We start from the raw sequence: 129,444 nt of genomic DNA on the forward strand, positions 1-129,444 counted from the left end.
GTAGCTGCAGGTTAAGGAACAATCGTCTGATGTTTGTTGCAGTAGACCTCTCAGGCATAAATCCCGATTGGTCCCTGTGTATCACCTTTGTTATTACCTTACTAAGTCTAGAAGCAAGAACCTTTGCAATAATTTTAATGTCAGTGGTCAGCAGTGAAATCGGCCCATAAGAATCTGGCAGCAGGGGATCTTTTCCCGGTTTCGGAATTACAACTATCACCACCTCCTTCAGAGACCTTGGTAACGTTCCCTCCTCAGAAGCTCTCTCAAGAGTAGTCAACAGCTGTGGTAGCAAGACACCCCCAAATTTCTTATAGACCTCCAGGGGCAGACCGTCCAAACCCAGTGATTTATTATTGGCCATTGACTCCACCGCCAATTGTAATTCCTCCAAAGTAATAGGTCCATTTAGATAGGCCCGATCTACCTCCGAAAGAGTAGGGCTTGGTATTGTGTCTACGTATGCTTTAATCTGCTTAGTACAGGCCAGTTTAGTGTTATATAAATCATTATAGAAATCTGCGAAGACTGACAGGATTTCAGATGGACTATTAACAATTGTACCTGCTGTATCTTTAATAGCGCCAACAAACGCCGTTTTCCTCTGCGCCTTTGCTATAAGAGCCAGCAAGTGTCCTTCTTTCTCCCCTTCTTCAAAAAACCGTTGTCTAGCAAATAATCTCTTATTGTTGGCCTTTTCCAGAACGTGGGTATTATAAGCCGTCTGTGCCCCCATCCATTCCCGCAGGTCCTCCTCCGCTCCCGTCAGGACAAACTGCCTTTCTGTAGTACTCACTCTATCCCTAAGGAAAATCCCAAACTGCTCAGTTTTATTTTTGGCTCTGTTTATAGCTTGGATTAGATTTCCCCTTAGGCAGGCCTTCATAGAATCCCAAAGAACACTTTGCGTAACTGATCCCTCATTCTCCTCAAAGAACCTATTCAGGGAGATCCCAGTTGACTCCAAGTCAATAACCTGAAGCCAGAAAGCATTCATAGACCACATAGTGATATTTGCCGGAAGTCTAACGGAGCAATTAATAGTAATTACTAGCGGGGAATAGTCAGACAAAAGTCTAGGTAAGTACTCCACTTTTTCTACTGCCGCAAGGATGCTTTCCGTGCCCAGGGCCATATCAATTCGCGATAATGTGTTATGTGTTTTAGAATAACAAGAAAACTGCCTTTCCCTGGGGTTCTTATGACGCCATACATCCAATAACGACATTTCCTGTATAAGTACCCCAAATTTCGACTGATGAGAATCCGCCGTCGCCGTCCCTGGTCTAAGTTTGTCCCAATATGGGTGTATACCATTCTGCCCTGCCCGTTCACTCGAGATGTTATCAGTTCAAATGGTATAGAGTTATGAACTAGAACACTTACTCCTCTAGCATAACTGGAGAAAGCAGAATGAAAGCTAGATCCTACCCACGCCCTATTTATCAGTCCCGTTTTCCCTTTTTCTAAGTGCATCTCCTGCAAGCAGACGATCGCCGGGGACCGTGTGCGAGCAAAGACCATCACCGCCGCTCTTTTAGTGGCGTCTCCCAGACCCCTCACATTCCAGGAGAGTACATGAACTTTGTTATTCATCTTACTGTAAGGCAAATGGTGTAATTGAATAACTCCTCTCTCCGTCCTCCCATAAAACATAGCTGCTTCTGAACCGTAGGGACATATAAATATATGGAAACCCACCTACTCATCACAAATTGCAATATGAAAATAAAATTATCATTGTGTAACACATTAGCACCTGGATCAAATAATAGGAGACGTGCAAAGCCCTCCCACCCAGAGAAAAGAGAACAGAAAGAAATAAGCCCCACAAGAAACGTCAATATAGAAATCCTTCTGCAAATAACAGACGGACAAGGGCACCAGTCCATCCTTCAGCTGTACAGGAAGCGACCACGAAGAAAGGCGAAAAAAAAAAAGGAAGGATCAAAAAAGAAGGGTGCAACAAGAGCAGTCTACCGCGCCGATCTTCACCCTTTGTTTTAACCGGATACAATGCACAGTATTAAAGTTCCACTGGGCCGTGGATAGCCATCTTTATAAAGAAACCAAAAACATACTACCGGCAAATACCGATGGCGAATACTCTTATATGAAATCCATTTCTTTTATGAACTCCGGCGAATCCTTTGCTCGTTTTGTTCAATCCAACGAAGCGCATCTTTTGGATGTTCGAAGAACGAGGTTTCTCCCAGTGCTGCCACTCTCAACTTTGCTGGATAAATCATGGAGTACGGGATTTGGAGATTCCGCAGTTGTCTCTTTACATCGCCAAATTGGGCTCTGCGCTTGGAGACTTCGATGGAATAATCCAGGAAAAAAGAGATCGCGGCCATTGTAGGTAATTTTTCCTTTAGTACGTGCTGCTTTCAAAATGGCGTCTCTGTCATGCAGCAGCTTTATCAGTACCGGCCGTAGGGGAGCTCCAGGTGGTAATGGTCTGGTGGGGACCCTATGTGCTCTCTCCACTGCAAAGAGCGGGGTCAGTCCATCCGATGCAAATAATTCACGCAGCCAGTTCTCGAAAAACTCTGAGGGGTTATTGCTCTCAGTTTTTTCAGGGACCCCAATAACTCGGACATTATGCCATCTGAGCCTATTCTCCAAGTCATCTGCTTTAGCTTGCAAAGCTAATATTTGTTGGTCATGTCTGCGGGTGTCTCGTGTTACCTGGGGGAAAGCATCCTCCATGTCCCCGAGTCTACCCTCCGCTGCTGACACCCTGTCACTCACTTTTTGCATATTCTGACGCATAAATGATAGTTCCTCCTTAATCTGCCCCATCTGAGTTCCCAGGGATGTGAGAGTAGAGCCATATTGTGTCACAGCCATAAATACGTCCCTTAATGTAGGTTCTGTGTTGCCAGGACTAACAACTTCACCGTCTGGATGAGGTATCTCTTTAAGTACCATGGCTCCCTCTGCTGGCGCTTCTGTGCAAGTGTTCATTTCCATATTATCATCTCTGGAATCTTCTCCACCATCAGCAAGCACCGAGAAGCTGATGCCCTGCGCTGCGGTGACTTCCCCCCTGCCCTCCGATCTCACTGGGGCCTTACTTGGAGTTCTAGCAAAGCCTGCCAACTTCTCTGCTGCACTGAGAGCTGCCTGCCTCTCCGACCTGGTGTTTGCAACCTGCATGACGGCGCCATCTTGAATTCCTCTACCAGCTCCCACCGCTGCCTCCTTTTGCTTCTTATTCATGCCCCCAGCCATCTCTGCAGCACCCGGTGATCCCCGCGTGTTCCACACTCTTTGCCCAGCCAGTACCGGCGAAAATTCAGCAGTTGTGAGGCCCAGTGGATATAAATACAGGGTGAGTCGTCCGGAGCTCTAACACCTTGCAGCCGCTCACATGTCCAGCCAGGCCACGCCCCATACAGTATCATGTTATTAGCAGCGCATCTACAGTTTTCACTGGGCGATGTGCTGCTGAGAACAATGATTTTTGTTCTGGCATAAGTGTGACGAACAGCCCACCGCCGTTCGTCTACTTACGGGCGACACTAACGGGGGTCCCGCTGCCACCAAAACGCGACGGACAGCGGACCCTGTGTCACCACTATGTCACAGTCCCACCACTGACACGGGTGTATCAGCGGACGGAGGGACGCGACACAATGCCGGCACACGGCTATCACAGGCGCAGTGGGGCTTATCTTAGTTATCCCAACACTGGCACCATGTGACCAAAAATATCCAGCAAGCTAATCTCGCTCTACAATTTGCCGCAGGGGGAGTTTAATTTGGATGCCCCACCACTGCTATCAATCTTCCAAGTACTGCGGGGATTTATGTATATCCCACTTTCTCAGTTCCACTTTGGAACTCGCAGCTCTCCGGCGCCCCCCTTACCCTCAGGTCAGTCAGGGAACTGCACCTAGGATAATTAGTCGCCGGACGGGCTGCCTGTTGTGAACCGGCAATTAGGCTTCTGCAGTAAGGGAATTATCAATGCTGTGGCTGAAGCCCCTTACTCAGCAATATAAGACCCTTCTAGACTGCCAGCAAGCCTCTATAGCCGTATACAACGCGCTGCCACCAGTCACGGTTACTTAATTCACAGTGTTAAACTAAGAGGGTCCGTGGCAAACCCCTTGAATTAGTAGCGATTATCTATCAAAGGCGTATAGTTCGATTCTTAGAGCATAGAGACAGATCTAAATAATTATTTCATTTATTTTCCGAAAGAGGACAGTGATTACAGATAAAAGTTGCTATAAAATTGAGACATAAAATATGTACAGTACAGGTATAAAATAAAAGTGGAGAAAACAAAGAGATTACACTCACAGTTCCATATCGTTCCTTAGGCAGACCATGCGGCTTTAAGGTGGGTGGAGGCGGAGCTGCACTTCTCCGCTCATCTGAGTTCTTGTCAGCACGGACTCTGCAGCTGTTCTGAGCTGGTTTGCCCAGGAAATGCCTTATAGACTTTCCTATGTGACATCACAGAGAGGTGCATTCTGGGTTGATCCCACCTCTCTTATCCAAGTTATGTTTTGGCTACAAAACTTAGATTAGCTATAACTTTATGGGAGAAGCTTGTATGGACTCATCAGTGGTATCATGTTTCCCAGCGTTATGAGCCCATCAAGAAAACATCAAACATCTATGCGATATGACCGTCCATTTGGGCGCAAATCCTATCTCATGTTCTGGACAGGGTAGAACTTCGAAACATACGCGGTCTCGAAGCTGGGACCGCTCAGGTTACAAAAATATGATTTTCATATCTCTACTTGGTACGGTTTTCGCAGGGCAGGCTCTTAAAGTTTTATTTCAAACAAAGACCTTTTTCCTGCATTTTTCTTTCAGCTGAGAGAAGCCAAATGGTGTGAGGAAGATGGTCTAGCTAATTAACATTCCTGCTCTTCCAGAGGAAGTGGCAGGGTTGGTAAAACCTGGGGGGAAGGAATTCCTACTACTGACAGTTTACAATGTCCTAGGATGGAGGATTTGTTAGCACATTGCAACAGAAAACATATCCTGCAGATATTGTACATCACAATAAGCAATCCAATCACTCTATAAATATGCAGCATCTTGCTTGTATAGTATAATACACCCTATAGTCCTCCATATTGTAAAATGCACACCCCATAGTCCTCCATATAATATAATGTGTCCCATAGTCCTCTATATAGTATAATACAATCCCCATAGTCCTCCATAGAGTATAAAACACTCCCCGTAGTCCTCCATATAGTATAATAAATTCACCATAGTCCTCCATATAGTATAATATACTCCCTATAGACCTCCATATATTGAAATACACTCCTCAGTCCTACATATAGTATTATACACTTCCCATAGTCCTCCTTATAGTATAATACACTACTCAGTCCTCCATATAGTATAATACACTCCTCATAGTCCTCCATATATTAAAATACACTACTCATTCCTCCATATAGTGTAATAAACTCCTCATAGTGCTCCATATAGTATAATGCACCATCATAGTCATTTATGTAGTACAATTCAATTCTCATAGTATAATCACCCCATAGTTCTTCATATAGTATAATGTATTCAACATAGTCATCAATACAGTATAAGGCAGCCACCCAAAAGTATAATGCAGCCACCCCATAGAATATAATGTAGCCCCCTGTAATGATAAGTAAGACATGACTTCTCTGGAACATTCCAGAATCTCCCATTCTCTACACTACAGATGAGACTTCTGCCTGTCACAAAGCTGCAACCCCTCCTTTCTCTCCCAGCTCACACATTGCAGCTGGTGGCTTCATCTTTAACAGGACACCAGACACTTTCTGCGCTAACATTCCCTGCTCTCTCCTCTCCAGCTATGGAATGTTAGTTAGCTAAGTTAAAAGTATGTCCTTTGTTCCCTACCATGCAGCTGGATATAAGTATGGGTAATATAAAAGAGACTGGATTGCGAAAATGATATGCAACAGAGATATAAAAATCACATCTGTGTAGGACACGAAACCAGCATTCTGGCCATAATTTTCACGGTTCCAGCACCCACAGAAACCGAGAACTGAATTTCTCCTAAACAATGTGACATAATTACTGTATGTTTGGTCTTGAGTTATTGTCTTTGACAGGCTAAAAAGAATGATACTATGTGCATGTTTATACGAGGTACCCTCTGCGAGATATAGTCATTATAAGTTTTGTAGTCAGAATTGTAACTCCTAGAGCAGGGGGAGGAACATCACCAGACTGCCCCTTTCGTGATGTCACAAACCCAAAGCTTTAAGGTATTCCCTCCTTAAAATTGGGCATTTCAGCTAAGAGATCTCATGCGAAGAGGTCCTCAGATGAGTGGAGATGTGTGGCTCTGCCTTCCCCCCACATGGTTAGCCTAAGACCATATAAGCAACTGTAAGTGTTAACCTCTATTTTCATCCCGTTTACTTTATATTTGCATTGTACATACCTAATGTCTTAACTTTGTAAGATCACTGCCCCCCTTTTGGGAATAAAATTATAACTTTATTATTCTGTCTTGCTCTAAAAATGAACATGTGCCTTTAAGATAATTACGCTACTAATTTGGGGGTTTGCTACGGACCCTGTTAATTAACTCATTGATTGCGAGAATCGTAGCTGGTGGCGGCGACGTGTGGTCTGGGCCTCGGGTACTGCTGGCTGTGACGGAAAGGGGTTTTATAAGCTAATTGGGTGGCTGCGGCCAGAGCATTTTATAATTCCCTCACTGCAGCGTGCCGGGTGGCCAGACCTCATTGAAGCAGCCGGCCGGTGACCAATTATCCCAGGTGTAGTTCCCTGACTGACCTGAGGTTAAGGGGGGCACCAGAGAGCTGCGAGTATTAAAAAAGAAACTGAGAAGTGGGATATACACAAATCCCCACAGTTTGTGGAAGATTGTTAGCAGTGGTGGGACATCCAAAATTAGCCCCCTGCGATAAATTGCCAGGGCAAGACTAGCTTGCTGTTTTTATCACATGGTGCCAGCGGTGGGATAACTAAGATAAGCCCCCCTTGTGCCTGTGAAAGCCGTGTGTCAGCAGTGCGTCGCATCCCTCCGTCCATGACATACCGGTGTCAGCAGCGAGATCGTGACATATTGGTGGCAGCGGTGGGATAATCATAGAGCATTAGTGATCTAGTTTGAGCAATCTTTCCTCTCACTAAAAACCTGCACGATTCCTGAGTCATACAGTTAGGTCCATATATAGTTAGACAACATTTTTCTAATTTTGGTTCTAGACATTACCACAATGAATTTTAAACAAAACAATTCAGATGCAGTTGAAGTTCAGACTTTCAGCTTTCATTTGAGGGTATCCACATTAACATTGGATGAAGGGTTTAGAAGTTTCAGCTCCTTAACATGTGCCACCCTGTTTTTAAAGGGACCAAAAGTAATTGGACAGATTAATAATCACTATCAATAAACACTAGTGACCCAGTGCCACTGGCAGCCATGCATGCCCAAGCCGTCACACTGCCTCCGCCGTGTTTTACAGATGGTGTGGTATGCTTTGGATCATGAGCTGTACCACGCCTTCACCATACTTTTCTCTTTCCATCATTCTGGTAGAGGTTGATCTTGGTTTCATCTGTCCAAAGAATGTTCTTCCAGAACTGTGCTGGCTTTTTTAGATGTTTTTTAGCAAAGTCCAGTCTAGCCTTTTTATTCTTGATACTTATGAGTGGCTTGCACCGTGCAGTGAACCCTCTGTATTTACTTTCATGCAGTCTTCTCTTTATGGTAGATTTGGATATTGATACCTCCTGGAGAGTGTTGTTCACTTGGTTGGCTGTTGTGAAGGGGTTTCTCTTCACCATGGAGACTATTCTGCGATCATCCACCACTGTTGCCTTCCGTGGGCGCCCAGGTCTTTTTGCATTGATGAGTTCACCAGTGCTTTCTTTCTTTCTCACGATGTACCAAACTGTAGATTTTGCCACTCCTAATGTAGCAATTTCTCGGATGGGTTTTTTCTGTTTTTGCAGCTTAAGGATGGCTTGTTTCACCTGCATGGAGAGCTCCTTTGACCGCATGTTTCCTTCACAGCAAAACCTTCCAAATACAAGCACCACACCTCAAATCAACTCCAGGCCTTTTATCTGCTTAATTGAGAATGACATAACGAAGGGATTGCCCACACCTGTCCATGAAATAGCCTTGGAGTCAATTGTCCAATTACTTTTGGTCCCTTTAAAAACAGGGTGGCACATGTTAAGGAGCTGAAACTCCTAAATCCTTCATCCAATTTTAATGTGAATACCCTCAAATGAAAGCTGAAAGTCTGAACTTCAACTGCATCTGAATTGTTTTGTTTAAAATTCATTGTGGTAATGTCTAGAACCAAAATTAGAAAAATGTTGTCTCTGTCCAAATATATATGGACCTAACTGTAGGTATTGGAGAACAGACTCTGTTTACTAGGCCTGAGACAATTGTGTGTACTTGCGAGTATTCCCTCCCCCCTCTTTGTTTTTCTATTCTATCTTTTATTTGGCAACCATGGCTACACGGGGAGAAGACTATTATAAGCAGCTTAACAAGGACGCCCTCAGGCACAGCAAACCAGATTGATGCCGCTGACATGACCAAAGCCCAGTTGGTCGCGGCTCTGGTGCAATGGGAGGAGAGGTCCAGCTGGTGCAGGTCGGCCTGACTGGCAGCCAGGAAGTCATGGACCGCTATCTGCAATTGGCCCTACAGCAACTCCTTGCCGAAGACTATGTTGGAGGTCTGCAGCTGATCCAGCAAGCTCGAGAGAGCCGAGCGAGACCATGAACTGGAGGTGCTCTGGCGAGGGGGAATACTCCCCGGAGCTGTGAGCCCAGCAGCGCCCAGACTCCTAAACCCTGGCCAGAGCCTTTTCCAGTGATGGAAAAGGATGGGGTCTTGGACAAGTTTCTGCGGGCCTTTGAGAAAGCCTGCAGACAGTACCGGCTGCATAAGGACAAATGGGCCAGGTATCTGACCCCAGGACTGAAAGGCAAAGCCCTGGAGGTGTTTGCTTCTCTGCGGCCAGAAGACGACGACTATGATGCCATCAAGCAGGCCCTGATTGCCAAATACCGGCTGACACCTGAGGTATACCGAAAGAAGTTCCGGAACCGCCAACGTGGCCAACACGATAGTTATAGCAATGTGGTGCAAGGACTCAGGACCCACTTTGACCAGTGGATCCATGGACAGTCAGTTGATTCCTTTGAGCTGCTACGGGACCTGATGATCAAAGACCAGTTCCTGCATCTTTGCCCAGCTGAGGTCCGACAGTTCATCCTGTACTGAGAACCAACGAATGCGGACAAAGCCGCGCAGATTGCCGACAACTATGAGGCCAACCGGAAGCCAGAGACACGGAGGCCAGTCACCGTCAGCTGGAGAGGGGGTAAGCCTGCAACCAACCCCATTGCCCCTGCCAGCCGTCCCTCCGGAGGCCCTGTCCCAGTTGCCAACGCCAGGCCTACAACAGACCCTCGCAGGTGTTTTTCCTGCAATCGGACTGGTCATCTCACTGCAACCTGTCCAGAGAAGCAGAAGACGCCCCCCACCCAAGGCCTCTGGGCCCAACGGCTCTGTTCTTTTGGTGGGAGGTGTGGTTGGAAGGATTTACAACAACGTTCAACACGTCCAGGTGGGGGCCCATTTTGCTACAGGCCTCAAGGACACCGGGGCTGAAAGAACCTTCATCCGTCCTGGACTGGCAGCCCCTGAAGAGTTTATTGAGGGGAAAACCCTGACTGTCACCGGGATCGGGGGTAGCCTCTGTCCCTTGCCAGTGGCCCGGGTGTTTATTGATTGGGATGCTGGGAGCGGGGTGAGGTAAGTGGGAGTGTCTGAAAACCTGCCCACTGATGTTTTATTGGGGAATGATTTGGGGAGGATGGTTGCCTACTATGTCCCTGACCCCCCTCCCCAATCTGATAATAAGGGTGACGTTAACCCTGATGATGATGAGAAGCTGAATGTGTTACCTGCTAATGCCTTGATGAGTAATGATGCAACTAATAACCATTTTTTCCCCAGGAATGAAGGTGATGTAAATGTACCAAAGAAATCTGATAACCATTCTTTTCCTAGGAATGATGCTGATAATGATGATGTACAGTATCTGTGCCAACTGAACCTGCTAACCATTTCTCTGAAACGGATTAAAAACACATGTGACATGCACAAGTGTGAACATGTCGATCAGACAATGCTCACACCACCCACCAACTGAGAAAACACAGAATGGCAGATTTGCAAAAATACTGTGCAATAAAAAATGGCATTTAATCAGCAAGTGCTGGATAACAAATACAGGGTATTTAGTCGATACTTTTTTTGCGCAAAGAAATGTACACCAAGCTGCTCCACCATGTCAAGGTAACCCTTATCGAAGCAGTCCCTATCTAATGTATTAAAAACCTGAACATGTGAATAGTGTCTAATATGAACAGGATTCAGACAGGCCGCTCCCTAGTATGGGCTTGTGGTGTGAGACAGCTCTTATGTGCACGTCACACAAGAGAGGGGTGGGGTCTCCCAAACCATGCTAAGCAAGGAAAAAAATGGATTAAAAACACACATGTGACATGCACAAATGTGAACACGTCGATCAGACAATGCTCACACCACCCACAGTTATTGGGTAGCGGCTCTGTATAGGCCGCCTCTCTTACTGTGCCCCCTTTTCCCTTGAGCACAATTTTGACGGAGGATGTGATATTCTTTTCCCCACCATATATGTTATTCTGTTCTTTTATTGGGCAACCAGTCGCATGTGACTGGGAGGCGCTTGTGGGGATTTCCCATTCCTCCCTCTCCCCGCTGCTATCCCGGGCGTGTATCGATGCTGGGCAACGGCCGGGGCAGCTGGCTGCACGTGACTGGGAGGTGTTCATGGGTGGAGTTCTCTCTCCTCTTCCACGCTGTTCTCTCGGGGGTGCTCCGTCACCGTGCAACGGCTAGGCACCAGCCGTCCCTCCGTCGGGGTCACTTCCTGTTGAGACAATGGGGTGGAGATTTTGACTTCTATTCGGCCGCCCATGATTGGACTGTTGATCGCATGTGACTGCTTGTATTAGGTATTTAACTGGGCAATTGTCACTATTTTAGCCACGCCCCCTGAGGAAGCGGTTATACTGCGAAACATGCGTCGGGGCTCTCCTGGTCAGCGGGCTGCTGGTGGTTGCAATGATGGGTATGTTTTAACCTCATAATGACACGACTGGGCTAAGTGCAATAGACTATTTTTTCCCTCCACCCTGTCCCATTATTCATGAGGATTTTATTCCCAGGCTATGCTTATGGGAAAAACAAGGGAGTTTGGAAGGTTCACTATGTCTTTCTGCATATACTTTATTTGCCCACTGTGATGGAATCCATCTTATTTTCCCTCACCTGCCACTAGTCTCACTGCCCAGGGTGCTTCTTGTATCCGGTGACAAAGATAGTGTCTCTTCTATTGATGTAACTATGACTCTATTTGTCTTGCTCCCTTATTGTCTTTTGTAATAAAAGCAGTTATTCTAATGTAGCTTTATTGCAGTGCTGCAGCCAAAAGAAATTCTGGCTTTTTGATTTTTTTTTTTCCTCATTACAGCATTTACCGATTTGAAATAATTTATTTTAGATTTTGATATATCGGACATTTTTGAAAGCAGCAATACCAAATTTGTGGGATTTTTTGTTTTATTTTTAATGGGGCAAAAGGGGAGTGATTTGAACTTTTGAGTTTTTAATTTTTTCATATTTTTAAAAACTTTTTTTTTTTTTGCCATCTTTGTTAGTCCACTTAAAGACTTGAAGCTGCAATCATCTGATTGCTTGTGCTATACGTAGCAGGGCTTCAAAAATGCTATGAATAGCAGAAATCATGATCTATGAACGAAGGCCACAGACCGGCGCTCATAAGATGATGATGACAGGTACAGGGGTCATCAGTAGTGATGAGCGAGAGTATACTCGTTGCTCGGGTGTCCTCCGAGTATCGTGGCGTGCTCGGAGATTTAGTTTTCGTCATCTCATCTGTATGATTTGCGGCTGCTAGACAGCTTGAATACATGTGTGGAATGCCTGTTTGTTAGGGAATGCTCACATGTATTCAGCCTGTCTACATGTCACAAATCATGCAGATAAGACGACGAAAACTAAATCTCCGAGCACGCCAAAATACGCGGAGGACACCCGAGCAACGAGTATACTCAATCATCACTAGTCATCAGCAGACCCCTGGCTGTCAGGACAACCCATTGGCACCCTGCGATCAACCTGGCGGAAAATGTTTTACCTCTCAGAAAGCAGCATCTGTGATCCCATGCTGTCAGGTCTGTGTAGGCCAGAACCTGTGGTGTGATCAGACCATGTTCCGGCACGGTCAGACACAGCCATTACACAAAGGAAAACATTTTTTGTCAGCTCACCAAACCGTAGCAAATGCGAAATGGAGGAATGCAATCAATCCTGGGCGGTGCAGGGAACTTGGATTCCGGAAAATCTTGTAGGCACAAATACTTAGGAGATGTTCCAGCAACTTCGACCAAAGGATGGTTAAAATCAAAAGACTTTATTCCAGAAGAATGATTAAAAACAGAATAGATGCATAAAAAACATAAGGTTCACCAATGTGGCAGACGCTTACGCGTTTCGGACTAGAGGGTCCTTACTCATAGCTTAGAGCTTACAGCCATTACACAGTACACCGCAGGGGCACATTTATAAGATTATCTCCGCACGGGAACTTTTTTTTTTTTTTTAAACACATTCAATTGATTGTGGAACTTACTTTGATTAAAATGAACATTGTAGGAAATCACCCGTGTAAGACTTAGTGTTCACAATAATTGTGTAATGTGATAAATAATAATTTGTCGCTTATTGATTATACAATGAAAATTAAGGTAATTTTCACAACATCTGTAAACGCCGATTGAATAATCGATTGTTCACAATAGTCGTTACACGTAAATTCTTGTCTGCATTCAACATTCACTTATGGTGATCATATAGTCAATCACTGCTCCGATTATCCATTCGTCTCAATGGTCGCTAACCCCCAAGCCTGTTTTCACCATCATGACCAAGCCAAATGTTACAGTTCGGACCAGTGTCACTTTTTAAGGTAATAACTCTGGAACGCTTCAACGGATCCCACGGATTCTGAGAATGTTTTCTCGTGACGTATTGTACTTCATGATAGTGGTAAAAAAAGAAAATTGTTAGATATGACTTGTTTATTTTTGAAAATATTGGAAATTTGGCCAAAATTTAGCAGTTTTTTTAAACTTTTAATTTGTATGCCCTTGAATCGGAGTCATATCACACAAAATAGTTAATAACATTTGCCACATGTCTACTTTACATCAGCACAATTTTTTTTAACAATTTTTTTTTCTAAGTTAGAAGGGTTAAACGCTAACTGGCGACATCTCATTTTTCAACAAAAATTTACAAAACCATTTTTTATTGACCAAATCACATTTGAAGAGACTTTGGGGAACGTATGTGATAGAAAATACCCAAATTGACAGCATTCTAAAAACTGCACCCCCTCAAGGTGCTCAAAACCACATTCAAGAAATTTATTAACCCTTCTGGTGCTTCACAGAAATTAATGTGGCAGGAAAAAATGAGCATTTAACTTTTTTCCATAAAATTGTTACTTTAGACCCACATTTTTTTTTTATTTTTGCAAGGGTTACGGGAAAAAATGGACCACAAAATTTGTTGTGCAATTTCTCCTGAGTATCCCATATAGGGGGGGGGGAAACCACTGTTTTTGCACAAGCCAGGGCTTGGAAAGGAAGGAGCGCCTTTTTGGATCGATTTCTGGTCTGGATCCTCATATATAAACTTTTTTGCTTTCAGGCCATCGGGGGTTGACATGAGTTTCCCCCCGGTGGCCGCTGGTGTAATTACATTGCATTGCTAGGTGAGTTTTGCTTAAGCAGCTGGTGACCACTCCCAACTTCCTTTAAAAGGTCACCTTATGCTTCAGCTAACTGTTGGTGATACTTTTCCTCTTTGGAGATCAACTAAGCTGGAGTCAGGAGCTGGCTGTGTGCAGTGAACTTCAGCTATTACCTTGATCTGATGCCTAACTCTGCTGTTAGGTACATTACAGCGGAGAAAGCTAAGTTTTATTTTTTAGTTGATTTAACCCCAAGGTGTCTGTCGTATCTTTCCTTTTGTTATATTGGTGCAGTTCACCTATTTCCATTATCACCTCCTGGGGAGTGGGCTGGGGGTTTAGCTCAGGCCTAAACAAGAGATAGGGACAGGTTGGTGACTTGGGCCTCACTAGTGTACCCCCAAGTTAAGGAAAGTCAGGGCACCCCCTTACCCTGACGCCATGTCACCTTTGAAGAGCCTGTGATGTTCCAAAACAGTGGAATCCACTCAGGTGGCACTATTTTGGAAACTAGACCCCTCAGTGAACTTATCTTGATGTGTGAAACAACAGATGTTTCATAGAAACTTATAACATTGAGCTGTGAAAATAAAAAAAATACAATTTTTCACACGTTTTTGTATGCCTAAATTTTGCATTTTCACAAGGGTAATAGAAGTAATTGCACCATAAAATTTGTTGGACAATTTCTCCTCATAACAATGATACTCCATATGCGGGGGAAAACTACTATTTTGACGCATGGCAGGGCACCAAAATAAAGCAATGGCCTGCAGAACATTCAGCGTGAAGCAAAAATACAGCCTGCTTTTCTCCAGCAGTGAAACTGAATCTACCTTTGGGGCAGAGTAATTTTTAGCGAGTGATGACTTTTCCTCCACAAGATGCCACAACCCGATAGTAGCAGTCGGTCATGACTGCTGAAGCTTCAGAGGCAGAATCAAGTACTGCCGTCCCCATCTCTGTTTTATCATGACAGTTCATTTTCCCCTCAAATTCTCCCCTTTTTTAGCAGCCAATGGAATAAAACTAGATGTCAACAACTTTACCCCCTTTCATTTTTTCAAACTTTTAGTTACCCCAGAATTCGTACAGTTGATTACCCACCAAACCAATTTATATGCCTGACAATGCATTTCCCAAAAATCCACTGCCTTTCATTCCCCTTCCTGGATCCTCACAAATATCCCTGACATAAAAAAAAATTGGGGGCGTTACCGTGGCTTTGGGATTAGTAAAAAAAACAACAAAAAAACACTCCGCTCCTACTGGGCAACAAAATCAATCCACAGTACCCATCATTGCAGCTGTCGTTTCCCGAGCCCATTATGAAACCCTAATGAGAGTCCTCCATTTTAGTGACAATTTCCAAGTCCCCCCAAGAAATGACCCCAACTATGGTCTCGTAAACAAATTGAAACCCCTAATTATCCTCCTACAACATTAATTTCTAAATTCATATACCCTCGCGCAAAATGTGGCAGTCGATTAGTTCTTGATGAGTTTCAAGGGCCATCTGTCATTTCGCCAGTTCTTCCCATCCAAGCGAGCAATAAAAAGGCGTCAAACTGCAAAATGTGTGAGAGCGCCTCAGGCTACATCTACCTTCCTACTATATGAAGGTAGGGTGCGCCAAATTAGCCCCCCAAACTGCTCTCAGACAATTGACATCCTAGATAAAATTGTCTCGAAACTAATGACACACTTTCTTTATCAAGGTACAACATGTATGCCGACCACTATTACACGAGTATTCCCCTTAAACCAATCCCTCCATGTTGCAAATACAGGCTTGTGGTACAGTCAGAAAAAAACTAGTGGTGTTTGCATCACAGTTGGTGTCCAGGTGTTTGGAGAGGGAGGGCGTCGTTCTCACTTGCAAGTGACCAACTTCTTGCAGTGAAATGGAATGACAAGAAGGACGTGTACATGCTGACCAAACTGCATGCTGATACCACTGTGACGGTCAGAGACAGAGACGCCACCAGGGACAAAACGAAACCAATCTACATCACAGATTAAAATAAATTCATGGAAGTTGTTGACCTGTTAGACCAGGTGCTTCAACTATACCTGGTGAAGTGTAAGGACCTGGTATAAAAAGCTAGCAATCACCCTAATCCAAGTGACTACATACAGTACAACCGTTTTGTCCTATACAAAAAATCCCAATGAGCGCTCACTTTCCTCCAGTTCCAGGAGAAAATTAAGTGTCTCTGTATTGCCAAGCTTTTAACACTAAGGCCGGGATCACACATGCGAAAAACATGGCCGAGTCTCGCATGTTAATACCCGGCGCTGCCGCCGGCACTCGGATCCGAACGTGCAGCCACATGGCAATACATGGAGCCACACGCTCCGTTCCCGAGTGCTGGGTAATAACATGCGAGACTCGGCCGTGTTTCTCACATGTGTGATCCTGGCCTAAGGTTTGAATACGGCTTTAAAGAAGGCTACTATTTGCGATAAAGCACAAAGACAATGGAGCAATAAACCCAAACAATTCAATTGCCGCAATTCCACAGAAATAATGAACATGCTGCGGATTTTTCCGCTATGCGATTCTGCAGCGGTAAAATCCGCAGCATGGGCACAGCAACTGTGGAATCCCATAGGATTGTATGGGGGTGCGTTTTATAGCTGCGGCTAAAAACGCTTCAGAAACGCATAAAAAGCGCAACGTGGGCACATAGCCTCAGACAATGGGAGTAAACCATTCTCAAGATTGTGTCACTATGAACATTGTCAGTAAATGTATGACCAGCAATGATGCTCTGTCATGGTCTGAATGCATTCTGTATATTTCAATATGGACTCAAAGTAGCCATTTTTATGCTCGCATACTATCCACCCTTGGCTATTTTGAGCCATACATTATTTATATAAGGTGCCATAACTTAAAGGCATGGTTTTAGCGGATGATTGACAAAGAAATCAGCTGGTGTAATACTTTGAGTCGTTATGGTAATCATCTCTTCCGTTACAAAAATTTTCCCCATTGCAGTTCATACAGGCATATTGGGTTTGTATGTGAAGTTTTGAGTTACATCTTCTTGTCATCATCTTGAGTAGATACCCCTATCAGCTTTGTCCATAAAGGGGTTGGTACTACCACCAGACAAATTTCTAATGTATTGGTAGCGGTAGTAGTCTTTGTCATACAAAATTGGCTAGTGTTTATCAACTGAGCCAAGTAAATCCATAGATTCTGGTTTTCCATAAAGCCCCATTTTCCATGGTTGACAGAAGTTGAATGGACCATGCACACGATGGCTGCAACGATGCACCATTTCCAGATTTTGATCTAAAGGAAAAAATGCATATTCTCTGAGATAACACCTGTCTGTTTGGACGTGTTCCCACGTCTTTTGCCCGGGATTCATAACTATCAGCACATTATCTGCTCCACGAGCAATTACTTCAGCAGGTTCTGGAGGACCTTTGTCCCCCAGTTGTTTCACCCAGGTTTTTGCACCATCATTGATAGGATGTGAGGATCCAAATCCTTTATCAAATCTATCCTGATGGGCCCATTGGTAAGTAGATTTTTCTCCCAGGTGTCCATATTTCTGGTGTGTCCACTGAGTCAACTGAGCAATCCCTCAGTGGTGTCTTTTTACTGGATGTTCCTCTCGTTGAAGAGTCTTTCCAGTGTACCTGAAGCAATGAGCATCAGCATGAAACACAGTCACTCTAATTCTTTGTACCATTGCCCAGATATCTTCCCACAACTCTTTCCCCATACTTCTTTGCTATATATAATAGAAACAATCATTTCAGGGTACATTGCAGTGAGAAGATTTCCAATCTTTAATGATATTGTTGTCTGAACTGCCTCAATTTGCTTTCCTCCTAATCCTGTAACCTTGCACCCACTGAATTGTTTTGGATCTCCATAAATCATACTGGCCTCCACCCTTGTATCAAGGATTTGACTTCAGTATACAGATCCTTAAAACCCGGTGCTGTGGGCTCTGACGGAGATGAAGAAGGAGCGGGCCCTCTCTCCCCGTGTCCTGTCTCGCCCCGGATGTGGAGATTCAGAATCTTTTACTGAAACCTTTTTATTATGTGAAATACCTGGCTTTATATTAATTCCTCTCTTTTAATGCAATTTCCACATCTCTCCAGTACCAATCCCATCTATTTTATCCATGTGGACGCCATCCTTTATTAAGGCCCTAAACATATATTTCCGGGTAATACGGGATCTAGGATTGTAATGACTTTTGACATCGTCATTCAGAGGGAAAATTACTCTTTTGTTTGGGACCCCAGTCTCCCAGATTCCTTAGCTCTCAAATTGCCTCCAATGTATTAGCGATTGTTTTCCCAGTCTGATTTACCATTAGCGTCATCATGACATGTTTATAAGCTGGAGGGGCATTTCTAATGATATGATTTCTGACAGATACACTTACACCAACTTTCATATAATCATCATAGGTGTTTGCTGAAATAGCATTTTTCATTACCTCCTTCAACCTCTGAGAACAATCTTTCAATGTAAACCATGGTTTTTCATTGGGCAGCCAGTCCACCTCAGATGGGTATTTATGCTGCAAAGCCATAACCACAGCATCAAGCATACTACACACCATATGTGGTTGCTGGATTATCAAGGTACAGAACGCCTCCTATACTACAGGCTCATGACTGAGTATCCACAGAATCCACCTTTACTTCATGAGCCCCCAACTCCCATAATCTGACTGCCCAAGCTACCAGGGATTCATTTGGCTTTTGAGAATAACGATCAAGAAGATCATAAGGCTCCTGCTGACTGTAATCCTCTATAGCATTCTCATTCCGCTTACCTGTACCTGTCTCTACAAGCCACAGGCATAATCCACCTGGCTTCTCTCCTGAGGAGGAGTTTATGTAACTCTCCCCCCTGTGGGGGTAAGAGGACTTTTTCCAAACCAGTGTTGGGGTAGCAATTGAGGGAGGGCTAAATTAACCCTTCACGGTTGACCAAGTGATTTCCAAATTAATCCATAGGGTGTTGCTAGCAACTGGGAATGACCAGACGGAGATGTATGCCTCTGTATGGGAGGATCAAGGCAGATCATTAACCCTGTTTATTATGTCACCTCTTTTATAGTATTTTGCTTAATTATGCAAAGTACCCAATTACAATAGCATCGTTGTGACACATTTACATTATAAGCCAATAATATTGCAAGAAAATCGGAATATGTCCCTAGCTGCGTGACGTAGAGAATAGTACAATAGCACATTCATCATGGTCTTATATCTTATATCTTGTTCGGACTGGGACAGTCTGGTTTCATAACAACCGTGAACTTTCCCCTAGTTACAAAATTTAACTCGTGAACAACAAAATGGCGTCGCAAGCATAAAAATGGAGTCTTTGAGAACAAGATGTCCCGTACATCTGAATACTGTACTTCACACCAGCAAAAGACAAAACATTAGGGTCCCCCCATGGAATTCATGATATGACTAATCAGGCGGGGTACTCCCTTACCTGAGGTAATGGATTTGAAGTGTTCCCTGAAACGGATATATAAAGTGCGTATCATCTTGCCTATGTAAAAATATCTGCAAGGGCAGAAAATTACATACACGGCAAGATCAGTTTTACATGAAATAAAATCAAAGACACAATGTGAAATGGCCCCAATTTGCAAAAAAGCGTCCTGTAATATGGTATCTACAAAAAGGACAATGGCCACATTTATTGTTACCCTTTGGGACTCTCAATCCCAACCAATCATTGCGATCTTTTTTGATACGATTATGCACTAAAATCTCTTTTAAGCTAGTGCTACGTCTGCATGAAATCAGAGGACCTCTTGAGACAATTCCTGTAAGTTCCTTATCACATATCTAAAATATGCCATTTTTTTCAGAAAATACAGTAGAACGGATGGCGTTATCCATGGGACCATAGTGAAAACAAATCTCTTCTCTTTCTTGTTATTCTTCTTAATCTCATGCGGATTAATGCTCAAAGGCTCACATTTGGCTTTGTCTAGTGCTATTTATAATAACGCATTAGGATACCCTCTCTCTCTGAATCTCTGGTGTAACTCAGCCGACTGTTTTACAAATCCTTCACTGGTATTGCTAATTCTTTTTACTCTAAGAAATTGGCTATAAGGTAAAGATTGCTTTGTGTAAAATGGATGAAAACTATTAACATGCATCATGGAGTTAGTAGAAACTGTTTTCGATAAAGTAGTACAACTAGCATCGTCTCTAATTTCAACAAGGACAACTAAAAAGATGGGGGAGGAGTGAACCTGCATACAGGTATTTCTTCTCCCGTCATTTCTTTTGACCCGTTGACCCGTAGAAGCGCAATAGCACGAAACAGCCGTCGTCGCTCGTACACTCCGTTTCCCATTCTCCCGTTGAAGTTGTCATAAACCGTTTCCAATAAAGAATGGATTTTTAGACCGGTGTGTGCCACTTACTTTTTTTTCTTCGTACAGGACTTTCAGTATTGTTGTTTTTTCTGGTGGGCACCTGAGGTTTCAGGTTTTGCGTGCCGGCAGCGTTATCACACACTTGGTAAATCCATTTTGCTACAGCAATCAGTGGTGCGGATCACCTTTCTCTTGGTGGATTTACTATTTGTTGGATCCAGCACGTAATACGGATATTTGGTTGCATCCAGGTGTCTGCAGCAATTTGTTTTGGTCTCATGTCAAACGACATGGAATCAGAGGCATTACCTGTCATGAAGCCGGACGGGAGAATGTGGATTCATACTTCATGGAGTGCGAGCAACATTACGAGATATATTCGTTGAGTACTAATATGTTGGAATTTAAATTAATGAACTTAGCTGAGTGAGAAATTAAATTATTTTGGACCAATAATTCTCTTAAATCATATGTTAATTGCGGGAGGGTTCCCCGCAGCTTGAGAGTTTTCAAGGAAATCTCACACTTTGGGGACAACCAGCTGTTCATTACAGAATGGGAGATTTTTTTAAGATGTTCACAAGATTAGTTACAGTTGGTGTTGAAGTTTAATCTGCAGAACTATGAGGAGGTGGATAAACCTTTTGCCACAGGGTCAGCTGATGTCCACAAAGGAGCTACTGTCTCATGGGTCTAATACCCATAAGGGAGCTTCCTACCTGCTTCGCCCATCCACCCTCAGTGTGGACACTCACTTTCCCCTTCAGAAAAGGCCACCTGGGGTCTATGATACACTACGGAAGGTTCAGCTTTAGATTCTTTTTTATGCATACATTATTCAATAGCTTAGGCAACACATGTCAGCGCTTTATGGCTACATTGAGCAATAAGCAAAACAATAAAATCTGCATGCCAGTCTGTACAATACCAGAAAACCATCTCGCTAGGCCACTAAACCAGCTGGCTGGATTTAAAAAGGAGAATGTGTTACCCCACCAGGAGTCTCTGTTTGCACTGTGTTGCTTTAACCATTGGTCTCTACGTTCACCTGTTTTGTCTATACTGGCCCTGATCTGGAGATTGCCAGCAGGGTCGATATAATTACAACAGGTGGAACACGAGTCTATCTGGTTGGAATTAGATAAATGTGACTGGATAAAGCAGGGCTACAGGAATGGGTTAACAGCGCTAGGAGTGCAGGATCTGCAAACAGATACAGCGCTTAATGCCTGCAGGAGAAATCCAGGGTGCCGCCGTGTGAGGAGTCCTCTATATAATACCAGCAGCATAGACTTTGCTACCACCTAAGGATATCTATTACCCTATCGGTATCTTTTGCAGTTTTCTACCAAAAGAAAACAAAAAACCTTTCTGATGAAGGTCCGTTGTTGGACCGAAAATGTTCATACGATATGAGTCTATTTTTGTCTGGATGCTAAATAAAGAATACACTGCTTCTTCATTTTTGAGTGCCAAGTATTTTTGTACATATTTACGGGTTGGAAACCTTACTTGAGCACTGAACAACCTTCCTTTTTTTCTCTGGAGTGCTGTGTTTTTTTGCCTACTTGAATATTTTGTTAGTTATCTCCATTTCTACTAGATGCGGCCTACCATTTGGCCAGGTCTTATTGTCTGCAGCCCTTCTATACAAAGTATGATAGGGAACTGCTGCTGGGTCTATTTTGCTATTGTAAGGGGGTGAGATAGAATTATCGCCTTGCTCCCCTTCCTGTAGTTATTCTTAGTGTGTTGAAGGTTACATGTGTTAATGTGAGTAATTTCTATATTATATATTGTGGTATTATAACAATATGTATATGGTGTTGTGTTCCTTTAATGTAAGATAATAATGTGTTGTCATGTTCTTTACCTGTATATAATGTGAAGTGAAGTGCCTCCTCTTGGGACATTAGAGGAGGGAACCTTTGTATTACAGTTCTGGGTGATACACCACAGTATAATAATAACACTATTATGGTAACAAAAAAATCAAGAAAGAATTGGTACCACACAATGGTGTATACGTTATAAAAATATCATACTTTATTGAAATATTAAAACAAAGTACACAAGAAAGACACTCCCAAGAAGCTGTGCGAAACGCGCGTCAGGGCAGAGGGACGTCCATGAATCTTCCCCAGCACATATTGGTATATAACCATTTATTATTTACTCCATTTTTTTCAATTTATATGGGTCACCACCTTTCAATAGGGCTATTTGGGAGTGTTTCACATGCTATCCATATTCCAAACACTTAGATACAGGTACACCCGTTGTGGGTACATGGTTTAATAGGGAATATTTTTGTAGCTGTTTTTCTTCCCTCATGCAATTTTCACTGTTGCTGTTGGTTTTAATATACCCATTCAAAATTTTGATTCAATGATAGTGCTGTGGGGTGAAGTTATATGGACTTCTAGTCCCTCATTATATTACCAGTATCTTTCTCGTGTACTTCGTTTTAATATTTCAATAAAGTATGATATTTTTGTAACGTATACACCATTGTGTGGTACCAATTCTTTCTTGAATTTTTTGTTACCATAATAGTGTTATAGACAAGGGTATGTGTAGTTTCTGTGTGGGCCACTAGATGGGGGCATACTAGTGTTCATGGTTAGAATGGGATATAGTTAGTGTATAGAGGGTTAAGTGTAGGACAGGCTGCCGGGTGGTAAGACAGGGGTTTCTAGGAAGTTAGGTCAGATGGGACCAGGGTGCCTGAAGTGTCCACATGGGCTATAGGCCCAGACAGCTTGGAAGCCACATAACATTAAATCGCTGCAGCCCATGTTACCCACGGCCGCTGTGCATATAGCAGTGGGCCAGAACAGGGAAGGAAAGATGTGATGACTTATCGCCTGGGCGGATGTCTTTAGGGCAGGAGTCGGTTGGACTGAGGAGATGAAGGGAGTTGAAGCTTTGAAGAGCACGGTACAGATGGGCTGGATGCTTTACCAGAGGCAGCCAAACCTGGTGACTGATGATTTCGAGTCTGGGGCGAAATAGGCAGAAGGAATTGTCATCATAGCGAAGTCAGGCCAGGAGGGAACTAGAGAGCAGTCTAGAACGGTCCGGTCCGGGCGTGTACTGCACAGAAGCTACAGCAAAGTAGGGAAAGATAAGGAGACAAGTGAATTACATGATGGACCAACTGTGGATGTAACGTGTGAAGTAATAAGTAAAGAGAATGGTCAAGTTATCCTGGACTGTGTCTCCATTACTGGGGGTCGCCTGAAAGAGGGACCGTCGTCGCCTGGGAAGTGCCTGGGTGGAACTGGATTTGAAGATGCAGGTATGCTAAAGAGAATACAGTTTCCTGTAGAGGAAGGACTGAACATAGATGTTTCAGTATCTCGAGTCACGACTACAGTCCTGTTCTCCCCTAACACTATGAGGAACTATGAAAGTGTCTGGTGTTAGTTTGGCAAGAGTGCAAACCCCTCTTATGTCTGGGTTCTCACACATGTAGGCATGATGCCCACAAACTAAGAATACTCCTTCTCGGAGAACACAAATGTGAACAGGGTTCTGTACACATTGGTATAAATTCAAAAGCCCCAACATGGCTTTATGGGCACACCAAGTATTATTCATTTATTTATTATTCCACCAACATAGAAGAGGATTCTTTACTGTTAGGTCAGTGAGAATCTGGAATTCCTTGCCTGAAGAGGTGGTGATGGGGAGAGGCCTGGATGTCATCCTGGAGCGTAACAATATTGTATCTTACAGTTATTAGGTTCTATAGAAGGATGTAGATCTGGGGATTTATTCTGACGAAATATAGGCTGAAGTGGATGAACAATTGTCTTTTTTCGGCCTTACTATGTTACTATGACTGTGGTGGAGGACCGAACCAATAGGCTGAAATTAATTCTACTCAATATTAATGTCATGGTATAGGATATGGTTAATGTCCTGCTCTCTCATGGTTAACTTTTGCTGGCCTCCCTTTGGATCTGGGAGGGGTATTTACTGTCAGCTATACTGTTGTTCTGACTGTGTGTCTGACCCTCTGGTGTGCTTGTATACTGCATTGCTTGATTGCCTCCTGTGTATGACCTGGTCTGTCCGCTCACTCTGTTCTCTATCTCACATTTTGGTACTATTGTCTTCTCCAGTTCTGGCCTCCTGGCTTGGCTATTCTTACCCTGTTACAGTTTGTCCCTATTGTACCGCACTGCTCGTTCTGGCATTTGACCTCTGGCTTCCCTTCTGACAATCCCTTGTCTCACCTCATTGGTACCTTGTGATCTCCTGATTCTGATCTTAGCTTGTTTTGATTATTCTCCTGTGTTTATCGTATCCTCTGCATCCCGGCGTCTGGCTCTGCCCCTGACCATCTCTTACTCTGTCACATGGTTCAGGTTCTATTCATTACCTGGTTAGTTACCCAACGCTTGCTCAACTCCCTTACTGCTCTCCCCACAGCAGTAATACCCGAGTGTAGTGACATTATAGCTGACCGTACAGTCTTCCCCTGGTGGTGTGGTGTTAGCACATTATGGATCCGGTACGGGCTCTCATCGAGCAGGTTAATGAGCTTTCCCAGCTTATGCAGAAGCTGTCTATGGAGCAGCAAAACCTGGTTCATTCGCACCAACAGGTGCAGAGAGATGTGGCAGACGTTCTACAGGGGTCTGTTCCATCGGGGTTCCGGGAGGGGACCCCAGTGATGTATCTCTTGCGAACCCCGAACCACCGGTAAAGTTACCCGACAATTTTTCGGGAGATAAAAAATTGTTTAGGGTCTTTAAGGAGAGGTGCAAGTTGTTCTTTGAATTGCGTCCCTGGACCTCTGGTAATGAAAGGCAGAAAGTGGGGATCATAATGTCCTTGTTAAGGGGGGCTTCGCAAGCATGGGCTTTCTCTCTTCCTCTGCTCCTGAACGTATGTCGGTGAACTTGTTCTTTCAGGCTCTGGGGTACATTTATGATGAGCCTGATAGAGTGCGTCTAGCAGAGGATATGGTGATGAGTGTGACACAGGGGAGGCACTCTGCTGAATGGTTCTGCTCAGAGTTTAGATGATGGGCCGTTGAGGTATCCTGGAATGATGCCACCCTGAGGGGGTTGTTCCTCAGGGGCCTGTCTGACCATCTGCAGGATGCTCTGGTATTACACCCTCCTCCCGATACCCTGGAGGACGCCATGATGCAGGCGATCTGAATGGACCGGAGACTCCATGCTAGGGGAATGATTCAACAAGAGACTCCCTTGTACTCCAAATTGTGTTACACTGCACCTGTATCAGAGCCCATGGAGATTGAGGCTGTCTCAGTAAAGGAAAGAGATAGAAGACACCATAAAGACAACCATTTATGCTTGTACTGTGGAGCCTCTGGATATTGGAAAAGAGACTGTCCTTCCTGCCTTTCTGTAAAATCATCGGGAAAACGACTGAGTCTGGGCAACAATTGAGGAGGTTGCCCAGACTCCCAGGTACATTTTTTCTCGCTTGCTAAAATGGTGCTCCAGGTTGAATTGGAACGTGCTGTCGGTCCTGTTATGACCACCTCCTTTGTTGTCTGTGGTTCCTCCATTAATCTGATTGATGCCCAAGTTGTGACTCTTAATAAGATAGCGACAGTCAGGTTGAAAAACCCGGTTAAAATTGTGGCTGTGGATTCATCCCCTCTTACCTGGGATGGAATTTGTTTTATGTCTGATGTGTTTTCTCTGAAAGTGTGTTCCACTCACATGGAAAAGTTAAGTTGTTTCATTATGAATAATCTGCCTGCAGGACGGTATTGGGGATGCCCTGGATGCATCGCAACAAACCTCTCATTGATTGTGTGAAGGGGGAGATCACCCGATGGGGATGTAATGATAATGGTCTGTGTTGTAACACGGTTCCTTTTGTCTATCTGATAAAATCTGTATCTGTGTTGTCTGTAGGTCTGGAGGGTATTTCGGAGTATCTGAGAGACTTTGAAGACGTGTTTTCCAAAAGCGAGGCTGAGGCGCTCCCACCACATGGAGCCAAATTACCCAAGGCTCGTTTGTTTAATTTGTCCGGGCCTCAGCGTCAAGCTATGCAAGAGTACATCAAAGAGAGCCTTCGCAAGGGGCATATTCGGTCCTCGGTCTCACCCGTGGCAGCGGGGTTTCTCTTTGTAAAGAAAAAAGAGGGTGGGTTGCGACCGTGCCTCGACTTTCAGGAACTGAACAAAATTACTGTTAAGAACACGTACCCTCTCCCGTTGATTCCCAATTTAAGCAACCAACTCACGGTGGCCAAATGGTTTTCTAAGCTCTATCTACGAGGGGCTTATAACCTTATAAGGATCCGGGAGGGGGACGAATGGAAAACAGCATTCCTGACAACTGAGGGACTGTTTGAAAACCTGGTTATGCCCTTCAGCTTCACTAATGCCCCTGCTGTTTTCAGAACTTCATTAATGTTGTTTTTTCTGACTTGATTGGGCATTATGTAGTCATTTACTGGATGACATCTTGATATACTCTGAGGACAGTCAGTCACACTTACACCATCTATTGTTGTGAGCTCATCTGTTCATTCACCTTTTGTGTCCAAGGATCTCCCTCTTCTGGTGAAGGAAGGTAGTGCGGCTGATTTGGATGAAAGAAACCAAACACCTGATCAGGTGGATTGTGACTGGGTAACAGGAACTTCAGACTGGATATAAGGCAGCCGACGCCCTTCTGAGTGGCTGGTGATTTCTCTGCTGGATTCTTGGAGACCAGTCTGATTCCTGCTTCCCAAAGATAAGTTTTTGCTCTGCTATTGAACTTATTAGTTTTGGTTTTGTTTACCTTGTTTTGGAGTTCAGCCATCCCCGGCTGGGGGTGTGCTGGATTCTTATTCCTTGATCAGTGTTCTCTTTTGCTCTGCTTTCAGAATATTCTGAGTGCTGATACAGGGTTTGAAGTCTAGTGACTTTTTTTGCTTATCAGTTGTGTTGGTAATATTTTTAGCAAGGTTTTCTCGGATTGCAGACAGCAGCTTTTCTGTCCTGTCCTTTTTAGTTAGCTTGGGCCCCATCGTTTGCTCATCCTATCTTTCTATCTGTGTTAGTGTTTTCATCTTGCTTCACCGTCATTATATGTTGGGGGCTGCCTATTGCTTTGGGGTCTGCTCTGGGGCAGTCAGTTTTTCCCTTTTCTCTCTTTAGGCTTATTTAGATCTCCGGCTGTGATGAGGTGTCTAGGATCACCGTAGGAACACCCCACGGATACTGCTAGTTGTGTGATAGGATTAGGGGTCTGCAATCCGCTAGCTTCCAACCCCTCTGATTTTCTGGGCTGAGCTTGCATTTTTTTTTTTTCCTAATCGGTGACTCAATCACAACAATCTATGTACGGTTCTTATGAGACTCCGGGAGAACCATTTGTACGCTAAGCTGGATAAGTGCTCATTTTTTATGCAAGAACTGTCTTTTCTGAGTGTAATTGTATCCGGGGAGGGATTCCGCATGAATCTAGGAAAGGTTCAGGCCATTACAGATTGGGTGCAGCCTCATGGTCTGAAGGGGTTGCAGCAATTTCTGAGCATTGCTAACTATTATAGGAAGTTCATTAAAGGGTTCAAGCAGGTGGTGAAACCCTTGATGGACCTCACTCTTAAAGGGGCAGATGTAAATAAATTGATCCGTGGCCGCAAAAAATTCCTTCCTTACATTAAAGAAATGCTTTACTTCAGCCCCTGTGTTGGTACAACCCAATTCATCAAGACTAGAGTTGAGCGAAACGTCAAATTCAAAAGTCGAAACCTGACCATAGCGTGGGGTCGGCCATACGGTCGCCGACCCGAGCGCCAAAGTCGGATTTCTCAATGCTTGCACGTGACTTTTTTCAGCCACTGAGCAAGGACGTACACTGTGGGCAACGAGATGACATGTGCAGCGTCCGGGGAGAGAGATTTTGCGCACTTTAAAAAAGCGGTCCGGCATGTAGGTGGGTTTACTGTCCTCCACTCCCTGTCGACTTTGCTTCCCCATTGACTTGCATTTGGTTTCGTGTTTCAGTCGGACCTCCGACTTTTCCCGATAGTCGGCCGATTTCGTTCGACTCAACTTTTGAGAAAGTCGGGTTTCATGAAACTCGACTCGACCCTAAAAAAGGCAAAGTCGCTCATCTCTAATCAAGACCTTTTATCGTGGAGGTCGACACTTCGGAGGTGGGGGCAGTGTTGTCCCATGGCCCCTCTACCCTGACTAACCTCAAACCCTGTGCCTTTTTCTCTAAAAAGTTCTCTTCGGCCGAGAGAAACTATGATGTCGGTAACAGGGAATTGTTAGCGGTTAAATTGCCCTTCGAAGAATGGAGGCGTTTCCTGGAGGGGGCCACTCATCCCATTACGGTCATCAATGATTATAAAAACCTGACCTATATTGAGTCAGCTAAGAGATTGACCCCCAGACAGGCTCGGTGGGCACTTTTTTTTTTTCGATTTCATTTTACCATTACGTTCCGACCAGGGTCAAAAAATGTAAAGGCGGATGCCTTATCCTGAAGTTTTGATTCTGTGTCCCCTCCAGAACCTCCCTCCTCCATTGTTCAACCGGGAGTGGTTGTGGCAGAAGTCTCATCTGAGTAACAGAGAGAGATTCTGGAAGCACAAGCATGGGCCTCCAGGAATAAACCCCCAGGTAAATTGTTTGTACCCGAACACCCGAACATTTCCATCTCACACTCCTGCAAGAATTTCATGATTCTGTATTAAATCCACACCCTGGTATTGCAGCTTAGAGGGCACACAAAACCATACAATAGGTGCAGTAATATGGACACATACAGCAGCAGCGGCTCAGCATTGGAGTATCAGCAAGATATGGAGTTTGTGCAGGTTGGGAATAGATGGTGATGGGGCTGGAATATGAGAAGTGAAATGTGTCTTTGGTGTAATCTCTATAGCCGAGTCGTGGCTGGAAGAAGTTGTCACGTTGGTCTGGGCCAGATGGAAAAGACGTGAAAAGTGAACGATTCCATCAGAAAGATCGTCAGCTGTAAGTCACCATCTATAACTGTACTGTAATCTCTTAATGTTCTGTAGGACTGATATCTGCCACTTACCATATGGCGGTAATATCAATATTGGTCAGTGTATAGAAATTATTTTCAGCAACATTGCTGTCATCTGCTGAAGTTCTCCTATGTCCACTATTAGGGTAATCAAGGTTACCTGGTTAGGGGCCCAGTCATAAGTTTCGCCCCCCTAAACCAAAACCCTAGGTATGCCTCTGCCCCACACTAAATGGAGCTAAGAGTACTAAGAGCAGTATTAATAGGCAATAGAATAGATGTAGGCCTCATAAGGACTGTTGGTTTTAGATTTCTGCAGCAAGGCATGTAATGCACTACTTATCCATTCTAAAAATGAAAAAAAAACGCACCAAAAGAATTCAATTCTTAAAATAGTATAAAGCTTTATTGAAAAAGACAATAGTAAAAACATAGATATGCAGAGATGTGACAGTGGTAAGCCAAAGGAGGAACCACGCACAGATGTAGGATAGGAATCAGGCTTGTACACTATAAATCATTACACACAAAAGTGCAAGTGCATATGTGCAAGTATAAAAAAACAATATAGGAGACCAAAGTAAACGGTCACACTGAAAACAAGGGTATAATACTGTAGTCAAAGAAGTATGTATACCATTACAAAGACACGAGAATACCATAAGAAGAATGTGTGCGAAGTAACATGCTGCCAGCCTGAAAACATACCTGGGACACAGTGCTGCCACCCACCTCAACGCGCGTTTCGGTGCCGTGCCTTTTTCCAGCTCCTGATATTTGCCTCTATTTGGGTGCTAGCCTTGTTATAGGTTGTGTACATATCCCTTCTATAGCAGCTATCCCTACACTTAATGCAGCTAAGAGCAGTATTAATAGGTAGTAATAATAATAATAGGTAATAGGAGCCAGTTTCGGGGAATGTGTACTACATTGAAGGTTCATGGGAACATTTTTGGAAATAAATTGTTGATAAAAGGGACTGTTTCAAGTATACATTTCTGAACTACATTGGATTTGGTGTATTACTGTGGACCTGCATGAGATTTTTTTCTTTTCAATAAAATGGTAAAAGATAATTTGGGGGAGTCTTTATTCATCCCATTAGATGTGCCAGTTCTGGGGCGGCAGCGGGTTGGTATTTTTAGTCTTGGATGGGCCCAAGAACAATGCACCTTCCTTGCCTGATCATATCAGGTCGCAGCTGTCTGCTTTACCTTTGCTGGTTATCAAAAAAAGGGAGAACCCCACATAATTTTTTATTAGCGAAATACAAGTACAGCAAGCTACATATACAAGGCGCTAATTATATATCTCACGGATATCTATCTCTATTTCCATCTTTGCACATCTTAACACCTAAATATCTGTCATTTCTATTCTGCATTGTTTAATATGTACGTGTCACAGAGACGACCACGCGGATGTCACTTTATGCCATCTGTGTGCAAGATGTATTGAAATCTGTGCTGACAGAAAAAGCCACTTGTTGGTCACATGTACACATAGTCCGAGTAAACATGTGCCCAGCCCTATAGATTATAATCGGTGTACGTGTCTCTGATTCCCGTGAAGGCCTTAGGGTATGTTCCCACGGTTAAGAAATCCCATGCCCACTATGCGTGCATCGGCGCCCACGGCTCACTTGCGGAGACAGACATGTGGCGCATCTTTCCTGACCGCAGCATGTCTATTTATCTTGCGGAAATGTGAGTGTCTGCAAGATAAATATCACCCGTACAATGTATTGGGTGTGGTGATTCTGCAAGTTTCAATGAACACATCCGCAGTCATCTGCGTTTAAAAGCCGGCAGCGCTGTGGACACAGAGGACATATGCTATGTCCAAAACGCTGCCTAATACTGAACTTCTGCACATACCCTATAGGGTATGGGCACGTGTAGTCTGACTTACCTGTAGGGGCGTGACCACTTAAAGTTCCTAGGGCAGCATGAATGTCAAATACGGCCCGGAACACAACACTAATAAAGTTATTAGAGCAAAAGGGGGTTTCATTACACGTCTGGAAAGTGGCTTGTATGATATAGAGGTTATGAACAAAATGATTACCAAAAAAAACTGAGTGTAACTCCAAATGATAAAATCCAAATTTTATTTAGATAATAAGCAAATCATACAAAATATAAATAAATATACATACAGACAAGTTCATGCATGGGGAAAGGACAGACAAGCAAGTAAATAAGACCGGGCCTTAGAAAGACATCAAGAGGTGGGGAGGTGGCTAAAAATACCACTAATCCCATATAAAGTTATACATGGCTTTAAAGTGCATGTGCCCAAATGTAAACCATGAAAAGGATAATCAATAAGCCGTAACATGTTACAGGGTCTCCCATCCGATCCCTGACCACAACCCATACATCAATAATAGATGCTATGGAAAATAACCACTCTTACCCATTGTCCCTCACTAAGGGTTCCCGAAACACGCAGCCCCAACGCGCGTTTCGCGTTGGCTTCCTTGGGGGGCCGTGTCCGGAATTTGTCCATACCGCTATTTATATGCTCCATAACTGTGTCCACAAATGGCCAAATCAGCGGCGCATGTAACGCTGTGCAGCGCCAGAAGTTGCGTCTCACTCCACAGTCAATGATGATGCGGGTCACTGGGAAAGCCCCGTTGACGTCAATGACCCGCAAATGTCATCAAGAGACGCCAAGTGCAATGCTCTAGCCGCATAAACAAAGCGCGACATGTGCACTAGCCACAACCAGAAATGTAAAATCCTCCATCTTAGTTAAGGGAAGGCTGTCATAGAGAATACTATATGCAGCCAGGAAGCTGCAATCTAGACATAGAAATGTACACAGCATTTGAAAGCGGAAAAAAGTACATAGAGAACATTATACCGGTAATGGGGCACAGTATGGAAAATATATCGACAAAAAGACTGCGTTAAAAAAAAGGTATTATAAGCGCCAGAACAAGATATAAATAAGACCTAATATATAAATACTAGGAGCAATAGTGAAAGTGTAATACAAATCACAAATGTAAACTTGTGTATAAGAACATAAAGTGCAATAATAAAGTTATCACACAAAAAGTGTAAACACATAATAAATAATACAAGTGCAACCAATGCATATAATAATACATGATTACAGTAGAGATGGATATATAGAATCCACATCAATTAGTGATCAATTAAGAATAATTCTGGAGCTTCATCAGGAAGTACTTTATTTCCATGCAGTGTGAGTCAGTCAGATGATATCGATTATGGCGAGAATTAAAAGCAGGATAATAACTATAAATACAAAAAACACACAGACACAAAAATAAAAATACAATAAAACACAAAAACCAAGGGCAATGTCTAGTATCTAGAGAAAGGAAGCAAAGCTCCGTCGTTCATTGAGCCCTGCTGGCGTCATAGTATTGAGGGTTGTAATCCATGTGCATTCTCTGCGTGCAAGAGCACGCTTAATATCGCCACCACGAATTCCCTAGATGTAAACGGTCAATCCCCCAAATTTTCAAATCCTTGGGATTACAATTGTCTTATCTTAAAGTGACGTGGGAGTGTCTTCAATATGCTCACGTCATCTACCGTATCTCACGAGCTGCCAAAATGTCTCTCACGTGTTCACGTGTTCTGATCCGTAGCTCCCTAGATGTCAGGCCTATATGTACAAGATTGCACAAACACCGGGCGTAGTATATTACGCCTGTGGTTCTACATGTAATATACTGTCTAATCCTGTATTCACGCTGGCCATTTGATGATACAAAAACACTTGCCCTCACATGATTACTACACGCCAAGCAGTCCCCACCAGGAAAAATCCAACTCTTTGTTTCCCTGTTATGATTGAATTAGTAGTCTTTCCCACATAGTGGCTACTACAAAGAATATCTTTAAGGTTCCTACTCCGGTGTGCAGTCATGAGTGGTTCTTTTGACAAGTGGTCAGATAATGTAGGATCGGTTAGAAGCACGGTCCAATGCCTCCTCAATATCATTCTCATTAAGTCCCATGGCTGGTTAAAAGTAGATATAAAACGAATCCCCACGTCCTTCTGAGGTCTCTTTTGGTAAACCAGGAAGTCCTTCCTCACAGCTTTTTTAGCATGAAGGTATCCCTGTTTAATATTTCTCCTACTATATCCCCGATCTATAAATCTCTGCCCAAGGTCCACAGCCTGTTTTTCGTATAGGTCATCCGAGGTACAGATACGTCTGGCCCGGAGAAATTGTCCTCTTGGTATGGCTTTGAAAGTGGAATTAAGGTGGGCTGAGGAGGCATGTAGTAGTGTGTTGACCGCTGTTTTTTTGCGGAACACATTAGTCTGTAGGTAGCCGTTAGTTGATGCCTTAATTATATCCAAAAAGGAAATGGCTTCCCTACTAGATACATAGGTGAGTTTGATGTTGTACCTGTTTTGGTTCAATGTCGACATAAATGTATCCAGTTCACAGGTGGTACCCTGCCAAATAAACAGGATGTCATTAAAGAACTGATACCACCCCAGGATATGGGAGGAGGTGTGTGTGCCCTCAGGGAAGATCTCTCCCAATATCCAAGAAATAAATTAGCGTAAGAAGGCGCACACGCCGCCCCCATAGCTGTGCCACGCCTCTGGAGGTAGTATCGGTCCCTGAAAGTAAAAAAAATATGTGTCAATATGAACCTCAACAGGTCCAACACCAGCTCCCTTGTGGTTACTGTGTTTTATTGTATTTTTATTTTTGTGTCTGTGTGTTTTTTGTATTTATAGTTATTATCCTGCTTTTAATTCTCACCATAATCGATATCATGTGACTGACGCACACTGCATGGAAATAAAGTACTTCCTGATGAAGCTCCAGAATTATTCTTAATTGATCACTAATTGATGTGGATTTTATATATCCATCTCTACTGTAATCATGTATTATTATATGCATTGGTTGCACTTGTATTATTTATTATGTGTTTACACTTTTTGTGTGATAACTTTATTATTGCACTTTATGTTCTTATACACAAGTTTACATTTGTGATTTGTATTACACTTTCACTATTGCTCCTAGTATTTATATATTAGGTCTTATTTATATATTGTTCTGGCGCTTATAATACCTTTTTTTTAATGCAGTCTTTTTGTCAGGATATATTTTCCATACTGTGCCCCATTACCGGTATAATGTTCTCTATGTACTTTTTTCCGCTTTCAAATGCTGTGTACATTTCTATGTCTAGATTGCAGCTTCCTGGCTGCATATAGTATTCTCTATGACAGCCTTCCCTTAACTAAGATGGAGGATTTTACATTTCTGGTTGTGGCTAGTGCCCATGTCGCGCTTTGTTTATGCGGCTGGAGCATTGCACTTGGCGTCTCTTGATGATGTTTGCGGGTCATTGACGTCAACGGGGCTTTCCCAGTGACCCGCATCATCATTGACTGTGGAGTGAGACGCAACTTCTGGCGCTGCACAGCGTTACATGCGCCGCTGATTTGGCCATTTGTGGACACTGTTATGGAGCATATAAATAGCGGTATGGACACATTCCGGACACGGCCCCCCGAGGAAGCCAGCATGAAACGCGCTTTGGGGCTGTGTGCTCCGGGAACTCTTAGTGAGGGACAATGGGTAAGAGTGGTTATTTTCCATAGCATCTATTATTGATGTATGGGTTGTGGTCAGGGATCGGATGGGAGACCCTGTAACATGTTACGGCTTATTGATTATCCTTTTCATGGTTTACATTTGGGCACATGCACTTTAAAGGGAATCTGTTACCCTTTTTTTGGCTTGCAGCTGCCGGCATAGACATCGGGGGCTTATCTACAGCATTCTGTAATGTTGTAGATAAGCCTCTGATGTAACCTTTATTATTATTATTATTATTATTTATTTATATAGCACCATTGGTTCCATGGTGCTGTACATGAGAAGGGGTTACATACAGATTACAGATATCACTTACAGCAAACAAACTAACAATCACAGACATATAGAGGGGAGAGGACCCTGCCCTTTCAGGCTTACATGCTACAGGATGGAGGGGAAGGAGACAGTAGGTTGGAGGGTTACAGCGGTTCCAGTGATGGTGAGGCGGTAGCTCCAGTAGTGGTGAGGAGGCAGCGGGGATCACTGCAGGCTGTAGGCTTTCCTGAAGAGGTGGGTTTTCAGGTTCCATCTGAAGGATCCAAGTGTGGTTGATAGCCGGACGTGTTGGGGCAGGGAATTCCAGAGGATGGGGGCTATTCGGGAGAAGTCTTGGAGGTGGTTGGGTGAGGAGCGATTAAGTGTGGAGGAGAGAAGGAGGTCTTGGGAGGACCGGAGATTACGTGAGGGGAGGTATCTGGAGATTAGTTCAGAGATGTAAGCAGGAGACAGGTTGTAGATGGCCTTGTAGGTCAGTATTAGTAATTTGAACTGGATACGCTGAGGGAATGGGAGCCAGTGAAGAGATTTGCAGAGGGGAGAAGCGGAGGAGTAGCGAGGAGAGAGATGAATTAGTCGGGTGGCAGAGTTGAGAATGGACTGAAGAGGTGTAAGGGTGTTAGCAGGGAGGCCACAGAAAAGGATGTTGCAATAGTCGAGGTGGGAGATGATGAGGGCATGCACAAGCATTTTAGTAGATTGAGGGTTGAGGAAGGGACGGATTCTGGAAATATTTTTGAGCTGGAGGCGACAGGAGGTGGAGAGAGCTTGGATGTGCGGTTTGAAGGACAGGGCAGAGTCAAGGGATACTCCTAAGCAGCGGACCTCCAGTACGGGGGAAAGCGTGGTGTTGTCAATTGTTATAGAGAGGTTGGGTAAGGAAGATCTGTGAGATGGGGGAAAGATGATCAGTTCAGATTTGTCCACATTTAGTTTGAGGAAGCGAGAGGAGGAGGATATGGCTGATAGACACTCTGGGATTCTGGAGAGCAGCGAGGTGATGTCTGGGCCAGAGAGGTAGATCTGAGTATCATCGGCATAAAGGTGGTACTGGAATCCGTGGGACTTTATGAGTTGCCCCAGACCAAGTGTGTAGATTGAGAAGAGTAGGGGTCCTAGAACAGAGCCTTGGGGGACTCCAACAGAGAGAGGGTGGGATGAGGAGGTAGTGTGGGAGTGGGAGATGCTGAATGTGCGGTTGGAAAGGTATGAGGAGATCCAGGATAGGGCGAGGTCTTTGATGCCAAAGGAAAAGAGGATCTGTAGTAGGAGGCAGTGGTCAACTGTGTCGAAAGCAGAGGACAGGTCTAGAAGCAGGAGTATAGAGTATTGTCCGTTAGCTTTAGCTGTATGTAGGTCGTTGGTAATTTTGGTCAGGGCTGTCTCAGTGGAATGATGGGGGCGGAAGCCAGATTGTAGATTGTCAAAGAGCAAGTTAGATGAGAGGTGAGAGGAAAGTTCAGCGTGGACATACTGCTCCAGGAGTTTAGAAGCGAATGGGAGCAGCGATATTGGGCGATAGCTGGACGTGGCTGTTGGATCGAGGGTTGGCTTTTTAAGGATAGGTGTGATTGTGGCATGTTTGAAAGCAGAAGGGAAGGTACCAAAAGTTAGTGATAAGTTGAAGAGGTGGGTTAGGGATGGGATAAGAGTGGTGGTGATGCTGGGGAGGAAGTGGGATGGGATAGGGTCAAGTGCACAAGTGGTGAGGTGTGATTTGGAGAGAAGATGAGCAAGCTCCCCTTCAGTGATGTTAGATAAGGAGGTTGTGGGGTTTGGGCATTGGTCTGGTATTCAAAGGGGTTGAGGTGGTTGGGCAATAAAGAATTGCCGTGTTTGGTCTATCTTGTTTTTGAAGTGTGCGGCAAAGTCCTCGGCAGAGATTAGGGAAGTCGGAGGTGGCAGTGGTGGGCGGAGGAGGGAGTTAAAAGTATTGAACAACTGTTTGGGGTGGTGGGATAAGGAAGATACAAGGGATGTAAAGAAGGCCTGTTTAGCAGAGGTGAGAGCTGATTTGAATGCAAGTGTTGCTTGTTTGAGTGCAGTGAAGTCGTCTTGCGAATGCGTTTTCTTCCAGCGCCGTTCTGCAATTCTGGATGCTTGCCAAAGCTTTTTAGTGGTGTTATTGTGCCAGGGTTGTCTATTGGTTCGTCGCACTCTGTTATGCATGACAGGGGTGACTGAGTCAATGGCTGATGCAAGAGTAGCATTGTAAAAACTAGTGGCAGTGTCTGTGTCGTGGAGTGAAGCTATGGAGGACAGTGGTAGAGTCAGAGAGTGTGCGAGTGTCTAGATGTGCGAGGTTTCTGTGGGGGAGCGCATGCTGCTGGACGTGGTTGACAGGTGAGGAGGACAGGGATGAGAAAGTGAGTAGATGTGGTCAGATAGAGGGAGAGGGGAGGTGGTGAAGTTAGAAAGAGAGCAGAGGCGGGTGAAGACCAGAAAGATAATAATACATTTTATTTCTATAGCGCCGACATATTCCGCAGCACTTTACATTTCAGAGGGGACTTGTACATACAATAGACATTACAGCATAACAATAATCACATAGATCATAACAGATACCAAGAGGAATGAGGGCCCTGCTCGCAAGCTTACAGTCTATGAGATAAGAAAACCAAGTTAGATTATACTCACCGGGGTGGGCAGTCCGGTCCAGCTCTTCCCTTCTTCATGCGATGACGTCCTCTTCTCCTGTCCAGTAATGGCTGCGGCGCAAGCGCACTGCTCTGCCCTGTTGAGGGCAGAGCAGAGTCCTGCAGTGCGCAGGCGTCGGGAGAGGTCTGGCGCCTGCGCACTGCAAATTCTGCTCTGCCCTCAACAGGGCAGAGCAGTGCGCCGCAGCCATTACAGGACAGAAGAGGACGTCATCGCATGAAGAAGGGAGGAGCTGGACCAGACCGCGACACCCATTGGACCGGACCGTCCACCCCGGTGAGTATAATCTAACTCGTTTTTATCTTTCAGGTTACATCAGAGGCTTATCTACAGCATTACAGAATGCTGTAGATAAGCCCCCGATGTCTATGCCAGCAGCTGCAAGCCAAAAAAAAGGGTGACAGATTCCCTTTAAAGCCGTGTATAACTTTATATGAGATTAGTGGTATTTTTAGCCATCTCCCCACCTCTTGATGTCTTTCTAAGGCCCAGTCTTATTTACGTGCTTGTCTGTCCTTTCCCCATTCATGAACTTGTCTGTATGTATATTTATTTATATTTTGTATGATTTACTTAGTTTTTTTGGTAATCATGTCTGAAGGAGCGTACCAATTGGGAAATTTCCCTGGTCCCCATGTAATTTGATCCAATTGTGGATCACTTGCAATATATCTACAATGTATTCTGTTCTAATTTGTTTATAGGTTATGAACAAACTATACTAATATATGACGCACTCTAGCTGGAGATCCTACTAATTCTTTCAATAGCCCCTTGTCTTTTGGAGGAGGGTTTGGCATTGGGTGTTGTGGTGACACAGCATTTTATCTTAATCAGCCAGATGTCTATATTTAGTAAGCCAGGAGGAACAGATTTTATCTATATGTTGACTTTTAAATTTGTGTGTTTCTGGTTGGTCAAGAAAACACAGGTTTTTGTTCGTTTAAGCGTGTATTATTGACCTGTAAGTTGACATTTGATGTAACATATTGGGCTGTTATCTTTGATGAATGGTGATGTTTGCTCATATGCTGGTTACACTTTGTCCAGGCCAGCTAGTTTGTTGACTTGCAAAACAGAGGAGGAAAAACTATCCAAATAGATTATTCAAACAATACAAATTTGTCTCATAACCATCCTGCCTCTTTACCTGTGAATACTGGTTGAAGGACAGTTAACTATATAAAGAAGTTATATGCCTCTGTAACAGAAGACCAATATTCAGCCAAGATATTCAAACATTTAAAGGACCAAAGACTCTTTATAGGACAGCAGCCATCATGGCTCCATCACGAGGTACACAGATTTGTCATTCTATAGGATGCCAGCTTAGGGAACCACGGCCTCGGCTGGAATACAGCTCTGCTCCGTTGATCATCGCTGAACCATGGAGACGTTTGGGGTAGTTAAGATTTGGACCCATCATTCACGGATACATTTGTAGGGGCCGGAAATGTGACCCACCGGTCGCCTGGTTTCATGGAGATATTCGGAGAAGCCAGACTGTCACCCTCCGGTCAACTGGCCTTCTACTTCAATGGATTGTCATCTTCCTAAGCTTGTCATTACCTCCTCACTGTGTGCTTGCCAGTTTTGTGGTTCAATAAAGTATTGCCACACTGTTTTACCCTCACCCTGCGTTGTCTGAGTAGTATTACACCCACGCAGAAAGGAGAGCGGGCATTCGGTCCGATGATCCCTGGTCCATGTGGTTTCGGTTAGCAGACCAGAGCATCTGCTGACACTCCCGTGTCTCCATAGGTGTTCATAATGCTAAACAAATAGAACAATTAAAGTAAAATTTACCACGCTGTCCAATATTTCATACATTACCGAAAACACAAAGAAAGAAACATAGATCAATCAAGAGTTAAATCCAATACTGGCTACAGTCAAGATTTCCATAATCTAGTGAATATTATTTAGCATTTAAGAATCTTATACACTGACAAGGATCTAGCAGAGATTTTGAAACCTGGATGTTATTATTAGCTTCATCATTTCTCCTAGTTTATATCTCTAAAAAAAAAAAAAAAACTCACACGTGGTGACAAATACCAAAGGTTTTATTGAATATGGTACACCTAAATGTGGTTTGTGCAAGTATGTGCACAAAGCAAAAATGTTTGCACCTACTAAACAATATACTGGACAACTTGGTGCTGTCCTTAGAAATTATGGAGCCATATAAAATGCTAGCTGTAGTAACTTTTGATGTGGGATGTACTCATTTTTGCATCAGCTAATTTTTGTAAACCTAAACATTTATTAATGAAAGTTATATTGTTAACCTTACTTTCATGTTTTGATTACAAAAAAAAATATTCTAACTCAATGTTGGAAACATTTTAGAATTTGTTCTTGAGTCCAAAAAATCTTACTGATCAAAGGGGGTGTACTCATTTGTGCTGAACAATGTTTATTAATATTTATAAAACACAGAGCATAATTACAGTTTCTTTTCCGCATGCCTTCTCTCATGTTTTACATGATTTGATTTATGTATAAAACATTTCCCACATTCTGAACATGAATACGGCTTCTCTCCTGTGTGACATCTCTCATGTATAGCAAGTCGTGATCTATTAAAAAAAGATTTCCCACATTCTGAACATGAATACGGCTTCTCTCCTATGTGAATCATCTCATGTGTAGCAAGTTGCGATCTATTTAAAAAACATTTCCCACATTCTGAACATGAATACGGCTTCTCTCCTGTGTGAATTCTCTCATGTATAACAAATTTTGATTTATTTGTAAAGTATTTCCCACATTCTGAACAGCAGTATCTCTTTTTTCCTTTGTGTTTTCTTTGTGCTAACAAATCTGAGCTTGTAGTAAGTTGTTTGTCACACTGAAATCTTGTATCCACGTTGTCACCTGGAATTGTGGTAACAATGTGAGATTGCTCAGGAGAGGGTTCCTCAGGATTAGGAGGAGTATAAGAAAGTGAAGTGCTGTGAAGTCCATGAAGGGTAATGAGGGATTCTCCATTAGACTGCTTCCTGACATCATCTTTTTTTAGAGATAACCAGTTATTCTCACAAGGATTTCCTATAAGGATGAAAGATAGATTAGATGTGATTTTTTTTCTTCAACACAAAAAGGATTTAAAAATATATTTTGTGGAGCTCACAATGAAGATCCTCGTCAGTGAAAGTACCGGTAATAAGGAAGACAACTACATGCTGTAACATTAACACAATGACGGGTAAAATGAATAACACTTACACAGCAAATAGACAGTTCTTAAAGGAAACCGGTCATCAGGAATTACCCCACTAATGTACCACCAGTGCCATTTCACTCTCTCAAGCTTCCTATCATGCCCTTAGTGTAGAAAAGTGTCCTCGCAATTAAAAATGGAGCTTTAATATTTCAGTACCGTATGCAAATGAGACTGACTAATCACAAAAGTGGTGGAGCAGGGGAGCTCCAGGCACTGTAATCATGTCCTCAGTATGCCTAAGAGCATGATAGGAAATCTTAGAAGTCTGCGACAGCACTGGAGGCCAATTAACCCCTTAAGTACAAAGCCACTTGGTACATTAATGACAAACCCTCATTTTACAATTCTGACCAGTGTCACGTTATGTGGTAAAATAACTCTGGAGCTTCATCGGATCCCAGTGATTGTAAGATTATTTTTTCGTGACTAGTGTTGAGCATTCCGATACCGCAAGTATCGGGTATCGGCCGATACTTGCTGTATCGGAATTCCGATACCGACATCCGATATTTTTTCAATATCGGATGTCGGTATCGGAATCGGAAGTTCAAAGTTGATTGACAGCCTGACGTCATCATGATGCACGGTGTGTGCGCATCATGATGCGCCGTCATTTCAGACCTTCCGGGGGTCTCTGCCGGCCTGCCGGGGGGCTGTGCAGGCTCCGGTGGTCTGTGCCGACCTGCCGGGGGGCTGTACCGGCCTGCCGGTGGTCTGTGCAGGCTCCGGGGGGCTGTGCCGGCCTGCCGGTGGTCTGTGCAGGCTTCGGGGGTCTGTGCAGGCATCGTCCGATGGGACTACAAGTCCCATCGGGCGATGCCTGCTACCATGACAGTGATTGACACATTAGCCAATGATGGGACAGTAGTAGTCCCATCATCCGGCTAATGTGTTGAATGTAAAAAAAAATAAAAAAAATTACATGCTACATACATGCTACATACATACAACATGCATACTACATATATACTACATGTAACATACATACTACATATATACTACATGCAACATGCATACTACATGCATGCTACATACATGCTACATGCTACATACATGCTACATTCATACTACATATATACTACATGCATGCTACATACATACTACATACATGCTACATACTACATGCATGCTACATACATACTACATGCATGCTACATGCATGCTACATACATACTACATGCATGCTACATACATACTACATGCATGCTACATACATACTACATGCTACATACATACTACATACATACTACATATATACTACATGCATGCTACATACATACTACATATATGCTACATGCATGCTACATACATACTACATACATACTACATGCATGCTACATACATACTACATACATACTACATGCATGCTACATACATACTACATGCATGCTACATACATACTACATGCTACATACATACTAAATACATACTACATATATACTACATGCATGCTACATACATACTACATGCTACATACATACTACATATATACTACATGCATGCTACATACATACTACATATATGCTACATGCATGCTACATACATACTACATACATACTACATGCATGCTACATACATACTACATGCATGCTACATACATACTACATGCTACATACATACTACATACATACTACATATATACTACATGCATCCTACATACATACTACATGCTACATACATACTACATATATACTACATGCATGCTACATACATACTACATGCTACATACATACTACATATATACTACATACATACTACATACATACTACATGCTACATACATACTACATATATACTACATGCATGCTACATACATACTACATGCTACATACATACTACATATATACTACATGCATGCTACATACAATACATTCATACAATACATACATAGACATACAGTACATATAACATAGAGTAACATACTTACCAATACTTGTCACATTGTTCCCCGAAGCCATTGTCATGTACGGAATAAATATTAACATAACAAACCACAAAAATACTCACCCATGATCCGAAGCAGTCCACGAGTGTGTCCCACGACGATCTTGGGTAGAGAACTGCAGCATCAGCTGATGCTGCCGCTCTCTACGGGCTGCAGGAATCCAATGACGGAAGGTAGGTATCCTTCCGCACTGTATTCCTCTGCCACTTAAAAAAAAAAGTCCCTAGTCTCACTTTATGCCATTGCTGCGTGGGAAAATAGTTTTTACATTCAACACATTAGCCGGATGATGGGACTACTACTGTCCCATCATTGGCTAATGTGTCAATCACTGTCATGGTAGCAGGCATCGCCCGATGGGACTTGTAGTCCCATCGGACGATGCCTGCACAGACCCCCGAAGCCTGCACAGACCACCGGCAGGCCGGCACAGCCCCCCGGCAGGCCGGCACAGCCCCCCGGAGCCTGCACAGACCACCGGCAGGCCGGCACAGCCCCCCGGCAGGCCGGCACAGACCACCGGAGCTTGCACAGCCCCCCCGGCAGGCCGTCACAGCCCCCCGGCAGGCCAGCACAGACCACCGGAGCCTGCACAGACCCCCTGGCAGGCCGGCACAGCCCCCCGAAAGGCCCGTACAGACCCCAGAGAGGCTGTACAAGGCAAAAATAGGGTTTTTCTTATTCCGATACCGGAAGTCCCATAGACTTGAATGGGACTTCCGGTATCGGAATCGGCGATACCGATACTTTTTTTTTAAGATCGGCCGATCCATTCCGATCCGATACTTTGAAGTATCGGACGGTATCGCTCAACTCTATTCGTGACACATTGTACTTCATATTAGTGGTAAATTCTTGTCTTTAGTATGTGTGTTTATTTATGAAAATATCAAAAATTTTGCAAAAAAAATATGAGTATTTCGCAGTTTTCAAACTTTGAATTTCTATGCCCTTAAACCAGATATTAACTATCTTTGGTGGTATAGGTAACGTTTCCCACAAGTCTGCTTTACATCAGCATCATTTTTAAAACATAAAATGTTTATGTTGTTTAACCTAAAAATGTTTAATGTTTTGTTAGGACGTTATAAGGCTTAAGATTTTCATCAACAATTTCTAATTTTTACAACAAAATTTACAAAACCAATTTTTTTTTTAAGAGACCACATCACATTTGAATTGACATTGAGAAGCCTATGTGACAGAAATATCCAAAGGGACATTATTCGATAACTGCACCCCTGAAGGTGCTAAAAACCATATTCAAGAAGTTTATTAACCCTTCAGGTGCTTCACAGGAATTAAAGCAACGTGGAAGGAAAAAATTAAAATTGTAATTCTTTTCACAAAAAGATTGCTTTAGTCCCAAATTTTGCATTTTCACAATGATAACAGGAAAAAATAGACCATACAATTTGTTGTGCACATTCTCCCGAGTACGCAGATACCCCTCTATATGTGGGGGAAAACTACTGTTTGGGATAAGGCAGGGCTCGGAAGGGAAGGAGCACCATTTGACTTTTGAAGTGCAACATCTACTGAAATAGATAGCAGACGAGATGTCGCATTTGCAGAGGACCCGATCTGCCTAAACTATGGAAACCCCCACAAATGACCACATTTTGGAAACTAGACCCCCCAAATGAATATCTAAAAGTATGGTGAGCATTTTGAAACCACAGGTGCTTCACAAAAATCTAAGACATTGGACTGTGAAAATTACATTTTGTTTCAGCAAAAATTTTTCATTTTCAAAATGCACTTGTATAAGAAAAATATGGAAACAAAGGATGGAAGGAATATTAAAAAATGTATAATCAGGAAAATTAAACATGTGCTCCCTAAATCATTAAGAGGTGTGAAGGCTCCCCCGTTATTCATCGGTGCACAGACGGAATTTCTGAATTCCTGTAGTGACGTGGACAGCGAATGAAGCTTCACTGCATCGGACACTCCAAATGATATCACACACCGGTCATCATGGTCACGCGTCCGTCATCATGGTCATGCGTCCGTCATTATATATTTTTTTTACCTTGTTTTTATTGAATAGAAACTTTTTTCCTTACACACATCAATGCAAACATTACCTGAGGCATATATGTCATAGCATCTATTCCAGAAATTGCATTGTTTAAAAGTAGAATAGAACAAAAACTGGGGAAGGACGGGGGAAGAAAGTATGTCAGAAACAGGTATATTTTTTACATATCGGACACCCAACATGGGTGTTTAACTTTAAACTCAGGACCAAACAACACCAAAGTAGACCCCCGACACCCAGAAGTGTCTCTGTGCAGTGGATCTCCTGGAGGTTTCACTATATACAGTGGGTACTGCAGAAATTCTTTGGTAACCTTGGCCAGATGTGTGCATTGCCACAATTCTGTCTCTGAGCTCCTTGGCCAGTTCCTTTGACCTCATGATTCTCATTTGGTGTGACATGCACTGTGAGCTCTTATACTGACAGGTGTGCGCCTTTACAAATCAAGTCCTATCAGTTTAATTAAACACAAGAGGATCGCAAGCAAATGGACAGCATGAGACTTAAATATGAGTGTTTGAGCAAAGGGTCTGAATACTTATGACCATGTGATATTTCAGTTTTTCTTTTTTAATAAATTTGCAAAACTTTCTACATTTGTTTTTTTGTCAGTCAAGATGGGGTGCAGAGGAACAGTTTGAATTTACCAAATGGCTGCAATGAAACAAAGAGTGAAAAATTTAAAGGGGTCTGAATACTTTCCGTACCCACTGTAGGCGTCTCTCCTAATAGTAGCTGCTCTTGATACCAGACTGTTGGTCGAAAACAAGTTTTGATGTCATCCAGGATGTGTTGTGGAAGCAGGGAGATGAAACTTTCCCAAGTTTCAAAAAAGGACTGCACCCTTTCCTCTTTATGCAAGGAGGCCCCAACCCAATCCATTTGAAGCAGAAATGACAATTTTTCTAAAAAGTTCTTGAAAGTAGGGGCATGATCATGGATCCTTGTCTGTAGAATGGCCTTAGTATCTGCTGCCGCCACCAAATGTAGTAGTTTGCTGACTTCTGGAGAGCAGGTGTATTTATCTGGTTTTAAATATCCAAAAATGGCCCACAGAGGTTTGTCAGGAGCAAGGTTTGTCAGGTGTGTGATGGTGAATTGTCCTACTCTGACCCAAAATGGTCTGATGACCGTGCATGCCCACAGGCATTGGAACAAGTTGGCCTCTGGGGAGCGGCATTTGAAACATTTGGAGGTTGTGTACAGCCCCATTCTATGACCTTTAGACCTTTTCACGGAGTTAGGTACAATCTATGACAGATTTTCAGTCTCATTTGTAGGAAACGAGCTGAAGGGAAGAATTTGTAGGCTTGATCTATGGCTTTCAGAATGGTGTTGCAGGACAAGCTGGGGTCCTCGATCTGCCATTTTGTTAGCGGAAATTGGGATTGTTCATAATCCAGCGCTACATGGATGAATTTGTAATTGGTGGCTATTTGGCCAGACGCAGAAATATATTTAGTGAACCATCTAAGCAGGTATGGTCTACACTCGTGTTCAGGAAAATGTGCTAGTACTTTTGTTACATAAGTTTTACTTTGTAAGTATTGGAAAGAAGGGAATATGGCAGTCGGGTATTTTCATTGCAACTACTCTATTGAGTATTTTCGACATTCCTCGAGGTGGATTAAGTGCTTAATAGATGATATACCCTGAGAGTGCCATTGATACAAGACGGGATGAGAACGTCCACTTTGAAAATGAGGGTTACCAACGAGTGGAAGGAGGAGAAACACCCAGGGGAAGAGCCGGAACTGTCAGGGTATTTTCTGCCATGGTTTCCATGTAGACATCAGGAGTGGGTTAACTCTTACTTCAGCAGGCAGTTCAGCATAAAGGAGGTGTAAGAGGGCAGGGGGAGCCAGCCCTGAGGTGAGACAGCACTCCAAGTTGTATTGGGCACAACAGGACATACCTCTCAGCCAGTCCACCACCACCCGGAATAGGGATGCTAGGTTATAGTGTCTAATATCAGGGAAGTTTATCCCCCATTTCCCTTCAGCTGCTGGAGTACTGTAATTTAAAGGCTATATGGGGCCATTTCCCTACCAGATAAATGATCGGTTTCTCTTCTTTAGGAGCTATATAGATTGGGAGAGTATAGAAGAGTTACAGAAGACAAGGAAATTCTGTCATTTTAATTAAATTGGCTCTGCCTAGGTATGACAAGCTAAAATCATTCCATTTGGCTAAGGTGGGTTCTAAATTTTTCACCCCCAATTTTTTATTTTCCCCAAGGGTAACATGAGAAATTGGACCCTAAAAGTTGTTGTGCAATTTGTCCTGAGTAGGCTGATACCCCATATGTGGGGGTAGAACACTGTTTGGGCGCATGGCAGAGCTTGGAAGGGAAGGAGCACCATTTGACTTTTTCAGCGCAGAATTGGCTGGAATTGAGATCAGACGCCATGTCGTGTTTGAAGAGCCCCTGATGTGCCCAAACAGTGGAAACCCCCAATTCTAACTCCAACCCTAACCCCAACACACCCCTAACCCTAATCCCAACCCTAACCATAAACCTAACCCCTAACCCTAACTTTAGCCCAGACACTAACCCTAATGGGAAAATGGAAATAAATACTTTTTTTTTATTTTATTATTTTTCCCTAACTAAGGGGGTGATATCGGGGGGTTTGATTTACTATTTATGGCGGTTTTTGTGTTTGGCGGCTGTCGCACGCTAAAAGATGCTTTTTATTGTAAAAAATAGTTTTTGCATCATTTTGAGAGCTATAATTTTTCCGTATTTTGACCCACCGAGTCATGTGAGGTCTTATTTTTTTGCTGGACGAGCTGACGTTTTTATTGGTACCATTTTCGGGTACATGACATTTTTTGATTGATTTCTATTCCGATTTTTGGGAGACAGAATGAGCAAAAACCAGCAATTTATGAATTTCTTTTTTGGAGGGTGTTTACACTGTTCCACATGTAGTAAAATCGATAAAGCGGTTTTATTCTTCGGATCAGTACGATTACAGAGATACCTCATATTTTTTATGTTTTGGAACTTTTTTATATAATAAAAATTATTTAATAGAAAAAAAATATTTTTGCATCGCTTTATTCTGCGAGCTATAACTTTTTTTAAAATTTTTTCACTGATGACGCTGTATGGCGGTTTGTTTTTTGCGGGACAAGATGACGTTTTCAGCGGTACCATGGCTATTTATATCCGTCTTTTTGATCGCGTGTTATTCCACTTTTGGACGGCGGTATGATAAAGCATTGTTTTTTTTTCCTTTTTTTATGGTGTTCACTAAAGGGGTTAACTAGTGGGACAGTTTTACAGGCCAGGTCAATACGGACACGGAGATACCAAATGTGTGTACTTTTATTGTTTAGATTATTTTTAATTAAAATATTGATTTAATGATAGAATAAGTATTTAAAAAAAAAAATATTTTTAAAATTTTTCTTTTTATTTCATTCTTACTTTTACACTTTGTCCCACTATGTGACACTCATTTTGTGCAGGCTGATCACTTCTACAGCATGCAGATGAAGCAGCATCTACATGCTATAGAGGCTTGCAGTGCTGCAATCCATGTACAGTACTGACCTGGAGACTTCCTGGCATGCACTGCGAATGACAGGAAGCCTCTCAGCTCTAGTAACCCGAATGTGGTCATGACATCGGGTTACCATGGGAGCGATAGGAACCCCGCTGTCAGCCCCTTTGCCGGGACCGTAACGCTGCGATCATGTTTGATTGCAGTGTTCAAGGGGTTAAAGTGCTGAGAGCTGTCCGTGACCACTCCTGGCACTTAGTGCCAAGTGTCATCTGTGAGAATCAGCTGACACCCGGCTGCGATCAGCCGCACACTGGTATTTGCATTTGTATGAAGGCATTGGATATACTGTAGGAACCTCGGGCCGAAATTTCCCCTGCCCAGGACTTCATATAGGAAAGGCCATGCCACTTTATCAAAGGCCTTTTCGGCATCCAAACTCATCAGCATTGCAGTTGGTCTTGATGCGTCTTGAGCCAGGACCATGGCCGGACCGCCATGCATATCTTTGCCACACTGCTCCGTCCCTGGGTAAAGCCTGCCTGAGCCTCACATAGAAGGCCAGGCAGCAAAGTTTGTAGACGATTTGCCAGGATCTTCACCAGGAGCTTATAATCACGGTTGGGAAGCGAGATTGGGCGGTAAGATTGTGGCAATAATGGGTCTCTATTAGATTGAGGGATAGCTATTGTGAGTCTGTAAATTGGTTGATAGAAGCTCCATGATGAAAAGCCTCATTAAAAAGGTTAGTCAAAATGGACACTAAAGGCCCCATCACACACAGCGATCTCGCTAGCGAGATCGCAGTGTGTGACGGGGATCAGCGACCGGCGCCCCCGCCGGGTATCGCTGATCGTGCTCGATCGGCCTGGGCCATTTTTTGATTGCTGGTCTCCCGCTGGGCAGCACGCATCGCTGTGTGTGGCAGCGAGAGACCAGCGATCAGCGATGCTGGATGCTGGTTTCTAATGTAAACATCGGGTATCTAAGAGCCGCGGCTCCTGGATACCCGATGTTTACATTAGAAACCAGCTTGCTCACTGGTCCTGATCACTGGAGGGGCTGTCTATGTGACAGCTCACCAGCGATCAGAGCCTAACGATGTCCCAGCGATCCCATCCATGTCGGATCGTTGGTGGGATCGCTGGGACATCGTTATGTGTAACGGGGCCTTAACATCACTTGCTGTTCATTGGTCAGAGATGGTGGAAAGGTTCAAAAAGGAGTTAATTGTGGGGAGATTGGCAGGGGAGGCTGTTAAAGTTAGGGATAATGAAATGGGAGCATGATCTGAGCTCAGTATTGGGTGGATGCAAGAATCGTGATGTTGGGTAAATAGTTATGTGGAGATGAGGAAATAGTCAATACGGGAGAAGGACTGATGGGTAAGGGAGCGACATGTGTATTCTCTAGCTGCAGAGTCCGTCACTCTCCACGGGTCACAGAGTGAGAGCTGTTCCATAAAGTGCAACATAGTAACAGTTAGTAAGGCCGAAAAAAGACATTAGTCCATCCAGTTCAGCCTATAAAATTCTGTCAGAATAAATCCCCAGATCTACGTCCTTCTAAAGATCCTAACAATAACTGTAAGATACAATATTGTTACGCTCCAGGAAGACATCCAGGCCTCTCTTGAACCCTTCGACTGAGTTCGCCATCACCACCTCCTCAGGCAGGGAATTCCAGATTCTCACTGCCCTAACAGTAAAGAATCCTCTTCTATGTTGGTGACCGTCACCTTTCTTGGTATAAACAGATCCTCGGAGAGATATTTGTATTGTCCCCTTATATACTTATACTGTATATGGTTATTAGATCGCCCCTCAGTCGTCTTTTTTCTAGACTAAATAATCCTAATTTTGCTAATCTCTCTGGGTATTGTAGTTCCTCCATCCCCTTTATTAATTTTGCTGCCCTCCTTTGTACCCGCTCTAGTTCCATTATATCCTTCCTGAGCACCGGTGTCCAAAACTGTACACAGCACTCCATGTGCGGTCTAACCAGAGATTTGTACAGAGGCAGTATAATGCTCTCATCATGTGTATCCAGACCTCTTTTAATGCACCCCATGATCCTGTTTGCCTTGGCAGCCGCTGCCTGGCACTGGCTGCTCCAGGTAAGTTTATCATTAACTAGGATCCCCAAGTCCTTCTCCATGTCAGATTTACCCAGTGGTTTACCGCTCAGTGTGTAATGGTGATATTGATTCCTTCTTCCCATGTGTATAACCTTACATTTATCATTGTTATATCTCATCTGCCACCTTTCAGCCCAAGTTCCCAACTTATCCAGAACCATCTGTAGCAGAATACTATCTTCTCTTGTATTGACTGCTTTACATAGTTTTGTATCATCTGCAAATATCGATATTTTACTATGTAAACCTTCTACCAGATCGTTAATAAATATGTTGAAGACAATAGGTCCCAACACCGACCCCTGCGGTCCCCACTGGTCACAGCGACCCAGTTAGAGAATATCCCATTTATAACCATCCTCTGCTTTCTATCACTAAGCCAGTTACTTACCCATTTACACACATTTTCCCCCAGACCCAGCATTCTCATTGTGTGTACCAACCTCTTGTGTGGCACGGTATCAAACGCTTTGGAAAAATCAAGATATACCACGTCCAATGACTCACCTTGGTCCAGTCTATAGCTTACCTCTTCATAAAAACTGATTAGATTGGTGTGACAGGAGCGATTCCTCATAAACCCATGCTGATATGGCGCTAAACAGTTATTCTCACTGAGATCATCCAGAATAACATCCCTCAGAAACCCTTCACATCTCTCAACAATAGAGGTTAGACTTACTGGCCTATAATTTCCAGGTTCACTTTTAGAGCCCTCTTAGAATATTGGTACCACATTTGCTATGCGCCAGTCCTGTGAAACAGACCCCGTCGCTATAGAGTCTCTAAATCTAAGAAATAATGGTTTGTCTATTACATTACTTAGTTCTCTTAGTACTCGTGGGTGTATGCCATCCGGACCCGGAGATTTATCTATTTTAGTCTTATTTAGCCGGTTTTGCACCTCTTCTTGGGTTACATTGGTGACCCTTAATATAGGGTTTTCTTTGTCTCTCGGCATTTCACCTAGCATTTCATTTTCCACCATGAATACCGTGGAGAAGAAGGTGTTTAATATATTCGCTTTTTCCTCATCATCTACAATCATTCTTTCTTCACAATTTTTTAATGGGCCTACACTTTCACTTTTGATTCTTTTACTATTGATATAGTTGAAGAACAGCTTGGGATTAGTTTTACTCTTCTTAGCAATGTGCTTCTCTGTTTCCTTTTTGGCAGCTTTAATTATTTTTTTAGATAAAGAATTTTTCTCCTTACAGTTTTTTAGAGCGTCAACGGTGCCATCCTGCTTTAGTAGTGTAAATGCTTTCTTTTTACTGTTACTTGCCCCTCTTAGGCTGGTTTCACACTTGCGTTTTTTTTCGCGGGATTTTAGCGCTAAAAAACGCATGCGTTTTTTTTCCTATACTTTGCATGGGTTGCGCTTATGTGCGCATACACACGCGTTTGTATGCGTTTTTGCGCGCATGCGTTTTTTTGCGGTATGCGCTCGGGCGCACAAAATGCATCCTGTTGCATTTTTTGGGCGTCCGACTTGCCTCAAAAAAACGCATGCGCGCGCTGTGACGAACAGCCCACGGCCGTTCGTCCAAATACGGGCGATACTAACGGGGGTCCCGCTGCCAACAAAACGCGACGGACAGCGGACCCTGTGTCACCACTATGTCACAATCCCACCACTGACACCGGTGTATCAGCGGACGGAGGGGCGTGACACAATGCCGGCACACGGCTATCACAGGCGCAGTGGGGCTTATCTTAGTTATCCCAACACTGGCACCATGTGACCAAAAATATCCAGCAAGCTAATCTCGCTCTACAATTTGCCGCAGGGGGAGTTTAATTTGGATGCCCCACCACTGCTATCAATCTTCCAAGTACTGCGGGGATTTATGTATATCCCACTTTCTCAGTTCCACTTTGGAACTTGCAGCTCTCCGGCGCCCCCCTTACCCTCAGGTCAGTCAGGGAACTGCACCTAGGATAATTGGTCGCCGGACGGGCTGCCTGTTGTGAACCGGCAATTAGGCTTCTGCAGTAAGGGAATTATGAGCTGTGGCCGCAGCCCCTCATTCAGCTATATAAGACCCTTCTAGACTGCCAGCAAGCCGCAATAGCCGTGCACAACGTGCTGCCACCAGTCACGGTTACTTAATTCACAGTGTTAAATTAAGAGGGTCCGTGGCAAACCCCTTGAATTAGTAGCGATTATCTATCAAAGGCGTATAGTTCGAGTCTTAGAGCATAGAGACAGATCTAAATAATTATTTCATTTATTTTCCGAAAGAGGACAGTGATTACAGATAAAAGTTGCTATAAAATTGAGACATAAAATATGTACAGTACAGGTATAAAATAAAAGTGGAGAAAACAAAGAGAGTACACTCACAGTTCCATATTGTTCCTTAGGCAGACCATGCGGCTAAGGTGGGTGGAGGCGGAGCTGCACTTCTCCGCTCATCTGGGGATCTTTCTAGCACGACGACTTGAGCTGTTCTGCTCTGGTTTTGTCCAGGAAATGCTTTATAGACTTGCTATGTGACATCACGGAGAGATGCATGCTGGGTTAATCCCACCTCTCTCCTTTGGATGTAGAATTACACTAGAAAACTTATACTAATCATAACTCCGTGGGGGCAGCCCGCACAGACACATATAGGGCATCATTGGTTGTGATTTGTTGAGTACAATAATTCAAGACCAAATATGCAGTAGTTCTGATACACCGTTTAGCTGGAACACATATCTCAGGTTCTGAAAGGATTAGGCTTCGCAAGAACCACGGCAGCGACGCTGTGACCGCCCGGATTACAAAAATGTGATTTTCCTATCTCTAGGGTATTTGGTTCTTATGGTATAGTCTCTCATAGTTTTATTCGTTTCAAACAAAGAAGTTTTTCCCGCTCTGAAGAGGAGAGAAGGAAACAAATGGTTGTAACAGCAGGGGGGTCTCCTATTACTAGTGCGAACACAGGCTGTAGAGGAGGGGGGGTGGCACTGCTCTGTGTGTGTGTGAAGGGAGGAGGGATGAAGCTGCAGAGCTAGCAGCCTGGATTGTCATATCTGCCGGATATTTCTGGAAAGTTACAACAGAAAACATCATATTTTGTGGACAAAACCCCATACCTCACAGACATTGTACATCACACGCGCAATGCGTTTTTTTACAGCAAGACACCCATTATAAGTCTATGGGTGCGCATATGTGCGCATTGGCATGCTTATGTATGCGTTTTTTTGCACATGCGTTTTTTTTGTTAACCATGGAATTTAGGGGTTTGGGTTAGAGTTAGGGTTAGTTAAGGGGGTTTAGGGTCAGGGTTAGGGTCAGGGTTAGTTAGGGTTTAGGGTTTGGGTTAGGGTTAAGTATGGTTTGGTTAAGGGTTAGGGTCAGGGTTAGGGTTAGGGTCAGGGTTAGGGTCAGGGTTAGGGTCAGGGTTATGGTTAGGGTTAGTAAAGTCATGGTTTGGGTTAGTGTGAGGGGCCACCTAATGTTTGGAAAAAACGCAAACGCGGTAAAAACGCACTAAAAACGCATACAAACGCATAAAAACGCTGCGTTTTTTTCATGCATGCTCATAAAAATGCTTGAAAAAAACGCAGCAGTTGTATGCTTTTGTATGCGTTTTTTCAATGCGTTTTTTTGCGGGAAAAACGCGCTGCAAAAAAAAGCAAGTGTGAAATTAGCCTTACTTCTTTGTTTAGCCACATTGGGTTTTTCCTATTTCTTGTCCTTTTATTCCCACAAGATATAAACCGCTTACAGTGCCTATTAAGAATGTTCTCAAACATTTCCCATTTATTTTCTGTATTCTTATTTCTGAGGACATTGTCCCAGTCAACCAGTTTAAAGGATGGAATCTCCAGCGCTGGACTTCAGTTAAAAATACATCATTTATTGTAAATTCTTAAAATCGAACAGAAAAAAGTATGGATAAGGACATACAGGCAGATGGGGTCTCTGGTGGTCTCCAACCAACGCGTTTCGACCTAGAGGGTCTTACTCATGGTTTGAGTCAACCAGTTTAAGGGCATCTCTCAGCTGGTCAGACTTTGCCTTCCTAAAGTTCAGTGTTTTTGTGACTCCCTGACAAGTCCCCCTAGCGAAAGACAAGTGACACTATGCAATATTGTGGTCGCTATTTCCTAGATGCCGACCACCTGCAGATCTGTTATTCTGTCAGGTCTGTTAGATAGTATTAGGTGTAAAGTGCTGCTCCTCTGGTTGGATTCTGCACCAATTGTGAGAGAGAATTTTTCTTGGCTATTAGCAGAAACCTGTCGCCTTTATGGGTTTTGCAGGTCTCTGTTTCCCAGTTAATATCCGGGTAGTTAAAGTCCCCCATAACAAGGACCTCATTATGGGTTGCAGCTTCATCTATCTGCCTTAGTGGTAAACTTTCCATGATTTCTCTTATATTTGGGGGTTTGTAACAGACCCCAAAGAGAATTTTGTTACTATTTTTCCCTCCATGTATAATCGACCCATATGGACTCGACATCCTCATTCCCTTCGCTAATATCTTCCCTTAAAGTGGACTTTAGACATGACTTTACATAAAGACAAACCCCTCCTCTACTCCAATTTTTACGATCCTTTCTAAACAGACTGTAACCCTGTAAGGTAACTGCCCAGTCACAGCTTTCATCTCACCATTTCTCGGTTATTCCCACTATGTCATAGTTATTTATAGATATTTCTGCTTCTAGTTCTTCCATCTTGTTTGTCAGGCTTCTGGCATTTGCGAGTATGCAGGTTAGAGAATTTTGCTTTGTTCCAATCTCCTCCCTGTTGATTGTTTTAGAAATTTTCTTACCTCCCTTCTGAGTATGTTGTCTTGGATCTTCTTTGCCACACCTCATATCATTCATCAGTATAATATCTGGTTTCATGTTGGTGTCTAACGTTTTTCTTCCCGTCTCGTCTTCTTCTAGTTTAACGCTCTCCTGATGAGTGTAGCGAGTCTTCTGGCGAATGTGTGTTTCCCAGGTTTGTTGAGGTGTAGTCCGTCTCTGGCGAGGAGTCCGTCGTACAGGTAATTCACACCGTGGTCCAGGAATCCGAATCCTTGTTGTCTGCACCATCGTCTTAGCCAGTTGTTCGCATCAAGGATCCTGTTCCATCTCCTGGTGCCATGCCCGTCTACTGGAAGGATAGAAAAAAAACTACCTGTGCATCCAGTTCCTTTACTTTCTTCCCCAACTCTTCAAAGTCCTTGCAGATTGTCAGTAGGTCCTTCCTTGCCATGTCATTGGTGCCAACATGTATCAGAAGAAATGGGTGGACGTCCTTGGAACTGATGAGCTTTGGTATCCTATCGGTCCCATCCTTGATCTTCACACCTGGGAGGCAGCATACTTCTCTTGCGGTTATATCCGGTCTGCAGATGGCTGCTTCTGTGCCTCTCAGAAGTGAGTCTCCCACCACTACCACTCTTCTTCGCTTCTTGGCTGTACTTTTTGTTGGTATTTTTGGGTGTTGCTGTGTACCCTTTTCTTCTTTGCTTGCTGGTTGTGCCTCATCCTTAGGTGTACCATCGTCATCCTCCGCAAGGCCTTGGTATCAGTTTGTCAGTTGTGTGGTTGGTGATGTCTCTATGGTCTTCTTGCTTCTTTTGGTCACATGCTTCCACTCGTCTGCTTTTGGAGGTTCTCTGACACTTTCTTCACCTTCTGTGACCAGTAGAGATGCTTCTGTTCTGTCTAGGAAATCTTCATTTTCTTTGATGAGATTCAAAGTTGCAATTCTTTTTTCCAGATCCCGCACCTTTTCTTCTAAAAGGGCCACTAATCTACACTTCTGCCAGGTGAAGTTGGATTCTTCTTCTGGTCGATCTGTGAACATGTAGCACATGTTGCAGCTCACCATGTAGGTCACATCTGCCATGTTGCTCCTAGATCCTGCTGACTTGCTGCGTGTCTTCCTTCTTGTGTAATCTACTCAATCAGGCAAGCTTTCTTGCAATAATGTCCTAGAGGCAACGGCGTGCGGTTCGACGATGCTTTCCAAGCAGCTGGTCCCGGCTGTATCCAACGATCCTCTTGCTTAGGGAGACACCTCGCTTTCCCCAGAAGGCACCTGGAATATGCAAATTATCTTCCTCAAGCTTCAATCCCTGGTTCAGCGATGCTTTTCCAAGCAGCTGGTCCCGGCTGTATCCAACGATCCTCTTGCTTAGAGAGACTCCTCGCTTTTCCCAGAAGGCACCTGGAATATGCTAATTATCTTCCTCAAGCTTCAATCCCTGGTTCGGCGATGCTTTCCAAGCAGCTGGTCCTGGCTGTATCCAACTATCCTCTTGCTTAGGGAGACTCTTCGCTTTTCCCAGAAGGCACCTGGAATATGCAAATTATCTTCCTCAAGCTTCAATCCCTGGTTCGTAGTGTAGGAGAGAAGCGGTGGCTGCTGAGGTCTGTGGGGAGAGTGAGGAACGGTCTAAGGCGGGACATTGTACTAGGTTAAAATCTCCTCCTACTATTAGATGGTTAGGCCCAAGTCCTAAAAGAATCTGGAGAATTGATGCGGAACAGTATTGTTGGTCATGATTGGGATCATAGAGATTGACCAAAAAATATATTTTACCGGCTATTTCTACCTTCAGAATCAGATCTCTACCCTGGCTGTCTCTAATAGAGTCTTGGATGGAACATGGCAGGCCCTTTTTTTTTTATAAGGATAGCTATTCCGCATGATGATTAAGTATGTGAGGCAGCATAACAATCGCCTATCCAAGGTGCTGATAATTTATTTGAGGGAGTGTTAAGGCCTGCCATGTTCCATGACAAAAAACTCAAGTGTGGTGAGGTGTAGGTGGTGTTGGAGTCTGGCGCCTGAGGCATAGTCATCCTGGGTCCCAGGGCAAGGTCTGCACAGTGTACAGCAACAAGGTGTGTTCATTCCTTTCGGTCACAGCGAGCCGCAGGCACGATGCCGTCAAGGGTGGGTCCCATGTATATTAGTACCTGATCTGAGAAGGGAGGAAGCACAGGAGTGTAAAGGCAATAGAGAATAACAAAGAAAACAACATAGATAACTTTACGGATTGGTGATAGAAGCTCGCCGGGAGTGTACCAGGAGAGCCATGCCATCACCAAAGAGAACATTCCACAGCGGAAACAACAGTCCTCCTAGAATAAGGTAACATGTATAACGAGTTTTGTAGATCATCCCACTGCGATATTTCCAGCACGACGGAACCTTCTGTTCGCCACCTCTGCATCTTCGTAAATAGTTACAAGATTTCCTTGGACTTTGTTTAGCTGGGTAGAGGGATAACTATTGTGAGTCTGTAAATTGGTCGATAGAAGCTCCATGAAGAAAAGCGTCATTAAAAAGGTTAGTCAAAATGGACACTAAAGGTCCCGTCAAACACAGCGATCTCAGTAAACGATAGATAGGTACAAATGTCTTGCGTTTCTGAGCTACAGTCACAGAGAAGTCCTGGAATATTAGAATCTTAGAATTGTGGATAATCAGTTCTCATTGCTGACGATATGCTCTTAAGACCCTTTCTTTCACGGCCCAATTAAGGTATTTTGCTAAAACCGGACAAGGCCTGATATTTCCGCCCTTTTGGGGTTGGCCTTGGGGGGCCTATTCTGTGTGCTCTTTCTATCATCATTGGATTTTTACTAGAGATAAGTGAATATTTCAATGTTCGGTTCGGATTACATTCGACGAATTTGCAATATTCTCTGATTAATTAATCGAATATTTGCCGAACATATCCGAATGCCGTTAACGTCAACGGGAGGCAAAAACAAACGAATGCACAACACCTTATAATGGCCCCAAATGCTGCCAAAACTTATCAAATGAGGGACAGACACCAGGAAAGTGGCCTCAATTCACCCACAGTACTAATTTTAGCATGGAACTGCAGAAATCAGCCAGGCATGAGGTATCGGGGTCTGGGACAGCATTTACAGCTTTCAACTGAACGTCACAGTAAGACGAGGTGGGTGAGGAAACCGTGTAGGACCCCTTTGCTGGGAGCCCTGATACCACATGCAACACCTCTACCTGCTTTCATGCTGAGCTACACTAAGGTCGCACAAATATCAGTTTTCTACACTATAATTGTCAGAAAAATTTAAGGATAGTAACAAGGGTAGTTGAGTCCAAGGAAGTGGAGGCCGGACGGTTTCGGATTCCTACTGCTATAGGCAACACACATGAAGGAGCCCCAACCAGGAGTGTTCACATTTCCAAAAATTATTGGCAGACACCACAAAAGCGGCATCAATTTCACCACAGTAGAAATAGTATAATAGGGACCGACAGGTCTTCCACTACACCCAATACAGATGGACACCCAACCAGGAGGGTTCACATTTTAAAAACTGAGTGTCTGACACCATCAAAGTGGAATAACTGTCACGAGAATAGAAATAGTATAATTGGGACAGAGTCGTCTTCCACTACGGCTAACCCAGCAGATGAAGACCAACCACGACTGTTCAAATTTCCACAAATTTGTGTTCACATCAGCAGCAGCAGCCACAGAAGTGACACTAAAGAGATCACAGAGTGCAGTTACATGACATTAATGCATCACACTAAAAAATGCAATATCACATAGTCTGTACAGTCTGCGATTGGGGTGCAAAAGTCCTTGGAGACCCATGACTTGTTCATCTTAATGAAAGTTAGGCGGTCTACACTTTCAGGGGACAGCCAGCTGCGCTTATCCACAAGGACACCACCAGCAGCGCTGAAGATACGTTCTGATAGAACGCTGGCTGCTGGGCATGATAAAACCTCCAAGGCGTGTGAGGTGAACTCAAGCCACTCCTCCATTCTGGAAGACCAAAATGTGAAAGGGTCCAAACCCCCCTGATGGTATGGATATTTAGTTTGAGATACTCCTGCACCATCCTCTCCATTCGTTCACCACGGGTAAGACTTGGACTCTGTTGTGCTGGTGCACGAGTTGGTCTAACAAAAGTGTCAAAGAACTCACAGAAATTTCTTCTTCCACCACTGCTGCTGCTAATGTTTTGGCGTTGACGAATTGACGGGCCGGAGGTTGGAAGTCTACAGCTGCGATGCGAATTGTATGCTTCACTGGTTTCTTGGGGAAAAGCTCTCTTAAGATTGTGTACAAGCGTGTTTCGATACTTCAGCATTCGTGAGTCCCTTTCTAGGGAGGGAATCATCTGGAAAAATTTGGTTTTATAATGTGGATCTAACAAAGTTGCAACCCTGTAGTCAGCATTATTCCTAATCATAACTCTGCGGGGATCATGTTACAGATAGTGCAGCAAGAAGGCATTCACATGTCGGGCTCTACCATGAGGTCCAAGCCCATGCGGTGTTAATGACTGGGTAACAATGAGGCTCGATTCCTCCGTCCCCTCCCGCAACCACGAGACAACAGAGAGGGGAGGATTATCCTCTTTATCTGACAGTTGCTCACCCATCACCTCTTCCTCCTCCGTTTGTTCCTCGAATCTTGCACCTTTGATAACAGTTTGTTATCACCAAAACCCCTTGATCACAGTAATCCACCCTCCCTTGGCACCCACCTGTGTGACGACAGTCTTGAACTTAGAGACAATGTTATCCCTTCCGCATCCTCCTCTTCTTCTGGGACCACCATCTCCTCCCGCAGGTTATTCAAAGTCTGCTCCAGCATATAGAATGGTGATGACTGCGTCTAACTATCTTAGTAGCCATTTCGAAACTGTGCAGAAGGGTGCAGAGGTTCTTAATCTGTGCCCACTCTGAAAAGATGATATGCGCTATGTCCATACTGTGTTGTCCCAGGCTATACGACATGACATACTGCGTTAGGGCTCGTTGCTGCTGCCAGTCACTGCAACATGTGCAGAGTAGAATTCCACCATGCCAGCACATCGCATATCAACCTGTTAACTGGCATGGACAAAGGCCTCTGTATTGATGCAAGTCGATGACCAAGAGGCGTGCGAATGGCAGAAATGAGCACACAGCTTATGTGCTTTCTCACCCAGGCCAGGATAGTGGCTGAGAAAATGCTGTACCACCAGGTTGAGGACGTGAGACATGCAAGGCACTTGTGTGAGTTTGACTCGCCATAGGGCCACCACCATGTTCGCACCATTATCAGACACAGCCTACCCTGGATGCAGGTTCAGTGGAGACAGCCATTGATCAAAATGAGCCTAGAGAGCTGTCTTTAAATCTTCAGCTGTACGACTGTGGACTGCCTGATTGCGGTGAGCCCTGGCTACGCATTATGGAGGTGGTGGGGGTTCGATCTGCACTGTTGGAATGCGTGTCTCGTTAATGCAGAGGTTGAGGGCGCAGGTCCTAGAGGAGATAGAGGAGGCAGAAGCAGTGGAGGAAGTGTTAAATGTAGAGGTTTGTTCTGCAAGCCTTGGGGATGCAAACACTTGTGGAGCAGCACCTGTCCCCATAGCCACCAGTCACCCAGTCAGTGAGATGTAAAGCCCTTGGCCATGCTTACTCGTCCAAGTGTCTGTGGTGAAATGTACCCTGGCAGAAAGATTTACTGAAGGAACGGGTAATGTTGTCTGCGACTTGCTGGTGTAGCACAGGCAGCTTTCTTAGAAAAGTAATGGCAACTGGGAAATTGGTACTGGGGGTCATCAGCTTTCGGAAACAGTCTGTATCTACCAGGCGGAAAGCCCAATCTGAGGATGCCCCATTAATAACCACTCTTTGTTTTCTATCACTAAGCCAGCTACCTACCCATCTACACACATTTTCCCCTAGCCCGAGCTTTCTCATCTTACTTACCAATCTTTTATGTGGGACAGTGTCACATGCTTTAGAGAAGTCGAGATAAATGACATCCAATGATTCTCCTTGGTCCATTTGAGAGCTTACATCCACATAGAAGCTGATCAGGTTAGTTTGACAGGAACGATCCTTCATAAATCCATGTTGATATGGAGTTAAACATTTATTAACATTGAGATTTTCCATAATGATATCCCTTAGAAACCCTTCAAAATTTTTACCCACAACAGATGTTAAGCTTACCGGCCTATAGTTTCCAGGTTCCCTTTTACACCCCTTTATGAATTGGCTTGCCGCCAATCAAAAGGAACAGACCCTGTTTCTATAGAGTCTTTAAATATAAGGAATAGAGGCCTGTCTATCACATTACTTAACTCCCTTAATACCCGAGGGTGAATGCCATCAGGGCCTGGTGATTTGTCAATTTTAATCTTACTAAGGCGGTTCTGCACTTCTTCCTGGGTTAGGCAGGTAATACTTAATGGGGAGTTTACATTATCACTCTGCATTTCCCCTGGCAAATCCTTTTCCTGTGTGAACACTGTTGAGAAAAAAGTATTTAAAACATTTGCTTTTCTTCTTTTTCATTCACATTTGTGCTTTGTTCTTTGTTATTTTTTTTGTATAATCATTAATGGATTTTAGGACCTTTTCAAATGTCATGTGATACTATGTAATTTTATGACTGGTTGGTGAATACTTTAAATAACTTTGCCATTTGTAGGGAAGTAGCTTTGATAAAGATCGTCATTCCGATCGAAACACGTCACTTCTGCCCCCTCTCATTGTCAAGAGGAGAACCCACGGATATTGTTATTTTTAAAATGGATAAAGTACTTCATATTTTTTAAGATGCTGGAACAACTACTATCTCTTTTTTATACTATTCATCACGTCTCATCTGGATGGAGTTCTGTGCACCTGTGGTGGCTGTCGGTGAGCTGGCTTTTGCCTCTTTCTTTTTAGTTACACTATGTAGCCCCTAAAAATTTCTGGTGCAAGCAATTACCTTCATAAATCACATGCTTAGTGAAAATAAGTCCATCTATGTGCAATCGAAGTGGCACATGTCTGTCAGAATACACACACACCTTTTCTGAAAGGCCACAGAAGCTGCAACACCAGGCACCACTAATCAAACACCATGAAGACCAAGGAGATCTCCAGTCAAGGACAAAGTTGTTATGATGTCCAAGTCAGGGTTGGGCTATAAAAAAATATCCTATCTCTGATGATCCCTTGGAGCACCACCACATCCATGATCATCAAATGGAAAGAACATGGCACCACAACAAACCTGCCAAGAGAGGGACGTCCACCAAAACTCTCAGCCTGGGCACGGAGAGCATTAATAAGAGAGGCAGCACAGAGACCAAAAGGTAACTCTGAAGGAGCTGCAGGTTTCCCAAGCAGAGACTGGAGTATCTGCCTTTACAACCACAATAAGCTGTACCCTCCATAGAGGTGGCCTTCATGGAAGAGTGGGCAAAAAAAAGCTTTTACTTACAGACAAAAAATAAAAGGCTCATAGAGTTTGCCAAAACACATAGGAGACTCTCCAAATTTATGGCGGATGGTGCTTTTGTCAAATAAGGCCCAAATTGAACTTTTTAGCAACCAAGGTAAAAGCTATGCCTGGTGCCAAACCAACACGGATCATTATCCCAAGAGCACCATCCCCACTGTGAAACATGTTGGTGGCAGCATCATGCTGTGGGGATGTTTTTCAGCAGCAGGGGACAGGGAAAAATGGCCTGAGTCAAGGGAAAGATGGATGGTGCGAAATACAGGGATATTCTTGAGCAAAACCTGTTTCTGTCTGTCAGTGATTTGAGACTGGGCTGAGGTTCAGCTTCCAACAAGACAATGACCAACTCGAGTGCTTTACGGGGAAACATATAAATGTTTTGGAGTGGTGTATTTAAAGCCCAGACCTCAATCCAATTGAGAATGTGTGGTCAGACTTGAAGATTGCTGTTCACCAGAGGAAACCATCTAAGGCTATGTGCACACGCTGCGGATTGGCCTCTGTGGATCCGCAGGTAAATTGACCTGTGTATTGGCCTGCGGTTTGCCACCTGGACAATGGAATAGGTGGCAAACCGCAGCGGAATCCGCAGAAAGAATTAACACGTCAATTCTTTCTACGGATTCAAAACCGCAGCTTTTCCGCAGAGTAAAAACCGCAACTTTTCCGTGGAGTAAAACCCGCAGCATGAGCACTGCGGATTGTAAATCCCATAGACTTGCATTGTACTGTACACTGTCTGCGGAACTGCTGCGGATCCGCAGCGGCCAAATCCGCTGCGGATCCACAGCAGAATCCGCAGCGTGTGCACATAACCTAACTCGAAGGAGCTGGAGACGTTTTGCCTTAAGGAATGGGCAAAAATCCCAGTGGTAAGATGTGGAAAGCTCATAGAAACTTATCCAAAGTGACTCACAGCTGTAATTGCTGCAAAAGTATGCTGTAAAAAGTACTGACTAAGGGGGTGAATAGTTATGCACATTGAAGTTTTTAGTTATTTTGTCCTCTTTGTTGTTTGCTTCACAATAAAAACAAAACCAAATGTTCACAGTTCTAGGCACGATCTGTACATGAATTGATGCAAACCCTAAAATAAAAAAAATGAAATTCTTGGTTGCGTGGTAGCAAAACATGAATGTCAAGGGATGAATACTCTTACAAGCCACTGTAAATAGCTAGCAAATCACCAAGGACGGGAGCCACCTGGGGAAACACCCGCAGGCTAGGCCAAATTCAGCAGCAGGGCTGTTGATCAAAGTGTTGAGAGCCCCGCATGCGCCAGGATCAGATTGGATGACTGGACTGTGACTCACAACACTGACAGTTCTGCACACACCAGATCCCACTGGTTGGCTGCACAGTCACAGCGTCCCTAGGCCTCTATAAAGATGAAACAGTGACAAAAACATTTCCCTTCTCTATATGAATTCTCTCATGTCTAACAAGATTTGATTTATTTACAAGAGATTTCCAACATTCTGGACATGAATACAGCTTCATTCCTGAGTGACTTCTCTCGTGTCTCACAAAACTTGATTTCTCTGCAAATCATTTCTCAGAGTGAACATGAATACGGCTTTTCTCCTGTGTGAGTTCTCTCATGTTTAACAAGGCCTGATTTATCTGGTAAACATTTTCCACATTCTAAACACGAAACGGGTCTCTCCTCTGTGTGAATTCTTAGATGTTTAACAAGATGTGGTTGAGAGATAAAAAATCTCCCACATTCTGAACATGAATATGGAGTCTCTCCTGTATGAATTAGCTGATGTTTAAGAAGATTCCCTTTATTTATGAAGGCAGTTCCACATTCCATACATGAAAATGTCTTTTCTCCTGTGTGAATTATCTGATGGCTAATGAGATTCCTTTTCTCTGTAAAGCATTTCCCACATTCTGAACATGAATATGGTTTTTCTCCTGTGTGAATTCTCTGATGTGTAATAAGACTTCCTTTATCTGTGAAGGACTTCTCACATTCCGAACATGAAAATGGCTTTGTGTATTCTCTGTGTATTCTCTGATGTGAAACAAAGTGTGATTTATAGTTAAAGCATTTCCCACATTCTGAACAGGAGTATGTCTTTTTTCCTTTGTGTTTTCTTTGTGCTAACAAATCTGAGCTTGTAGTAAGTTGTGTGTCACACTGAAATCTTGTATCCACGTTGTCACCTGGAATTGTGGTAACAATGTGAGATTGCTCAGGAGAGGGTTCCTCAGGATTAGGAGTATAAGAAAGTGAAGTGCTGTGAAGTCCAGGAGGTCCATGAAGGGTAATGAGGTTTTCTCCATTAGAGTGCTTCCTGATATCTTCTTTACAACTTACTGATAAACCATTATTCTCATAAGAATTTCCTATAAGGATGAAAGATAGAATGAATGTGAATTTTTTCTGCAACACAAAAGAGATATCTAAATTTATTTTATGGAGCTCACAATGAAGACCATAGACCGGTGGTGGTGAACCTATGGAACGTGTTCCGCATCAGTGGATCGGCGAGTGAGGAGCCCTGAGACACCAGCTGAAGTGTATTGCAGCACACGAACTTGCCAGGTCCATGAGCCACAATACACACTGCTGGCCAATCAGTAGACAGCAGCTGACGTCAGCGTACACGCAACTGAGCGCATGGCAGTGATGTCATGCGTCCCCGTCACGTGGAGGCTGAAATCAGCTCCCAGCTTGAGAAGATGATGTAGTGTCCTGGGGGAGAGGAAGGAAGGCGAGTGGCAGTGTTTATTATGTGATTTTTTTCCTAATAAATGTTAAACAGCAGCGGTGGCTGATTATTATTATTATATATTTATATAGCACCATTAATTCCATGGCGCTGCACATGAGATGGGGTTACATCAAAATACAAATCACTTACAGTAAACAAACTAACAATGACAGACTGGTACAGAGTGAAGAGGACCCTGCCCTTTCAGGCTTACATTCTACAGGATTATGGGGAAGGAGACAGTAGGTCGGAGGTTGCAGTAGCTCCAATGTTGTTGAGGTGGCCGCATGGTCATTACAGGTTGAAAGCTTTTTTTGAAGAGATGAGTTTTCAGGTTCCGCCTGAATGTGGTGGATAGCCGGACGTGTTGGGGCACAGAATTCCAGTGCATGGGGGATATTCGGGAGAAATCTTGGAGGCGATTGGGTGAGGAACGAATAAGCATGGAGGAGAGAAGGAGGTCTTGGGAGGACAGGAGATTACGTGAGGGAAGATATTGAAAGATTAATCCGAAATATTTGGAGGAGAAAGGTTATGGATGGCTTTGTAGGTCAGTGTTAGTAGTGTACACTGGATATGCTGGGAAATTGTGAGCCAGTGAAGAGATTTGCAAAGAGGGGGAGCAGGAGTGTAGAGGAGAGAAATTAATGCGACAGGCAGCAGAGTTAAGGACGGACTGTAGGGGTGAGAATGTTAGTACGTAGGCCACAGAGGATGTTGCAGAAGTCAAGGTGGGAGATGATTAGGGCACGCACAAGCATTTTGGTAAAGTGAGGGTTGAGGAAAGGACGGATTCTGGAAATTTTTTTGAGTAGAGGCAACAGGAGGCGGCGAGAGCTAGGATGTGCTGTCTGAAGGTCAGGGCAAAGTCAAGGGTTGCTTCGAGACAGCAGATTACTTGGACGGGAAAGTGTGAATCCATTTATTGTGATAGATAGATGAGGTAGAGATCTGTGAGATTGAGGAAAGATAATTAGTTCAGATTTGTCCACTTTGAGCTTGAGGAAGCGAGAGGAGAAGGAGGATATGGCTGATAGACACTCTGGGATTCTGGATAGCAGAGAGGTGACAACTGGGCCAGAGAGGTAGACCTGAGTGTCATCAGAATATAGATGGTACTGGAAGCCATAGGACTTTATGAGTTGTCCCAGGCCAAGGGTATAGATTGAGAAGAAAAGGGGTCCTAGGATAGCCTTGAGGGACACTAACAGAGAGGGGACGAGATGAGGACATAGTGTGGGAGTGGGAGACGCTGAATGTGCGGTTGGTAAGGTATGAGGAGATCCAGAACAGAGCAATGTCTTTGACACCGAAGGAAGAGGATCTGTAGCAGGAGGCAATGGTCAACTGTGTCGAAAGCAGAGGACAGGTCTAGAAGGAGGAGTATAGAGAATTGTCTGTGAGCTTTGGCTGTAAGTAGGTCGTTAGCAAGTTTGGTCAGGGCAATCTCTGTGGAATGGTGGGGACGGAAGCCAGATTGTAGGTTGTCGAAAAGCGAGTTAGATGCAAAGTGAGAGGAAAGTTCAGCGTGGCTGTGCTGCTCAAAGAGTTTGGAAGCAAATGGGAGCAAAGATATGGGGGGATAGCTGGACATAGCGCTCGGGTCAAGGGATGGCTTTTTGAGGATAGGTGTGATTGTGGCATGTTTGAAAGTAGAGGGGAAGGTACCAGAAGTTAGTGATAGGTTGAAGAGATGGGTTATGGATGGGATTAGTGTAGTGGTGAGGTTGGAGATAAGGTGGGATGGGGTCAAGAGCACAAGTAGTGAGGTGTGATTTAGAGAAAATGAACAAGCGCTCCTTCAGTGATTTTGGAGAGAGAAGTTATGGGGTTATGGCATTGGTCTGGTATACAAAGGGATTAGAGTGGTCGGACAACAAAGACTTGCCTTGTTTGGTCTAGCTTGTTTTTGAAGTGGGCGGCAAAGTCCTCAGCAGAGATTAGTGAAGTCAGAGGGGGCAGTGGTGGGCGGAGGAGGGAGTTAAAAGTCTTGAACAATTGTTTAGGGTTGTGGGATAAGGAAGATACAAGGGATGTAAAGTAGGCCTGTTTAGCAGAGGTGAGAGCTGATTTGAATGCAAGTGTTGCTTGTTTCAAAGAGGTGAAGTCGTCTTGCGAGTGTGCTTTCTTCCAAAGTCACTCTACAATTCTGGATACTTGCCGAAGCTTTTTAGTGGAGTTATTGTGCCAGGGTTGTCTATTTATCCGTCACACTCTGCTATGCATGACAGGGGCGACCGAGTCTATGGCTGATGCAAGAGTGACATTGCAGAAACTAGTGGCAGTGTCTGTGTCGTGGAGTGAGGATATGAATGTCGGTGGTAGAATAGAGTCAGAGAGTGTGCGAGTGTGTAGATGTGCGAGGTTTCTGCGGGGGTGGGGGACATATACCAGGATGGAGGGCATATATACCAAGATGAAGGGCATGTACAAGGATAAGGGACAAATACAAGGATGGGGAAGCATATACAAGTGCTTCTCACAAAATTAGAATATCATCAAAAAGTTAATTTATTTCAGTTCTTCAATACAAAAAGTGAAACTTATATAGAGTCACTACAAACAGAGTGATCTATTTCAAGTGTTTATTTCTGTTAATTCTGATACTCAAAAAAACCCCATCAAACCGACTACAGAGCCAGTGAGTCACAATCCTAATCCATGGCTCCTCACTCCCAGATGAACAAGGACAGGGCCTAAATTAATGCTTGCAGGATTCACTAAACACAATAAATTTATCCCGTTCCCCAGAAAACCTATCCAGGAGGGCCACCTTAGGTTCCTGTTCAGCCTGACTGCCTGCCAGACCAACAGTCTGCTGCTGTGAGACCCTAGATTGCAAGACTGACAATTCAAACAGACCCTGCAATTGTTTGGTAAGGACTGCGACAGGATACATAACAAGATCCAAAATGTGAGGCCAGTGAAAATGTCACTCTGAGACAGTCTCCGGTAAGGAAGGGGGGCATCAAACTGTCCCTTTCCCAGGGGTACTCTTTAAAGGTATAGGCCTGAGTCTCCAACCTTACTGTGCTCCTCTTAACCCCTGATCTGTCCCCTCCCCAATCCCATGAGGCCTGGGACAGAAATATACGGTAAACAAGACACAAAGACAAACAGGGATAGCAGAAAGAAACACCAAAGAGAGGTTTAAGGAGTGATAGGAATGTACCAACCAAATGAGGAGAGCATACACCCACAAACAGCACGCATTCCTATAAAACCTGACCAGACCTTCCCTTTCTTGACAGTGAAAGCTTTGCTTCCTAGGTCTTTAGAGACGCTGAATAGATGCGGTTTCTCTTATTCATTCTCATCTGGACTATTGTAACTCTCTACTAATCGGCCTTCCTCTTACCAAACTCTCCCCTCTACAATCCGTCCTGAATGCTGCAGCCAGGATCATATTCCTCGCCAATCGTTATACCAATGCCTCTACCTTGTGCCAGTCCTTATGCTGGCTACCCATCCACTCCAGAATTCAGTATAAACTTATTACCCTCACCCACAAAGCTCTCCATGGCTCAGGACCACCCTACATCTCCTCTCTAGTCTCAGCCTACCCATGCCTTCCGTTCTGCTAATGACCTGAGGTTAACATCCTCATTAATCAGAACCTCCCACTCCCGTCTCCATGACTTTTCACGTGCCGCGCCAATTCTTTGGAATGCACTACCCAAGCTAATACGATTAATCTCCAGTTTTAAGCGTGCCTTAAAAACGCAATTGTTCAGACTGGCCCATCGCTTCATCGCATTACCTAAATATTCCAGTGTGGCTCATTTCAAATTTTTTTACCATAACCAGGTTCCTCGCATCAAGGGATTCTGGACAGCAGAGAGGTATATCTGAGCGTCATCAGCATATAGATGGTACTGGAAGCCATAGGACTTTATGAGTTGTCCCAGGCCAAGGGTATAGATTGATAGATTGAGAAGAAAAGGGGTCCTAGGACAGAGCCTTGAGGGACACTAACAGAGAGGGGGCGAGATGAGGACATAGTGTGGGAGTGGGAGACGCTGAATGTGCGGTTAGTAAGGTATGAGGAGATCCAGAACAGAGCAATGTTTGACACCGAAGGAAGAGGATCTCTAGGAGGAGGCAATGGTCAACTGTGTCGAAAGCAGAGGACAGGTCTAGAAGGAGGAGTATAGAGAATTGTCTGTGAGCTTTGGCTGTAAGTAGGTCGTTCGCAAGTTTGGTCAAGGCAATCTCTGTGGAACGGTGGGGACGGAAGCCAGATTGTAGGTTGTCGAAAAGCGAGTTAGATGCAAAGTGAGAGGAAAGTTCAGCATGGACGTGCAGCTCAAAGAGTTTGGAAGCAAATGGGAGCAAAGATATGGGGCGATAGCTGGACATAGTGCTCGGGTCAAGGGATGGCTCTTTGAGGATAGATGCGATTGTGGCATGCTTGAAAGCAGAGGGGAAGGTACCAGAAGTTAGTGATAGGTTGAAGAGATGGGTTATGGGATTAGTGTAGTGGTGAGGTTGGGGAGAAGGTGGGATGGGTTGGGGTCAAGTGCACAAGTGGTGCGGTATGATTTGGAGAGCAAGCTGTCCTTCAGTGATTTTGGAGAGGGAAGTTATGGGGTTATGGCAATGGTCTGGTATACAAAGGGATTATAGTGTTCGGACAACAAAGACTTGCCTTGTTTGGTCGATCATCTTATTTTTGAAGTGGGCGGCAAAGTCCTCAGCAGAGATTAGTGAAGTCAGAGGGGGCAGTGGTGGGCAGAGGAGGGAGTTAAAAGTGTTGAACAACTGTTTAGGGTTGTGGGATAAGGAAGATACAAGGGATGTAAAGTAGGCCTATTTAGCTGAGGTGAGAGCTGATTTGAATGCGAGTGTTGCTTGTTTCATTGAAGTGAAGTCGTCTTGCGAGTGTGCTTTCTTCCGAAGTCACTCTGCAATTCTGGATACTTACGGAAGCTTTTTAGTGGAGTTATTGTGCCAGGGTTGTCTATTTATTCGTCGCACTCTGCTATGCATGACAGGGGCGACCGAGTCTATGACTGATGCAAGAGTGACATTGCAGAAACTAGTGGCAGTGTCTGTGTTGTGGAGTGAGGATATGAATGTAGGTGGTAGAATAGAGTCAGAGAGTGTGCAAGTGTGTAGATGTGCGAGGTTTCTGCGGGAGGTTTCTGAGATACTTAGCACAAAATTTGGCCAAAAGATGTGAGCCCATTCACCAACGTCAAGGTGATCTCATTGTACTGGTCCCTATTCTAACTGCATAGTGTGAACTAACCTCTGGCTAATAACATGGTAAAGCCTGTATTTATAGGTAGATAGGAACCAAAATGATTGGATGTAATTAAAATCACAACCTGATTGTGCTAAGTATCTCATATGTTTTTTCTAAATTACAAAAGCCATTATGCTATTCGTACTTCATATTTGACATGCCTTAATGCAATCGAGTGCAACTATTTCCTTATATTGTACTTCATGTTACTGGTAAAATTTCTTTCATATAACTTGCGTTTGTGAAAAAAATGGAAATTTGGCAAAAATTTCGCAATTTTCCACCACTGAATTTTTATGCCCTTAAATCACAGAGATACGACACACAAAAAACTTAATAAGTAACATTTCCCACATGTTTACTTTGCATCAGCACAATTTGGGAACCAAAATTTTTTTTGTTAGGAAGTTATAAGGGTTAAAATTTGACCAGCGATTTCTCATTTTTACAACACCATTTTATTTTTAGGGCCCACCTCACATTTGAAGTCACTTTGAGGGGTCTATGAGATAGAAAATGCCCAAAGGTGACACCATTCTAAAAACTGCACCCCTCAAGGTGCTCAAACCCACATTCAAGAAGTATATTAACCCTTCAGGTGCTTCACATGAATTTTTTAAATGTTTAAAAAAAAAAAAAATGAACATTTAACTTTTTTTCACAAAAAAAAATGACTTCAGGTTCAATTTTTTTATTTTCCCAAGGGTAACAGGAGAAACTGGACTGCAAAAGTTATTGTGCAATTTGTCCTGAGTACGCTGATACCTGATATGTGGTGGGGGGACCACTGTTTCGGCGCATGGCAGAGCTCGGAAGGGAAGGAGCGCCGTTTGACTTTTTCACTGCAAAATTGGCTGGAATTCAAATCGGATGCCATGTCAAGTTTGGAGAGCTCCTGATGTGCCTAAACAGTGGAAACCCCCCAATTCTAACTCCAACCCTAACGGGAAAATGGAAATAAATTAAAAAAAATTATTTTATCTTTCCCTAACTAAGAAGGTGATAACGGGGGGTTTGATTTACTATTTATGGCGGTTTTTATGTTTGGCAGCTGTCACACGCTAAATGACGCTTTTTATTGTAAAAATAGTTTATGCATCAAATTTTGAGAGCTATAATTTTTCCGTATTTTGCCCCACCGAGTCATGTGAGGTCTTATTTTTTGCGGGACGAGTTGACGTTTTTATTGGTACCATTTTCGGTCATGTGACATTTTTTGATCGCTTTTTATTCTGATTTTTGGGACGCAGAATGAACAAAAACCAGCGTTTCATGAATTTCTTTTGGGGGGTGCGTTTACACCGTTCCACGTGCGGTAAAACTGATAAAGTGGTTTTATTCTTCGGGTCAGTACAGTTACAGCGATACCTCATTTATGTCTTATGTTTTGGCGCTGTTATGCAATGAAAACAATTTTATAGAAAAAAATAATTTTTGCATCGCTTTATTCTGCGAGCTATAACTTTTTATTTTTTCGCTGATGATGCTGTATGGCGGCTCATTTTTTGCGGGACAAGATGACGTTTTCAGCGGTACCATGTTTATTTATATCCGTCTTTTTGATGGCGCGTTATTGCACTTTTGTTCGGCGGTATGATAATAAAGCATTATTTTTTTGCTTCGTTTTTTATTTTTTACGGGGTTCAATTAAGGGGTTAACTAGTAACTGTTAAGGGGTTAACAGTTTTATAGGGCGGGTCGTTACGGACGCGGTGATACAAAATGTGTACTTTTGTTTTTTTTATTTTCAAAAAATGAATTTATTAGGGAATATTTTTTTTTTTTTTTAATTTAGCGATCTTTTAAAAAATTATTGTTACACTTTTTTTTTTTAACTTTATTACATTGTCCCAGGGGGGACATAACTGTCATGTGACAGATCGCTGATCTGTCACATCACAGGCAGTGCTGGAGGCTTCCTCATGCCGGCGCTTTGCTAGAATGAGAAAGCCGGCTCCCTGCAGGCCCCCGCCACCATACTGGATTCGGTGGCCTGCAGGGAAGGAGGCCCCCGCAGCAGCGCTGCACATCGCACTGCTCTGGAGGTCTCAGGGAAGCACGCAGGGAGCCCCCTCCCTGCGCGCTTCTCTCCTATGCCCCCGGTACACTGCGATCATGTTTGATCATGGTGTGCCAGGGGTTAATGTGCCGGGGGCAGTCTGTGACTGCCCCTGACACAGTGCCGGGTGTCAGCTGTGATAATCAGCTAACACCCGGCCGCGATCAGCTTCGTTCCCCCTTGAGTGCAGCTGATCGCGCTAGGTGTACTATTCCGTCCTTGGGACTTAGGTCCCAGGTCACATGGACGGAATAGTACGTCTAATGTAGGAAAGGGGTTAAAATGGGTCCGATTTTGATGCAGGAGAGTAGGATGAGTGTAATGCAAGTGTAATGCATTATTTGCGCAAGTACAATCCGATATTTCACACCTAGCATCCGATTACTTTCACACATCAGTTTTTTGCCATCAGTCACAATCCGTTGGCTAGCTGATCCGGCGAAAAAACGGATCCATCACATCATTTTTTCCATCCGTTTCTTCAGTTTTTCGAAGAATCCGTTGTTTAAAAGCTGGCAATTCAGTGCGCTGTACAGTAAAATTACACTGACATGGTAGAATCGAAAGAATAGATATAGACACATAGAATAGGCACACACATATATATATATATATATATACATACACACACACGTAATTGAGACACATTATATATATATATATATATTTCATTGAGTTCTACAGAGCATAATAGCCGCTAAATCAATTGCCGGCTTCAGTAAAATCATTCCCGAACCCAACATATGACACATGGTTTACATATATAAATCGTTTTTATATGACATGGTTTAATATATGTCAGTGTTTAATCAATTTAGTAGTTTGTTTTAGGAAAAATTTGGAACTCTAAGGGTTAAATTTAAGGCTATAATCGCGGAAAAAATTGCGTGGGCTCCAGAGCAATTTTCTCCGCTAGAGAGGGAAACCAAGTGAGTAAGGGCAGATATTAATAGCCTAGAGAGGGACCATTGTTTTTGCCCCCCCCTTGGCGAAAAAAAAATGCCCCCAGCCACCCCAGAAAAGGCACATGTATAAGATGCGCCTTTTCTGGCACTTTTCTATTCCCATTGCCTTTAGCGGTGGCTCATGGGTTAATAATGGGTTAATGTCATCTTGCTATTGTAAGGTGACATTAAGCCGGTTTAATAATGGAGAGGTGTAAATAAGACACCTAATTCATTACTAATCCTATAGTAGTAAAGGGTAAATAAAATACACACATTAAAAATTATTTTAATGAAATAAATACACAAAGTTTTTAACAAAATGTATTATTCTGCCAATCCAACAAAGCCCTTCTTCTGTAAAAAGAAATAGAATAAAAAAACAATATCTATACCTCTCCGCCGTTCAGTCAGGTCCACCGCTGCAATCCATCACAAGGGGTTAACTAGTTTACAACAGGGAGCGGTACTAATGCTACCGGCCCTGCTGTAAACCACTGCAGAATGAATGAAATCATTTCTGCGCAGGTGCCCCAGCTGACCGGAAATTAACTGATTAGTGTGGGAAAGTTTCTGAACGCTATCAAGTTCACTTCAAGTCAGCCAGGGACTCAGCGCAGCCTCACTGACATCAGTGGTAGTCAGTGAGGCTGCGCGGAGTCCGTGGATGACCTGAGGGGAACTCAGGAGCATGGGAAATAGTTCGGAAACTTTCTCACGCTAATCAGTTCATCTCCGGTCAGCCAGGGCGCCTGCACAGACATGATTTCATTCATTCTGCAATAGTTTACAGCGGGACCGGCAGCATTAGTACCGGTCCCTGTTGTAAACTAGTTAACCCCTTGTGATGGATTGTAGCGGGGGACCTGACTGAATGGCGAAGAGGTATGGATATTGTTGGTTTTTTATTTATTTTTTTACAGAACAAGGGCTTTTGTTGGATTGGCAGAATAATACATTTGGTCAAAAACTGAGTATTTATTTCATTAAAATAATTTTTAATTAATGTGTTTTTTTTTACCCTTTACTACTATAGGAAGAATAATGGATAGGTGTCTTATTGACACCTCTCCTGTTATGATGAGTCACCGGAGGAAAAAACAAAATACTAGCTAAGTCCAGAAAAACCACAGAGGTTGGCAGCTATCGGATTGCAGACCCCTGAACCTATCCACAACTAGCAGTAGCCGTGGGGGGTTCCTACGGAGCCCTAGACCCCTCGATCACAGCCGGATTATTACATAGCCTAAAGACAGAAAGGGGAAAAACTAAACTGCCCCAGAGCAGACCCCAAAGCAATAGGCAGCCCCCAACATATAATGACGGTGAAGCAAGATGAAAGCACTAACACAGATAGAAAGATAGGTTGAGCAAATGATGGGGCCCAAGCTAACTAAAATAGGACAGGATAGGAACGCTGCTGTCTGCCATCCGCAAAAAACCCTATCCAATATGTGCCAACTGATTGATAGGAAAAACAGGCCCTGAAGTCGCTAGGTTTCAAAAGACTATATCAGCACTCAGGTATATTCTGAAGACAGAGCAAAAGATCAGAGACAAAAATGGAATTCAGCTCACCCCCGGCCTGGGATGGCAGAACTCCCAAAAAACAAGGCAAAACAAAAACAAAACTGAAGTGTACAAAGCAGAGCAGAAAATCTTAGCTTTGAGACGCAGGAATCAGACTGGTCTCCAAGAGTCCAGCAGGATCACCAGCAAGGCAGAAGGGCGTCGACTGCCTTATATCCAGTCCTCAATTCCAGCCACCCAGTCATCATCTAGCTGCCCAGATGTTTGGTAATCAGCCTCACTACCTTCCTTCACCAGAGGAGGGAGTTCATCAGACCTCAACGGTGAAGGGAAAAATGAACTCACAACACTCTCCATTATTAACCCGGCTTAAGGTCACATTTCAATAGCAAGGTGACATTAACCCATGAGCCACCGCTAAAGGCAATGGGAATTGAGAGGCTAAGTGCCACAAAAGGCGCATTGTTATGAATGAGTCACCGTAGGAGGCAAAAGCAGAAATGCAAGCTAAGTCCAGATAACCAGAGAAGTTGGCAACTATCAGATTGCAGACCCCTGAACCTATCAACACAACTAGCAGTAGCCGTGGGGGGTTCCTACGATGCCCTAGACCCCTCGATCACAGCCGGAGAATTACATAGGCCTAAAGAAAGAAAGGGGAAATCTAAACTGCCCCAGAGCAGACCCCAAAGCAATAGGCAGCCCCCAACATATAATGACGGTGAAGCAAGATGAAAATACTAACACAGCCAGAAAGATAGATTGAGCAAAGATGGGGCCCAAAACTACCTAGATAGGAAAGGACAGGAAGGCTGCTGTCTGCAATCTGCCAAAACCCTATCAAAGACATAAGCCAACAAGCTGATATGAAAAAGGCCCTGAAGCAGCTAGGCTTCAAAAACTAAATCAGCACTCAGGTATTTTCAGAAGACAGAGCTAAATGAATTCAGCACACCCCAGCAGGGAATGGCAGAAATCCAGAAAAACAAAGCAAAACAAAGACAAAGCACCAAAGCAAAAGGCCGAGCAGCAAACTTAGCTTTAGAGGAGCAGGAATTCAGACTGGTCTCCAAGGATCCCACAGAGAAATCACCCGCAGGGCAGAAGGGCGTCGGCAGCCTTATATCCAGTCAGTAACTCCACTCAGCCAGTCATCATCATCAGCCTCAGGTGTTTGATAATCAGGCTCACTACCTTTCTTTACCAGAAGAGGGAGTTCCTCGGGCCTCAGTAATGAAGGGGAAAATGAACTCACAACAGTACCTCCCCCTTGAGGAGGGGTCACCGAACCCTCAACTACGCCACCAGGGCGATCAGGGTGAGCCCGATGAAAGGCATGCACCAATCTTTTGGCATGAATATCAGAGGCAGAGACCCAAGAATTATCCTCCTGACCATAACCCTTCCACTTAACCAAATACTAGAGTCTCCCTCTAGCCAGATGGGAATCCAGTACTTTCTCTACCTCATATTCCATGTTACCTTCAACCAATACAGGGTCTGGAGGTGCCACCCCCGGAACAACAGGTTCAACAAACCTCTTCAACAAAGATTTATGTAACACATTATGGATTTTAAATGTGACAGGAAGAGTCAAACGAAAAGAGACCGGATTAATAATCTCCACAATCTTGTAAGGTCCAATAAATCTAGGCTTAAACTTAGGAGAAGCCACCTTCATAGCAATATTTTTTGATGATAACCACACCATATCACCAACCGTAAACTGGGGACCAATGGTCCTATGTTGGTTGGAAAACCGCTGGGCCTTTTCCTGGGAGAGAGATAACTTATCCACCACTTGGTCCCAGATCTGGTGCATTCTCTCCACCACAGTGTCAACACCTGGGCAGGCAGAGGGCTCCACCTGCCCTGAAGAAAATCGAGGATGAAACCCAAAGTTACAAAAAAAGGTGACATCAAAGTGGCAGAACTAGCTCTATTATTTAAAGCAAATTCGGCCAAGGGCAAAAATGAAACCCAATCATCCTGATCAGCAGAAATAAAACATCTCAAATATGACTCCAAGGTCTGGTTTGTTCTCTCTGTCTGCCCATTGGTCTGAGGGTGAAAAGCAGAGGAGAAGGACAACTGAATTCCCAGCCTGGAACAGAAAGTTCTCCAAAATCTAGACACAAACTGGACTCCTCTGTCAGATACAATGTTCTCAGGAATCCCGTGCAAACGAACCACCTGTTGTAAAAACAGGGGCACCAACTCAGAGGAAGACGGCAACTTAGGGAGTGGTACAAGATGAACCATCTTAGAGAACCTATCACAAATCACCCAAATAACTGTCATCCTCTGAGAGACAGGCATATCAGAGATGAAATCCATTGAAATATGGGTCCATGGCCTCTTGGGGACAGGCAAAGGAATCAACAACCCACTAGAGCAAGAACACGATTTAGACCGGGAGCACGTCCCACAGGACTGCACAAAATTCCTGACATCACGAGACAAGGAGGGCCACCAAAAAAACCGACTCACCAGATCTCTAGTACCAAAAATACCTGGATGACCAGCCAAAGCAGAGCAATGAACTTCAGACATCACTCTCTTCTTCCACTGGTCAGGAACATACAACTTTCCACTGGGACAACGCTCAGGTTTGTCCTCCTGGAATTCTTCCAGAGCACGTCTCAAATCGGGCGAGATGGCAGAAAGAACTACCCTTTCGCCTAAGATGGTAGCAGGCTTGGTCACCACAGGAGAATCAGCAAAGAAGCTCCTAGAGAGGGCGTCTGCCTTGACATTCTTTGTTCCAGGAAGAAAAGAAACCACAAAATCAAAACGTGTAAAAAACAAGGCCCACCTAGCCTGTCTAGGGTTCAAGCGCTTAGCCGACTCTAGGTAAATCAAATTCTTGTGGTCAGTGAGGACCACGACTTGATGCTTAGCTCCCTCCAACCAATGTCTCCACTCCTCAAATGCCCATTTCATGGCCAACAGTTCCCGATTCCCCACATCATAGTTACGTTGAGATGGAGAGAACTTTCGGGAAAAGAATGCACAGGGATTCATTTTAGATGTTACAGGATCCTTTTGGGACAAAACAGCTCCTGCACCAATCTCAGAAGCATCCACCTCTACCTGGAATGGAAGTGAGACATCAGGTTGCCGCAAAACCGGGGCGGAGGTGAATCTTCGCTTCAGCTCCTGAAAGGAAGAAACAGCCTCCGGAGACCAATTTAACACATCAGCACCCTTTTTAGTCAAATCAGTCAATGGCTTGGCAATACTAGAAAATTTTGCTATAAATTTCCGATAAAAATTAGCAAAACCCAAAAACTTCTGGAGGGCCTTCAAAGAAGTGGGCTGAACCCAATCGTGAATGGCCTGTACCTTGGCCGGGTCCATTTCAATAGTTGACGGGGACAAAATAAATCCCAAAAAAGAAATCCTCTGTACTCCAAAAAGGCATTTAGATCCTTTGACATACAGGGAATTCTCCCTCAAGATCCGGAACACAGTCCGAATATGTTCCACATGAGAATCCCAATCCTTGGAGAAGATCAAAATATCATCAAGATAGATAATCAAAAATTTATCGACAAAGTCTCAGAAAATATCGTTCATGAAGCACTGGAAGACAGAAGGGGCATTAGTGAGCCCAAAAGGCATCACCAGGTACTCAAAATGTCCCTCCGGAGTATTAAACGCCGTCTTCCATTCATCCCCATGCTTAATGCGAATAAGATTATACGCCCCCCTGAGGTCAAGCTTGGTAAACCAGCAAGCACCTTTAACTCTGGAGAATAGATCAGAAATCAGGGGTAACGGATACTGATATTTAACAGTAATTTTGTTGAGGGCACGATAATCAATATAAGGTCTTAATGATCCATCCTTTTTGGCTACAGAAAAAAAACCCGGCACCTAAGGGTGACGAGGATGGTCTAATATGACCCTTCTCCAACGCCTCCTTAATATAGGATCGCATAGCCTCGTGCTCGGGTACAGATAAATTGAAGAGCCGACCCTTGGGAAATTTACACCCCGGGCTTAGTTCAATTGCACAGTCATAACTCCTATAAGGAGGCAGAGACGCAGACTCATTCTCACTAAATACATCATAAAAGTCCGCCAAATAATCAGGAACATCATGCGACTGAGGAGAGGTGGAAAACACCGGAGCCTCACTAAAGGCACACCGACAACCCCAACTCACCACAGACACAGATTTCCAATCCAAAACTGGATTATGAATCTGTAACCAGGGAAACCCCAGAACAATAGTATCATGCAGATTATGCAACACCAAAAATCTGCAATTTTCTTGATGGTCTGGGGCGACGCGCATTACCACCTGGGTCCAAAACTGGGGTTTATTTTTAGCCAAAGGAGTAGCATCAATCCCCCTCAAAGGGATAGGCGTCTGCAGAGGTGTCATCGGAAATCCACAACGTTTAGCAAAATCCAAGTCCATTAGGTTTAGGGCTGCTCCCGAATCCACAAAAGCCTTGGCGGAAAATGTGGACAGGGAGCAGATCAGAGTAATAGCCAGAAGAAACTTAGGTTGAACACCCCCAACAGAAAACGTGTGTGCAAAGCGTTTCTCTCGTTTAGGACAGACAGAAATATGCGAGGCATCTCCACAGAAAAAAAACAACTTATTACGCCTTCTGAACTCCTGACGCTGCTCTCTGGAAAAAACTATCACATTGCATAGGTTCAGACATTTGTTCAACAGGTGGCAACACCTCTCGTGCAGCTTTGCGTTCGCGCAAACGCCGATCAGCCTGAATGGCTAATGACATAGAATCGTCAAGACCAGAGGGAACAGGAAATCCCACCATAGTATCTTTTACGGCTTCTGACAACCCCTTCCGAAAGAGAGCAGCCAAGGCATTATCATTCCAGGTAGTAAGTACTGCCCACTTTCGGAAATTTTGACAGTACAATTCTGCACAATCACGACCCTGGCTCAATGCCAGCAGGGTCTTTTCAGCCTGATCAATGGCATTAGGTTCGTCATACAACAACCCCAAAGCTTGAAAGAATGCGTTCACATTAGTCAGAATAGGATCATCTGGTTTCAAAGAAAACGCCTAATCCTGGGGATCGCCACGCAGCAAAGAGATGACAATTTTAACCTGCTGCGCGGAGCTCCCTGACGAGTTAGGCTTCAAGGCAAAAAATAATTTACAATTATTTTTGAAATTCAAAAATTTAGACCGATCCCCAAAAAACACATCAGGTGTAGGAATCTTTGGTTCAGCAGCATATGAATGAGCAAGGTAGGCGGAAATTCCCCGCACTTCCGCAGCGAGCTACTCCACACGATCAGACAATTGCTTTATCTCCATTGAGAGAAAAAAAAAAAAATTCCCCCTACGGCCTCAGAGATTTAGAGGAAAAAAATATACACTTTTTTTTTCTTTTTTTTTTTACAATTCTTTCCTGCTATTGAGTACCCTAGAATCTGCGGTATGGCGGGTGATTCTGTTATGAATGAGTCACCATAGGAGGCAAAAGCAGAAATACAAGCTAAGTCCAGAAAACCAGAGAAGTTGGCAACTATCAGATTGCAGACCCCTGAACCTATCAACACAACTAGCAGTAGCTGTGGGGGGTTCCTACGATGCCCTAGACCCCTCGATCACAGCCGGAGAATTACATAGGCCTAAAGAAAGAAAGGGGAAATCTAAATTGCCCCAGAGCAGACCCCAAAGCAATAGGCAGCCCCCAACATATAATGACGGTGAAGCAAGATGAAAATACTAACACAGACAGAAAGATAGATTGAGCAAAGACGGGGCCCAAAACTACCTAGATAGGAAAGGACAGGAAGGCTGCTGTCTGCAATCTGCCAAAACCCTATCAAAGACATAAGCCAACAAGCTGATATGAAAAAGGCCATGAAGCAGCTAGGCTTCAAAAACTAAATCAGCACTCAGGTATTTTCAGAAGACAGAGCTAAATGAATTCAGCACACCCCAGCAGGGAATGGCAGAAATCCAGAAAAACAAAGCAAAACAAAGACAAAGCACCAAAGCAAAAGGCCGAGCAGCAAACTTAGCTTTAGAGGAGCAGGAATTCAGACTGGTCTCCAAGGATCCCACAGAGAAATCACCCGCAGGGCAGAAGGGCGTCGGCAGCCTTATATCCAGTCAGTAACTCCACTCAGCCAGTCATCATCATCAGCCTCAGGTGTTTGAAAATCAGGCTCACTACCCTTCTTTACCAGAAGAGGGAGTTCCTCGGGCCTCAGTAATGAAGGGGAAAATGAACTCACAACAGCGCATCTTATAGATGCGCCATTTCTGGGGTGGCTGGGGGCAAAAACAATGGTCCCTCTCTAGGCTATTAATATCTGCCCTCACTCACTGGCTTTCCCTCTCTGGAGAAAATTGCGTGGGAGCCCACGCAATTTTTTTCCGCGATTATAGCCTTAAATTTAACCCCTAGGGTTTTTCCTAACACAAACTACTAAATTGATTAAACACTGACATATAAAAATCGTTTTGATATGACATGGTTTACTATATGTAAACCATGTGTCATATCATGTCCGGTTCGGGAATGATTTTACTGAAGCCGGCAATTGATTTAGCAGCTATTATGCTATGTAGATCTCTATGAACTATAAAATATATATATATATGTGTGTGTCTCAGTGACATGTACAGTATATACACTGCTCAAAAAAATAAAGGGAACACTTAAACAACAGAATATAATTCCAAGTAAATCAAACTTCTGTGAAATCAAACTGTCCACTTAGGAAGCAACACTAATTGACAATCAATTTCACATGCTGTTGTGCAAATGGAATAGACAACAGATGGAAATTATTGGCAAATATCAAGACACCCTCAATAAAGGAGTGGCTCTGCAGGTGGGAACCACAGAACACATCTCAGTACCAATGATTTCTGGCTGATGTTTTGGTCACTTTTGAATGTTGGTTGTGCTTTCACACTCATGGTAGCATGAGACGGACTCTACAACCCACACAAGTGGCTCAGTTAGTGCAGCTTATCCAGGACGACACATCAATACAAGCTGTGGGAAGGTTTGCTGTGTCTGTCAGCACAGTGTCCAGAGGCTGGAGGCGCTACCAGGAGACAGGCCAGTACACCAGGAGACGTGGAAGGGGTCGTAGGAGGGCAACAACCCAGCAGCAGGACCGCTACCTTACCCTTTGTGCAAGGAGGAACAGGAGTAGCATTTACAGAGCCCTGCAAAATGACCTCTAGTAGGCCACAAATGTGCATGTGTCTGCACAAACGGTTAGAAACTGACTCCATTATTATGGTCTGAGTGCCCGATGTCCACAGATGGGGGTTGTGATCACAGCCCAAAACTGTGCAGGATGCTTGGCATTTGCACCAGAACACCAGGATTGGCAAATTCGCCACTGGCGCTCTGTGCTCTTCACAGATGAAAGCACGTTCACACTGAAAACATGTGACAGACGCGACAGAGTCTGGAGACGCCGTGGAGAGCGATCTGCTGCCTGCAACATCCTTCAGCATGACCGGTTTGGCAGTGGGTCAAATCACCAAGGACGGGAGCCACCTGGGGAAACACCCGCAGGCTAGGCCAAATTCAGCAGCAGGGCTGTCGATCAAAGTGTTGAGAGCCCCGCATGCGCCAGGATCAGATTGGATGACTGGACTGTGACTCACAACACTGACAGTTCTGCACACACCAGATCCCACTGGTTGGCTGCACAGTCACAGCGGCCCTAGGCCTCTATAAAGATGAAACAGTGACAAAAACATTTCCCTTCTCTATATGAATTCTCTCATGTCTAACAAGATTTGATTTATTTACAAGAGATTTCCAACATTCTGGACATGAATACGGCTTCATTCCTGAGTGACTTCTCTCGTGTCTCACAAAACTTGATTTCTCTGCAAAGCATTTCTCAGAGTGAACATGAATACGGCTTTTCTCCTGTGTGAGTTCTCTCATGTGTAACAAGGCCTGATTTATCTGGAAAACATTTTCCACATTCTAAACACGAAACGGGTCTCTCTTCTGTGTGAATTCTTAGATGTGTAACAAGATGTGATTGAGAGCTAAAAAATCTCCCACATTCTGAACATGAATATGGAGTCTCTCCTGTATGAATTAGCTGATGTTTAAGAAGACTCCCTTTATATGAGAAGGCAGTTCCACATTCCATACATGAAAATGTCTTTTCTCCTGTGTGAATTCTCTCATGCTTAACACATTTTGATTTAGTTGTAAAGCATTTCCCACATTCTGAACATGAATATGGTTTTTCTCCTGTGTGAATTTTCTTATGTGCAATAAGATTCCCTTTATATGCAAAACATTTCCCACATTCCGAACATGAATACGGTTTCTCTCCTGTATGAAGTGTCTGATGCCTAATAAGACTCCCTTTCTCCGTGAAGGTTTTCTCACATTCCGAACATGAAAATGGCTTTTCTCCTGTGTGAATTCTCAGATGTGAAACAAATTGTGATTTATATGTAAAGCATTTCCCACATTCTGAACAGGAGTATGGCTTCTCTCCTTTGCGCTTTCTTTGTGTTAAAAAGTCTGAGCTTGTAGTAAGTTGCTTGTCACACTGAAATCTTGTATCCACTTTGTCACCTGGAATTGTGGTAACAATGTGAGATTGCTCAGGAGAGGGTTCCTCATGATTAGGAGGAGTATAAGAAAGTGAAGTGCTGTGAAGTCCAGGAGGTTCATGAAGGGTAATGAGGTTTTCTCCATTAGAGTGCTTCCTGATATCTTCTTTACAACTTAGTGATAAACCGTTATTCTCATAAGAATTTCCTATAAGGATGAAAGATAGAATGAATGTGAATTTTTCCTACAACACAAAAGAGATATCTAAATTTATTTTATGGAGCTCACAATGAAGACCATAGACCGGTGGTGGTGAACCTATGGAACGTGTTCCGCATCAGTGGATCGGCGAGTAAGGAGTCCTGAGACACCAGCTGAAGTGTATTGCAGCACACGAACTTGCCAGGTCCATGAGCCACAATACACACTGCTGGCCAATCAGTAGACAGCAGCTGACGTCAGCGTACACGCAACTGAGCGCATGGCAGTGATGTCATGCGTCCCCGTCACTTGGAGGCTGAAATCAGCTCCCAGCTTCAGAAGATGATGTAGTGTCCTGGGGGAGAGGAAGGAAGGAAGGCGAGTGGCAGTGTTTATTATGTGATTGCTTTCCTATGTGTTAAACAGCAGCGGTGGCTGATTATTATTATTATTATATATTTATATAGCACCATTAATTCCATGGCGCTGCACATGAGATGGAGTTACATCAAAATACAAATCACTTACAGTAAACAAACTAACAATGACAGACGGGTACAGAGTGAAGAGGACCCTGCCCTTTCAGGCTTACATTCTACAGGATTATGGGGAAGGAGACAGTAGGTCGGGGGTTGCAGTAGCTCCAATGTTGTTGAGGTGGCTGCATGGTCATTACAATTTGACAGCTTTTTTGAAGAGGTGGGTTTTCAGGTTCCGTCTGAAGGATGCAAATGTGGTGGATAGCCAGACGTGTTGGGGCACAGAATTCCAGAGGATGGGGGATATTCGGGAGAAATCTTGGAGGCGATTGGATGAGGAGCGAATAAGCATGGAGGAGAGAGGAAGGACTTGGGAGGACAGGATATTACGTGAGGGAAGATATTGAAAGATTAATCCGAAATATATGGAGGAGAAAGGGCCAGAGAGGTAGACCTGAGTGTCATCAGCATATAGATGGTACTGGAAGCCATAGGACTTTATGAGTTGTCCCAGGCCAAGGGTATAGATTGAGAAAAAAAGGGGTCCTAGGACAGAGCCTTGAGGGACACTAACAGAGAGAGGGTGAGATGAGGACATAGTGTGGGAGTGGGAGACGCTGAATGTGCGGTTGGTAAGGTATGAGGAGATCCAGAACAGAGCAATGTCTTTGACACCGAAGGAAGAGGATCTGTAGCAGGAGGCAATGGTCAACTGTGTCGAAAGCAGAGGACAGGTCTAGAAGGAGGAGTATAGAGAATTGTCTGTGAGCTTTGGCTGTAAGTAGGTCGTTAGCAAGTTTGGTCAGGGCAATCTCGGAGGAATGGTGGGAACGGAAGCCAGATTGTAGGTTGTCGAAAAGCGAGTTAGATGCAAAGTGAGAGGAAAGTTCAGCGTGGCTGTGCTGCTCAAAGAGTTTGGAAGCAAATGGGAGCAAAGATATGGGGCGATAGCTGGACATAGCGCTCGGGTCAAGGGATGGCTTTTTGAGGATAGATGTGATTGTGGCATGTTTGAAAGTAGAGGGGAAGGTACCAGAAGTTAGTGATAGGTTGAAGAGATGGGTTATGGATGGGATTAGTGCAGTGGTGAGGTTGGGGAGAAGGTGGGATGGGGTCAAGAGCACAAGTAGTGAGGTGTGATTTGGAGAGAAGATGAACAAGCGCTCCTTCAGTGATTTTGGAGAGAGAAGTTATGGGGTTATGGCATTGCTCTGGTATACAAAGGGATTAGAGTGGTCGGGCAACAAAGACTTGCCTTGTTTCGTCTAGCTTATTTTTGAAGTGGGCGTCAAAGTCCTCAGCAGAGATTAGTGAAGTCAGAGGGGGCAGTGATGGGCGGAGGAGTTAAAAGTGTTGAACAACTGTTTAGGGTTGTGGGATTAAGGAAGATACAAGGGATGTAAAGTAGGCCTGTTTAGCTGAGGTGAGAGCTGATTTGAATGCGAGTGTTGCTTGTTTCAATGAGGTGAAGTCGTCTTGCGAGTGTGCTTTCTTCCGAAGTCACTCTGCAATTCTGGATACTTACCGAAGCTTTTTAGTGGAGTTATTGTGCCAAGGTTGTCTATTTATTCGTCGCACTCTGCTATGCATGACAGGGGCGACCGAGTCTATGGCTGATGCAAGAGTGACATTGCAGAAACTAGTGGCAGTGTCTGTGTTGTGGAGCGAGGATATGAATGTCGGTGGTAGAATAGAGTCAGAGAGTGTGCGAGTGTGTAGATGTGCGAGGTTTCTGCGGGGGTGGGGGACATCTACCAGGATGGAGGGCATATATACCAAGATGAAGGGCATGTACAAGGATAAGGGACATATACAAGGATGGGGAAGCATATACAAGGATGGGGAAGCATATACAAGTGCTTCTCACAAAATTAGAATATCAAAAAGTTAATTTATTTCAGTTCTTCAATACAAAAAGTGAAACTTATATAGAGTCACTACAAACAGAGTGATCTATTTCAAGTGTTTATTTCTGTTAATTCTGATACTCAAAAAAAACATCAAACCGACTACAGAGCCAGTGAGTCTGACTCACAATCCCAATCCATGGCTCCTCACTCCCAGATGAACAAGGACAGGGCCTAAAATAATGCTTGCAGGATTCACTAAACACAATAAATTTATCCCGTTCCCCAGAAAACCTATCCAGGAGGGCCACCTTAGGTTTCTGTTCAGCCTGACTGCCTGCCAGACCAACAGTCTGATGCTGTGAGACCCTAGATTGCAAGACTGACAATTCAAACAACAGACCCTGCAATTGTTTGGTAAGGACTGCGACGGGATACATAGCAAGATCCAAAATATGAGGCCAGTGAAAATGTCACTCTGAGACAGTCTCCGGTAAGGAAGGGGGGCATCAAACTGTCCCTGTCCCAGGGGTACTCTTAAAGGTAGAGGCCTGAGTCTCCAACCTTACTGTGCTCCTCTTAACCCCTGATCTGTCCCCTCCCCCATCCCTTGAGGCCTGGGACAGAAATATACGGTAAACAAGACACAAAGACAAACAGGGATAACAGAAAGAAACACCAAAGAGAGGTTTAAGGAGTGATAGGAATGTACCAACCAAATGAGGAGAGCATACACCCAAAAACAGCACGCATTCCTATAAAACCTGACCAGACCTTCCCTGTCTTGTCAGTGAAAGCTTTGCTTCCTAGGTCTTTAGAGACGCTGAATAGATGCGGTTTCTCTTATTCATTCTCATCTGGACTATTGTAACTCTCTACTAATCGACCTTCCTCTTACCAAACTCTCCCCTCTCAAATCCGTCCTGAATGCTGCAGCCAGGATCATATTCCTCACCAATCGTTACACCGATGCCTCTACCTTGTGCCAGTCCTTACGCTGGCTACCCATCCACTCCAGAATTCAGTATAAACATATTACCCTCAACCACAAAGCCCTCCATGGCTCAGCACCACCCTACATCTCCTCTCTAGTCTCAGCCTACCACCCTACCTGCGCCCTCCGTTCTGCTGATGACCTGAGGTTAACATCCTCATTAATCAGAACCTCCAACTCCCGTCTCCAAGACTTTTCACGTGCCGCGCCAATTCTTTGGAATGCACTACCCAGGCTAATTCGATTAATCCCCAGTTTTAAGCGTGCCTTAAAAACGCAATTGTTCAGACTGGCCCATCGCTTCACCGCATTACCTAAATATTCCTGTGTGGCTCATTTCAAAATTTTTTACCATAACCAGGTTCCTCGCATCATGTTCTCACATGCTTTTTGCATTTAATAGCCCTCTGTGTCTGTGCCCTTTTTTGCAGATACGTTCTTTTGATCGCCCGTTATTGCATTTTAATGCAATGTCTTGGCAACCAAAAAACAGTAATTCTGGCGTTTTGAATTTTTTTCTCGCTACGCCGTGTAGAGATCAGGTTGATGCTTTTTTTTATTGATAGATCGGGCGATTCTGAACGCGGCGATACCTAATATGTGTAAGTGTGATTTTTTTTTTAATACTTTTATTTTGATTGGGGCGAAAGGGGGGTGATTTGAACTTTTAGGTTTTTTTATTTATTTTTTTTAATTTTTAAACATTTTTTTTTTTTTTTACTTTTGGCATGCTTCAATAGCCTCCACAGGAGGCTAGAAGCATGCGCAACTCGATCGGCTCTGCTACATATGGGTGATGAGCAGATTGCCCATTTGTAGCAGATTTATTCCTGTGCTTTCAGCGCCGACCACCGGGCGGCGCTGAAAGCCACATGCCTGGAACAACCATAGAGGTATCATAGAGACCTCTGGTTGTCCAAGCAACATGACGCCGACCCCGATCACGTGACGGGGGTCGGCGATGAGGTCATTTCCGGCCCGGCGGCCGGAAACACTAGCTAAATGCCTGCTGTCAGTGCTTGACAGTGGGATTTAACTAGTTAATAGGGGCGGGTGGACTGCGATTCCGCTCTCGCCTATTACGGGCACATGTCAGCTGTTCATAACAGCTGACATGTCGCGGCTTTGAGGTGGGCTCACCGCCGGAGCCCACCTCAAAGCAGGGGAGTCCAACCGCTGACGTACTATACAGTCAGCGGTCGGAAAGGGGTTAATCTATTAGTTTCTTGCTTATGCAAGGTTTGGGAGATTCCCGCCCCTCTCTTGTGTGACATGCAGATAAAGAGCCGTCTTGCACAGTGTGCCCACATCAACGTCTTTTTGAATCCTGCTCATATAGGTGCTGTTCACATGATCAGGTTTTAAATACATTAGATAGGACCGCTCTGAGATGGGTAGACCGTGATGTGGTGGAGCGGCTTAGTATACATTTTTTGCAAAAAACATATCAACTAAATACCCTGTTTTTGTTATCTTTTTACTAGCACTTGCTGTCTATTGTTATATATTTTTTACAGCAGAGTATTTTTGCACGTTTGTCATACTGTTTTTTTTTGTGTTTCTATAAATTAGGATAAGTCAGCAGTAATGCCTCTCCAACATTCATCAGGGGTCCATGTGAAGCGGCTATCTCCACTCCCAACTGTGTCTCAATTTAAATACCTGGGCATTATTATACAGAAAGATAGCAGACATGAGTTCCCATCTAACATCTCCCCCTGCTTGACCACGCGAAGCTTCAACTCACACAATGGAGCAAATTACGACTTTCAGTTACTGGAAGGATAAATCTAGTTAAAATGATTCTACTCCCTAAATCTAATATATAAAGCTCAATGTGTATGTATGTCTGTGTGTATGTATGTGTGTGTGTGTGTGTGTGTGTGTGTGTGTGTGTATGTCCGGGATAGGCATCCGCACCGTCGCAGCTACAGCCACAAAATTTGGCACAGTCACACGTCTGGACCCCGAGAGCGTCCTAAGCTATGTTGTGAGGCAAAATTTTAACCCCGTGTGTTCCAATTCACCAATTTTGCCCCTATTTACATAATGGGGAAAAAGTCTGTGTGTATCAAGCCCCGCCCCTTATCATGATGTCATAATGGTTGCCATGGCGACGCTGATGTCATCAAAAGTTGCAAGCCCCGCCACTCATTATGATGTCATAATGGTTGACTATGGGAAGGAGGATGTGTGATGGGTATATGGGCACTGGACTATGGGATGGAGGATATGTATGATGGGCATATGGGCACGGGACTATGGGATGGAGCACGTGTGATGGGTATATGGGCATGGAACTATGAGATGAAGGATGTGTGATGGGTATATGGACACTCGACTATGGGATGGCGAATATGTATGATGGGTATATGGGCACTCGACTATGGGATGGAGGATATGTATGATGGGTATATGGGCACGTGACTATGGGATGGAGGATATGTATGATGGGTATATGGGCATGGTACTATGAGATGAAGGATGTTTGATGGGTATATGGGCACGGGACTATGGGATGGAGGATATGTATGATGGGTATATGGGCACGGGCCTATGGGATCGTGGATATGTATGATGGGTATATGGGCACGGGACTATGGGATGGAGGATGATTATAATTTGCTATAACTAACCACAGTTAGTTACTATGCCTGGGCAGCGCCGGGCTCTTCAGCTAGGTATATATAATTTATCAAGCATATCTTACACCAGCTAAATTAGCAAAAATGGGTGGTTCCCACAACTCGGAATGCCTGAGGTGCCATGAGTTGGAGTCCGACTTCATACACATGATGTGTAGGTGTCCGGTAATACATACATTCTGGCAGGAGGTTACCACCTTCTTGTCAACCCTAATAGTGACACCAATTCCCCTGGATCCCTTGGTGGGCCTGTTTCAGGTTCTGGAAGAAGATAATTGGGACCAGTATATTAAAATATTTCTCCGAGAGACTATTTTTGGCCAGGAAATTAATTGCTCTGAGATGGATGGGTAGTTTATACTCAACTCGGAGAACCTAGGAAGAACTTGTCAATTCAGTGATTCCATATGAAAACACGGTCTATCAGAATAGAGTGTGCCCTGGGAAATTCTATAAAATATGGGACGTCTGGAATTCAACACCTGTCACTATCTAACGAGGGCCTAAGAATATTGACGTGTGAGGGGGGGGGGGGGTGCCCAAACCACATTTACAGGTGTGTTGTTTTTTCCAGCAGAAATGTTAATTTTTAGTTATTGTGAAGTCGACGTTATATGCGATCCAGTAAATGTATCCTGAGATAACAAGTTAGAATGTGTGCTAAGATGTACAGTGGGGAAATAAAGTATTTAGTCAGTCAGCAATAGTGCAAGTTCCACCACTTAAAAAGATGAGAGGCGTCTGTAATTTACATCATAGGTAGACCTCAACTATGGGAGACAAACTGAGAAAAAAAAATCCAGAAAATCACATTGTCTGTTTTTTTTCCATTTTATTTGCATATTATGGTGGAAAAAAAGTATTTGGTCAGAAACAAAATTTCATCTCAATACTTTGTGATATATCCTTTGTTGGCAATGACAGAGGTCAAACGTTTTCTGTAAGTCTTCACAAGGTTGCCACACACTGTTGTTGGTATGTTGGCCCATTCCTCCATGCAGATCTCCTCTAGAGCAGTGATGTTTTTGGCTTTTCGCTTGGCAACACGGACTTTCAACTCCCTCCAAAGGTTTTCTATAGGGTTGAGATCTGGAGACTGGCTAGGCCACTCCAGGACCTTGAAATGCTTCTTACGAAGCCACTCCTTCGTTGCCCTGGCGGTGTGCTTTGGATCATTGTCATGTTGAAAGACCCAGCCACATTTCATCTTCAATGCCCTTGCTGATGGAAGGAGGTTTGCACTCAAAATCTCACGATACATGGCCCCATTCATTCTTTCATGTACCCGGATCAGTCGTCCTGGCCCCTTTGCAGAGAAACAGCCCCAAAGCATGATGTTTCCACCACCATGCTTTACAGTAGGTATGGTGTTTGATGGATGCAACTCAGTATTCTTTTTCCTCCAAACACGACAAGTTGTGTTTCTACCAAACAGTTCCAGTTTGGTTTCATCAGACCATAGGACATTCTCCCAAAACTCCTCTGGATCATCCAAATGCTCTCTAGCAAACTTCAGACGGGCCGGGACATGTACAGGCTTAAGCACTGGGACACGTCTGGCACTGCAGGATCTGAGTCCATGGTGGCGTAGTGTGTTACTTATGGTAGGCCTTGTTACATTGGTCCCAGCTCTCTGCAGTTCATTCACTAGGTCCCCCCGCGTGGTTCTGGGATTTTTGCTCACCGTTCTTGTGATCATTCTGACCCCACAGGGTGGGATTTTGCGTGGAGCACCAGATCGAGGGAGATTATCAGTGGTCTTGTATGTCTTCCATTTTCTAATTATTGCTCCCACAGTTGATTTCTTCACTCCAAGCTGGTTGGCTATTGCAGATTCAGTCTTCCCAGCCTGGTGCAGGGCTACAATTTTGTTTCTGGTGTCCTTTGACAGCTCTTTGGTCTTCACCATAGTGGAGTTTGGAGTCAGACTGTTTGAGGGTGTGCACAGGTGTCTTTTTATACTGATAACAAGTTTAAACAGGTGCCATTACTACAGGTAATGAGTGGAGGAAAGGGGAGACTCTTAAACAAGTAGTTACAGGTCTGTGAGAGCCAGAAATCTTGATTGCTTGTTTCTGACCAAATACTTATTTTCCACCATAATATGCAAATAAAATGGAAAAAAAACAGACAATGTGATTTTCTGGATTTTTTTTTTCTCAGTTTGTCTCCCATAGTTGAGGTCTACCTATGATGTAAATTACAGACGCCTCTCATCTTTTTAAGTGGTGGAACTTGCACTATTGCTGACTGACTAAATACTTTTTTTCCCCACTGTATGTGAAATATATAACCACAGTGTAACACTGCTGGACGGTTAATGACCAGACATGGGAATGAACACTTCTAAATCATACAATGTTGCTTTTAATTTTGTAAACCAGTGTAATAACAAAGTGTACTCCTGTTATGGACATGGGAAAAGTGTTTGTTCTTATGTATATTTTCAATAAACAAAGTTACAAAAAAAAAAGAAGAGGTGTGAAGGTGGCCCCGTTATTCATCGGTGCACCGCTGGACGCTACACGAGCAGCCGCACCATCACCGGACACTTCTGTTGTAATGTGGACAGCGGATAAAGCCTCACTGCACCAGAGACTCCACACGATATCACAGACCGATCATTATCACATACCTGTGGAAACATCTACCGAAATCTCCTTGTTGATGTCACTCACATACGGCTGATCCCCCCTCGTCATCACTTCTTCTGTCTCATCCTTCACTTTATTCTTAGTCGGATCCTCCTCCTGATATATCAGATGTAACAATCAGCACAATACAAGAAACCACCAAAATCTGTGACATCTATGACCTCGCTCAGAAATGTCCCCCCCATATACAGATCCGGTACAGGGCTCAGCGCCGTCTACCTGATGATCCTCCGGGATGTTGTGATTCTCCTCTGGACAGTCCTGGGGATACAGAGGACGGGGACATCTCTCTGGTGGATTTCTCCTCCTGGATCCATCTGTAGGAAACACACAGTGATGGAATAGATTGTGTCATGTGATAATGTGCATAGTAGTAGGTGACCACAGATCAGACATGACAGTCTCCCCTCCTCACGCTGCTGATCGGCCCATATTGCGATCGCCTCTTCTGCTCCATGTATAACCTCAACCTTAATATCAGTCAGATCTTCACCCTAAAAAGTAAAATTTAAGATGAGCTCAGGTCCGATCACTTCATGGTCAGATGTTGTGGGGGCTTCAGTGTCATCTACCTGATGATCCTCCGGGATGCTGCGATTCTCCTCTGAACAGTCATGGGGATACAGAGGACGGGGACATCTCTCTGGTGGATTTCTCCTCCTGGATCCATCTGTAAAAAAAAAAAAACCACAGTGATGAAATAAATTGTCATGAGAAGATAGAGTAGTAGGTGACCACAGAACAGACATGAGTCTCCCCTCCTCACCCTGCTGATCGGCCCATATTGCGATCGTCTCTTGTGCTCCATGTATAACCTCAACCTTAATATTAATCAGATCTTCACCCTAAAAAGAAAAATGTAAGATGAGCTCAGGTCCCATCACTTCATGGTCAGATGTTGTGGGGGCTTCAGTGTCATCTACCTGATGGTCCTCCAGGATGTTGTGATTCTCCTCTGGACAGTCCTGGGGACACAGAGGACGGGGACATCTCTCTGGTGGATTTCTCCTCCTGGATCCATCTGTGGAGACACACAGACTGAATACATGACCTGCCGTGTATCTGTCTATATATGAGACACGTCTCTCAGAACCGGTAATTCTGGGTTTATGTATCAGGGAATAAATTACATTGTTGTGGTCCTCACCACCGGTACTGAGGTCCCAGCACATTGTGGCCCCAAGTATGAAGTGATAATCAGTGAGGCCAAAGCCTAATGCTCTCTGCTCTGCACCCGGAGGATGAGGACCCTGAGGAGAGGGACAGAGAAGACCCTTGTCAGTCAGATGGAGGAGCCGCACTAAGAAACACAACTTCTCCAAGTTTCCCTCCACCGGGAATGGAACCACAGAGGAGCTGGAGAAAGCTCCACATTTCTATCCAACGGTTTCTTCTCTCCTAATTCACGTTATGAAGATTGGGGGAAGGACGGTTACCATTTACCAGTGATTGTTTTCTGAGCGCTCATGAGGACACGGCCTCCCTCCTGGACAGGATCCTCTGGGATCACTAAGAGGAGAGAACCTGCCGTCCTCCTATTAAGAGACGAGTTACTGCGTTTTTATTCTTCTTTAACCCCTTCACTATCTTTAACATTTAGGTCCGTCCTGGTGATTGCTGCCAGGAGCTCGGTTTAAGTGATAGCCAATCACCTGCTGTCCATGCCAGGAGCGGTGCCCGTACTGCAAAATTTAGGAGGGGGCTCTGCAATGTACGGGCACTACACTGGCAGATTTACAATTTTCACTCAAACACATCCATTGTTGCTCGTTTCTGGAAAACACCGAGTCAAAAATCAACACTACACTTGTAGAAAAATTCCTGGAGGGATGCAATTTCCAAGATGGGGAGAGTGGGTCACTTGAGCGCTGTGTGCTCTGCTCTTCTGGCACTTAGGGGCTCTGTATATGGAGTCTGCAAACAAGACACCTCCCTGTCTTGCGGTGGATCCCGTGACATAGGATACCCGGCATATACCTATTTTGGAAGACCTGATTGCAGGTCACTAACCACCTATGCTCCGGGCTACACTCTTTACCTGATCTTTGGCTACTATTTGTGATTTACACACACTAGCATCTAGAAATTAACCCTAGTACACTGATGAGGGTCTATTACGACCGAAATGTTTGTAACTAGTGGCTACTGTATGTATTAAAATTCTGATTTTTTTTGCACCAAAAAATCACTGAGTGTGCCCGGTATTTGATACAAATTTATTGCAATTTTTCTCCAAGAGTCAAATAGCGCTCCATCCCTCCAGGGTCTCGCTGTATGGCTAAGCAGTACTGCACAGACACATATGGGGTATTGCCACGTTCAGCAGAAGTTCTGATAATGTCATATCTGGGGCTAATACAATTTTTTTCTGGTAAAAATGTAATTATTTTTTCTCCAATGTCCAACAGTATAAAATTCTGTGACCCACCTGTGCTGTCAATATGATCACTGCACTCGTCGATGAATTCATTGAAAGCTGTAGTTAATAAAATGGGGTCACTTATGGGGGTTTTCTGCTGCTCTGGCACCTCAGGGGCTCTGTCAAGGTGACATGGCACCCTCAAACCATTCCGGCAAAATCTGAACTCCAATATGGCGCTTCTTCCCTTCTGAGCTTTGCACGTTGCCTCAAAATTAGTTCTCGACCTCATATTGGGTATTGGTTTACTCAGGGGAAGTTGTGTAAGAAATTGGAAAATTAAATTTCTCCTATTATCTCTTTTGGAAATTGTAACCTTGGGGCAAAAGCAACATTTTATAGTGTAAAAAATGGTAATATTCCATTGACTCAGACTGTTATACAATTTTTCGAATCGCCTAATGTTATGAGCTCATTTTCTGCTCCACCAGCTGGGAGTTCTCCTTCCGTTCTCCCTCTGGTGATGACGGGAGGTAGTGAGGTTGGTTTAATTGGTAATGGTCTGCCACATACGAGGAGGATAGTGATTGGATCTCTGGAGTATCAGACTGGATATAAGACAGCCGACGCCCTATCCTGTTGCTGGTGATTAGTCTGCTACTCAGGTCTTGGACTCAGCTCTGCTCCAGTCATCTCAAGTTAAGATTGTTTTTTGCTGATGTTCACACTTGCTCTTGTTGGTCAATTCAGTTTTTGTGTGGTCAGCCAGCCCGGCTGGGCTGTGCTGAATTTCCACTCTTATTTATCTGTATTTGCCAACTTGTCTTTTTGTCCTTTATTAGTTCGGCCTCTTTTTGCTCTGTCTCAGAATATTCCAGAGTGCTGATATAGTGGATGAAGTCTAGTGACTTCAGGGTTAATTTTGTTATCAGAAGCATTGGACATTACTTTTGGTAGGGTTTTTTGGCAGATTGCAGACAGTATATTTCCTTTCAAGTTAGTTTGGCCCCATCGTTTGCTCAGCCTATTTTTCTGCCTTTGTTTGTGTTTTCATCTCGCTTCACCGTCACCTTCACCGTTCCTCCTCGGTGACCCATTCATAACATAATCACCAGCCATACCGCAGATTCTAGGGTACTCAAAAGCAGGAAGGAATTGTTTAAAAAAAAAAAAAAAAAAAAAAAAGGTGGAAAGAAAAAAAAAAAAAGTGTCAGAATTTTTTTTTTTTTTAAATATATTTTATCCTCTTTTTCTCTGGGGCCGTAGGAGGATTTTTTTTTTCTCCTAATGGAGATTAAGCAACTGTCTGATCGTGTGGAGCAACTTGCTGCTGAAGTGCAGGGAATTTCTACCTACCTCATTCAGTCACATGTTGCTGAACCTAAGATCCCTACTCCTGATGTGTTTTCTGGGGATCGGTCTAAATTTCTGAATTTTAAGAATAATTGTAAATTATTTCTTGTCTTGAAGCCTAACTCATCAGGGAGCTCTGTGCAGCAGGTTAAAATTGTCATCTCCTTGCTGCGCGGCGATCCCCAGGATTGGGCGTTTTCTCTGACACCTGAAAATCCTATTCTGACTAATGTGGATGCATTTTTTCAGGCTTTGGGGTTGTTGTATGATGAACCTAACACCGTTGATCAAGCTGAGAGAACCCTGTTGGCATTAAGCCAAGGTCAGGATTCTGCAGAGTTATATTGTCAAAAATTCCGAAAGTGGGTGGTCCTTACTACATGGAATGATAGTTCACTGGCAGCTCTCTTTCAGAAAGGTTTGTCAGAGACCGTAAAGGATGTTATGGTGGGATTTCCTGTTCCCTCTGGTCTGGATGGCTCTATGTCATTAGCCATTCAAGTTGATCGGCGTAATAAGCTTTGTTTTTTCTGTGGAGATGCCTCTCATACTATTTCTGTCTGCCCTAAACGAGAGAAACATTTTGCACACACATTTGCTGTGGGCAGTGTACAACCCAAGTTTCTTTTGGCAATAACTTTGATCTGCTCCTTGTCCACATTTTCCACGAAGGCTTTTGTGGATTCAGGAGCAGCTCTGAATCTGATGGATTTGGACTTTGCTAAACGTTGTGGTTTTTTCATGACGCCTCTGCAGACGCCTATTCCTTTGAGGGGTATTGATGCTGCTCCTTTGGCAGAGAATAAACCTCAGTTTTGGACCCAGGTGATAATGCGAGTTGCCCCAGACCACCAAGAACATTGTAAATTTTTGGTGCTGCATAATTTGCATGATACTATTGTTTTGGGTTTTCCCTGGTTGCAAACTCATAATCCAGTTTTGGATTGGAAATCTGGGTCTGTGGTGAGTTGGGGTTGTCAGTGTGTTTTTAGGGACGCTCCTGTTTTCTCCACCTCTCCTCAGTCTCATGATATTCCTGATTATCTGGCTGATTTCTCTGATGTATTTAGTGAGAGTAAGTCTGCGTCTTTGCCTCCTCATAGAAGTTATAACTGCGCAATTGAGTTGATGCCTGGGTGTAAATTTCCCAAGGGTCGGCTTTTCAACTTATCAGTACCCGAACATGATGCTATGCGATCCTATATTAAGGAGTCGTTGGAGAAGGGTCATATTAGACCATCCTCGTCACCTTTAGGCGCTGGTTTTTTTTTTGTGGCCAAGAAAGATGGTTCATTAAGACCTTGTATTGATTATCGTTCCCTTAATAAGATGACGGTTAAATATCAGTACCCGTTACCTCTGATGTCTGATTTATTCTCCAGCGTTAAGAGTGCCTGCTGGTTTACTAAGCTTGACCTCAGGGGGGCGTATAATCTTATTCGCATCAAGCACGGGGATGAATGGAAGACGGTGTTTAATACTCCGGAGGGACATTTTGAGTACCTGGTGATGCCTTTTGGGCTCTCTAATGCCCCTTCTGTCTTCCAGTCCTTTATGAATATTTTCCGAGACTTTGTGGATAAGTTTTTGATCATCTATCAGGATGATATTTTGATCTTTACTAGTGATTGGGATTCTCATGTGGAACATGTCCGGACTGTGTTCCGGATTTTGAGGGAGAATTCCCTGTTTGTTAAGGGATCGAAATGCCTCTTTTGTGTACAGAGGATTTCATTTTTGGGATTTATCTTGTCTCCATCGACTATTGAAATGGACCTGGCCAAGGTACAGGCCATTTATGATTGGGTTCAGCCTACTTCTCTGAAGTCTCTCCAGAAGTTTTTGGGTTTTGCTAATTTCTATCGTAAATTTATAGGTAATTTTTCTAGTATTGTCAAACCACTGACTGATCTGACCAAGAAGGGAGCTGATGTGCTGAATTGGTCTCCTGAGGCTGTCTCCGTATTTCAGGAGCTTAAGCGGAGATTTACTTAAGCTCCAGTTCTACGGCAACCTGATGTCTCACTTCCATTTCAAGTGGAGGTAGACGCTTCTGAGATTGGTGCAGGAGCTGTTTTGTCCCAAAAAGATCCTGTGACTTCTAAGATGAATCCCTGTGCCTTCTTTTCTCGAACGTTCTCCCCATCTGAATGCAACTATGACGTGGGGAATCAGGAATTGTTGGCCATGAAATGGGCATTTGAGGAGTGGAGACATTGGTTGGAGGCAGCTAGACATCAATTTGTGGTCCTCACCGATCACAAGAATCTGATTTATCTGGAGTCGGCTAAACGATTGATTCCTAGACAGGCTAGATGGGCCTTGTTTTTCACGCCTTTTAATTTTGTGGTCTCTTTTCATCCGGGCACTAAGAATGTTAAGGCAGACGCCATTTCTAGGAGTTTCTTTGCTGATTCTCTTAATGTGACCGAGCCTACTACCATCCTAGGTGAGGGGGTAGTTCTTTCTGCCATTTTGCCTGATTTGAGACGCGCCCTGGAGAAATTTCAGGAGGATAAACCTGAGCGTTGCCCTATGGGAAGATTGTATGTTCCTGACCAGTGGAGAAAGAGAGTGATGTCTGAAGTCCATTGCTCCGCATTGGCTGGTCATCCAGGTATTTTTGGTACCAGAGATTTGGTGAGTCGGTCGTTTTGGTGGCCTGCCTTGTCTCGTGATGTCAGGAATTTTGTACAGTCCTGTGGGACTTGTTCTCGGTCTAAACCCTGTTCTCGTTCTAGTGGGTTGCTGATGCCCCTCCCGGTGCCCAGGAGGCCATGGACCCATATTTCAATGGATTTTATCTCTGATCTTCCTGTCTCTCAGAGAATGACTTATCTGGGTGATTTGTGATACATTTTCGAAGATGGTCCACCTTGTACCACTCCCAAAGTTGCCATCTTCCGCTGAGTTGGTACCCTTGTTTTTACAACAGGTGGTTCGGTTACACGGGATTCCTGAGAACATTGTGTCCGATAGAGGGTCCAGTTTGTTTCCAGATTTTGGAAAGCCTTTTGTTCCAATATGGGAATTCAGTTATCCTTCTCCTCCGCATTTCATCCCCAGACCAATGGGCAGACTGAGAGAACAAACCAGACCTTGGAGTCTTATTTAAGATGTTTTATTTCTGCTGATCAAGATGATTGGGTCTCATTTTTGCCCTTGGCCGAATTTGCTCTGAACAATAGAGCTAGTTCTGCCACTTTGATGTCACCCTTTTTCTGTAATTTTGGGTTTCATCCTCGATTCTCTTCGGGACAGGTGGAATCTTCGTCCTGCCCAGGTGGGGACACTGTGGTTGTGAGAATGCAGCAGATATGGGACCAAGTGGTGGATAAGTTGTCACTCTCTCAGGAAAAGGCCCAGCGTTTTTCCAACAGGCATAGGACCATTGGTCCCTGGTTAAAAAGTGTGTGATATGGTTTGGTTGTCGTCTAAGAATATTCCTATGAAAGTTGCATCTCCAAAATTTAAGCCAAGATTTATTGGACCTTATAAGATTTTGGAGATTCTTAATCCTGTTTCTTTTCGGTTGGCTCTTCCAGTTACATTCAAAACCCATAACGTATTTCACAAATCACTGTTGAAGAGGTTTGTGGAGCCAGTAGTTCCTGTGGCGGCTCCTCATGACCCTGTTTTGGTTAAAGGCAATGTGGAATATGAGGTAGAGAAAATATTGGATTCTCGCTTGGTCAGACGGGGACTCCAGTATTTGGTCAAATGGAAGGGATATGGCCAGGAGGATAATTCTTGGGTCTCTGCCTTGGATATTCATGCCAATAAATTGGTTCGTGCTTTTCACCGGGCCCATCCTGATCGGCCTGGTGGCGTGGATGAGGGTTCGGTGACCCCTCCCTCAAGGGGGGGGGTACTGTTATGAGCTCATTTTCTGCTCCACCAGCTGGGAGTTCTCCTTCCGTTCTCCCTCTGGTAGTGACAGGAGGTAGTGAGGTTGGTTTAATTGGTAATGGTCTGCCACATGACGAGGAGGATAGTGATTGGATCTCTGGAGTATCAGACTGGATATAAGACAGCCGACGCCCTATGCTGTTGCTGGTGATTAGTCTGCTACTCAGGTCTTGGACTTCAGCTCTGTTCCAGTCATCTCAAGTTGTTTGTTTTTTGCTAATGTTCACACTTGCTCTTGTTGGTCAACTCAGTTTTGTGTGGTCAGCCAGCCCGGCTGGGCTGTGCTGAATTTCCACTCTTATTTATCTGTATTTGCCAACTTGTCTTTTTGTCCTTTATTAGATTGGCCTCTTTTTTGCTCTGTCTCAGAATATTCCAGATTGCTGATATAGTGGGAGAAGTCTAGTGACTTCAGGGTTAATTTTGTTATCAGAAGCGTTGGACACTATTTTTGGTAGGGTTTTTGGCAGATTGCAGACAGTATCTTTCCTTTCAAGTTAGTTTGGCCCCATCATTTGCTCAGCCTATTTTTCTGCCTTTGTTTGTGTTTTCATCTCGCTTCACCGTCAATACATGTGGGGGGCTGTCTTTCCTTTGGGGTCTGCTCTGGGGAGTTAGTTTTCATCTCTTCCTGCTTTAGGCTTATGTAGCGCTCCGGTTGTGACGAGGCGTCTAGGACCACCGTAGGCACGCTCCACAACTGCTTCTAGTTGTGTGTTAAGATCAAGGCTCTGCAGTCTGCATAGTGACCAACTTCTCTGGTTTTCTGAGACTTAGCATTTGTTGCTTTTTTCCTCCTCAGTGACCCATTCATAACAGCCTAAGGGTTAAAAATGTTCACTACACCCCTAGATTAATTCCTTAAGATGTGTAGTTTCCAGAATCGGGACACTTGTGTGGGTTTCTGTTGTCTGGATATGTCCGGGGCTTTTCATATGTGACTTTGTCAGGCACCCCGGTCGGTTAGCCAAAACCGCATGTACCAGGGATCATCCTACCAAACGCCTGCTTTCCCTTTAACGTGGGCAAAACGCTACTCAGCCAAAAACAGGGTGAGGGTAAAACAGTGTGGCAATGCTTTAATGAACCACAAAACAGGCAAATAACACGTAAAACAGTCCCAGCAAAATACCCCAAGATGGTGCAAAATTATAGAGTATTGCCCTTCCACTGACTCGCTGGGATAAGAGTTACTTCTTAGCTTCCAGGGCCGACTACCCCACCTGTGGCAAACCCAGAAAGGAGGTAACGACAAGTTTAGGAAGATGATAGCACTCTGAGGTACAAGGCCAGGTGACCGGAGGGTCACACACTGGTTTCTCTGAACATCTCCATGGAGCCAGGTGACCGGTGGGTCCCAATCCTGACTACCTCAAACATATACACTGTGTTCCAAATTATTATGCAAAAAATATTTCCTCATATTTTCTCTAAATTACCTATATGAATTGCAGTCATTGTTATTTTCCAGTCATCTAATATTCTAGTATAATTGCAATGTTTTTGAACAAACTGCCTATGAAAACAGTATATTTTTAAAAATAAACACTCAAAATGCATGTTCCAAATTATTATGCACAGCAGAGTTTTCAACCTTTTTATTTTTATTTTGAACAAAAAAATGGTGAATTGTGAAATGATAAGCATTATCAGCTTATTACAAAATGAAATCAAACAGTTTTCAAGTCAAAACTTTATTCTAGGTGATGTTACATTTGCACATAGGAGCCCTTGTTGGAAAGAAGCTTCTGAACTCTCTCGTCCATTGAATTTGTCAGTTTTTGGATGGTTTGTGCTTCAATTGTTTTGCATGTGGACAGAATCCCCTCCCAGAGCTGTTGCTTAGATGTGAACTGACTCCCGCCATCATAGACACTCCTTTTGATGATGCTCCAGAGGTTCTCAATGGGGTTGAGGTCAGGGGAAGATGGTGGCAACACCATAAGTTTGTCCTCCCATAGCAGCCAGAGATGCAGATGTGTTATTTGCAGCATGAGACGGTGCATTATCAGGCATGAAAATGATCTTGCTGCGGAAAGCACGGTTCTTCCTCTTGAACCATGGCAGGAAGTGCTGTTTTAGAAACTCCACATAGATTATGGAGTTCATCTTTACCCCTTCAGGGATCCTAAAGGGGCCGACAATCTCTCTCCCCATGACTCCAGCCCAAAACATTACTCCACCTCCTCCTTGTTGGCGCCTTAGCCGTGTTTTCATGGGGTGTCCATCAACCAGCCATCCTCCACTCCATCCATCTGGACCATCGAGCGTTGCACGGCACTCATCGGTGAACAGAACAGTTTGGAAGTCAGTCTTCATGTATGGTTTGGCCCACTGGAGCCGTTTCTGCTTGTGTGCAGTGGATAGAGGTGGTGGACAGGATGGCTTACGCACAGCTGCAAACCTCTGAAGGACCCTGCATCTTGTTGTTCGGAGGACGTTGGAGGCACCAGCAGCTTCAAAAACTTGCCTGCTGCTATGACAAGGCATTTTTGCAGCTGCTCTTTTAACCTGACGCAATTGCCTGTTGGAAAGAGTCCTCAATTTTTCCTTATCAGCACGCACACGTGTGTGCTGGGAATCATCGACATACTTCTTGATTGTGCGATGATCACGATGAAGTGTCTTGGCAATGCTGATTGTAGTCAATGCCTTGACCTAAATACTCCACAATTTGTTGCTTCTCAGCAGCCGACACATCCTTTTTCTTTCCCATTTTGGCAAAAAATGTAGGCTGCTTAATAATGTGGAACAGCCTTCTTCAGTAGTCTTGCCTTTATTTGGACACACCTGCCAAACTAATGTGCACAGGTATCTGCAATTGCTTTCAGAGATATAAAGAGCCCTGACACATCACCATCAATGAGTTTAAATGACAAACAAAAACTTATCACTCCTAAACTCTTTTTGCATAATAATTTGGAACAGTTTATATGGTTCAGTGATGGTCAATGGAGCAGATCTGTATTTTTTTCAGCCGGGGTCCAGGCCCCTAAGTTGGCATCCTTTAGAATGTTGTCAAATCTTTGTCCTTCGTGATGGAGACATGATGTCTTGGCTGCTGTCTTCTAAAAAGACTCTGGTTCCTTTTGTATCTCTGGATATATCATTATAAAGGAGCATAGCCTCTTTTATAGAGAACAACGGTCCTTCAGGCTAGCATCCACAGGTCAAGAGAAAGATGTGATGAGATTAACTTGCACTGTTTGATTATTTATAATTTATCTTTCAATGTTTGCAAGTCTACAGGTCTCAGGACCCCCACAATGGTCACTGAACATGTTAAGCAAACATTCTGTCATGATCCAGGTTGGATGATGACAGTTAAAAGCACATGTAACCTTTTTTTTTCCTTAAGCTGTGTGCTTAGGCTTGGTTTTGCCCCTGGTGGCCATTGGGATTATTACACAGTGGTGTCTTTTGTTCTAGTTTGCCCCCGGTGGTGGTTAGCGTTATTACATGGGAATCTGTTGTGAGTTCATTTTCCCCTTCACCATTGAGGTCTGATGAACTCCCTCTTCTGGTGAAGGAAGGTAGTGAGGCTCATTACAAAGCACCTGAGCAGAATGATGATGACTGGGATTGCTGACTGGATATAAGGCAGCCGACGCCCTTCTGCCTTGCGGGTGATTACTCTGAGGGATTCTTGGAGACCAGTCTGATTCCTGCTCCTCAAAAGCTAAGTTTTCTGCTCTACTTTTTGCATTTGTGTTTTGGTTTTGTTTTGCATTGTTTTCCTTGATTTCTGCCATTCCCTGCTGGGGTGAGCTGAATTCCTTTTTGCTCTCTCTTCAGATAATACCTGAGTACTGATATAGTCTTTTTGAAGCATAGCGTCTTCAGGGCTTTTTTTTCCCCATCAGTCTGTTGGCTCTTGTTTTTGAGAGGGTTATGGCGGATTGCAGAGAGCAGCTTTTCTATTCTGTCCTATTTAGTTAGCTTTGCCCCATCATTTGCTCAGCCTATCTTTCTATCTGTGTGAGTGTTTTTTCATCTTGCTTCACCGTCATTATATGTTGGGGGTTTCCTATTGCTTTGGGGTCTGCTCTGGGGCAGTTTAGATTTCCCTTTCTGTCTTTAGGCTATGTAGTACTCTGGCTGTGATCGAGGGGTCTAGGGCACCGTAGGAACCCCCCACGGCTACTGCTAGTTGTGTTGATAAGTTCAGGGGTCTGCAATCCGATAGCTGCCAACTTCTCTTGTTTTCTGGACTTAGCTAGTATTTCTGTTTTTGCCTCCTACGGTGACTCATTCATAAAAGAGTTCATAACAGGAATCACTAACAGGTGTGATTCCTCTGGCTTTACTATAAAGGTGTGTCATGTGCTCTCACTGGTTTTGGTTATATTGCTCATTCCAACCAAGTCTGGTGGAGGAAGGAACAACTGAGAGTTCTTTGCAGCTCAGGCAGAGCTCTGGTGTAGTAGCTTCAGGTGGAAGCTGAATTCTGGTGGACTCTGTTGCTGGGAGCAATAGCAACAGAGCAAAGCTAAGAGGTGTTTCCCTGTTTGTGCCTTTCCTTTGTGTGTGTTTCAGTGCAGTGGTGGGATTAGTCTCTGCACCGGCCATTTCACTAGAAAGGGGTAGGTGCAGGGCGAGCTAGGGTTGAAAGGTATCCTGATCGGCGTCCGGTGCGGAACCGACCTAGGGATCGGCAGGAGTGTATTGACACTGACTCAGGGGAGTGCAGGAGGTCTCTACGTCCCCGTTCCCAATTGCGGGCCTACCATTGTAATTGTTTCCCTGGTGTTTCCCCTTATTATGTAAATTCGCCCTGCTGGAGGCGGTGTATCCAGTTTCACGTTTATTTCTGAAATTCGCCTGCTGGAGGCGGTGTATCCGGCTGCACGTCTTATTATTTAAATTCGCCCTACTGGAGGCAGTGTATCCAGGGTCGCGTGTGTCATAAATTCGCCCTGCTGGAGGCGGTGTGTCCAGTCACACGTTGACCATTACATTATCACCAACCATAACATTTTGTTCCCTCTGGTGAGCCATGGGCCAAGTGCAGACCGGTGAGCAGTTGTTGCTGGCCCTCACTGAGATTAGTGAGGAGCTGAGTGATGCGGTTCAGCAGCACCTGCAGTGGAATTATGGGTCTGAGGCCTACCCTCTGCCTCAACTAGAGGGTCCATATATGGCTTTGGCCAGGATGTGCCGTGGAGTCCCTGCTGGGGAGCAGGACTTGCTTATACAGGCGGACGTACCCAGGCAGGTGGGTGGAGTTGGTGTCCCCATGGTGCTGCCTGGTGTTCCCCAAGGTGAAGGGGTACGTTCCTGTAGTGAGCAGACTAATGATTTAGTCCTTGGCACTGATGCCAAAAATTCTGTACTGTCAGAGAAGCCGTGCCCCCCTGGTCAAGTGGAGCAAGACGACCTGGGAGTGTATATTTCCTCCTCGCCCTCAGAAGGTATTATGTCAGCAGAGGTGATGGTTGCGAGGTACCTGAGGGCATACCGGTGCTTGTGAACAGTGGAGCTGAAGTCAGTCTGGTGGATCCTCAGTTTGTCCAGACTCATGGTCTGAGGTGTGAGACGCCGGACAGACCCATAAGCGTCCAGGCCATTAACTCTGTCCCACTGAGCCAGGGGGGGTTAAACCAAGTCGTAGAAGACATTGTTCTGGGTAGTGAACATCATGATGAGTCCCAGTCATACTACGTCTTGGAGGGAAATCCAGCACCTATCGTTGTGGGCCCCCTTGGTCTAAAAATCACAACCCGGTTTTAGATTGGCGGACTGGGGAAGTAGTCAGCTGGGAGCAGTCGTGTGAGGGCTGCTGCCTAGGGGCTACTGTCTCTGCCGTCTCTCTACAATCGTCCCCTTCCTTTCCAGTGAGAGCAGCGGAGGTGCTCCAGGAGAGTAGGGGCAAGGCTCAACCATCGCCATTAGCCAACCCTGAGAGGCGCAGACCTCGTAGTAGGAGGGGTTGGAGGGTGGTGTTTCCCTTGGTGAATTGCGGGGTGTGAGTGTGGTGACACAGGAGGACGCCTCTGTTGTCAGTTCCAGAAAAAGTTCACCCTATTTTGACAAACAAATGTGTGGCAATAAACGTTCAGGTCCGGACCTGTGTGTGAACGAGCATGTATGGGTGGCCACCAAAAACATCCAGTGGAAGTGTGTTGCGGGGGTCTGGAATTCTCAGGTGATCGGGCCGTATCTGGTGTCGGCTATCCAGGGCCCTGAGCCCTGCTCGAGTTACTCCCACACATGCACATACACAACTCGTTCCCCAGGTCGGCGCTTCGGAGGTGTGTGGTGCCTCCAGAACATACATTGCCAATACCAGCGGTGCTCGTTTGTCATAAACCTGAATTGCAGGTAGTTGCAGGTGTGAACTCTGGATCTGGGTGTCCCCGCCGTAGGTGGTTCCCTGATGAGGAGCAGTCTTGAGGGTCTAGAGGCCCCTCATTGAGGGAGGGTACTGTCATGATCCAGGTTGGATGATGACAGTTAAAAGCACATGTAACCTTTTTTTTCCTTAAGCTGTGTGCTTAGGTTTGGTTTTGCCCCCGGTGGCCAATGGGATTATTACACAGTGGTGTCTTTTGTTCTAGTTTGCCCCCGATGGTGGTTAGCGTTATTACACGGGAATCACTAACAGGTGTGATTCCTCTGGCATAACTATAAAGGTGTGTCATGTGCTCTCACTGGTTTTGGTGATATTGCTCATTCCAATCAAGTCAGGTGGAGGAAGGAGCAACTGAGAGTTCTTTGCAGCTCACACAGAGCTCTGGTGTAGTAGCTTCAGGTGGAAGCTGAATTCTGGTGGTGGACTCTGTTGCTGGGAGCAATAGCAACAGAGCAAAGCTAAGTGGTGTTTCCCTGTTTGTGCCTTTCCTTTATGTGTATTTCAGTGCAGTGGTGGAATTAGTCTCTGCACCAGCCATTTCACTAGAAAGGGGTAGGTGCAGGGCAAGCTAGGGTTGAAAGGTATCCTGATCAGCGTCCGGTGCGGAACCGGCCTAGGGATCGGTAGGAGTGTAGAGACACTGACTCAGGGGAGTGTAGGAGGTCTCCACGTCCCCGTTCCCTATCGCAGGGCCCACCATTGTAATTGCTTCCCTGGTGTTTCCACTTATTTAAATTCGCCCTGCTGGAGGCGGTGTATCCAGTTTCACGTGTATTTCTGAAATTCGCCTGCTGGAGGCGGTGTATCCGGCTGCATGTCTTATTATTTAAATTCGCCCTACTGGAGGCGGTGTATCCAGGGTCGCGTGTGTCATATAAATTCGCCATGCTGGAGGCGGTGTGTACAGTCACACGTTGACCATTATACATTCATTGTTCAATGACCCTGCATCTCTGGTCTTGCAAAGATAGCAGACAATAAGTTGCAGTAGCTGATATAAGAGGTAAATATCAACCATTCATCAATTTAAATTGGCAGAAAAAAAACTCCAGCAGCGATCACTGCACTCATGCACTACCTATGAAGCTGCTCAATGCTAGTTTATTCTGTAAAAGAAAAATGGATGTCACTATCACTCTGACGTTCGCTCCCTTAATGTGCTTCTCCCCCACCTCTAAACCTACTCGGTACTAACTACTATTAGTCTTTTTTCTGCCACTACTCCACTAATAGAAAAAAGTCCCTTGGTAGAGACTGTGATCAGCAGTACTGACCAGAGCACTGCGGCCACAAGAGGCACACATGTAAGTAAGTGTTGAGGGGAAAAATAAAAGTGCGTCAAAAACTGAGCATGGATGCTCAGCACATAATGCATTTGTGGTTGCACATTCAAAAGGCGCAAAAAAGTGCACCAAAAATGCAATTGGGGAGTGATGGAGTTGGGGGGTGCGGACCTGGCACAGGGGTCACAGATCAGTCACACAGCACAGCAGACAGAAGAGATCGCAGGAGGATCGCACTGGCCACCAATTATTTCTCTCTCAGGGTGTGTGCACACGCTGCGGATCCACAGCGGATTTGGCCCTGCGGATCCACAGCAGATCGGCAAGCAATGTACAGTACCATGTTAGCCAATGGGATTTCAAAACCGCAGTGCCCACGGCGCGGATTTTTCCGCGCAGATTTGCTGCGGTTTTAAATCCACAGCATGTCAATTCTTTGAGCGGATTCCGCAGCAGTTTGACAACTGTTCCATTGCCCAGGTGTCAAACCACAGGGGAAAACCGCTGGCAAATCCGCAGGTCACATTTCCTAAAGAAAAAAACAATATGTGTATATATACTCAAGTCTACTCCAGTTCAGTTTTTTGTTTTCCTTAGGTCACTTTACCTGCAAATCCACACGGAAAAATCCGCCGGTGAATCCGCACTGTGTGCACTCACCCTCACAGGTACACATGGGCTGTACAACCGCTCTGCACATCAGATCTGAGGGAAATATAGAGTGCAGAGCGGTGATCATTACCAGCGTGACCGGAACTTGCCGCACATGTACAGTGCATGTTGTAGAGGGATTAAGGGAGACGCAGGCTTATTATCACACTTGTGTGGCCCGATGTCCCTGCAGGACCAACACCTGCGTCACCATCCCACTTCTACTGTTCTGACCCCACCCGTCTCTTGGGTGGCATGCACAAAAGAGCTGTCTTGCACCACAAGCCCATACTAAGAAGCACCTGTCCGAATCCTGTTCATTTTAGACACTGTTCAGATTTTAAATACATTAGACAGGGACTGCTTCAATACGGGTTACCTTGACGCGGTGAAGCAGCTTGGTATACATTTTTTTGCAAAAATTCGTATCGACTAAATACCCTGTGTTTGTTATCCAGCACTTGCTGATTACTGTCATATATTTTACTGCAGAGTATTTTTGCAAATCTGTTTTCTTGTTGTGTCTCAGTTAGTGGGTGGTGTGAACGCTGTCTTACAGACTTGTTCGCATTTGCGCATGTCACATGTGTTTTTAATATGTACAGTGCATGTTGTAGAGGGATTAAGGGAGACGTAGGCTTATTATCATTATCACACTTGTGCGGCCCGAAGTCCCTGCAGGGCCAACACCTGCGTCACCATCCCACTTCTATTGTTCTGATCAGACCCCATGAAGAGGAAGAGAGGACCCCCTGACATTTTGCCGTCGTTGCGCCCTTCTTTAAGCCTACAACACCCCGTCCCGTGCATTCTGACCTCATGTGATAAGGCTCTCTAACCCTTTCCTGATATCTGGTGTTCAAGCATGGAGGATGCCAGATGAAATGTGGAGAGAGCTCAGATTGCTGCCATTTAACCATTTCACTGCTGCTGACACCCTGGCAGTGCCATATAACTAGTTGGGTGTCTCCTGCTAATAAGTCCCTTGGTCGCAGAATCCCAGCAATGGGTTACCATGACTGCCGGGGTCCTGTATAAGACCTCTGCATCTTTCACCAAGGTTTTCCTACAAAATCTGGTATTTATAGACTCGCAGATTCAAGTACCCATTATTTTAGCACAATGACAAAGACGAGACGACAGCGGAGAAACCGCGACTCACAGATCAGAAGAAAATAATCAGGAAAATGAAAGCTGTTGTCAGACGGAGAAAACGTAGAGAAAACCAGAGCAAGTCTGGAGAAAACTCATCTATTATAGGACGACGCCGGAGAGACGTCATCACATCCACCGGAGCCAAAAAGGAGCCTCGCTGCTCACCTCGTGGTGTAAGAGGCCGGCGCTCCTCCATCATCACGGCCTGGTACCGATCCTGGTGTCCTTCTAGATACTCCCACTCCTCCATGGAGAGATAGACAGCGACGTCCTGACACCTTATAGGAACCTGACAACAACGACACCGTCACCACCCAGAATACTCCAGTATAATGTCCCAGCAGTCACCTCTCCGCTCATCACCCAGAATCCTCCAGTGCTGTATAATGTCCCAGCAGTCACCTCTCCTCTCATCACCCAGAATCCTCCAGTGCTGTCCTGCATAATGTCCCAGCAGTCTCCTCTCCGCTCATCACCCAGAATCCTCCAGTGCCGTCCTGTATAATGTCCCAGCAGTCACCTCTCCGCTCATCACCCAGAATCCTCCAGTGCCGTCCTGTATAACGTCCCAGCAGTCACCTCTCCGCTCATCACCCAGAATCCTCCAGTGCCGTCCTGTATAACGTCCCAGCAGTCTCCTCTCCGCTCATCACCCAGAATCCTCCAGTGCCGTCCTGTATAATGTCCCAGCAGTCACCTCTCCGCTCATCACCCAGAATCCTCCAGTGCCGTCCTGTATAATGTCCCAGCAGTCACCTCTCCGCTCATCACCCAGAATCCTCCAATGCCGTCCTGTATAATGTCCCAGCAGTCACCTCTCCGCTCATCACCCAGAATCCTCCAGTGCCATCCTGTATGTCCCAGCAGTCACCTCTCCGCTCATCACCCAGAATCCTCCAGTGCCGTCCTGTATAATGTCCCAGCAGTCACCTCTCCTCTCATCACCCAGAATCCTCCAGTGCTGTATAATGTCCCAGCAGTCACCTCTCCTCTCATCACCCAGAATCCTCCAGTCCTGTATAATGTCCCAGCAGTCACCTCTCCGCTCAGCAGCTCGATCATCTTGTTGCTGAGCTCCAGGATCTTCTTGTTCCTCTCATGTATCGGGGAGTGCGGGGGAGGCTCTGTGATGGGGCCCGGGCTCCGCCCTCCTGACTCCTGGAGATGGATGATGGGAGTCACACAGTCCCCCGGTGTCTTCCTCACTATTGTGTAATCCTGTGTATGGAGAGAGACACTTAGGGAGAAGAATTCCTTCCCGACTCCAGATCTGACAATCAGTAGAAATCCCGGGATCAATAACCGTCTCCAGTAATCTGGGGCCATAACCGGGAATATTATTACACTCCGGACAGACATCCCGGCCCCTCTAAAGCTCTTATAGGGAATCCCCATGACAACTCCTCCGGGCAGAGAGCTCCACAGAATCACTGCTCGTAGGCCGGTTACACATTTGCACTTTATGGCGCTGCGACGGCCTGCGCATGGCCGCCGCTAAGCCCCGCCCCATCCGGTCATCGCCACCTACTAGCGTACATGGACGCTTGCGATCTGCACACCCTATCTTTAGCATAGGGTGCGCAGATCGTACGCTGGCCATGCGCTAGCAGGATTTTGCCGTGCACTGCGCACTTTTGAAGGTGCGCCGAACGAAGCATGTTGCATTTTGGCGCGCCTTCAAAAGTGCGCAGCGCACGGCAAAATCCTGCTAGCGCATGGCCAGCGTACGATCTGCGCACCCTATGCTAAAGATAGGGTGTGCAGATCGCAAGCGTCCATGTACGCTAGTAGGTGGCGATGACCGGATGGGGCGGGGCTTAGCGGCGGCCATGCGCAGGGCCATATAGCGCAAATGTGAAACCGGCCTTACAGTAAAGAATCCTTCTCTCCTATTCTGGATTTCCTCTTCCCGGTGTCGGACTCGTCACATCACACAATAAAGCTGATAGAAATGTAGAGGAGTTACCTCTCCGCTCAGCAGGGAGATGATCTCCAGGGCGCAGTGGAATAATCTCCTGGTGGTCTCATTCCTGTCCTCGTCCATCCTCGGGGGTCATTCAGGAGGAGGAGGGATGAGCACTGGATCAGCTGGAGGGATCTCGTCCTGCCGGCGTCTTCATGATGAAGAAGATGGAAATCACAGGGGACGAGAGAACGACAATCACTAAATTCTGCCCAAACATCAACATTTATCAGGAAGAATCTGGAGGAAAAGCCACAAAACTCCACCGCGGCCTCCTCCGCCGATCTGACCGCTCATTATCAGCCTCGTAGGCGGAGGACGGTCACCGTGGTAACTACACCGCCAGCGGGGGACGGTCACCGTGGTAACTACACCGTCAGCGGGGGACGGTCACCGTGGTAACTCCACCTCCAGCGGGGGACGGTCTCCGTGGTAACTACACCTCCAGCGGGAGACGGTCACCGTGGTAACTACACCTCCAGCGGTGGACGGTCACCGTGGTAACTACACCTCCAGCGGGAGACGGTCACCGTGGTAACTACACCTCCAGCGGGGGACGGTCACCGTGGTAACTACACCTCCAGCGGGGGACGGTCACCGTGGTAACTACACCTCCAGCGGGGGACGGTCACCGTGGTAACTACACCTCCAGCGGGGGACGGTCACCGTGGTAACTCCACCTCCAGCGGGGGCCGTGAGGTGAGGAGGAGACGCTGCACATCCCCCATACAATGCTGCCCGTCCCCAACACTGAGGAGCCGCAGTCACATGGAGCAGGAGCCTCCACAGGAACAGCTCTGATCTCCCCCCACACTCTCCTCTCACAGATTCACCACAAACCCTCCTGTCATCTCACCGGAATGGCGGGAACCGGAAATCTGCTGCTGGCTGACCCCAGAGAACACGAGCTGCGCACACCCGGGACGGAGCGGCTGCACTGAGCGCGGGAGGACCTGTGGTGACGTCACCGTCATGTGATCAGGGGCGGGGCTCAGGAGAGAAGAGGTGAAGGACCTGTGGTGACGTCACAGTCATGTGATCAGAGGGCGGGGTTCAAGCGAGAAGAGGTGAAGGACCTGTGGTGACGTCACAGTCATGTGAGCAGGGGCGGGGCTTAGGAGAGCTGTGGTGACGCTCAGGGAGTGTAGGTGGGAGGTGCTGTGGTGTTGGCTCCTCCTCCCCCGCACACAGCTGAGCTCTGACAGGACCGGGCTGTGCTGAGCTCCTCATACGGATTCATTTGTCGCTTTTTCGTGTTATTTTCTGGGGTCACACATATGGAGCCGGTCAGGGCTGCTATACGTCCTATAAGGTCTAGTGTATCACGGTGCTTTATTTATCGCAGGGCTCGGCGGTGACGGGAGGAGAATGGAGGAGATTCCGGCAGCTCCGGTGTAGACGGCTCGGCGGTGACGGGAGGAGAATGGAGGAGATTCCGGCGGCTCCGGTGTAGACGGCTCGGCGGTGACGGGAGGAGAATGGAGGAGATTCCGGCGGCTCCGGTGTAGACGGCTCGGCGGTGACGGGTGAAGAATGGAGGAGATTCCGGCGGCTCCGGTGTAGACGGCTCGGCGGTGACGGGAGGAGAATGGAGGAGATTCCGGCGGCTCCGGTGTAGATGGCTCGGCGGTGACGGGAGGAGAATGGAGGAGATTCCGGCGGCTCCGGTGTAGACGGCTCGGCGGTGACGGGAGGAGAATGGAGGAGATTCCGGCGGCTCCGGTGTAGACGGCTCGGCGGTGACGGGAGGAGAATGGAGGAGATTCCGGCGGCTCCGGTGTAGGTGGCTCGGCGGTGACGGGAGGAGAATGGAGGAGATTCCGGCGGCTCCGGTGTAGACGGCTCGGCGGTGACGAGAGGAGAATGGAGGAGATTCCGGCGGCTCCGGTGTAGACGGCTCGGCGGTGACGGGTGAAGAATGGAGGAGATTCCGGCAGCTCCGGTGTAGACGGCTCGGCGGTGACGGGAGGAGAATGGAGGAGATTCCGGCGGCTCCGGTGTAGACGGCTCGGCGGTGACGGGAGGAGAATGGAGGAGATTCCGGCGGCTCCGGTGTAGACGGCTCGGCGGTGACGGGAGGAGAATGGAGGAGATTCCGGCAGCTCCGGTGTAGACGGCTCGGCGGTGACGGGTGAAGAATGGAGGAGATTCCGGCGGCTCCGGTGTAGACGGCTCGGCGGTGACGGGAGGAGAATGGAGGAGATTCCGGCGGCTCCGGTGTAGACGGCTCGGCGGTGACGGGAGGAGAATGGAGGAGATTCCGGCGGCTCCGGTGTAGACGGCTCGGCGGTGACGGGTGAAGAATGGAGGAGATTCCGGCGGCTCCGGTGTAGACGGCTCGGCGGTGACGGGAGGAGAATGGAGGAGATTCCGGCGGCTCCGGTGTAGATGGCTCGGCGGTGACGGGAGGAGAATGGAGGAGATTCCGGCGGCTCCGGTGTAGACGGCTCGGCGGTGACGGGAGGAGAATGGAGGAGATTCCGGCGGCTCCGGTGTAGACGGCTCGGCGGTGACGGGAGGAGAATGGAGGAGATTCCGGCGGCTCCGGTGTAGACGGCTCGGCGGTGACGGGTGAAGAATGGAGGAGATTCCGGCGGCTCCGGTGTAGATGGCTCGGCGGTGACGGGAGGAGAATGGAGGAGATTCCGGCGGCTCCGGTGTAGACGGCTCGGCGGTGACGGGAGGAGAATGGAGGAGATTCCGGCGGCTCCAGTGTAGACGGCTCGGCGGTGACGGGTGAAGAATGGAGGAGATTCCGGCGGCTCCGGTGTAGACGGCTCGGCGGTGACGGGAGGAGAATGGAGGAGATTCCGGCGGCTCCGGTGTAGACGGCTCGGCGGTGACGGGAGGAGAATGGAGGAGATTCCGGCGGCTCCGGTGTAGACGGCTCGGCGGTGACGGGAGGAGAATGAAGGAGATTCCGGCGGCTCCGGTGTAGACGGCTCGGCGGTGAAGGGAGGAGAATGGAGGAGATTCCGGCAGCTCCGGTGTAGACGGCTCGGCGGTGACGGGTGAAGAATGGAGGAGATTCCGGCGGCTCCGGTGTAGACGGCTCGGCGGTGACGGGAGGAGAATGGAGGAGATTCCGGCGGCTCTGGTGTAGATGGCTCGGCGGTGACGGGAGGAGAATGGAGGAGATTCCGGCGGCTCCGGTGTAGATGGCTCGGCGGTGACGGGAGGAGAATGGAGGAAATTCCGGCGGCTCCGGTGTAGATGGCTCGGCGGTGACGGGAGGAGAATGGAGGAGATTCCGGCGGCTCCGGTGTAGACGGCTCGGCGGTGACGGGAGGAGAATGGAGGAGATTCCGGCGGCTCCGGTGTAGACGGCTCGGCGGTGATGGGAGGAGAATGGAGGAAATTCCGGCGGCTCTGGTGTAGACGGCTCGGCGGTGACAGGAGGAGATTCCGGCGGCTCCAGTGTAGACGGCTCGGCGGTGACGGGAGGAGAATGGAGGAGATTCCGGCGGCTCCGGTGTAGATGGCTCGGCGGTGACGGGAGGAGAATGGAGGAGATTCCGGCGGCTCCGGTGTAGATGGCTCGGCGGTGACGGGAGGAGAATGGAGGAGATTCCGGCGGCTCCGGTGTAGACGGCTCGGCGGTGACGGGAGGAGAATGGAGGAGATTCCGGCGGCTCCGGTGTAGACGGCTCGGCGGTGATGGGAGGAGAATGGAGGAAATTCCGGCGGCTCTGGTGTAGATGGCTCGGCGGTGACAGGAGGAGATTCCGGCGGCTCCGGTGTAGACGGCTCGGCGGTGACGGGAGGAGAATGGAGGAGATTCCGGCAGCTCCGGTGTATACGGCTCGGCGGTGACGGGTGAAGAATGGAGGAGATTCCGGCGGCTCCGGTGTAGACGGCTCGGCGGTGACGGGAGGAGAATGGAGGAGATTCCGGCGGCTCCGGTGTAGACGGCTCGGCGGTGACGGGAGGAGAATGGAGGAGATTCCGGCGGCGACGGGAGGAGAATGGAGGAGATTCCGGCGGCTCCGGTGTAGACGGCTCGGCGGTGAAGGGAGGAGAATGGAGGAGATTCCGGCGGCTCCGGTGTAGACGGCTCGGCGGTGACGGGTGAAGAATGGAGGAGATTCCGGCGGCTCCGGTGTAGACGGCTCGGCGGTGACGGGAGGAGAATGGAGGAGATTCCGGCGGCTCCGGTGTAGACGGCTCGGCGGTGAAGGGAGAATGGAGGAGATTCCGGCGGCTCCTCACAGACTCCTTTCTAGAGGCCACAATACAGGCTGGAGTCAGTGCAGGGAGCTGGATAATGAGGAGGTGCAGGTGGGAGGAGATCAGAGGTGGTTTTCTTCTATAGATAGTAATATGTATACTTACACACAGCAGCTTTATACATCCGATGATTTTGTGGCTTTTTTGGTTCTCGCTCAAGTTTTCATCACAGTGAAGATGTTTTAAATTAGTTTTTTATTTTTACACCTTTCTATTTCTACGCGGCTAAACAAATTTTGGAAACTTCAGTTGTTTCCTCGTTAATAGATCTTGCATTTTTCTTATTGCTTTTTGTGATATTAAACATTGCATGCAGCGCTGACTGTTCAATTTTGATACAATTTGACCTTTCCTGTATGTATGTATGTATACAAGTCGTTTTGAAGAGGGAGTGGAGAGAGGAGTAATTTATGATATCAATTATGAGAGGAAGCTCTGGGGTCACTGGTCGTTTACACTTTTGTGCTGTAAATAATGTTTCTGTCGGCTCCGCTTCGTCATGGTCACGGCCCTCCCCGCAAAACTGCACCCACTCTTCAAACTTGTGGTGCTGGCTGAGACTTCTATCTATACATAACGGGCCAAGTCAAATGCTAACGATACTGAACAATCAGTGCTAAGAATATTTTTTTATATTACAAAAATAGCAATAAAAAAATGTTAACTTTATTAATTGTGAAAAAAAAAAGATTCAGGAAGTGCCGCAGCTTTCTCCAGCTATTGCCTTTATAAAAATGGCATGGAAAATGTCAGTGTTCATGAATCGTTTCAGTAATCCTGTGTAACTCTCTCCCCAGGAAAAATCAACCTACATACAGTAACTCCATTCTAGCTGTCTCACTACAGAGGTGACTAGATCGGAGTTACTGCACTGAGGTCCATGATTTCTGTGCACACAGTACTGTCTATAAGGACGTCCTCTGTACAGTAACTCCATTCTAGCTGTCTCACTACAGAGGTGGCTAGATCGGAGTTACTGCACTGAGGTCCATGATTTCTGTGCACACAGTACTGTCTATAAGGACGTCCTCTGTACAGTAACTCCATTCTAGCTGTCTCACTACAGAGGTGGCTAGATCGGAGTTACAGCACTGAGGCCCATGATTTCTGTGCACACAGTACTGTCTATAAGGACGTCCTCTGTACAGTAACTCCATTCTAGCTGTCTAGCTACAGAAATGACTATATCGGAGTTACTGCACTGAGGCCCATGATTTCTGTGCACACAGTACTGTCTATAAGGACGTCCTCTGTACAGTAACTCCATTCTAGCTGTCTCGCTACAGAAATGACTATATCGGAGTTACTGCACTGAGGTCCATGATTTCTGTGCACACAGTACTGTCTATAAGGACGTCCTCTGTACAGTAACTCCATTCTAGCTTTCTCACTACAGAGATGACTAGATCGGAGTTACTGCACTGAGGTCCATGATTTCTGTGCACACAGTACTGTCTATAAGGACGTCCTCTGTACAGTAACTCCATTCTAGCTGTCTCACTACAGACATGACTAGATCGGAGTTACTGCACTGAGGCCCATGATTTCTGCACACAGCACTGTCTATAAGGATGTCCTCTGTACAGTAACTCCATTCTAGCTTTCTCCCTACAGACATGACTAGATCAGAGTTACTGCACTGAGGTCCATGATTTCTGCCCACAGTACTGTCTATAAGGACGTCCTCTGTACAGTAACTCCATTCTAGCTGTCTCACTACAGACATGACTAGATCAGAGTTACTGCACTGAGGTCCATGATTTCTGCACACAGCACTGTCTATAAGGACGTCCTCAGTACAGTAACTCCATTCTAGCTGTCTCACTACAGACATGACTAGATCAGAGTTACTGCACTGAGGTCCATGATTTCTGCACACAGCACTGTCTATAAGGACGTCCTCTGTACAGTAACTCCATTCTAGCTTTCTCACTACAGAGATGACTAGATCGGAGTTACTGCACTGAGGTCCATGATTTCTGTGCACACAGTACTGTCTATAGGGACGTCCTCAGTACAGTAACTCCATTCAAGCTTTCTCACTACAGAGATGACTAGATCGGAGTTACTGCACTGAGGTCCATGATTTCTGTGCACACAGTACTGTCTATAGGGACGTCCTCTGTACAGTAACTCCATTCAAGCTTTCTCACTACAGAGATGACTAGATCGGAGTTACTGCACTGAGGTCCATGATTTCTGTGCACACAGTACTGTCTATAAGGACGTCCTCTGTACAGCAACTCCATTCTAGCTGTCTCACTACAGAGATGACTAGATCGGAGTTACTGCACTGAGTTCCATGATTTCTGAGCACACAGTACTGTCTATAAGGACGTCCTCTGTACAGCAACTCCATTCTAGCTGTCTCACTACAGAGATGACTAGATCGGAGTTACTGCACTGAGTTCCATGATTTCTGAGCACACAGTACTGTCTATAAGGACGTCCTCTGTACAGCAACTCCATTCTAGCTGTCTCACTACAGAGGTGACTAGATCGGAGTTACTGCACTGAGTTCCATGATTTCTGAGCACACAGTACTGTCTATAAGGACGTCCTCTGTACAGCAACTCCATTCTAGCTGTCTCACTACAGAGGTGACTAGATCGGAGTTACTGCACTGAGGTACATGATTTCTGTGCACACAGTACTGTCTATAGGGACGTCCTCAGTACAGTAACTCCATTCTAGCTTTCTCACTACAGAGATGACTAGATCGGAGTTACTGCACTGAGGTCCATGATTTCTGTGCACACAGTACTGTCTATAAGGACGTCCTCAGTACAGTAACTCCATTCTAGCTTTCTCACTACAGAGATGACTAGATCGGAGTTACTGCACTGAGGTCCATGATTTCTGAGCACACAGTACTGTCTATAAGGACGTCCTCTGTACAGTAACTCCATTCTAGCTTTCTCACTACAGAGATGACTAGATCGGAGTTACTGCACTGAGGTCCATGATTTCTGTGCACACAGCACTGTCTATAAGGATGTCCTCTGTACAGCAACTCCATTCTAGCTGTCTCACTACAGAGATGACTAGATCGGAGTTACTGCACTGAGGCCCATGATTTCTGTGCACACAGCACTGTCTATAAGGACGTCCTCAGTACAGTAACTCCATTCTAGCTTTCTCACTACAGAGATGACTAGATCGGAGTTACTGCACTGAGGTCCATGATTTCTGAGCACACAGTACTGTCTATAAGGACGTCCTCTGTACAGTAACTCCATTCTAGCTGTCTCACTACAGAGGTGACTAGATCGGAGTTACTGCACTGAGGGCCACGATTTCTGTGCACACAGTACTGTCTATAAGGACGTCCTCAGTACAGTAACTCCATTCTAGCTTTCTCACTACAGAGATGACTAGATCGGAGTTACTGCACTGAGGTCCATGATTTCTGTGCACACAGTACTGTCTATAAGGACGTCCTCAGTACAGTAACTCCATTCTAGCTTTCTCACTACAGAGATGACTAGATCGGAGTTACTGCACTGAGGTACATGATTTCTGAGCACACAGTACTGTCTATAAGGACGTCCTCTGTACAGTAACTCCATTCTAGCTGTCTCACTACAGAGGTGACTAGATCAGAGTTACTGCACTGAGGTCCATGATTTCTGGGCACACAGCACTGTCTATAAGGACGTCCTCTATACAGCAACTCCATTCTAACTGTCTCACTACAGAGATGACTCAGAGTTACTGCACTGAGGTCCATGATTTCTGTGCACACAGTACTGTCTATAAGGACGTCCTCTGTACAGTAACTCCATTCTAGCTGTCTCACTACAGAGATGACTCGATCGGAGTTACTGCACTGAGGTCCATGATTTCTGAGCACACTGTACTGTCTATAAGGACGTCCTCTGTACAGCAACTCCATTCTAGCTGTCTCGCTACAAAGGTGACTAGATCGGGGTTACTGCACTGAGGTCCATGATTTCTGTGCACACAGTACTGTCTATAAGGACGTCCTCTGTACAGTAACTCCATTCTAGCTTTCTCACTACAGAGATGACTAGATCGGAGTTACTGCACTGAGGTCCATGATTTCTGAGCACACAGTACTGTCTATAAGGACGTCCTCTGTACAGTAACTCCATTCTAGCTGTCTCACTACAGAGGTGACTAGATCGGAGTTACTGCACTGAGGTCCATGATTTCTGAGCACACAGTACTGTCTATAAGGACGTCCTCTGTACAGTAACTCCATTCTAGCTGTCTCACTACAGAGGTGACTAGATCGGAGTTACTGCACTGAGGTCCATGATTTCTGTGCACACAGTACTGTCTATAAGGACGTCCTCTGTACAGTAACTCCATTCTAGCTGTCTCACTACAGAGGTGACTAGATCGGAGTTACTGCACTGAGGTCCATGATTTCTGAGCACACAGTACTGTCTATAAGGACGTCCTCTGTACAGTAACTCCATTCTAGCTTTCTCACTACAGAGGTGACTAGATCGGAGTTACTGCACTGAGGTCCATGATTTCTGTGCACACAGTACTGTCTATAAGGACGTCCTCTGTACAGTAACTCCATTCTAGCTTTCTCACTACAGAGATGACTAGATCGGAGTTACTGCACTGAGGTCCATGATTTCTGGGCACACAGCACTGTCTATAAGGACGTCCTCTGTACAGCAACTCCATTCTAACTGTCTCACTACAGAGATGACTCAATCGGAGTTACTGCACTGAGGTCCATGATTTCTGTGCACACAGTACTGTCTATAAGGACGTCCTCTGTACAGTAACTCCATTCTAGCTGTCTCACTACAGAGATGACTCGATCGGAGTTACTGCACTGAGGTCCATGATTTCTGTGCACACAGCACTGTCTATAAGGACGTCCTCTGTACAGCAACTCCATTCTAGCTGTCTCACTACAGAGGTGAGTAGATCGGAGTTACTGCACTGAGGCCCATGATTTCTGTGCACACAGCACTGTCTATAAGGACGTCCTCTGTACAGCAACTCCATTCTAACTGTCTCGCTACAGAAATGACTATATCGGAGTTACTGCACTGAGGTCCATGATTTCTGTGCGCACAGTACTGTCTATAAGGACGTCCTCTGTACAGCAACTCCATTCTAGCTGTCTCACTACAGAGGTGACTAGATCGGAGTTACTGCACTGAGGCCCATGATTTCTGTGCGCACAGTACTGTCTATAAGGGCGTCTTCTGTACAGCAACTCCATTCTAGCTGTCTCACTACAGAGATGACTAGATCGGAGTTACTGCACTGAAGTCCATGATTTCTGTGCACACAGTACTGTCTATAAGGACGTCCTCTGTACAGCAACTCCATTCTAGCTGTCTCTCTACAGAGATGACTAGATCGGAGTTACAGCACTGAGGTCCATGATTTCTGTGCACACAGTACTGTCTATAAGGACGTCCCCTGTACAGTAACTCCATTCTAGCTGTCTCACTACAGAGATGACTAGATCGGAGTTACTGCACTGAAGTCCATGATTTCTGTGCACACAGTACTGTCTATAAGGATGTCCTCTGTACAGCAACTCCATTCTAGCTGTCTCTCTACAGAGATGACTAGATCGGAGTTACAGCACTGAGGTCCATGATTTCTGTGCACACAGTACTGTCTGTAAGGGCGTCCTCTGTACAGCAACTCCATTCTAGCTGTCTCACTACAGAGGTGACTAGATCGGAGTTACTGCACTGAAGTCCATGATTTCTGTGCACACAGTACTGTCTATAAGGGCGTCCTCTGTACAGCAACTCCATTCTAGCTGTCTCTCTACAGAGGTGAATAGATCGGAGTTACTGCACTGAGGTCCATGTTTTTGGAGCACACAGTACTGTCTATAAGGACAGGCACACGGGGGTCAGCACACTAGGCCAAAGGCAAAAGTATAACTGGCAGGGATTGAAGCTTCCCAGGGGTTTAAGAAGCTCTCCCAGAACCAGAAAGAGGCCACAATCATTAACACCAAGTGTGCAGGTCAAAACCTGCACAGAGCGCCAGACATTAACCCCCGGTGTGCAGCTCAAAAACCTGCACTGGGATCATGACACTTGGTGAGGTCAGTCAAGGGCTTTGCAAGGGCGCTTTTTGACCGTCGAATCACCCCCAGCCTTAACATCTCATTGATCTCTTGGCGCATGACCTGTTGCACCTCCTCAGAGATCAGATAAGGTGTTCGCTGTAGTGGGGCATGATTCCCAGTGTCCAACTCATGAACCGCTAACTCCGTCCTCCCAGGTCGGTTGGTGAACACGACCCGGAAGAGTTCCAGGGTTTCCACCAACTGCGACCTCTGGGATATGGTTAGCAAACCACTTATCTCCATGTCCTCAATGGACCCATTGGCCTTGGCTTGGGTCAGCATATCCAGGAGGGGATCTTCCTCCCCATCCTCGGGCAGGTTGCAGACCGGTAGGACGCAAGCTTCACGTTCATAGTGCGCCTTCAGCATGTTGACGTGAAAGGCCTTGCGCCTACCCCCGAGCATGTTCAAGCGTGACTACGTAGGTGACCGGGTTGATCTGTTGGTGGATGACATATGGGCCTTCCCAGGCTGCCTGAAGCTTATCCGTTGATATGGGGACCAGCACCCACACCTTTTGACCCACCTGGTAGGACCACTCCCGGGCGTTCTGGTCATACCAGTGCTTCTGGTCAGCCTGAGCCTGCGTCATGTTGTCATGCACCAACAGCGTCAAGGTCTGCATCTTGTCACGGAAGCGCATGACATAATCCACGATGGACACTTCTGTGGGGTTTGGCTCATCTTCCCAGGATTCTCTTATCAACCCAAGGGGTCCCCGGACTCGTCTGCCATACAGGAGCTCGAAGGGGGAGAACCCGGTCGAGGCCTGCGGAACTTCTCTGTAAGCGAACAGCAGGTGTGGGAGGTACCGCTCCCAGTCACGCCCTTGGGTCTCAACCAGAACGCAGAGCATGTTTGAGGGTACCGTTGAAGCGTTCCACACAAACCATTAGTCTGTGCGTGATACGCACTCGATACCAGGTGCTTCACCTGAATTTTCTCACAGAGAGCCTCCATTAGGCGAGACATGAATTGCGTCCCTTGATCGGTAAGCATCTCCCTGAGAAATCCTACCCTTGAAAAGATGGTCACCAGTGCATCAGCCACCTTATCTGCCCTGGTTGAAGACAGAGCTACTGCCTCTGGGTACCGGGAAGTGTAGTCTACCACGGTGAGAATGTATTGCTTTCCAGAGCTGCTGGGGAAGGCCAGCGGGCCAACAATGTCCACCGCGATTCTCTGGAAAGGCTCCTCTATCTCTGGCAAAGGGATAAAGGGAGCCTTAAGAGCAGGCCCCGTCTTACCCACCTTTTGACAGGTGGTACAGGTGCGGCAGTATTGTGTTACATCTGTCCCCATCTTGGGCCAAAAGAAGTGTTGAGACAGCCGTGCCTTTGTGTTGCTGATTCCCAAGTGTCCAGCGAGTGGAATCTCATGGGCAATCCGCAACAACTCAGTTCTGAACTGTAGGGGGATGACCAGCTGTCTTTCCCTCAACCACTCCTTTTGGGAATCTCCGAGTACTGTCTCCCGGTACAACCTTCCTCGTTCCCAGAACACCCTCTCCTTATCAGACTTGGAGGTAGACGTCTCGGCGAGATGTCTCAATTTCTCCAGGCTCGCATCTGAGTGCAGAGCAGCCTGGAACTCATTGCTGGAGGCTGCCAGAAGTGACGTCAGGGTTCCTTCCTTACTGGAACCCTCTGAAACCTGCTCTGGGTTCACCTCTGGTTCATTCTCTCTTGTAGCAGAAGAGGGTCCAGAAGACAGGGTGCTACCTGCGATCTGGGCACTCTGACTGCGTGTGACAGCTGCTACGTATGCTGTCTCCCTGGGGATTTCTACAGACCCACCAGTCGGTGCTGCTATGGGCTCTACCTCCCCATCCACCCCCAACACTTCAGGAGCAGTGCTACTTATGGGCCAGTTACCTTCCGCGGTGGCACTGGTCAGTTGCATGGCATTACCTTCCTCATGGTCCCCATGCACCTCCCCATTTCCTTGAGCACCGTTGCTTGCTCCTGCCAGGGGTTCCTCAGCCGGCTCACTCCGCAGAGTGACGGGACTGAGCACTTCGGTACCTGTGGACACATCTACCGTTTCAAAGAAATGGTTAACAGGTTCAGTCGGCACAGATACATCATCATCATCATTCCTAGGAAAAGAATGGTTATCAGGTTTCTTTGGTACATTTACATCACCATCAGCATCATTCCTGGGGAGAGAATGGTTGTTAGTTGCATCATTACTCATCAAGTCATTAGCAGGTAACACATTCAGTTTCCCGTCATCATCATCTTCACCATCAGGGTCAACGTTACCCTTAGTATCAGATTGGGGAGGGGTGTCAGGGACATAGTATGCAACCATCCTCCCCAAGTCAGTCCCCAATAAAACAAAAGTGGGCAGGTTTTCAGACACTCCCACTTCCCTCAACCCGCTCCCCAATCAAGGAATACCCGGGCCACTGGCAAGGGACAGCGGGTACCCCCGATCCCGGTGACAGGGTTTTCCCCTCAACAAACTCTTCAGGGGCCGGCCAGTCCAGGACGGATGAGGGTTCGTTCAGCCCCGGTGTCCTTGAGGCCTGTAGCAAGACGCGCCCCCACCTGGACGGGTTGAACGTTGTCGTCAATCCTCCCAACCACACCTCCCACCAAAAGAACAGAGGCGATGGGCCCGGAGGCCTTGGCTGGGGGGGTCTTCGGCTTTTCCGGAGAGGTGTAACTAATGTGACCAGTCCGATTGCAGTTGTAACACTGGCGACTGTCAGTAGTAGGCCTGGTTTTGGCGACAGGGACAGGGCCTCCAGAGGGTCGGATAGCTGGGGCAATGGGGTTGGTTGCAGGCTTACCCCCTCTCCAGCTAGTGGTGACTGACCTCCGCGTCTCTGGCTTCCTGTTGGCCTCATAGTTGTCGGCAATCTGCGCCGCTTTGTCCGCATTCGTTGGTTCGTGGTCCAGGATGAACTGTCGGACCTCAGCTGGGCAGAGATGCAGGAACTGGTCTTTGATCATCAGGTCCCATAGCAGCTCAAAGGTGTTCACTGACAGTCCATGGATCCACTGGTCAAAGTGGGTCCTGAGTCCTTGCACCACATCACTATAGCTATCGTGTGGGCCATGTTGGAGGTTCCGGAACTTCTTTCGGTATACCTCAGGTGTCAGCCGGTATTTGGCGATCAGGGCCTGCTTTATGGCACCGAAGTCGTCGTCGTCTTCTGACGGAAGAGATGCAAACGCCTCCAGAGCTTTGCCTTTTAGCCCTGGGGTCAAGTACCTTGCCCATTGGTCTCTAGGCAGCTGGTACTGTCTGCGGGCTTTCTCAAAGGCTCGCAGAAACATGTCCAAGTCCCCGTCCTTTTCCATCACGGGAAAATGCTCTGGCCGGGGTTTAGGACTCTGGACGCTGCTGGGCTCACTGCTTCAGCGGTGGGGGCATTCCCCCTTGTCAGAGCATCTCCAGTTCATGGGCTCTCTCAGCCTCTCTTTCGGCTCGGGCCTCCTGCCGATATTGCTGGATCAGCCTCACCCGTCCATCACTGTCTTCGGTGGGGAGTGCGTCCAAGGCCACTTGCAAGTAGGGGTCCAGCCCACTCTGGTTGAATGTGGGGCCAGCGCTCAGGAGTGGAGCCTCTGCTGCAGCCCCATTGTCACTTGGGCCAGCTTCTGCGTCCGCTGGGCTCTGGTCGCTGTCCAGCTGCACCAGAGCCGCGATCAGTTGGTCTCTGGCGTCAATGCCTCGGTACGTGCATACTCCAGCAAGAGTTTCCTTTTTCTGCTGTTTGTACCAGGGTTCTCCTTTTGCCGCCATGGTTGCCAAATAAAAGATAGAAAAGAAAAGCGAAGAAGGGAGGGAATACTTGCAAGTACACAAAAATGTCTCAGGACTAGTAACCACTGAGTCTGTTCTCCAAAACCTATGATGCAGGATTCCCACAGGAACCGCGCAGGTCTTTAGTGAGAGGAATGATTGCTCAAACCAAATCACTAATGCTCTAGGATTATCCCACCACTCTGCCACCAGTATGTGACGAACAGCAGACCGCTGCCACCAAATTATGACAGACAGCGCAGCCTGTGCCACCAATATGTCACAGTCCCACCACTGACACGGGTTTGTCAGCGGACGGAGGGATGCGGCGCACTGCCGGCGTACGGCTATCACAGGCACAGTGGGGGCTTATCTTAGTTATCCCACCACTGACACCATGTGACCAAAATATACAACAAGCTAATCTCGCTCTAACAATTTACTGCAGGGGGTATTTTGGATGCCCCACCACTGCTAACCACCTTCCAAGAACTGCGGGGATTTATGTATATCCCACTTTCTCAGTTCCACTTTGGAACTCGCAGCTCTCCGGCGCCCCCCCTTACCCTCAGTTCAGTCAGGAAACTGCACCTAAGATAAGTAGTCGCCGGATGGGCTGCTTGTTGTGTACGGGCACTTAGACTACTGCAGTAAGGGAATTATCAATGCTGTGGCCGCAGCCCCTCATTCAGCATGTAAGACCCGTCTGTACTGCCAGCTAGCCTAACCAAGCGCACACACCACGCTGCCACCAGCCACGCTTTACTTAATCAAAGAGTTAATTAAGAGTGTCCGCGGCAAATCCTAAATTAGTAGCGATTATCTAAAAAGGGCGCATAGTTCGTTTCTTAGAGCATGGAAACAGATCTAATAGATTTTATAATTTATTCCCAAAAGGGCAGTGATTACATAGATAAAAGTTGCTATAAATTGAGACATCAAATATGTGCAATACACATATAACATAAAGGGATTAAAAAGACAGAAAATAACACTCACATGTGCTTAGTCAGTATCAGGCAGACCATGTGGGGGGATAAGGCGGAGCCACACATCTCCACTCATCTGCACGTCTTGTCAGCACCAACTCTGTAGCTCCAACTGCCTGCAATTTGGTAGGGAATACCTTATAGTCCAGGGTCTGTGACCTCACGAAATGGTGAGGTCCAACCCCCCTTTCTCTAAGTTATGATTCTTTACTAAAACTTTATAATAGCCATATCTTCAAGAGGGACGTTCGCACAGACACATATAAGGTATCATTGGTTGTAGTTCAACTAACCCAACAAGACAACATCAAACTTGCCATAACTAGGACACTCCATTTGAGAGCAATGCATATCTCAGTTTCTGGAGAGGTTATAACTGTGAAAATTAGGAAGTAGAAAGCTGGCCTCGTGCCCCTTGCAGAAATGTGGGTTTTATATCTCTGTCCTGAGCGAAGCACCTGCTAGGCTTCTTTAATATTTCCTATACCTGTATTCAAACCTTGTGGTTTCAGAACAAAGGGACATCCTTTCCACTTAGCTGTGCTGGGGGTGGAAGGGGGAAGGAGACGAAGGCTTCGAGAGGAAATGCCCGGTATCATGTTTCAGATGCAGGCAGAAAGCTGTACACACATACAGCTGCTAGGGGGGCAAAAGAGGGGGGACTGCAAGAGCTGACAGGCTTTCTCATAGAATGAAGGATTCTAGAAGGTTACAGAAAACATCATACTTTATAGACATTTTACATTACAATCTCTGTATAGTAATTCTACATAAAATACACATTATAGATGGTGCGCTCTTCATCCCTGTATAGTATTTCTACATAATATACACATTATAGATGGCGCGCTCTTCATCCCTGTATAGTAATTCTACATAATATACACATTATAGATGGCACGCTCTTCATCCCTGTATAGTAATTCTACATAATATACACATTATAGATGGCGCGCTCTTCATCCCTGTATAGTAATTCTACATAATATACACATTATAGATGGAGCGCTCTTCATTCCTGTATAGTAATTCTACATAATATACACATTATAGATGGCGCGCTCTTCATCCCTGTATAGTAATTCTACATAATATGCACATTATAGATGGCGCGCTCTTCATCCCTGTATAGTATTTCTACATAATATACACATTATAGATGGCACGCTCTTCATCCCTGTATAGTAATCCTACATAATATACACATTATAGATGGCACGCTCTTCATCCCTGTATAGTAATTCTACATAATATGCACATTATAGATGGCGCGCTCTTCATCCCTGTATAGTATTTCTACATAATATACACATTATAGATGGCACGCTCTTCATCCCTGTATAGTAATTCTACATAATATACACATTATAGATGGCACGCTCTTCATCCCTGTATAGTAATTCTACATAATATACACATTATAGATGGCACGCTCTTCATCCCTGTATAGTAATTCTACATAATATGCACATTATAGATGGCACGCTCTTCATCCCTGTATAGTAATTCTACATAATATACACATTATAGATGGCACGCTCTTCATCCCTGTATAGTAATTCTACATAATATACACATTATAGATGGCGCGCTCTTCATCCCTCTATAGTAATCTTACATAATATACACATTATAGATGGCGCGCTCTTCATCCCTGTATAGTAATTCTACATAATATGCACATTATAGATGACGCCCTCGTCATCCCTGTATAGTAATTCTACATAATATGCACATTATAGATGACGCCCTCGTCATCCCTGTATAGTAATTCTACATAATATGCACATTATAGATGGCGCGCTCTTCATCCCTGTATAGTAATTCTACATAATATACACATTATAGATGGCGCGCTCTTCATCCCTGTATAGTATTTCTACATAATATACACATTATAGATGGCACGCTCTTCATCCCTGTATAGTAATTCTACATAATATACACATTATAGATGGCGCGCTCTTCATCCCTCTATAGTAATCTTACATAATATACACATTATAGATGGCGCGCTCTTCATCCCTGTATAGTAATTCTACATAATATGCACATTATAGATGGCGCGCTCTTCATCCCTGTATAGTAATTCTACATAATATACACATTATAGATGGCGCGCTCTTCATCCCTGTATAGTAATTCTACATAACATACACATTATAGATGGCACGCTCTTCATCCCTGTATAGTAATTCTACATAATATACACATTATAGATGGCGCGCTCTTCATCCCTGTATAGTAATCCTACATAATATACACATTATAGATGGCACGCTCTTCATCCCTGTATAGTAATTCTACATAATATACACATTATAGATGGCGCGCTCTTCATCCCTGTATAGTAATTCTACATAACATACACATTATAGATGGCACGCTCTTCATCCCTGTATAGTAATTCTACATAATATACACATTATAGATGGCGCGCTCTTCATTCCTGTATAGTAATCCTACATAATATACACATTATAGATGGCGCGCTCTTCATCCCTGTATAGTAATTCTACATAATATACACATTATAGATGGCGCGCTCTTCA

The 129,444-nt window shown here is 45.2% G+C and overlaps 1 protein-coding gene across 1 annotated transcript; it reads right to left on the reverse strand.

Moving 5' to 3' along the window:
* Positions 1–40,262: 40,262 nt before the first annotated feature.
* LOC141073052 (uncharacterized) lies at positions 40,263–112,238 on the reverse strand. The gene is made up of 12 exons (XM_073560371.1): positions 111,836–112,238; positions 110,908–111,087; positions 110,035–110,158; positions 93,731–93,828; positions 93,574–93,652; positions 93,380–93,477; positions 93,223–93,301; positions 93,027–93,124; positions 92,789–92,903; positions 83,314–84,194; positions 64,505–65,406; positions 40,263–40,617 (listed from the first exon to the last, which is right to left on the reverse strand). The coding sequence occupies exons 1-12, from the start codon at positions 111,911–111,913 to the stop codon at positions 40,278–40,280; spliced, it is 3,072 nt and encodes a 1,023-aa protein (XP_073416472.1). The 5' UTR covers positions 111,914–112,238; the 3' UTR covers positions 40,263–40,277.
* Positions 112,239–129,444: the final 17,206 nt, after the last annotated feature.

Source organism: Dendrobates tinctorius, unplaced genomic scaffold (assembly GCF_039654945.1).
Source record: "Dendrobates tinctorius isolate UK_male_01 unplaced genomic scaffold, ASM3965494v1 ptg000296l, whole genome shotgun sequence".
In the NCBI taxonomy this organism is placed as follows: Eukaryota; Metazoa; Chordata; class Amphibia; order Anura; family Dendrobatidae; genus Dendrobates; species Dendrobates tinctorius.

Excerpts from the sequence above, each read along its gene's own strand:
- LOC141073052 (XM_073560371.1), bottom strand. The coding sequence starts at position 111,913 with ATGGACGAGGACAGGAATGAGACCACCAGGAGATTATTCCACTGCGCC. Across the intron at positions 84,195-92,788 it reads TTCGGTAGATGTTTCCACAG|GAAATTCTTATGAGAATAAC; the intron begins GTATGTGATAAT and ends TCATCCTTATAG. Across the intron at positions 40,618-64,504 it reads ACTCACACAGGAGAAAAGCC|ATACTGCTGTTCAGAATGTG; the intron begins GTATTCATGTTC and ends AGGAAAAAAGAG.